This window comes from Diadema setosum, chromosome 10 (assembly GCF_964275005.1).
Source record: "Diadema setosum chromosome 10, eeDiaSeto1, whole genome shotgun sequence".
Classification (NCBI taxonomy): Eukaryota; Metazoa; Echinodermata; class Echinoidea; order Diadematoida; family Diadematidae; genus Diadema; species Diadema setosum.
The window spans coordinates 12,620,970-12,765,148 of NC_092694.1; the positions used below are offsets into that span (position 1 = coordinate 12,620,970).

Below are 144,179 nucleotides of genomic sequence, written 5' to 3' on the forward strand. Positions count from 1 at the left end.
GCAAACCTACGACCACAGCGGCAGAAAGAGGAGAGTACCAATACAATACCATGCATGCAGCAGCAAGCTGCAGACGGCTGTGGACATACATCACCAGTATCACACCCATATAACGAACGGCACCCGGCTACGTTTAGACATTAATTTTGTCTGAAGTGGACTGGAAACGTGTCACTGTCAATTCCATTTTCGCCATGGCAGTCATCACAATTTAGGAGAATATAGGTAAGATTTTTAGTTTTAATGTGGTTTTATCTCATTTTTAGATGACATTCGTTGGTACAAAATCAAGTTAGATTCATCACTCAGTTTTCGTTTTCAGTCAGTGAACGGTTAGCTATATCTAGATCCTAACGTTAATGTTAGATCGTGATCCAAGCTGCTATCTTGTGTAATGTTTACCAGGTACAGTACATCCAGATCTAACAATAACATGTTAGGCCTAACACTTTACAATTAGAAATTTGGCGTAGCAATGGCCCATGGGCTAGCCCGAACAGACGCCGTGCGGGGCCGGAGCATGGCTGTCACGTTTTTACAGCGACTGGGCCGGGCTAAGTTACTTAGCTAGGCCTGCATTATATAACCCCGGGACGCTCCGTGTACACAGTTACACACTGTTGGGGCTGGTCGCAGTTAGGCCTGCATGTACGTTTATGCCTATTAAAAATAGAGTCTAACGTTACTAACTCCGAAACACAGCCCGAATGCCGAACGCAAAGATAACTGTGTACAAGGAGCGCCCCGGGGTAACATGGTAAGGTCTACCGGTACATGCAATAACTTTTGTTCTATACGGTAAGTTATAACTGTCATTGTTAACGTTTAATAGAGCCATAAATAGAGGTCTGTCTACAGCCCAGTAGGCCTAACTTGGTAGGTCAAAATCTCTTCAGTGTGTTTTCAGGCTTGTTCTAAGTAAGGAGTCACGTCATGAAATGCCGTGTTCTGTTTATCGAATTATAGCAATGACTTTGTTTTATTAACGCGGTGTAGGTCTATTGTTTCTTTCAATTCATATGTCAGGGAAGTGGACACACCAACATGCACAGAAACCAGGGAACAAGTAACTCCGGCCGGGACGATGAAGCAGAACATACGTGTTTGGGTCGCTGGTGCGGTTAGGGAAAAAGGTAGACTCTACATTGATCAGAGAGACAGCCCGTGACAGACCGTTGACAACATAGGCCAGAACCGTCGCAGGCTTAACACTAGCCAAGAATGAGCTGGGCGGCCACAAAAATTCATCGATCAGAATAAGAGCCCGGGATAGCCCATTTACAGCATCAGCCAGAACCCTTGGCTAGTCGAGAATGAGCTGTGTGGCTAAGACGATACATCGATCAGAATGACAGCCCGTGATAGCCCGTTGACAGCATCAAACAGAACCCTGGGCTAGTCAAGAATGATCTGGGTGACCAACAGAATACATCGATCAGAATGACAATTTTAGCCCGATAGCCCATTGACAGCATCGACCAGAAACCTACGCTAGCCAAGAATGAGCTGAGTCAAAGAAAAAAACACTGATGCTGCCAGAGAAAACCTTTGAGAAATATGTAGATAGGGTAGGTAAGTCCCTTTGCATTGACTTATAGTGTACATTTTATAGCTGCTCTTTCAGAATCTGCCGTCAACCAAATATTCATGTCAGGCGACTTTTTGTTGGTTTGTGTGATGGAGGGTCACATATGTTTTGTTATGATTCCAATACAGTACATGTATTTTGAACTTACAATGTACCAGTGATAATGTTTCACTATGATTTGCATTTAACAGCTTTGAATCAACTGTATTGGGGGTGGGGGTGGGGGGGGGGGAGGGTAGACGTACCGAGATCAGACTACATGCCAATCTGAGAAGTGGAGTCATTCATAGTTCTAAACTTTAAAAGCACAAACGGAAAATATTCTTTATACTTCTCCTGTCATTGTGTGGTCGATTTCTGCACACTTTTAAAGTTTGCACCTAGACTGGTAAAACTTATTGCATTTATACCCACGCAGGAATTACGTATTGGGTAGACAATTGAAGATTATGTAATTTATTTCAAAGCACTGATGCACCTCTTGTCACCAGTTTATATTGCTTTTGCAGAAATACAAAATGTGCATGTACGTGGTGGTGGTGTTTAAAAGACTGTTGGCAAATTTGGTGAACAAAATGAAAAATGCTAACAACATATTATTGTCATAGGCAGGTTATAGAACAGCAAATTCAAACCTCAGCTTTAGGCCTGCATCATATATAGTTTACTCTGATGAATTTGTTGCTCTGCTTTTAAAAAAAGTGTAATTTTTTATTGATTCCCAATGTTACATATTTTAGATCATGGTTGAGGAATTTTGTTCATTCATGCTTGTGAAACTGTGTGGGTGTCGTATCCTAGCTCTTTTCCCCTTGGGATTCTTATTATCCTTCACATTATAAAACAATGTGTTCTTTTCTCTTTTTTTCTTGTTTTTTTTTTTATGTGTGTTTTCGTAGGACATGCTGTAAATTGTCAGAAGTCATGATTAACCTGAATTGATACTCTTCTTGTGTTTGCAGTTGTATAGATGTGTCTATGGTGCTTTCAAATTGCAGAACAACAACAACAAAAAAGGTCACTCGTATACAAACAAAGATAAGTTAATTCAAATACTCGACGTTATGAATGTGAAGTGAAGTGAAGAAGTGTAAAGCTTATCCTATCCCAAGTATCATACCTGCAATATAATGTATGTTTTCTGTGACAATGCCAAAGGTCCTGTTTAATGGAACTGTTTTCCTGCCCTTTGTAGTTGCTTTTAGGACAAATATGCTTTAAAAAAAAAAACAACACCGAACAAACTAGCAAATATGTGGAAAAAGTTCCTCATACTACTTAAGTAATGTACTTGACCTTTGCCTTTCTTGAGACTGACACAATTACTGTATCTCATCCATGCAGGAATCATTTCACAGAGAATTAGAAATTTTGTTATGTATTTCAAAAGCCTGATGCACCTCTTGCTATTTCATATCATCTGTACAGAGATGTGTGATGGTATTTCAAGAACTGCTCGGTACACAAATGACAAATATTGTGGAAAAAGAATTGTAATAGTGAACAAATGAAAATATTTTGTTAAGAATATTTGACTGATTATAACATGACAAATACAAACCTCACCTTTAGATTGTAAAAGTGAAGGTGAATAAATACATTTTTGCGAATTTGTGAAAGAGCAAATTTCTATGGTTTTCAGTTATTGAGTAATGTTTCATGAAAAAATATTGGTGAATGTCATGCACATGTATTCATGCTTGTGAAACTCTGTGTGCATGGGTGTGTTATCCTTGCTCTTTTTTTTTTCCAGTGTCAATGATAATGTGTGACATGCTAATGTATTGCTAATATACATGTTTTGAACGTATGTTTGACTGATGAGATGAAATTCAGATGAATTCATTTCATTTCAAATGAGTTTGTGATGCACATTTTCAATGCAGATAGGTAATGTACCTTTAAGAATGGTGCCAATGAAGCACCTTACCAGCACTACATGTGAAACACACCAAAAATACACAGACATCAATTCACATACTACATTCTAAGAAAAAATAAAAAGGTTCTTTTGAGCACCATTAAATGGTTCTCAGCACTGTCACAATAGCGACACCTTTTTTGGAGCCTGTGAGAACCTTTTTTAAATGGTGCCTGTCAGCACCTTTTAACATTGGTGCCCATTAGAACCTTTTCCAATGAAATGGTTCCCATGAGCACCTTTTGAAAAGAGTCAAAAAGGTGCCCATCTTTAGTCAAAAAGGTGCCCATGGGCACCTTTTAAATGGTACTGACGAGCACCATTTCATCGGGAAAAAGGTTCTAATGGGCACCTTTTGCAAAAGGTGCCGACAAGCACCATTTAAAAAAGGTTCTCACGAGCACCTAAAAGGGTGTCGCTATTGTGACAGTGCTGAGAACCATTTAATGGTGCTCGAAAGAACCTTTTTTTCTAAGAGTGCACGCTGAAGACGCACTAAAGTCTTGTTGGGCACCGGTCATAGAACTAGTTCTGTGGCACCGGTCCTGTGGCAGCAGCTGCACACGTAACTGCAGCTAGGACGGGCTCGTGAAGGGTGTCACTGTGTTGGCTTAGTTTTGGGTCGTGTAAGCCTTCCCCTTCACGTAAACCTCTGGTTTCCTGGTGTAGGCCTACGCTGTTTTTCAAACTTGATTCGCATTATCCAATCAGTGATTTGCTTTCTGCATCTCTCAGTCTCCTTTTCTCTTTCTCTCTGAGGTTTTAGTTTGAGTTGTTACAACCACGCGAGAAAAAAAAAAAGTAAGAATAATTAAAGGACAAGTTCACCTTCATTAACATAAGGATTGAGAGAATGCAGCAATATTAGTAGAGCACATCAGTGAAAGTTTGAGGAAAATTTGACAATCGATGCAAAAGTTATGAATTTTTAAAACTTTTGTGTTGGAACCGCTGGATGAGGAGACTACTAAGGCTCGTGATGTCATATGAGTACAACAGTATAAAGAAAATGTAAAGAAAATTCAACATATTTTCACTTTTATCGCATAATAAAAGAACACTTGACTTGCCTCTTTCTAAAGGCAATGGGAATAATATTACCCATAACATATATGTCAGTAACGAGTCAAGGGAATGTGTACTTTTTTTCAAAAGATGAAATTTTGTGAAATTCTCTTTATATTTTCCTTATATTGTTGTACGCATGTGACATCATACACTGCAGTAGTCTTCTCATCCAGCGGTGACTGCACAAAAACTTCAAAAATTCATAACTTTTGAACGGATTGTCCGATTTTCCTCAAACTTTCAATGATGTGTTCTACTAATCTTGCTACATTCTCTCAATCCTTATGTTAATGAAGGTGAACTTGTCCTTCAAGAGATTTAGCACATTCTGTTTTCTAGTATGATGAATGGGTAGTGCGTTGTAAACTTTTAGTTTTTTTTTTTTTTACTGTCCGTGGCTATCAACAATCTATTCTGCAATGTTGCCCTTTTTTGTCATTGAGGTAAGTATCTCGTAGTATGTTGACTTAAAATCTTCAAACGCCAATTCTGTGAAGGGTATATTTTGTGCAGTTGTACTGTGTGTATTCATGATTGTTAGCAAGATGTTTCCTAGTACAGATTTCTTGTAAAGATACAATGTGCTTTGTCTGTTTGTTGGTTCTTGTTGTTGTTTTTTGTGTGTATCTTTTAAAGCTACTGTTTACCATCGGGAGCAGTGATTAAAAATGTTCGAATATTTTCACATTAATTCTTGATGAATAGGGCCTATTTTTCAGTTTTGTTGCATGTTGTATCACAAAACATCCTACTACATGTATTCAAAAATTTGGTAATAAAGCCACACGTAAAAGGAGATATTTCTCAATAAACCACAACTGCAGACGGTATATTTTCGAGACGTTCACCCTTTGTATAGTGACGACTAGTTGGTTGTTTGTATCTCTAACTCACATTTTAGAACAATATTTTGAAGCACTAAAGCTTAGTTTGTTTGTTTGTTTGTTTTTTTATGAAAAGGGGCCTGCCCCCCCCCCCCCCCCCAGTTGTCCGGCCTGTGTTGTTGGATTATGATTGATTATGTTACATGTATTAAGTTTGTTTGTTGGTTGTGTTTTTTTTACGATGTACAATGTGGACTTTTCCCATGCTTAATTAATCATATTCCCTTGTATGACTTTATCTCTATAATATACACCAATAGTCTTGCTGCTATCAAGAAGCACTCTTGGGCCAAGTTAGAACGATTGGAAATTACATTTTATGTGTGTGTGTGTTTTTTTTTTAATGATTACTTATCATGTATATTTGACAATCGAGTGGTTTTCGGCTGAGTCATCACACACACACACACACACAAACATACATACATACACACACATACACGCTTACATCATTTTGAAGGCGTGTCAAGGTATGAGACGAAAGGCATGAAAGGAGACGTATATTAGTTTCAATATCCTTTTTGCAGGGGGTCTTGTTTATAATAGATCCTTTATATATTTTGATACATTGTATAGAGAAATCAACATTGCGCGTGGACCCGAAAAAGGAAATAATGAAAAACAGAAACTATTCAAACTACCCGGTGTATCGAGGGTAAAGTTAGATATGATATATACTAGTATGCCAACGTTTTCCAATTGGGATCGTATTCTTCACTGGAGTTTCAGAGTGCGAGTGTGCATTAATTGCTATTTTTTCCACTTGTATTGTATCTGACGTATTAAATTGCTATGGACTGCTTTGGGGGCATTGCTGATATTATAGCCAATATAGAGGGTCACAACATGTTCGAGGGTATTTTCATGGGGTCGAGGTCCTGAGTATAAGCAGTTCGTATCTGTTTTATATACAGTACCGAATAAAGTAAAACAACATTATTTTCTTTGTCGAACGATCGCAATCTATATATAGGGACCAGAACAAGTTGGTTCTGATATGAGAAGTGGTTACACAGGTGACTATACATATATCTTTCTTCTTTCCTTCTTTACAATGATATCAATTCGTGTTACGAAGAGAAATAGGCCGGATAGGCCTTAGTGGAAATAATCAATTATTATCTTGTGACCCAGATGACAACTGAACACATGGTAGCCAATTTACTGTTAGGCCTATAACATGATCATGGGGTCCTTGAATTATTGTCATATCATCACATACCTGAAGTGAAATGTTCATAATTATGACCATGACCCCAATTGTCTGTGCCATTTAAAGTGTATGATCGATGACCTACGATGATAACAAACAGTTTACACTAATATAAATCAATTGGTAATACAAATCAAAACCGTTTCGGTGTCGGCATGCACTTAATGATAAAAAAAAAAAATGTCAACATTAGTTTCTTGTATAGTGATTGCCTTCTCTCCTTGTTCTTAACGTTCTATAGAAGCGTAGGAAGCGCAGATAGTTTTCTGACAGATAAAAGATACTTCGGACGAGCAAGGTGCATCGTTCCAGTCACGTGTTGTGTCGGTTTGTGCGTCACGGTACCACACATGACCACAGTCTTCGTTCCCTCCATAGTTGGTGGGCTGGCCCGGGATCCATTTGGTGTAGTCCACCGGAGATCCATCGGACCATACGAAGGTTCCTTCGCTGTCGATGTCATTCAGTCCGAACCAGAACCCCTTTGATAGATAATTACAATAAAAAAAAAATAAGAAACGAGGAACTGGATTTGCTGACGGATGATTGCGTCTTTATTTACAAATCCACCACAGAAATATAAAGAAAATTGAACATTATCATTTTCACTTTTCTAGCTCAATGAAAGAGCATGACTATACTCTTTCAGAAAGCAGGGGAATGATTGTTACCCTTGATATAATTTATATCGGTAACAAGTTTGTGGAATGCATTATTTTCATGATAAATGAATTTTTGTGGAATTCTTCTTCTATTTTCTTTTTGTCCACGAAGTCATAAAATCTAGTACGTGTGGTCTCCTTATCCAGTCATTACTACATCAAGACTTTACAAATTCATAACTTTTGTATCGATTGTCAGATTTTCCTAAAATTTTCACTGATGTGTTCTCTAATACAAAATGTATTGCTGCTTTCACTCAATCCACATTTCTGTTTATTGGCTTTGGTTTCCTCTACTGATTGGATTCGAGCCAAATTGTGAAAAAAAGAATACCCGCACTTATGAACTGATATACTGAATATACTACATATGAATTATAAATAGAAGAACCATCATTGTTATTTTTTCATAGAAACTTCTTTCACCTACATGATCATGATGCTGTCTACCCAAAGGACATCTGAGTTTCACAGACGTGAGTTTTATAGAAGTTCCTGACATTGCATGTTGATTTTAGCATCTGTGATTATATGATATTTATCATATTGACTGGCCTTGAGGGAGGTACCGGTACCAGAAAATATTGCCCAAACTGCTTTCAGTGCGGGCAATATTCATGTGGTATCTCCTTCAAGGCCAGTCAATATCATAATTATTACATATCCCCTATAGGTAAAATAGGAAAATATGTGAATACGGCTATACACTATGATATTGATCAAGCCACATTTGACTACCTGTAGATCTCACCAACATGTCTAATAATTGCAAAATTGTTCATCAATGTATATCATTCAACTCCAACTTCCAAGATACATAGTTGTAACAGGCGAACTTCAAACGTCTGAACGTATTTACACATTGTTTTTGCTTATGTTTCAATTTGGAGAGTTGTAATAACTGATGGTCACTGTGCAGTCATTGAACACAAATGGACCAGTCATTGTTTGACGCGTATAGTGCATGTACTGCTGGGAGTGGTCGACCTTACATTATAATATATAAGGTCGACCAGAAGAACGCCAATATATTATATTGGCGTTCTTCTGCAGTGCGTGTGTCCCGCGTATTTGTGAATGTCTCCTCTTTGTGATTGACCAGAATGTTTACACGTTAAGTGAATGGCGAGACGCGGATGTAGAGTGATACCCACTATCGCCCGCTGACCTCGACGACCGATCAAAATACCAACTACAATTGCCCCGCAAAACTACCTCATATAGGTAATAATATTTTATATAAACATGATACAGAACCTTGGTGTTGGATCATCCACAGCAATTAGCGCTCCTCCAATGAGTATCATTATGTATGGTGTCTATATATCAATTCTCAAGCTTAAATGAAAAAAGAACTTGAATTCGGATGATGAAAATTAGGCAGACAGGATCATTATTATCATTTCCCTTTTAAAAAGTATTGTCTTGTAGGGACATTATTTTGTATAGGCCTGTCGGGTTTTTTTTTTTTTTTCATTTTTAGATGAAAATAATTCTAAAACTTTTTTTCCCATTTTTCTTTAGAGATAATTATGATGACGTTGTATCATTCGCGCTTTGATGTATACATAGACACAGGCATTCCTAGTGATACCAACAAATGCCTTATAGGGCCTACTCGTATCATCCTAAACAGAATTCAGCTGACCATCACTGAATCCTATTGTAAATTCCCCTTTTTTACGATGGTGGATGGGTTGGGACTTACCGATGTTGGTGTAGGAACAGATGATCTCCACAACTCGTACAAGAAGTTATTTTCTCCCTCGCTGTGCACTGACGCCAGATTTCCTCCATGGTTCAGGCAGTGGTCCCTCGCAGCTGTCCACGTTTTCCCAGCACCGAACATTCGGTAGCAGTAGTCCCCGTACTGCGTCCAGAGACTCTCGCAACGCATGGACAACTGCGTCGACAACTGCACTTGCGTGAGTGCGGCAAGGACTAGGGTAAGGGTAGCTGCTGCATGCATGGTCGTCACTCTCTCTATATATATAGTTTCCACTCCAGAAGTATGATCCCTTTATCCTATGTGAATTCTATTGATGGATGAAGTAGAATGAGAATACAGTAATAGGAGGTTTGTAATGTATAATCGGGTTGAAAAGGTTTGGATCGACTGATGCTGAACGAACTTTCACAATTTTCGTTGTAGGAAACGTAGTCCAACTGTTAGCTCCCACAAAGATAACGTTATCTCATGGAAGTTTAGGGTTTGCTATCACTGGGCTTTAAAAGGCATGTCAAAATTTAATATATGATTTAATAGAAAATTGATTCACTCATATTTTATTGTTTTCATATCAAAATACATGTACATGAAAGTAGAAGAGGTATACTATGCTGAGGATATTTTGTTTGTTGTAATGCATGTTGTTCCAATAACAGTCTATGACACCTTGGTAATTTTGTGATTTGGGGGATCTTAATTTACTTCATAATCAATTGCAAAACAACCTCAGTCATATATAAATATTTCAATTTCCATGTTCTTCTAACCTGAAGCTTTTAATTGACAAATTAAACGACATTCTGTAATTAAAGGGGATGGCTAGTAACTGATCAGTGGGCATTAGTGGGAATGCTGGGGGATGATTGTTCCAATCCTTGTGGGATTTATTTAAGAGTACATTTTATATCTATTGTTGTGTGAAAATTATTTACTTCAGAATGGTCTCATATTTAAGGAATGCGCAGTTTAATGTTTCCAGGTTAGCATGCCTGTACAGTGACGGGGCATTGAACTGCATATTACTTGAATATGAGACCGTTCTGAAGCGAATAATTTTCACACAACAATAGATATAGTGTACTCTTAAATGAATCCCACAAGAATTGGAACAACCATCCCCAGCACTCCCACTGATCAGTTACTAGCCATCCCCTTTAAATGCATTTTATTGATAATAATGATTTATATCACATTTTATTCTATTAAAAAAAAAAAGTAGTTGGTTTAAAAAAAGAACTAGCAAGAGCAAGCAGAGTAGTCGCGGCCAGTACAAGTTGTGTTACATATATTATTTGCAATACTTACAAAAGTGATTTTTAATATAAGTATTTACAGGTTTTTATGGGAGATCGATAGAACGTTATCCGTTGAGAGACATGTTCGAATGATTTGCAAAAGGTTTTACGTGATTTTGTATTCTTTAGATCATTTTCGGAGGCTTCTCCGAATCATATACCCGAATGAAAATTACATGGATTGTTTACCAATGTTAGATGTGATTTTTGCTGGCTTATAGATATTTAATTATATTCTTACGCCTATATCGTAACCATGCTCAATTTTAAAACAACAGTCACGCACATCGTTGGGCAAAATGTGATGAATTAGATCAAACATTACAGATCCATGCATCTAATGGTAATGTATGAATATCTTCCGTTTGAAAATTATGAAATAAAGTGTCATTATGTTTCCTGGGTCCTCTGAAGCAAATTGCACGTACTCATTTCTTTTGTAACTACAAATTATGTGAATGCAACGCACATCCCAGAACTTCTGGATCATTTAGTCATTGAATATACGCGAAGGTATAAGAGTATTATATAAGAAAAATTGGAAGATTCGTCTGTGCACAACTTGTCTAGTTCAAAATATAATTCCAATTGTATCCCTCATTGAGGAAGAGACACAATCAATATGTTTTTGTCATGATATAATTTCGTCTAGTATATTAACTCCTAGAAACTAAAAGCCAAGGAAGCAGACAACAAGAAACCATTGATTTGAAAAAGTTAAGACGAGTTGAAACGAGCGGGACATTGTATTCAAAACATCAACAAAGGAAAATGCTTCTTAAAGGACAAGTCCACCTTCATAATACGATACATAAGGATTGAGAGAATGCAGCAACATTAGTAGAACACATCAGAGAAAGTTTGAGGAAAATCGGATAATCCGTTCAATAGTTATGATTTTTTAAAGTATCTGCGCAGTCACTGCTGGATGAGAAGACTACTATAAAAATTCATAACTTTTGAACGGATTGTCCGATTTTCCTCAAACTCTCACTGACGTGTTCTACTAATATTGCTGCATTTACTTAACCCACATGTCTATGAAGGTGAACTTGTCCTTTAAAAAAAAGAGGAAGGAGAAAGATATGAAGACGATAGTTGTATGCGCGGTGTCCAGTTATCAGCGAGAATTCAGCCCCGGGATTCACCCTGTGTACCTGTATACACTGTAAAAACATCGGTGTTAGATTTAACACCATGGGTGTTAAATCTAACACCGATCAAGTGTCAATAGAGGACCACACCGACAGGTCTTGAAAGTATTTTGTGATGGTGTTGAAAAGTGTTCACCTGGCACTTCGTGGTGTTAATTTGACACTGTAGCTGATGATATTCTGACACTGCGTTGGTGTTAATTCAACATTGACACCACATGGTGTTGAGTTGTTATTGCTGGTGTTAATTTCAATGGTATAACACCCGCCCAGCTTCAATAAGGGACCACACCAACTGGTGTTACTGTGGTGTAAATTTTTTTCACAGCTTTTTTTTTTCCAAAATCAAGTACTTTATCGGAAAGTTCTTGATCGTTTTGTTAAAGTTCAAAATCAACAAGAAAAACAGTAACCAAGTAACTAGTCAAAAAAAAAACCATTTTCATACATTGAAGTGACACCAGGAGGTGTTAATTTAACACCAAAAATGAGCACCGAAAATTTAACACCAGCTCGGTGTTTCATGTTTAAAACCGGACTTTTTGCAGTGTATAATGATTGGTGATGCCGGACATGACGAACATAACGATCTACTCTGTATCACGTTACAATTGATATGTTCGTTATTCCGAAGGTTCGCCGTTAATCCGAAATTGAAATAAAGTTCGTTATTCAGAAGGTTTGTCAAACTGAAAATGGAAAAAAGGGGTTCCTTATTCGCAAGGTTTGTTTATCCGGCAATGAAATAAGGTTCGTTATCTAAAAAAACATGAAAAGTACAAGTGAAGAAGGTGCGTACTAAGACCCATGAATCGTTTTTCGGATTAACGAATAACTTTCGGAAAGACTAAACTTTTTTTTTTAAATTTCGGAATGACAAGCCTTCAGAATAACGAACCTTATTTCACTTTTGGATAAACGAATCTTCGGAACAAGTAATATCTGGAATAACGAACTGCATCCCCATGTTATACTCTGGTTTTTTTTTTAAGAGATGTTGTAAGCAAAAAGCTATACTTACCCTCTGAGAACGAATCGACCCTTCTTCGTTAGCTGGAATCGTTTTATGAGCAAGGGTCGTGGAAGCTTGCAGTCTTTTATTAAAGTGGAACTCCTGCACGCACTACTTCGTACCCTGGATTCAGTCTACGTCATTGAATATTAAATCAAGGTCAGCAAAATCAGTGTTTGCCAATCGGCTTCCGTGTTGGTACATCCTATCAACTATAATATAGCGTGTATATTGGTATATCCAATCAGCTGGCGCGATGGCATACCCATGCGGTCAGCTTGCGTGTTCGTGTCTCACTACTTCATTGAACTAAATGTTTCACTGCAATTATTGGGATAGAGATATTAAGATAATATTGTGCTCCCCTTACTGTAGGTAAAAAAAGAAAGAAAGAGGCATTCTCAACGAGCTTGCAAAAGGTCGAATTCGAAACACCAACAGCGTTAAACAACAACAACAACAACAACAACAACAACAACAACAACAAAAGTTTTGTGGCTCAGCACTCCAAAATTTTGAAACTAAGCCATGCAGAATGGGTCTGATGCTCTGAGCAAAACTAATAATTATTTGGGGATCTCAGCATTTGCTTGTTTTTATTCATTTTTCATATTCTACTTTGATAAACCGTATATTATGCAAATTAATGCAATGTCATAAAAAGTAAGCAGACACGAGTGTACAAACACAAAATGTCCGGACAAGAAAGCTGTGTAAACGAGACATTACAGACAGGCAAGTATACGTAGTACAATATAATGATTAGGATAACAGAAAACGTCCGTTCACACCGGAAGCCGCACTCGATAGTTATGGGTAAAGATAAGTTTCGCAAGAAGATTTTCTCAACACACCGTGTGAGATGAGATGGTGCTCCGTCACCGTTCTGCGTGTAACGATGCACTCAAATGAATAATAAATCTCCTGTTCCATTTTTGTAGGGTTTTTTTTTTCGTGTGTGTGTATTTTTCATGCATGTGCGCCTGACTCTTCTCTTATACTTGCCAATACATTTTACTCATTTTGATAAAGACTGTTGGTTACATGGTGTATAGCCTTAGCCCCATTGGAAGAATACTGAGAAGCTAACGCGGCGAAGTTCAAGCCGAAACGCTCATCGACCCTTTGAACGTTCATTATTTTGATGAAAGCACACAAAAATGTACATATTGGAACAACATAACCAATACGTGGATGGTGCAACGGATTCCTGAAATGGTTGGGACACTTGTTACTACAACAGAAGACAATTTCGTTTAACACTTTACATGTTTGTTTTTTTGAAGACATTATTCATGAGCTTTGTGTGGTTCTTTTTTATTGTACACTTTCAACCCACAACGTTACTGAAAGTGTAGAGATCTTGTAATCTATTCTTGAAGAATAGATTTTTGATGACAAACCTACAGGGAAAATGATAAGTTAATCAACACTGAAAATAATACATGGCTGATATCATGTACCAGTATCCTTCAAGAGACGATCGGATTCTAATTATGAATATCTAATAACAAGGTTAAAAGCACTGATTGTCTGTATCCTGTTTAGGTTCCACTTCACTTTTTTTTTTTTTTTTTTTTTTTTTTTGCTCAGCGAATTTATCACCTTGTTCTGGTCTTCATAGCTCTCTATCTATCTATCTATCTATCTATCTATCTATTTATATATCCATCCATCTTTAAAGGGAACGTAAACCCAAATAGCAATGTGGATTGTATGAGTGAAAGCAGCAACATTGATAGAACACATCAGTGAAAGTTTGAGGAAAATCGGACAATCGATGCAAAAGTTATGAATTTTTAAAGTTTTGGTGTTGGAACCGCTGGATGAGGAGACTACTAGAGATTATGACGCCACTAAACACAAAACAACAACAACAACAACGTATGAGTGGACAACAATACAAAGAAGATTTAAATAAAAATTCACTTTTCTAGCATTATGAAAGAGCACTGTCTTGACTAACCGCTTTCAGAAAGCAAGGGGAATAATGATAATGATTTGTTACCCTTAACGTATGTCAGTATCAAGTTGATGGAATTTGTAATTTTCATGAAAAATGAATTTTTGTGGGATTTTCCTTATATTTTCTTTATATTGTGGTCCACTCATATGTCATATCCTCTAGTAGTCTCTTCATCCAGCGGTTCCAACACCAAAACTTTAAAGATTCATAACTTTTGCATCGATTGTCCGATTTTCTTCAAACTTCACTGATGTGTTCTATTAATGTTGCTACTTTCACTCAATCCACATTGATCTTTGGGTTTGTGTTCCCTTTAAAGATAAAGGGAGAGATAAAGAAAGAGAGATCGTAGGGAGAATGCATGGGAGAGGGAGGGAGGGAGAGAGAAAAACACCTCACACACGCAGAGAGAATGAAGGCGCATTGACTGTGCAGCCTGTCTTGACATGCGCTTTGAAGTGTAAGATGTTACTTCCAAAACTTGATTTTCAAAGAGGAAACAATAATGTCTCGTTGGATATAGGTCGGGTTGAAACGGTCATGTAAAAACCTTTCAGTTCGTACATTATGGTGTCTTAATGGTGCATACATAAAGCATGACACATATTCGCATCAATGTTTATATCATCGTCCACATGGATTACTTTCTCCCACCCGCTCTCTCTCTCTTATAGATATGAAAGAGGTTTAGTTTGAGTTCCAACCACACAAGAAGAAAGAAGGGGGGGGGGGCAAAGAAAAATTCACGCATGTAATGGGAGAGACGAATCCGATGAGTTGTCTTCATGTAAAAATATCAAAGTATATATTTAACATAAAATCATCTTTTTCCATAGAAATCCTTTTGATGTAAGTTATTGCCGCAGTGATGACTTCAAATTTGAAATAAAAGTATTAAACGCCAATTCTCTTAAAAAGTATATTTTTGCAGGTGTGCTGCTCTTCTAAATTGTGGTTGTGCCCAAATAGTTTCCTGATAATAGATTTCTTATTAAGATTTATAGTGTGCGCTGTTCGCTCTGCTTTGTTTGTGTCTTTCAATTAAAGGGAAGAGTTAAGGTTGTAAGACCTTACATTATGACTGATTATGATAAATATAACGAAAATATTACACCGATAGTCTTGCCTTAATAAAATACACACACACACACGCACACACACACACACACACACATTTGGACCAGGCATCAATTTTAATTATTGGGACTATCCTCACGTGTTTTTACAGCAATTAGAAAGCAATTTTAAATTGTGAAACGTTATTATTATTAGTCGTATGAATTTAGTGTTACTGCGCACGGCCAAAGTCGACTTTCTTGATGCATAACATTCCCTATGAGGAGGCCTATCATCACAACAGTCTACGTAAAAGATAATTTTCAATATTATTCACACAAACACACACACGCGCGCAAGCACATACACACACAATACACTGCAATACACCATGCATGGACGTACTACACACATGGACTGAACGAAAGACTTTCTTTGGTGGATTTGACGGATGGCATGTTGTGAGAGAGAGCAAGTCAAAATGTCATGTACTCGTAGACGTTGCAGGAATGTCATAAACGGTGTTCGTAGAGGGCGCTATTTTTGGAACATTGAATCGATCAATATGCTCTTTATTACCTTTTTGGAAAACGTCGGAAACTCATAACTATTATGGGTAGATTGATAGATTGATAATATTTGCAGTTAGTCTCTATGAATGTGTTTTCACTTTTTCTGTATCTGACAGAATACAATCGATAGTAATTTTGTCCACTGTTGAATTAGACAGTTCCAAGGCAGTGTGCAAGAAATCATGATCGATTATAAAAATCGAATTCTAATTCTAATTCTAATTCTAATTCTAAGGGGTTACCATTCAATGTAATTATACCTTCCATATATCATGAAGAGGCTTTGTGAAAGCAAATTATAAAAAAAAAAAATATATGATAATGATGTTTTTGTAAAACTGTGCACAAACTTTCTTTTGGGGGAAAGTTTAAAAGGTGAATGGATATACGTGTCCGAAATGTAAGTGATAACCATCCTCATATTTTTTTGCTATTTATTTATATATTATGTAAGAACCGCAATTCCCCACTCTGGTTTCTCTGCAACACGCATAAATCTTTCGCCTTTTACTAAAGATTTCCGTGCAGAGGAACACATTGATGAGTCTATAACGATTTTTCTCCGGTCTGCCAACTTGGCAGACCTTGCACATAGCATGTAAAGACAGACATTTGACAACAAGACAAAATAATACCAATTCGCATACGTTCTGCCTGTCCCTCCAATCATGGACCTTACCTTCTAACGTGTCTCATCATCACCGTCGCCATCTGATCTAATACGTGAGTAGGATCAAGGAGGTATGAGAGAACAAGGAGGTATGGTTCTCTCATACCTCCTTGGTAGGATATATTCTGAGAAGATAATGAAACGACTGCGTAATCGTGCATCGTCACTGCACCATTTCCCTAATTTCTGTCTTATTTGGCTGAGGTGCCTTTTCAGACTCAATTAATAATAACTACCTTAGAAAAAGCACCAATGATGGGTATCAGCAAACATGAAGATTTGACAAATTTTCTGTCTCAAATTTGATGAATATAAGTGGACACTGCTTGTGAATATGTGCGTAACATTGCTTAACGGTTAAATATATACATGTTGTCTATACGGTTATTGTCCATGTTTGTTCTGAAACAACTTGTGAAAATGGGAAAGACTATATTACAAATCGCAAGCAACCTGTCAAAATCTTTGCTTTTTCTCGTGGAGTATACTTCCATGTATTTCGTAAATGAAATTAGAGTGAGTGATGATTTTAAAATTTACGTAATGCACCCCTCCACCTATGCAAATGCATTTTTCCTGATTTAAGAGAGACTTAAAAATGGTATTGTTTGCGCATGTAGGTTTTTTTTCTTTTGTTAAAGCGAAGTCTTGTTTTCTATACACAGGCTGACTTTTGGTGATAATGATGAGATCAAAGCGAGAAAGCATGTATTGCTTAAAATATTTTGTGATACTTTTGCCCTAAACAGGTGCATGAATTAACGAGCGATGAATGTTGATGCATATGGTATAGGTCCATGCAAACGCATGGACACAGTATAGCAATGTTCATCAGTTTTCTGAGGTATACATTTCCAGCATTGGCAGGTGATTGAACAAAATGGCTTATTCTCCTCATAAATAACTGGAATAGCTCATTATAAACTATTGTAATCAATGCACACACACACGCACACACACATACACACACACACACACACACACACGCGCGTACACACACACACACACACACACACACACACACACACACACAACATGCGGAAGGCTCCATTAACACTTTCTTTGATCCCTTGTGCAGGCTATGGGCGTGACGTAACTTTCATAATCGATAACCCATGCAATTACGTGACCAAGTATACCGTGCAGATTTATATAAGCATCAAACGAAAACCACTGTAACAGAGAGTTATGGTGGATCGAGAATTCACTGCATCTCATGAGTGAATAACTACATTATGCAGTGAGAGCGTTGTCACGTTCAAAATCATTGCCAAATGGTTTCTAAATCTGGCGGCTGCGGAAAATAATAATTACCTTGTGTTTACTATCAAATCGAGCTAAACGACGAAAAAAAAAAGAAGGAAAAGGGAAAGGAGATTAACGAGCGGGATATTTGCAAAGATTGTTTTTAAACGTAACTTCAAACCATTGCAGGACAAGCTTCTTTGAATGAACCGATACAGATCCATGACAATAGAAGGTCATCTGATATCTCAACGCCATTTTAAAAGTTACTTCATAATGCTCCAGATGCTGGTATATAGGCACAGAACTCTACACAGAGTTCTGTGTATATATAGGTCCTATAATGAGTGGTAGCGCTATCTCCCGGGTCGGGCTGTCAGCAGTTGCTCAGATTTCACACGCGCGCTATAGAGCCTATACTTCCATCGGTAGAAAATACAACGTAATCGTTCTCTTTATTTTGTCCATTCAAATCTATCCATTGTATCGATCAAAATCGTTTCAGCAATAACATTCTAAACATTAAATCTTTATATCAATGACTGTTTTAGTAGTGTCCCTATAGTAATGAGAATATATGCATGACTGAGAGATCATAAACAGTTTACATTTTGCTCGTGACTGCCTATATACTCAACCCATACACGGCTCAACCAACAGCAGCATTTATTGAATGCGCATTGCAGTAAATCAATTTTAGCACATTATTTCAAATAGTCTCATGCAAACAAATATTGTTTTAAAAAATCTGACAAACATGCAAGAACGCTAAATTGTCGGTGGATCCCCAACTACTAAAACTAAAACTACTAAAACACTGATCAATTTAGTGCTTTACGTCGATGTAGGGCAATTTGTCAATCAGTTGCAATAAAAACACCTCGACGGAAGAATTTCATGAATTTGAATACAGTAATCTCGTTTGTATTGTTCCTCAAAATATGAGTCCATGAAATTGCGTCACGCGTTCGATCGGTCTCGCGTTCACTTGTTTTTGCTGTGCTCGACGCCGTTTCATCATAATATAATATTTCGCGAGTCCACCATCGGGACTTCCCGGCAAATTTGGGAGCGGGATGTACATCGATGAAAAGAAAAAGTATTTTCACGTGTTGTCAATTTTTCGAATAGCACCGACTGTCAAAAAAAAAAAAAAAAAAAAAAAAAAAAAAAAAAACTCGCGAAATATTTGACGGATCCTTCATACCACAATACCTTGTCAAAAAGGCTACTCGCATTCTTTATTAACCAGTTTTATTATATAGACTTTTTGAATAACTTGTATCCTTTATTGATATGGAATTATTTTTTTAAAATAATGTTGTCGCACATATTCCTTTTAGAACAATAAACGCTGATGAAACCAAAACCACACAAAAAACCGTGAAGGATGCGGGGGGGGGGGGGAGGGGGGTTGAAGAGATTACAATGATGAATTCGTCGCTTATCACTCGAAGCCTCGCTTTCACAATGCGTGGCAAATGTGACGGGAAAAGACACGATTTCCTCAGAAATATGGAATAGGATATGCCTATCTTAAAACCCCAAACTAACAATATTGCTGTGAATTTAAAAGAAAAAGAAGAAGAAGCAGTAAGTACAGTATACTAGTAGAGTCTTCAGCACCAGAGTCAAGTGGGTACTCGTTTCGTTGTCCTATTGCCCGAGATCTCGCTGCTGCCCGTGTGAGTGCACGTGCAGGTGCTTCGTCCGTGCACACACATTCAATGTTGGAAGTTCATTGGCATACATATTGGCATTCAGTACGTGACACAGCACCATGGCAACTGGCAACGTGGAGAGCGGGCTGGGTCAATCGAATCGCCACGAGCCCACGCCCCGTCGGGCCACTTACAATTTACTGTGTGCCATCTGCCTGGGCGTAGCTTCTAGCAGTATGTTACCTATGGCAGGTGTTGCTTGTATGTAACGTACAGGGCGCCCGGGCGGTGAGTCTCACTCCATGCACGTAATCTATTTGTATAGCGCAGTGCACATGATTCATGCAGGAAACTCAATTCAATTTACCCGCAATTCTTACTAGGTTTGCCAATTTAATACAGATATAAAATGAAAACTAACAAGGTGTTTTAAATATAACACTTGAAGCTCTTCTCTTTTTGTTATTCTTTTTTTGAAAGAATTTATTAAAGATATATCATAATGACAAGAACGAACATAAAATCCCAAAACGCATGCTGAAATCTTACTTGAACAGTAGACTAGCCAGCAGCAAGGACGCTTTGTAGTCACCCAATCACAGAGAAGATACCGCGCAGAACAGCCCCGCCCCAGGTAACCGTGGGAGGTTGACCAATCAGAGGGAAGTGTCCTTATACATATTCATTTTTCTTGTAGGGCGCTAAAATTTGATCGTCGAAATCTCGCGCTCTTCCTTGCATTCCCTCGCAAACCACTCACGGCTGCAAGACGTCCCCTCCCCGCGTCCTGGTCAGTTTCGTCCTGCTAACTTTCAACTTAACTCAAAAGACAAAAGTTTTGAAGTTGAATACTCATTTTTATTGACTTCAATAGTTTGTCCGTCCCATAATATTAATCACGATGCTTTCCGTACATTCGCCAAACACCACTAACAACATGAAGAATCTGACGACTAAACTGCAGAACTCTTCGCTTGATGACAAAGAAAACGAGGTGAGTTGTCTCTGTCAAAATTGCCTTTGAGAGTTGTTAGAATGCCCACATTATTCTTTCCTGATGCATAACCTTTCAGTTTCAGATCTTCTCTTTTATTAGCGTTTCAACATTTTAACAACTTCAATCTAAATATAAAAATATAATGCTACCACCATCTAGTGTCCGATGCCGATGGTATTGCCATTGGTAACCATCACCGTGTTCCTTTTCTCATACAAGTAGCTTAACAACGTAAAATACCGTTTTCTCCACCCGTAAATTGTTAAATGTTAGTTTAGGCTTGTAAGTTGTATTACATCACTGACTCTTCATCATGTTCATGTAGGCCTAACTGAGAGAATTAAACCCTACATCCATATCAGTACTGCTCAAATGTGCTGGTCAGTATATTCTGGAGCCACACATAGGGCCTAACCATGATAACCAGAACCCGCCATCGGGGCTGATCTAAAGGCGACGCAGTTTCGTTTTCGTTTGCTGAACGGTTCACTAGCTGCGTGCTGCGGTCTATTTGTGTTTCTGTACACTGTGCACTGTGTGTGTGAGTGCAGTGCAGTTCGTTCATTTTTCCCGCGTTTTGCTTCACCGAGTGTCGCATTACTCTTGGAGTCTTGGTCCTAAACTTGAGCGCAATTTACGCTGTCCATGATCTCTTTCTTTGTCTTGCAGGGTTCAACAAAAAGGCACCTGAAGCCCAGGACCATTCTTGGCGATAGTCAAATCCCGGTAAGTAACACAACAGATCGTGCGACATCAGAACAATAGAGTTAAAATTCGGTGGTCAGCTGACCGCCACAGCAGCGGTTCCTTTTGTTCTCGTCCATGGCTAGTGGCGCTCTCGGAGTCAACGGGCGTTGGTCGCTGCTTACACAACACTGAACCCCGAGCTTACACAAGCACTTCCTGACGGGTTGGCGTTGCACAACCAACTGCCCCAACGGCTTTCCGCGCTCTTACGACGTTATTCAACTCTTTGTCTTTTTAACTTATTCCTTGTTTACAAGAAGCAACGTTTATTTTTACCCATTTATTGATTGATTGATGAGGCTATATTGTCTAGTAATGGCCAGCTTGCTTGATAGTTCCCTAATAATGCTGAATTAAGAAAGAGAAGGGTCAACCAACAAGACACACCCTCAAAGAAAAGCTATAATTTTCCTTGGCTATATTTCAGTTTCGTCCACTGCCAAATCCCAGTTATTTTTTTTTTTTCCACACGATGTTACACATATTAGAATAGAGATGACTGTTTGGATTTCAATTCTATTTAACATTACTGGGTTCTAATCTGATTTTACTAGAGATTCTATAAGAAGATTGTCCAGTTTTAAACAATTTTTACTTAAGAACTTCCTATGACTTGCAAGTTGTTTTGTGCATTATTAGCCTGTCTATTAAATTTTCCAGTGGAAATTCAATTTTTTTTTTTTTTTTTTTGAACAGATCCATACCCTACATTCTATATTTAAAGGCATTTCTTTATTTTGAAATACCACTTGGGTCAAGTCAGAGTCAGAGACTCTCAATCTTCTGTTTTTGTTTTTGTTTTTTTAAGTGCAGTAGGCCCTAGATCTTTTTAAAGAATACTTTTGCCCTAATTTCCAACTGAGCTATGAACACATAGGCTTCACTAATACTTAATAGCTGGTGTAGCTACACAGAAACATCTCACAAGTTTATTTTTGTGAATAAGATTGATTTCTGTGTCTTGAGGGACAAAGTCTAGTATGGTAACATTTAATATGCAGATTAAATTATTTTTTTTTCTTTTCACTGTTCTATATACAGAACCTCCCTCAAGATGTACCATTCTCACACCAACTAAAGGAACACGCAAAAGTAAGTATCCATTTGAAAAGTGTGAGCAGTTTGCAATGTATCTTTTCTCAAAACAGGAAACACAAATGTAACTTGTTCATTGTGTATCCATCACTGAACTGCTGCATCAGTGATGGTGGTGCTACATCTTGTTAGCCAGTCTGACCTCCGTAGTAAATAACATAATTTGTGATGTAGCAACTATTTACACCAGTTTTGAAGATGAACTTTCATTTCACTGAGCTAGACTCTAGAGAAATTTCTATATCTGAATTCAAATCTCCACAAACAATTTTTTCTATCTTTCTAAACTCGAATATTATACATTTGCAAACTCACATCAATAGCATGGCAAAGTGTTAAAATGTTTCTGGAATGTAATTTTACTAAGTGTTTTTTTTTTTTTTTTTCCAGACGAAGCTGATCAAGCATGAAAATAATGGCAAGAAAGTCGTGTCTGTGGTGAGTATGAAAATCATATACCAAGCACACAGTATGTATAGATGGTCTAAGAAAAATGTTTGGTTCATGGACACGTTATTGTCTCAGTTACTTATTCCTGCAGGTTAATGTTGATCAATTTCTCAGATGAAAAGGATATGTTGCCATCTTACGTCAAAATGCTGCCATATCCCCCTCGGTTCTGCAGTCCTGAGGCTTTCTGAAATTCAAATATAATATGGTTCTTTGTGTCCCTAAAAGAGGTAATAGGGAGCTTTAGATTTTAGACGCGCGGACGTTCAAAGAGAAAAAAACATGATCTGAGCGTGTGCAGTAACTTGATCCGCGCTACTGCGCACGCTCAGATCATGTTTTTTTCTCTTTGAACGTCCGCGCGTCTAAAATCTAAAGCTCCCTAATAACTCTCCCGGACTTATTAATCACCTTGTCTACTGACCACAATGCATTGGATTTGAGGTAAGGATGAGTATCTCCCTGAAATGATTGCCCTTTTGTAATCTCCCAGATTTTGTAGTGGGAATGTTGGTAGGCATGTATAAATGTTGCAGCTAGTATAGTCCTTTTCTCAAGTGCCAATATACTTGACTGAGCATTAGAATTGACTAAGTACAGTTGTGACTTTTATTTAACATCAAACCAGTGATTTCTCCACCCTAGCAGATTTGATCCTAGCTCCCAACTTATAAAAGCTGTTGTATTACTGTGAATAATTTTCAGTCATGTCTTTCGTCATCCATCTGTGCTGTTCGTTTTGTCAATTTGTGTGATTATTATTTGTTTGTTTTAACTTACAGAACCGTAAAGAGGAGCCACTTCTCCGCGACAACCCCCGCCGCTTCGTCATCTTCCCCATCCAGTATCACGACATCTGGCACTTCTACAAGAAGGCCGAGGCCTCCTTCTGGACGGCTGAGGAGGTGGACCTGTCCAAGGACCTGGAACACTGGGCTAACCTCAAGGATGAAGAGAGGCATTTCATCTCGCACGTTCTTGCCTTCTTCGCTGCCAGCGATGGCATCGTCAACGAAAATCTTGTGAGCATTTGAGCTTTTATATGTCCAAAGTCTTTACTTTCCTAACAAATGACCTCATATAAAATGTCAAAACTTGGCTATACACTAATACAGTACATTTTGCAGGTCAAATACCTTGAGGTTTATCTGGATTATGGTACTTCAGACTTTTTTACTCAAATTTTTAGATTCAACCAGTTTATTTATTATTTATTTATTATTATTATTATATATATATATTTTTTTTTTTTGGGGGGGGGGGGGCAAGTAGGTCCACTACTCTTGACTCCTCATTGTAGGGTGGCAGGCCTGAGATGTCATTCATATTGTGCACTTATTGGGATATTTTTTGATTAACATGTTCAGAATGTGAGAAAAAGAGAATTCCAGAACTGATGTGTCTCCCTAATCCAGTAGGAGGCTCTATGAAGATGGTTCTACTGACTTTTCATGTCTAAGTAAAGTCTTCCCGATTGCCCTCTGAAACATCCCCCAATGTCAATGTGGGGATTGTTAGTAACTTGGCAATTCACCTGGTTACTCATTGTTTGAGAAAATACTTTCAATCAAAGCAGTGGCAACTTCACATGGCAGATATGTACCAAGAAGTTGGCTACTTCTGAAAGTTTCAACAATATCCATACCCATTTGTAATCAAATGCTGTAGTGTTAGTTTGTTTTTCCTTTTACCAAGATTTACTACAGGATAAATCATTGTCATTTTACTGCCTACATGGAAAATGACTTCATGCAAAATTATAAATTATATTACATGTACTTATTTGCTTTCTCCAGGTGGAAAGGTTCAGCCAAGAGGTGCAGGTTGCCGAGGCGCGCTGCTTCTACGGTTTCCAGATCGCCATTGAAAACATCCACTCTGAAATGTACTCCCTCCTCATCGACACTTACATCAAGGATGCAGTGCAGAGGTACAGCAGTAATAACAAAATTGACTCACTCTTAAAAACCATCTAAACAACCTCCTCAAACCCACTTCACTTAGAGCGAAGGCAGTCTCACTTTTTTTTTTTCATTTGCAAAAGTGTAGCGCACCAATAAATCAAAATCTATTGAAAATCTATTGAAATCTATTGAAAACACACCTACACTGTATAGCTCAAAACTGAGGGAATGATCTGCATGTACCCCACAGCCAAAGTGTAATTGCACCAGGGGTATCTCGGTTGCACAAGTGAAGAGTTGCTCAAAAGTGCTGAAGGTCCATGAAAATAAGTCGTTTTTCTCAAATTTATTTACAGAAAGATATTTGCAGAAAAAGTGAAATGTCATTTTTCCACCAAAAATAACCTTATCAGCTCTCAGAATACTGCAGTACTGTTTGCAAGGTTGGCTTTTCTGCTGCAAGTGCAACCTCCTGAATTTCATTCCGTGTGTTGACGACCGTCTTGTTTTTCTGTTTTCTTTCCTTGTCAATTTTGTAGGGAATTCCTTTTCAATGCCATTGAGACCCTACCGTGCGTCACAAAGAAGGCCCAGTGGGCCCTGGACTGGATCAGCCACGAAAAGGCCGACTTCGGGACGAGGGTGGTAGCATTTGCCGCTGTGGAGGGCATCTTCTTTTCTGGCTCCTTTGCGGCAATTTTCTGGCTCAAGAAGCGGGGACTGATGCCCGGTCTCACCTTCTCCAACGAACTCATCAGCAGAGACGAGGTAGGGGGCATAATTTTGGCGTTCAGCACCTTCAAACTTGATGTGCAGTTCCACATGTTGGAGTACAATAAAGTGGAAACTTAATATAAGGAGATCCGACATAACATACAGTGGACTCCTGTTAAAAAGCAAAGTCATCGGGACTGGCAATTTTCTTTCGTTACAGCGAAATTTTTTTTATAACCGAACAAATAAACAATAACAAACAAAGTTGGATAACGGTGTTTGTTATAACGGTAGTGCACTGAACCTGATATAACAAACTAATTTCTCTGGTCCCAATGAATTTATTTCCTTGTTTTGTATTGTTTATGTTGGGCCAAAAAAAACTTTATGGACTTTTGCTATTTTTTATAGTCTGTCAGATCATGTCTCTCGTATTTTAAGTTCAAAGAAATCTTTAAATTTCTTTTGCCTTTAAATTACGGAGATTTATTGTGAGAAATGTCAGGTTTGTGCTGAAAGCACAACTTCTCCAAACCATAGATGCTGATTATTGACATGTTTGGATTTAATTTTTCTCTCTCAAACTTGTTCCACTCCAGGGTCTCCACTGCGACTTTGCCTGTCTGATGTTCAAGCACCTGGTCAACAAACCGTCGGAGGCGCACGTCCAGGGAATCATCCGGGAAGCGGTCGCCATCGAACAGGAGTTCCTGACCGACGCCTTGCCCTGCTCCCTCATCGGCATGAACGCTGACCTGATGAAGCAGTATATCGAGTTTGTGGCCGACAGACTGCTAGTGGAGCTTGGCTGCAGCAAGGTGAGCTTGGCATCCATTCCTGGATCCAATTACAAAGCACATTTATAACGTTTGCAATGAAATAGTTGATTCAGCAAGTAAAAATGGAGATGGTAAAATTATCTAAGCCTCCTAAGAGCTATGACAAAATTTCAGTATCACTAAAAAAAACTGCCAGTCATGAGGACTTGGTTCTACAGTGCACTCCTGTCATAACTAACACGGTTATAACAAACTTAAAAGCCAGGTCACAAAACTTATATCTTTTTTATTGTTTATTTGTTCGGTTATAATGAAATTTTGTAATTATGAAAGAAAACTGCCATTCCCAAGGACTTTGTTATGACAGGAGTCCACTGTAGCAGGAGTATCTGTATCTCATTGATGTACATCTGACTAGAAAAATCTTTGATAATGAACATATTACAGTCAAAAGGTAGCACATTTTTAATAAAAAATTGGGCATTCTTTGGCCGATTACCGCTGTCTGTGTCTGTGTAGAGTGCATACAATCAGTGTATGTCCGGACAGTATCACAGCCGCCAAGTCCTCGGATACTGCAGGAGGTTTCTTGAAATCTTCTATGTTCTTGTCATGTCCTAAGAAAAAAATGTGCATCTTCCTGATTTGGGAAATGTTTGTCTGTTGAGATGTATGTAACACAAGTATCTACCTGGAAGCTCTGGGTTGGCAGCCCTGCAAAATCACATGTATCAAGTAGGCATGAAGATTTAAAATTCTATACCTTTGCCTTGCTTTTCGTTCTGTCAGATCTGGCTGGTGGAAAATCCGTTTGACTTCATGGAGAACATCTCACTCGAGGGCAAGACCAACTTCTTTGAGAAGCGTGTCGGCGAATACCAGAAGATGGGGGTCATGAGCTCCACGGGATCGGCCTCCAAGGAGCAGCACAAGTTCAGCTTGGACGAGGACTTCTAAAAAGGAGGGCATCCTCGTCACCATCTGATCTTCTTCCAACAGTTTCTTCTAACTGCGGAGGTAATCTGGGCCATGTTGGGTTTGTGCAGGCGCAATCCATGGGGATGAAATGACTTTTGAAATGACTTTGCGGCCGAATTCTGTCAAACTGTTCCTCCAAGCGTTGCTGACCTATACGATGCATATTGCCAGTAACAGCCGGTCGCTCTTTCCTTGGATGGATGGATTCCGAGCGGATTCCGAGCGGCTCTTTGTACAGGCATATCTTAACCTGGGCGGGTACCAGGGGAGCAGAGCTTGAATTGAGGGAAGGGATGGGGTTTTCTGTGAGGGATCCGCAACTCCCTCTTCCCTTCTCCCGCCTTCTCCTCGTCTGTCCATTTGACCACTGACCGACCCTCCCAAGTCCATGATTTTTACCATTTTTTGTCTTGCAGCCGTTTTTATGTGTAAATCCAAAGTATATCTGTTATCTGACCAGTATATATGTTTTGCAAAAAGAGGGAAGCCTTTAAATAAAAAAAAAAGAGAAAAATGTACATGTAACTGAATAAAAAGAATACTGGTAACACTGCTTTACAAGAGATTTTAAATATGTCTTTTGCAGCTGTTAAAGTATTTACTTTGTGAGCACTAAAATAACTGTTCCAAGAAGTGTGTTGCAATTTCCAAACTTTTATACCTCCATCATAAGAGAATGTAAGAAGCATTATTTGATGTATCGTTGATGTACAGACGTGAGCCAGTTAAGTCAATTCTTGAATGTGCTTGTTGACATACTTTTACATCTACATGTTTTGTACCGTTGCGGTCTCTAAGCAGACAATTTTCTCTTTTTTACATTTTAAGAAGATTTTACATGTGTTTTATTTTTTTTTTTTCTTATGTAATATGTGCACTTTTAACACGTGTATCACAATACTTTCCTACATTTGTAAATACCTGTACTTGAAATAGTCTAGATATATGCAATCTTCAATGACATCTCTTCATTGTACATGCATGATCATCACATGTAAATACAAACTACCTAAGTACATATCCTTATATACATTGTAGCTGGATTCAGTTTGTGTTTGTACATAATAGATGTCATTTTTTTTATACGTTATATATGTAGATTTGCATAATCCCAAGCCCTTCTACATTGGTTTGATGTGTTGTTCAAGTCCTGAAATGCTGGCAGAGTCAAATGCATGTTGCTTGGCACAGACTCTGCTGTTCATCACTTGAACATATTTCCTCCCACTTAGCCGTTGTGTAGATTGATTCAATGGGTCCATGCCAGGGGCTTTTGGGTGTGTGTTCTGGAAACATTTTTTTTATTTTTTTTTTTTTATGAAATTTGCCCCCTTTGCTGTGCTAGATAGAATGATTTTTTGTCTCAAATTTTGTGATCACCCCTTTGACTGCTATTCAATTGTCGTATCTGAAAGAACTGTATTATTTATTTGACGAAGTGATTGCACAATGCCTCATCACCACTATGGTAACTGCCTTCCCGACGATAATTGGTGCAAATTCTTTTGGCCAAAGTTGTAACAGAACCCAGTCATTTCAACAAAAAATATTAAAGTTCACTTTTATACAGGTTAAATTTTGATCTATTGTCTGATGTTTCTAGGAAGTCTGGCAAACTTGGAATACAGGTATGTGTGTTTGGACTGAATAAGTGGTGATTATTTGCAAAAGGAAGCTTGCCTAACTAGGAAAACAAATTTACTAAAATTGTCTGATGTTTCTAGGAAGTCTGGAAAACTTGGAATACAGGTATGTGTGTTTGGACTGAGTAAGTGGTGATTATTTGCAAAGGGAAGCTTGCCTAACTAGGAAAACAGATTTATGATTGATTGAGTGGTGGTGATTTGCAAAGGAGAACTTGGTCTAACCAGGAAAGCAGATTTGTGATTAGATCGAGTGAGTGGTAATTTGCCAAAGAAAACTTGCCTAACTGGGAAACACAAGAGATGTGTCTAGTGGATCGAGTGAGTGGTGATTTGCAAGGCAAAACTTGCCCAACTACAACTGTATGAACAAGAGATCCATGTATGTGGTTAATCGAGTGATTGAAGATTTGTAAAGGAAAACTTGCCCAGCTGGTAAACACAAGAGATGTGTGTCTGAATCGAGTGAGTGGTAATTTGCAATGGAAAACTTGCCTAACTATGAAACACCAGAGACGTCTTTTTGGATCAAGCGAGTGGTGATTTGAAAAGGAAAACTTGCCAAACCAGGAAAACTGAGATTTGTGATTGGATTGAGAGGTGATTTGCAGAGGAAAATTGCCCAACTAGGAAACGCAAGAAGTGTGTGTTTGAATCAAGTGAGTACTGTAGTGATTTGCTAAGGAAAACTTGCCGAGCTAGCAAACAAGAAATGTGTTTGGATCAAGTGAGTGGTGATTTGCAAAGGCTTAGCAGCTTAACGCTTCATATTGTACATGTACTACAGTAAGGTACAACATACACATACCCCGTTACGTGTAGATGAAAAACACAAAACACACTGATAGCCCATTCATGCTAGGTGCTGTTTTTGTACTGTATGTACACTTGTAAATTTAGGATCATTTTGAAGCATTAGTATGTCAATCAGTGAAAGCCTTTAGCAAGTTTTCAAAGAAACAAAAAACAAGAAAAAACAACAACACCTTGTATAAGTTTGTACGTACAATCAACCCTGCTTAAGTTGACCTTGCATAAGTCAAATAACCGCCCAAGCTGAGGGTCTTTTCAAGTCCTCTTCTCTTTGCAGTAATTCTATTGATTTTAACCCTAAAAAGACTGGGCTATTTTGGTAGCTCGAAAGACTGGGGGGGGGGGGGGGGGGGGGGGGCCTAAAGGGCCCCCCCTTAAGATCTCGGCCGTGGATCGCGCGATCGCCGCGAAAATTTGCACAATGGTAGTGTGCGATGTAATCTACAAGATCGTATATTCAAATTTTACAAAATAGTCTTCTTTTATTTTATTTTGATTAATTATGCTAATTTATGCGAGAAATCAGACTCTTTGATCTAAATCAGTAAACAAAGCTCCAAAAGTGCTCATTTTTGGTCTAATTATTCTTTGTGGCATTCTTAGCAAATGTACTTGAAAAAAAATTCGGTATCAAAATTAATTTCTTATTTATTTTATTGTTTTATGAATTTCTTATGTATTTCTTTGTTTTTTCGACCTTTTGTTTTTGGTGTTTTTTTAAACAAAATTTGTGGCAGACACTTTTTGAAGCATAATACTGCTAAAACAAATTAATTTTAGCCATTGAGAGTAAAAATAATCATATTTATATGAGCCATATGAAAAAACTCAATTTGCATTGACGTTATACACAAAATCACATTTTTGAGCCATTTTCGGCCTCACGTGCATGTACAAAAAGTTATGTAACTTCAGAACCGTACCCCCGGGCGTCACAAATTTGGTGTCAAAATGTGCGGGAAACTCAAAAGAAAAAAGTCATAGAGCATCGCGGTGAGAGCATTGCGTGTTGCAGAGTAATCGCGCGAAATGTTGAGGGGGGGGGCCTTTTAGCCCCCCCCCCCCAGTCTTTTTAGGGTTAATCCCTCATAGGGAGAATTTTCTCTAAGTCCAAACTCTTTCTTCAGTCCAAATATGTTGTACATTGTACAACTGTTCAACTGAATAGGCAGAGTTGACTGTTTGTATAAACCAGTTGTGGAGCTGTTTGTGGTTGTACATGTACTCTAGCTATCAAGTTTGCTTATGAAAGGGACCAGTGAAAATTCTTTTATGAATTAGTGTAGCTGGTAAAAGATAGACATTGTATAATAAACATGTACATATGTATTGGTAATCAACATACATGTATGTACATGTACAATCTGTTTGTCCATCCAGGGTACAATTTTTATTTTTAAATGAAGTATACCAGATTTTTGACTTGTGCGAGATTGACTGTGTATATCTTATGTCCCAACGAGAGATTCAAGAGCTCATCTGGCTTGGATATCATTTTTCAAGTCTTTCCCGCTGCATGAAACTGTCGTGAATCGCCAAAGGCATTCAATACATCGGCGTAGACCCAACGCTTACATGTGCGTTCGACTTTTGCAAATCTTGGCTCGCCAGTTTCAGGAAGTTTCAGGCTTACAAAAAATTTCTGGTTTTACAATACACGTACATATATGTTGTCACAATGCACACTTTCAACACACATAACACGATAAGACATTTTCTGTCACTGGTCCAGTAAAGTTTAGTGTGATGACGAAGCAGCGAGACTTTTATTCTGTAAAAGTTGGTTTATTACTCATTGTGCCTCGTACAGTGCTCATTTCATACAATGAAAGTGATATTGTTGAGAAGTGAGGATCCACAAAGCAGTTGTTGTATGAAAAAGTCACCTTTAACAGCATTAACAATTCTTAACTGGCATAAACTGCTGATTGAATGCACGTACCAGCACAAGGATGTGTACATGTACGTATGTATTTTCTGCAACAACACAAAAATCCAGTTTCTGCATAAAATATTCAGTGTATGGCAACTTTCAGTACATTGTACAATGTGCTAGAATTGATTGTACTGGATTTGAATATACAAAACTGTATAGCACAAAAATACATCATTTACATTAATTTTGACTTCTATCACTCTCCATCTTTGTCAGTCAATCTGTTTAAATTTCTCTCTCTCTCTCTCTCTCTCCTCTCTGTTGTACCTGAAAGAATCGTCATAAGAATGGGAAAAAGTTCAACAAAACAAATAAACTGATCACTCATCTTGTAATACATTTAAAGTGAACTCTAATTATAAAAAATCATGATCTAACAAACTTGTGAGTATGACCAAATAATTTTGCTTAGCCAATAGGTAAAAACTGTGCTGTTCTTGTCTTTCAAACCATGATACAGTATACACAAATTTCATCTGTATGATAGTCAAGAAAAAAGAAATATTTCACTGGCCCTTACAAGTTTGCTGTAGGCCCTACAAAACTCCAGAAAGAGTGCAAATGTGTAACAGCAACAAATCTCTGCTGCGAATACAAATTCAAGAGAGTACACGTAATATACGTTAATAGTACTCCCCCAAATTATCCACTGCCAATATGGCAAGTATGTATTCCAAGTTTGTATTCCCTATAGCACTCCTCTTTCAAAAATATTATTTATGACATTTTGTGCTGCATTGGCACCCTGATTAAAAATAATGCAACCCTTGTCTTGGCAAACTAGGGCAGGATTGACATAGGCCAGAATGTATCTGTGTATGTTATCATGTATGCTGTTCTTCGTGGTATAGACAGCATTGAATTGCAAGTGCAGGTTGCTTCATGAAACAGTGCTATTGATCATGGTAACATTATGCTAGTCAGATTACCATGTTACACATGTACACAAATTTGATGATGTCATGCCCTCGCCGTACTGCAATTTGCCAGAACTTAGTTGGACTTCACTAGAAATCTTCCTAATAGAAACATAGACAGGTGTGGAACAAATTTACGTGGAAGTAGCATTTACAGTGGACTCACATTATAACGAAGTTGTCAGGACCGGGAGTTTTCTTTTGACAGTGGACTCGCGTTATAACGAAGTCCTTGGAATTGGGAGTTTTCTTCTGTTATATTACATTTCCTTATGACCGAACAAATAAACAATAAAACACATAACATGTGTGAATAACATTGCAGCCTAAATTTTTACTTTGTTGTAACCGGAATTTTGCTACATTGTATAACTGTGTTCGTTATAATGGGAGTGAAATGCAGTGGATTTAGACGACACATATACGCATGGCCAGCAGTCCGTGGGGGCTGGGGCCCCCACACTTTTTGTGCACCATATAAAGGAATACATAAGGTGTCATCACTTTGGGCCCCCACACTTTTTTTTAACCTGGAAGTACGTAAGTGGCGCTAAATAGAAATACATGTAGATAAAGATCTTGAAGCGTGAGCGCGGTAAGGTTATGTTTTTCCCCTGAAGACCTGTTTGTTTGGGGGGTTTTTTTGTCAGCTGAAGAAACCCGGAAATGGAAGGGGAGAGAGGAGCAGAGGACCTTTTTTTTTTTTTTTTTTTTGCTTGTTAGCTCATGAAACCCGGAAGTGGGGCCCCCACGCTTTTGAAAACGTTCACCGGCCCTGATACGTATACTATACATCACTCTAGTACAGGCAGACACCGTACTGGCAGGTTCATGGTACATAACGGCCACAGAATAATTTTCTTTTGTGTTGTTAAATGTGTCCATGTGGGATTTAAAGGCAGAACTCCTATGAACCCTGGGTTTTAATGGTTCTATGTTTGTAAATATTCAGATACTTTTTTTCCCTTTAGGCATTGCCAGTCATGAATACAATTTCCAGAAACAACCAATAACAAACTGCAAACATTTTTTTAAGTGCGATGTCATTACAACTGCACAATCAGAAACAAATAAAACAGAATGTACATGAATACTTTTATCTACACAACAGTTCCAACATATATGGGTACATCATACTTAGTACTAGCTTTCCTTGTAGCACAACATGTACATTATGGTGTGTTTTACCACATGGGAACAGATACAGTGACAGTGACAGATACAGTGACTCATCATATTTTAGCAATAAGGGTGTAGTTGATCAATCATTCTTAGGAAAAAATCACCTATATGGATGCACTTCCAAATGAAAGAGATAACATAAAAGCAATGTACCCTTCACAGGGCATTAGTAAGAATTATCCACTCGATAGTAACTGTGGACAATTCAAAATTTACCAAGTATTGTGCATTATTTGTTTTTTATAAACAATGAAATTTCGCAGCAGCCATCTTTCCAAGATTCCCATGCTAGCACCTGCTCCACAACTAACAAAACTTTAGACACAAACAATTTTTATGCATTTGGAGGAAATGCAGCTGGGCACAAACAAGCAATAACCAGCTAAACACCCATTGGAAAGTCAATACATGCCTTCAGGCAGAACAGAAGACTGGTCACATGATAGCTCTCAGCCAATCATGTGATTTCGATCAATATCACAATGCTATAGAAAAGCTACCAGTAATTGGGCTGTAATCTTACATTACACATGAATGTAGACAGAAAAGGACTGTAACAATATTCTTAACAAGTTGTCTACCAGATCAAGAATTATACACGTACAACAGCCTGCATATATATATATATATATATATATGCCCCACATCAGAACCTAGTCAGCAATGGGTTAAAATAAACATCTTCACCATTAGATTGCCCGTCATGATTGCTCATGCTCTGGTTTCAGATTTATTTTTTGTTTTTTTGTTTTTGTTTTTTCTTCTTTTTTTTTCATCGAACATTTCTCAAAAGTCTGACTTGACAAAAATTTGCAAAAGTATGATACTCATTTCTGTTTCATCAAATCATTACTCACGATGATTGTAATAATGAACAATGAATTTGTATTCTGCACCGCATTACCCTTTATGCTATATACAATTGTGATTGAAAGATATGGGCATACACTGTATATCTTGCTGTAAAAATCATTCGTTCAGCACTGAAATGATTCCGGTGTAAATCACCAGCTGTACATAAATGTTGCACCATCCTAACCACAATACACAAAACTGATGAAATTACAATTTCATTTCATCACACGAACGGGAAATGTAATATTTCGGCGCCGACAATTAAGGACCATGTATACATGATTGATCTCAAATAGCATTCTATGAAGAGCAATTCACTATATCTTGGTGCATTCATTAGATAACATTTCATGCAATTCAAAAGAAATCGCTTTATGTTTTTTAAGATATACATCGACATAGATTTATGCCCTACAAGCAATAATGGTGATGTACATAATGATAACACACATTATTGTACTGTACTGTAAAAGATGTATTCATTTTAGTATGACCTGAATACATACTTTTTCAAGGAAAATAAAGGCTACTTTATAATACAGATACGAAAGCTGCTTGGGATAGTACTATGGTGACATGTGAATATTGGTTCAAATTTAGTACGTACAACATACAATTCAACAAACAAAATAAATACATTTTCCTGAGTCAAGGTGAAGAACAGGGAGCAGAGCGTGTCAACAAACATGGCTCATATTTCCCGCTTCCGGACTTGTAAGCACTGCTAGCAAAGGACTTAACGTGTACAACTGCAATCTCAAATTTTTCTTATGAAAAATGTTCAGGTGACTGGAGATCTGGTGGCATGGGTTTCTACGAAATGAAGCAGCTGAAGAATTGGCAATGTTAGGGCCTAGGTGGCTTCAGGCACCATTCAGGAGGTATGGATGAGAATGGCAACATTACAATTTTAGTAGTCCCTCCCATGACATATTATGTTGGCTTTTTATGGTGGGATACTTTACAGGCAGCATTTTTCTTGACCAATTGAAAATTCAGAATGGATCATTTCTTCTTCTTTTTTTCTCAAAGCATATTTAATCAGAAAACTGCTATTCTAAATGGATTCTACATTGTAAGCTCTGAATTAAATTCGATTGGTTGTATGTGTGGTGAAAATAAGTGATTAACTTGCAGTGGCAAAGACACTAAATACTTGAAGAAAAGAAGCTAAATACAGTAATTGAAAATACATTATATATTTTAATTCAATTCAATAAGAGGTAATTGTCTAGTTTTGATGTAAGGTAAAAACCAGAAACACTTCCAGCATAAAACTTTCCTTAATTGGAGTTGACGGCCTTTTTCACAACATGAAACCTTTGGGAGTTGCCACTGGTATTTACTGCAATGCAATGTGTGGACAAAATCTTTCCCGTCCATTTTACTTTCGTGAATATGGACTTCTCGAAAAATTTGTGAAAAATTCATGCACATGAAAATGTCTGGTTCGACAGTAATCTTCCTCTTTGCTTCATCATGATAAATGTAATCCATGTGATACAACAGTTTATTTTTGTCCCTTTTCTTCTCCAATTTCTTCTTTAGCATGAAATAACAATCAGAGTTATGTGAATGAAAACTCCCTAAAGAAAAGTCTTCTTACTCCAACATCTAAGATACTCAAAGATTTTATACCAAAAAAAAGCCTATAACATAAAATATGAAAATATACTTTATCTTTCAAGTACATTCTATGCGAATAGTACAAATTTCTGACAATATGCATGATATTTACAAGTACAAATTTCCTGTTTGCATTTAATCAGATGACAATCATAAAACAAGGTGTACAACACCTGAATTCATCATATAATTATATAATCATATCTACACTAATATATGTAAATTATGTGATACATGCTCTGTGTAAAGCTCCGAACTGGATTTTCACTCAGACACAGAAACACACTGACTGATAGAAAGTATGCATGGATGCACGCTTAGAATGATTGTATAGCAATGAGAGTTTGATTAGCTTCAGCTTCAGGCTAAACTAGTTAACAAATTGTGCTGAAAACAATCACATTGTACATATATGAACACAAGTCAACATATTATTCACATGCATGCTACAAAAAAAAAGGTATATTATATAGATGTCAACATGACATATATGTATACAAACCATTCATTATGGTAAATTAATGACATGTACACGTACATGAGAGTATTTTTCTGTCTTACATATGATTATTCAGCACATCAAGGACTAAGACGAAACAATCATAAGCAAGAGCTAGTACTTATATCACTGACTTGCAAGCAAAAATATGAACAAAAAGTGTACCAGATCTTAATCAAATCCAACACACACATACTCTCTCTCTCCTGAAAAAAAGAAAGAAAATATACCCGAAAGGGGAAGTTCATTATCAAAGTTATTCATGCAAAAGTTGGACAGTTATTCAGTCTAATGATAAGACCGTTTGAATGGTCATCCCTCGGCCACCTCAAACTAGCCATACTCATCGAGGAAGTGTCTACGACCAGAGAACTCTACCAACTTTACTAATGAATTGTCACAAACATGCACTTGGTTGGGTCAGGGGGCAATGCAATGCACCCCCCTTTTCTTCCTCCCCCCCCCCCTCCCCACCTTCCTCCACCCCCTCCCCCTTCCATACATTAATAGGTTCTCCAGTGTACCAATGAATAACACAGAGGTAGTCGAAGACCCACACACAAAAACAGTTACAGCTTCTTACAGGCACTATTAAAGTATCGCGCATTGCATCGTGTATCTCCTTTCTGCCAGCTGAAAGTCTGCGGATGAATTTTCCTGCGTCACGAACAGTACGAAAAGAGAGGTAGTGTTTGAAATACATCCAGATACGTTAGAAAAGAAACAAAAGAACAAAGAAACAAAAAATATCCCAAAGTATTCCACATTATGTTCCCTTTTATGGCGACGAGGAACAGCATTATCAAAATTGCTTTTTTTCCAAACACACGATAAATCTGCTTGCATTTTTACGCAAGAACTTGATTGTATGTACAACGTCACTGGTCTAAGTGCTGCATGCATTGTGCACTAGCTGTACCATATGCAAAACAAAAAACAAAAACAAAACAAAACAAAAATTAAAGGGTATCTGCTGCCAATGTGCAAGAAATCTCAAGTTTTGTCCCTAAAAGGTCCTTGACAATAGCTGGTCAAATTCTGAAAAACATCACAAGAAGCACCCTCTAAACCACGAAGATGGGGTAATTACAAGTTCCCTGAGTAAATGTATTTCATGCATTCTGACAAACTCTGCTGACTCTAAGACTCCTTTGTATCATTCTCATGCACGAGGCTGTATACAGAGACTAACATTTGAACGTTCACCCTTAAAGTTATACTAAAAAGAAAAAAGAATGATAACACAGCTCTAAATGCATCTTGAAAAGACATATATCCATCACTTGGCTTTAAGCTGTACAAAAGAATGCTCCAGCAAAACCACTGCTCACATTACACAGCGATTGAAAAACAGATGTCATTATCAATGATACTGGAATCCAGTTCTAATTCATATCACATGACATCACGTAAGAACCATTCCTGCACCAGCACTAAAAACAAACTACGATGTTCTTGTCCTATGTTGTTGTTGTTGTTTTTTTAATTGTCTTATACCCTTCATCAAAGTTCACAGAAAGTAAGAAACATATTAACATGGTGTACTGTTTTCTTTATGCTTATAAACCCAACTTACACACAAACTAGAAAGCACCAGGTCACTCAAATATGTCTGATGACTGAATTTTCTATTTGGTAAGAGACACACACATAAAATTAACCTGGGCAGACACAAAAAGAAAGAGAAATAAAACAATTGCACCAGCCACTGGTGTGAAGAAATATCTAAAAGCCATTAGCCTCAAGAAGAGGTAAAATATGAGCCGCAGAACTCTCTAATATATTTCCGGAGAGAATAACCCATGGACAAATTGTGGCACTCCAGACACTAAATATATCACTCTGAGACCATCATAAAGTCATTTCATGACGTGTTTAACACAGATGGTCATGCTGTGGTATAAAAAGGTCACTTTCTTTTCGCAAAATCCCTGCAATACACAACACGCAAGATCTTTGATCTCGAGCGTTTTCAGAGAACGCCTTGTGTCAGATCTTATTCACCGTGCGATTTGAACTCGCAAAGTTGTCATCCGGAAGCAGTACTGTGGCGTCACAGGAGGAGTGGTGCCCATCATGCTGATAATCTCACTCCCTTTGCACTCTGCCACGCCCACCCCCAAGTCTCCTCACCGGTATAGGAAGGTCATCCTATCCCCCCGACTTTCCCCCTGGAAGGACAGGTCCATCCCCTCCAGCTCCCCTTCCTCCTTCTTGACCAGCTCGCCGTCTCCCCCTCGCCCCAGGGTGGCACCCTGCACAAAATCGGTCGGTTCTTCTTCAAAGTGGCAGAGAGAAAGAGAGGGAGAGAGAAAAAGATTCAGTGAGAATGAGGAGAGTGTAGTGAAAACTTCTCACACTAAAATTCAAGCAAGGAGGACTTTATAAATCATCTTAACATTTTGTAACGATGCAACTCTCTCTCAGACACCACATCAAATCTTCCATCCTTTGTCAACCAGCACTCTGGTGTTTTATTTGTCATGCTCTATTTATGTGTCACGCTCGCATGCAGCATGCCAAGTTGATATATTTTGCTCAAATGCACAAACCCACTCAAACCAATCGATTAATCGCCAAATGCCACAGTGCAATGAAAGCGTTTCTCACAATTGTATTCCTGTCACATGTAATTTGCATTTCATGTGGTGACTGACTATCAAGTTGTGTTCTCGACAGGATATTCAAGTAGGCCTAAATTCTACTGAGTTTCTGTCATTGTTTTGTGTGCAAAAATCATGTCACTACAAAATTGTGTGGCTCCTGGTCATTTGACAGAAAAACAATCATGGATTTGTCATACAATTTTACATCACAGCATAGCTTGATATTTTCTCTGCAACTTTACTCATAACATGTAAAGAGTAGAAATCTGTAAAAGTTTCATAGATTTGACAAACAGAATGTTTCCCACCGCGTGCATGACTACATTGCTGTCTCAGAATAATGTGACGCACAGGGGATTGGAACCCTAGCACATACAGAGTTAAACCCTGTGTGTGCCCAGGCATGAAGCTTTTGCTTGCCACACTCTTTCATTCGCAGTCATCTAATCCTTCTAAACTTGATCTTTATTGTAAGTTTAGCAAAACAAGCTGCTAAAAACTGCTTATCCAATAGTGGCGAGCCAATGGAGTAAAATGAAGTCAAAAGCTTGCTGTTGCTATTTTCACTGTTGTCCTTTCTTTATGCCTCTGTTGTTCCTTATCTTGTCTGATGTTGCCTCCCTATTCATCCTTTTCCCTCAATGGCTGCCCCCTTGGCCCTCAGGACAATTACTGACCCTCCTCTGCCTTTTGTCTGTCCACCCTCCTGCTCTTACTCCCCCTCCCTTTTAACCCGTTGAGGACGGACTGATTTTGCTACAACACGCATTTCCCATAGACCCCTGCCCGAGTATACTCGGGACTCGTCCTCAACGGGTTAATACCTGTTGGGCTCCTTCCCCATGACCTCCTACCCTCCCCTTTTGTTTTCTTTGTTTTGTGTCCCTAGCCATTATGTCCCTGACTGTTCTTGTTGTGTGAAGTCCTTCTGTTATGTGATTGCTTTCCCTGCCTGTTTGTCATTTTGCCTCTGATGAAGATTCTGCTGGGATCGAAAGCTCAGACCACTTTTGACTCCATTTATTGTAAGTTATCAAGCCCACTCAGGCATAGCAATTCCCCTTGGTCCAACAGGAAGTGTCCCAATAGAGATTAGGGGGATGAGGTAATCTGTATTCATCAGTAGTTATTTTCCAGATATCTGTGCCAACTAGTAAAGAAAGCATTCCAGTGGATGTACTAATCATTGAACAACTGAAAGCATGGTAAGGATTAATGGGCTTCTTTAACTCCTTATGTGCCATGGTGTAAACCCCCTGTGTGCAACATTATTCTGCGACCTCAACATAGTCATGCTTCGGGGAAACGATTCTGTTTTTCAAATCAATGTAACTTTAATAGATTTCTGTTACCCTGGGCATGTAATGAGAAAAGTTGTTGAGAAAATGCCAAGCTTAGCTTTGATGAAAATTGTATGATAAATCTATGACTGTTTTTCTTTTTAATGGCCAGAAGCTACATTACTGTAGAGACATGACTTGTCACACAAAACTGTGACAGAAACTTAGAATTTTTTTGTAAATCAAGTGAGGAACACCCTTTGATAGTCAATCACCATAATGAATGCAAGCGACATGTGACAGAAATGGAATCGTAAGAAATGCTTTCATTTTACGGCAGCATTTGGCGATTTATCGATCGGTTTTGTCGGGTTTGTGCGTTTGAGCAGAATATGCGAACTTGGCACGCCATAGACAGAATCAGGTGTGCGAACGTGGCACATAAAGAGTTAAAGATAATAAAAAGTTTTGGTACCTCAAAAATTTCCTTGTCTTAGTTTGTGTTTCAGGTTAAAGTACCTTTCATATAACTAACACTGTGAGACTTACTCGCCCCAAAGTGCTCTCATGTCTTAGTAATCAAGCAATTAACTGCGACCAGCAGCCCCATACGCATAGCGACCAGCAGTCCCATACGCATAACGTAATCGGGCTTCGCATGACAGATTTAGTATCGCGGGATAAATGTTAACTTAAAATCCCAAAAATTCTTCAATTTGAAGACTTACCAATTAAGGTTAAGTATTGAAAACAGGCTTCGGGCAACGTTTGGTTCTGCCTACAGTCCCTTTCTGTTCGAATTGATGACTGAATGTGACTCGGCCGAGAGGACCTTGGAGAGCTACATACACCATGTACACTGAATACAACAGCCAGTGCATGCGAACACATCACATGCGCACAAATTTCAAATCCCATATCAACGGATAAGATGTTTGTGTGCGCATGCGCTGGCCGTAGTAGTCAGTGTATGCATCGGTCCATGGTGTATGTAGCTCTCCCAAGGTCCTCTCGACCGAGTCACATTCAGTCATCAATTCGAAAAGAAAGGGACTATTGGCAGAACCAAACGTTGTTCGAAGCCTGTTTTCAATACTTCAACTTAATTGGTAAGTGTTCAAATCGAAGAAATTTTGGGATTTTAAATTGACATTTACCCGCGATACTAATTCTGTCATGATCCTGAATGTTACAATGCGAAGCCCCATTACGCTATGCGTATGGGGCTGCTGGTCGCAGCTAGCTATGCGTACAATGGGCTGCACGGTGCTGGTCGCAGTCAGTGGTTTCGTACAATATTTATCGACGCTGTACGGCGACGGCTCTGGTACGAAACCATTATTGCATGATTACTAAGACATGAGAGCACTTTGGGGCGAGTAATTCTCACAGACAACGTACTTTAACGTGAAACACAAACCAAGACAAGGAAATTCAGGGAAACTTTTGAGGTACCAAAACTTTTTATTATCTTTAAAGAAAACTCAGTGATAACTGGAAAAGAAATATAGCTGTCCTATCCAAATGAAAAGTGAGAGAAAACGAGAGAGAAAAAAAGAAAACCTTCCCAGACATCCATCAAAGCCGATGGGCGGCTGGATACATACCACTTGCTTTGATTCCACTGTGTTTCTGCTCCAGGTCACCCAGAGCGCGGAGACAGTCGATGAAGGTTGACCGACACGTGCGGTCAGCGCACGCCACCGGGTAGCGTTCGTCGGTACACGGACCGTTAAAGTCACTCCCGACACAGTGGGAGATGAGTTCGATGTTGTACGGGTTCCTGTAATGAGAGAGAAGTTTCAGAAACAAGATCACGTTCATTCTACCTCAAATGCCAGTCAGTGAAATCATAAAAACAAAACAAAGATATGTCTTCTCTCTTTTGAATGGTGTAGATCCTGATGTTAAAGTGGTGCTTAAATGAATGATGTCTCTTGATATTCTTAGCTGACTGAAAACATTTGATATGTCCAACATCTACCACTTTTGTCACATACATATGGAGATATTTTTGGGGGTGACTCAAGATTGTTTATAAAGATGGACCTCTCCTCCATGATGGCTGCACCCTTCCTACTACGGCCCAGACCTTTTCACACTGTGAAGCAGTTTCATATGTGACCCGCTACAACAAAAGGATCCGAAAGTCGAGGGAGGTCGATTTTCAGAAAATGACATGACATTATTCCCTTACTCTTCTCCTTTAATTTCATATAACACAACTCATAAAAGTACCGGTACTCAGTTGCCGAGATATCAACGATTTTATGAAAGCATGTCGAGTGATCTAGGAAATCAGCATTTAGAGAAAACTGCCTTCAAAGTTTTCCATCCGACCCAATCATGGTCAAGGGGAGGTGTGAGATAATTTTCACCTCTTGGCAATAGTAGGTATGCTTGCAGCAACCTCCAAGATGTTCATTCAAGCTTATAGCACCAGCGGCCTGCTCATAACCAATCAATAACCTGGATGCCACGCACTAACCAAGATCACTCCCTTGTTGCTAGGGCCGGGGTCTATCTGCAGTGTAAATCCCAATCTTCGGACACATTTCTGTTCCGCTGAAAGTTGGAAAATCATGGCCCAGAAAAATGCACATTTCTTGCTTTTACTTTGATCATTAAGCTTTACAAGATGATAGATGAAACATTATGCTACAAGACTATGCCAAAAACAGAAATTTGATGGTTTTGACCGATTTTCATGATCTAACTTCAAACTCAATTTTCTTGGCTAAACTGTCAGCGACTTTTGGATCCTTTTGTTGTGGCGGGTCATATATCAGCATCACACTGTACCTTCCATCAAACTGGCAGTGCCCAAAGTCATTCACTGTCCTCCTGTAGTTCATCAGCATTGCCATGATCTGACAATTGAAAAACAGGACAAAAGTCTTCTCACAACATCACTTCTGGATAAAATGAAATAACTTTTTTACCACCTGCATGAATTAACATGTCATCTCTGTACCTTTGGTATCAGGACTTATCTAAAAACTGCATTACACATGTCACATTGAATCAAAGAATTCCAAGACTTCATCAAAATTCCTCTCTAGCTGCAATTCTGTGCCGAGAAAACACTTTAAACACTTAAAACTTGTTTGAATGTTGCTATCGGCAGCGGTCGCCCTCTCAAAATTGTATTTGAAGTCACAACAATATCTGGCCATCTGCTGTGAATCCTTAGTCTCATTTTTAAAAGGCCTTCTGATAACAATTCCTGCTAGAAGAGCAACTTTTTGTAGCAATTAATAGCAAATCAAGAAGTAGGATTGTTGTCATTACCACCACATTTTCTTATTCATTACCTATAGAATATAAATTATGATAAATTTTCGTCACTGAGCAAAATTGGAATAAAGGATTATTACGAAACATATATGTATAGTGATCATGGTATTAAAGTGTGTGTGGGCCTATTATGTGTGTTACAATATGGTGTGTGTGAGTGTGTATTTGTGTACATTGTGGTGTGTGTGTGTATGGTGTGTATGAGGAAGGTTCTCTCTACTACATTACCTGGTATGCCGCAGGTGCCACTTTGTCAAAGGTCAACTGCTTACTGTCATAGTCTATGTACTCCAGACTTCCTCCTGAGAACACTGCAAGAGAGACAACACTTCAATCATGAGTGATCACTCAGTACAAGTGTCTTTGATAGAGACTATGAAATGGATGTGCAATGTATTCAAACCCTTTGTCTACCACTGGTTATTGACCGGAAAAATTTATCTCCTTGAAGGCTAATCCCGAGAAGTGCGCCTATGAGCAAAGTATGTCGGTGATAAATCAGCGTGTCCTCAACAGATTAAAATGCACAGCGTGGACCTTCTGCTCATTATCGCCTAAAGTCAATGTGGGAGTTGATTTTACCCTTATTAACCACAGTGGCTCAGGAATAGGAGCGACGCAAAATATTTAATTGTTAACATTTATGAGCAAGGTTTATACCACTTCTCCCCTACCCAATTAAAGGGACTGCCTTATAATTAACAGGTATCCCATGATGCAGTTCCCAATGCATTGGTATCTAATTTTGCAGAAACTACTGTGCATCTATTTCAAATGAATCGCAGACAGCAAAAATCACAACATAAAAAAAAAAAAAATCACAACATTTGGGAGAAAGCTATTGAGCAAACTGTACAAAATACTACCTGTATACCATCATTTAAAAAAAATGGCGAACCCGGAATGGTATTCTTCTGTGTGCAAAGTTTACTCTGTCTTTTTGCAATGAGAATGCTCACTGCAGAAAATTTGAGACTTATTGCTGCACAACTCTCACTCGATGTTAGGATCCCTCCTGCACAGAGCGACCTGGGATACCCATCCCATCCATAGTACTTGCCATGCAGCTGATAATGGAGGCAAATGTGCATCATATGTATCAGCAAAAAAGTCACATACAGACAGTATATTCTACAACATACCAGTAATAATTTTTCTTGTTGCTGGGCGAAGACTAAAGTGAAAGCAGTGTGATTTGAAGTGTTGCTATATTTCGCTAGGAGGGTCTGTTTGTAACTTTGCACCCGACCCCACAAAAAAAAAGAAAAAAAAAGACTCACCGATGTTCCAGGGTGCCATGTCCCCATAGAGGGGAAGCTGGAGGAATTGGGAGTAAAAGGCCTCCTTGATGGCCGGCAGGATACCCATCCTGAGGAGGGCTATGAGAGAGATGCCTGCAGGAATGGAGGAAAGAGAAAGGGTGGGGTCAGGGATCGCATCAATCTACACTCTACTGGAGGATGGCTGCTCAAACACCATTCAACTCTTTTTCAAACAAGGTGATACCCAAACGAGGATGACCTATCCTTTGCCGGATAGAGGAGAAAGGGTGAATGGGGCCAGGGATTGCATCAATTTAAACTCTTACTGGAGGATGGCTGTTTAAACCTCATCCAACATGTTGCACAGGGCGGTACCCAAACAGGGGACATCTATCCTTGAGCAAGATGCCTGCTGGATGGAGGAAAAGGGTGGGGTCAGGGATGGCATCAATTTAATCTCTTACTGGAGGATGGGCTGCTCAAACCTCATCCAACATTTCGCACAGGGTAATACCCAAACAGGGGAGATCTATCCTCAGGAGGGCTTTGAATGAAATGCCTGCAGGATGGAGAGGAAAGGGTGGGGTCAGGGATGGCATCGATTTTTCATCTCTTACTGGAGGATGGCTGTTTAAACCTCATCCAAAATGTTGCACAGGGCGATACCCAAACAGTGCAGACCTATCCTTGAGCGAGATGCCTGCAGGATGGAGGAAAAGGGTGGGGTCAGGGATGGCATCAATTTAATCTCTTACTGGAAGAGGGGCTGTTCAAACCTCATCCAACATTTCGCACAGGGTAATACCCAAACAGGGGAGATCTATCCTCAGGAGGGCTTTGAATGAAATGCCTGCAGGATGGAGAGGAAAGGGTGCGGTCAGGGATGGCATCAATCTAATATCTTACTGGAGGATGGCCGCTCAAACACCATCTAATATTCAATGTAGCGAAATAAAAATATTACCCACTTGCATGGTCACTAGCCCGGGGCAACCTTAAACTCACTCTTGGGGAAGCAATATGAATAGCCACCTGCCTGCGAAAATGCATGACGTCCTTGCTCTATTCTGTGTTATTTTAGTCTTTACACAAGGTGGAGGAATGTGAAAAGTTTAAATGTCGGCTGATGCCCCCAAAGAGGACATATCTCTTGGAATCAAGACATCAACTACTTGAACATACGGCAAGCAAAAATATTCACATGCTTTTATTTTCACGCTAATTTCTCATGTGCGAAATGCACGAGTTTGACAGTACCGTAATTTTCATGTCAAACTTTGTTTTGTGCCATCAACAGTATACAGCAAAAGATACATTGTATGCAGTGGTATGTGTATAGTGAATGAGGCTCTGAACTTCTGGAAAATGCTGCATCTTAATCCTACTCAGCAGATACAGCTGTGGACAAGATATCTTGTTCAAAATATTTGTCTTGACTCAGGTGTGTACTAAATGGGTGTCTGGCAATGCCATGGTAATAGCAAATGCAGGTCCCTCTAGGCGTGCTGCGCTTACATCACAGAGGCTAAATCTGAGTACATGCCAGACCAAATAACTCTCATCATTATCATTATCATACTAACCTTTGACTTCTTCGTACGGAATCTTGAAACCATCTTTAGCTCTGATTAGGAAAACCTCGAAGTCGGTGGCGTTGGAGCGACAGTGGAGCTGGTACTTGCGAGAGTGCCCGTCCAACACGTACATGAAGTGGTGATCGACCTTCATAAAATTAAACCAGAGATCCAAGTTTTATAATGCTAACTGCTGTGATTCCATGTTTACTCCTGTGAACATTATAGCAGAAGAGCAAAGGATTTGCAGCATAGTAGATTAAACACATCTATCATCAACTCTACATCAACAGAGGGTCATGAAAGTCTCTGAGAACAATGTGAAAATTTTTATTTGTTTCATTTCCATTTGAGAAGATGGCTGGATAGCCGATATTCAGCTGCAGTGGCTGGTCTTCCATGGGGTCCAGTTGGATGTATAAGGTGGGACCACTTCACAGGGTTAAACACCCTGATCTTTACCATGAATAACTGAAGGTGTGACTCTCTCACACACGGGACCTCCATTTTATGACCTGTCCGAGGGACAGAGTATTTTGCCTCTTACTAGAGGGGACGGTATGATTACACACAACATTGCTCAGTGCAACATTGCTCAGAATGTGCAACAGTCTACAGAACTAGCAGGAAAAAGATATACCATACAGTATGTGCCATATGATTATTTTACATGTGTAATGTTTTGCAAATTTAACATCAAGATCTATATCAGAGGAATGAGGAAGAAGAAAAACAAACACCCCATTCCTGGAAATATATATGTGTCCCGACACAACAAAAGGATCCTAAAGCCGCTGACGGCTGAGCCGAGAAAATCGAGTTTGAAGTGAGATCATCAAAATCGGTCAAAACAATTGGATTTCTATTTTCAGCATAATTTTGTAGTCTAAAGTATACCTTTTATTGTCCAGAGGTGAAAACTGTCTTACCTCCGCTTGATCATGATAGCGTCGGAAGGAAAACTTTGAAGGCAGTTTTCTCGAAACACTGATTTCCTAAACCACTCGACATGTGCTAATAAAATCATCTATATCTCCGCAACCAAGCACTTTTATGAGTCATGTTATATACAATAGTGTATGAAATTATAGTGGAAGAGTAAGGGAGTAATGTCATGTCATTTTCAGAAAACTGTCCTCCCCCCATTTTGGATCCTTTTGTTGTGGCAGGTCACATTATCAGTAAGACTAAAAAAAGTGGGTCTTCTGGGATTTGATGGTGCATAGAATTTTTCTTTTTAACAATCTTGATTATTTTTATCATCATCTCACCATGAGGTTAAGATGCCTAACGTCCACCCTGACTAGACTCCAGCCAAACTTTGACCCATCAGCATTGGCCTTGGGATGGACTACTTTTGCTGACACATTCACCTGGCCTGCTGTCAGTTTGATGTTCTGTGCAAGCATGCAAGCAGAATGAGAGAGAAAAAACAAAACAAGAGCTTGGTAAATATTTTTGTTTCATTATGAATAGAACATAAATAACCTTTCTGTAATAGATGCATTTATTCCTGAGAACTCTTTGTTAGATCACTGATTGATTGATTGATTGATTGATTGATTGATTGATTGATTGATTGATTGATCGATCGATTGATTGATCGATTGATTGATTGATTGATTGATTGATTGATTCATTCATTCATTTATTCCTGTTTTATTTTCATTTCCAAACAATATAAATGGGTAATTAATACAAATGTCAAAATGATTGTATATTCTTGTAACATATACAATACACTTCGTACTGCCACATAATCAGTAGGAATACATCTTGTTTTATTAAGGACTTGACGGAAATCAAAATTGAGGGGCAGTTAAAAAATGAAGTAACATGTATAGTGCGGTCCCCTCACTTACTTACAGTAGCTCACTTTGCTAATCACAATACAGTGAAACCCCATTATAACGAGGTCAGTGGGACCGGTGAAATTATCTCGTTATAACCGGTACATCGTTATAACCGTACGCATCAAAAACAAAGAAAAACATAAGCACGACATCGGAATATACCCATCAATGAAACTTATGAACATCCTTTGCGTTGTTATTACACATTATGGATCATTATTATTGAGATGATAAAGGGAAATTATTTGTGAATTAGACGAAAAAGTAGGGGTTGAAATGAGATAATTCTTTATTGTAATTCTTGTTTGTTAATTTTTCCTAACACCAGCGCAAATAGAGTAAAATACAGGCGTTGTTTACCATAACTTGTGAGGTATTTTTACGCTGTTGGTGCCCAGCGGGAATGCGATGATTTCATGAATCATTTCGGCTGTAATCTTGTACAATATCGTTGCGCTGGAAGGGATTAAAAATGCGTTCTTTATTTTCTTCCGAAAATCTCTTCACGTTTTCTACAACCGTTCTTGAAAAATATGTGACAGGATTGAATGTGGAAGGTTACGTTGTGATCCTTTTTACGCAAATATGTACCTATGGTACCTCATAGACCATTCTGAAAGAAAGAAAAATCTTCATTGTGACTATGCAGTGTTAAAATTGTGATAATGAACAAACCCTCATCTATTCAAACTAATAAATACGTTTGTTTCTTTTTCTGATTTAGGTTAACATGCGTTATTCAACTATTTTTTACGCTACTGTCACCTGGCGAGATCGCGATAATTTCAGAGTAACATACATGCGTTGTTTACCGTTAATTTGAGAGGTATTTTAAGCTGTTGGAGCCCAGCAGGAATTCGATAATTTCATGAATCATTTTGGCTGTAATTTTATACAATGTATGATCGTTGCGTCCGACGGGATTACAAATGCATTTTTTTATTTTCTTTCGAAAATCTCTTCGCGTTTTGTACATCCTTGAACTGTTAAATGCGTTTGTTTCTTTTTCCGAACACCGATTAAGTAGGTTAACATGCGTTATTCAACTATTTTTATGCTACTGTCACCTGACGAGATCGCGATGATTTCATTAATAATTTCGGCTTTAATCATACACACTCATATTTAAATTATCATTTGATAAATGATAATGAACAAATTCAGATCTATTCAAATTAATAAATGCGTTTGTTTCTTTTTCTGAACACCGATAAAGTAAGTTAACATGCGTTATTCAACTATTTTTACGCTACTGTCACCCGACGAGATCGCGATGATTTCATTAATTATTTCGGCTTTAATCATCCACACTCATATTTGCTACGCAGCAAATTTTTGGCCACAAGTGTGGCTACATGAAAAGTTTTTGAATGCGTTATCTTGTTTTTGTTCTTTTTCGTTGCGGTGTGGTCTGCCCTTGAAATCACGCACGCCTATCTCGCGGAAAAGAAAATCGAATGATTACAGTATGTTTAATGATTTAGTAGGAACATCGGAAGGCATTCCTGTGTCTTATCGCGTGATTTAGAAGAAAACATGGAAGGAACGGTTCTCTGCAAAACGGAAAAAGACGTGGATAGCGTGAATTTGGTTTTCAGTGTTTCGTTTGTCGCGTGTTTTAAAGCGGCAATTTAGTCAAGAAATTGAACCTCGTTATATCCGATCAAATTGCTTATGTTTTTCTTTATCATGATGCACCAAAATTGTCCTCGTTATAACCGGAATCTTGTTATAACCGAACTCGTTATAACCGATTCGTTCTGCCATAGGTTTACACGCAAGGTAAAACGGGACCGACGCGATCACCTCGTTATAAGCGGTTCCTCGTTATAACCGAACTCGTTATAACGGGGTTTTACTGTATTATTTGACAATGGATTAAATTGATGAAATATAAACATAGAAAAAAATGTTCAGAGACCATTTTGAATTTAGTAAAAATTATCATTGGCAAATCAGTTTTTGGGTTTTTAGTTTGAGTTTACTATATAAACAAAGATGATACATATGACTACAATAATCGTACAATCTTTTTGCTTTAACTTCCAAACTTGTTCTGTTCAGTTTTCAAAGGCAAGAATGTTTCTCATGATGTCAAATACTGTATGTCATTAGAAAATTATAACAAGACCCTCTGCAATGATAACTTTAAAAATAGTGAATCAATCCAAATACAATTTCAGGGTATGGAACTACAACTTATTACCCACATCTAACAGAAAACCCTGTCCAATTTGCTTCAGTGGTCAAAGAGAAATGAGGAGTTTTGTAGAGCATGTCAAGTATCCCTTCCCACCAAGTTCTGTCCATTGTGTTCACACATTACGCAGTTCCAAGAGCATCCCAGTGCTAAACTTGGAAGAATCAGATCCATGACATGCTTTAAAACAATCCACATTTCTCTGTGACCACTTAACCAATTTGAATGGGGTTTTCTACATATGGGTAAGATGGTATATTCTTAGACCCTGAAATAGCATTGAGACAGTTTAATCATATTTGAAGTTATCAATGCCAAAAATCTGATTGTAATTTTTTTGGGGGAAATACTGTACATCTATCATACCTCTTTGACGAGTCTCAGCTCAGCATTTTTGAAGGGCGGTAAAGGATGCTTGTCCAACAAGTACAAATCCTGAATAGAAAAAAGTCAGAAAAGGGTCAACTCATCACAGGTGCATGTTGGAAATGTAGTCAAATAATGTTGACAGTCACATGGTAACTATTACAAAAACAGCTGACCCTATTCACATTATAACCATACTATGGTTAAAGACTGTGGAGTTTTGGTGACAACCGCTAAATGCATTTATGAATCATCTAAAATTTTCTCAATCTATATGATAGTGAGTATGACCTTTAAAGGCAGTGTCCCCCGGCATGATTAAATTTCACAGCTTATACACCTTACATTCACAGTTTCTGTTGCAAACATCCTTAACCCGTTGAGGACGAGTCCCGAGTATACTCGGGCAAGTGTCTATGGGAAATGCTTGTAGTAGCAAAATCAAACCATCCTCAACGGGTTAAATTATAGTACAGTTGAACCTCTATTATCCAGCCTCCCTTTATCTGGATCTTTCTATTATCCGGACGCAATCTCGCCGTGATTTTTTTAAAATAATTACGGGAAGAAAGGGGGATTCCCAACTCCTTGAGAACTCCTACCCAAACACACATGAATTACATATTACTTCCAATATGATTAACATACATTGCATCAAATTTCCTTCTAAATTGCTTATCTTCAGACATTTCAACATCCCGAAACATCCCCAAATGTAACAATGAAAAGGTTGCAGTATACACATTACTACATGTGGTACTACAATGGGCTATGTACATCAGTACATGTGTATGTATATGTACATGTATAAAGCATTGAGTCTCCTGTATCCGGCCAAATCCCTTATCCGGATGAGCCCCGGTCCCGACTTGTCCGGATACGAGAGGTTCAACTGTATCAAATTCTGTGTCTATTCACCAAGTACTGCTTTGGATTTAAGCCCTACTGTGCTTTATTCATCATGCTGGCAAATGCTGTCTGCATCAATTAGCAGACTAGATGTCTCAAAACTAATGTCAACAAGATGAATAGAACATACCAGTACCTGATTCTACCCCCAAATTTCTATAGTGTCACCATGGCCTTATTGGTGGACTAGGGTATTGATATCCCTACATTTGTACATACAACAGCTGTAGGCTGTCTTACCAATACTTCGAGTATGGTCAAATTTAGAGGGGGAAAACAAATGTTAAAGAGAAAACTTTGAAAGCTAAAGCTAGATGGCAGGGCACAACACAAAAGAAAGGGTAAATGTTTTTGTTTTATTTTTCACATGCAGAAGAGTCAATTAGCCTTGTTGTCATGGAAACAAACTTTGGCAGCATGTGTGAGTGATGGCGAAGAGAAATTCAAGCCTTCTCCCTACCTTCCCTTCTGTGAGCCTGTCTCTGACAGCATCGGGATAGAATGTTGTGATTGCCAGGGATAGCATCTAGGAGAGAGCAAGACACACATTACATTAGTTGTAACCACCAGGGGTTGGGGGGAGAGAAGGATTCAGCAAACAGAAAGATCCATCTGAAGGACTAAAAAGACATTTTGAGTCTTGAGAAGAAGTCACACAGAACTTTAATCTCCACAAAGTGCATTTCAAAGCCCCATGGTAAGAACATTCTCTGTATTATTCCCAACAGCAAAAGTTATCATCTGTTAACCCTAAAAGGGTCGGGGGGGGGGGGTGGAATCTGCCCCCCTCAACGTTTTGCGCAATAGTTCTGCAATGAGAGAAGACCTCATCATGATGCTTCTTGACTTTTTCCTTTCATGTCTCGCTCTACTTTTGCGACCAAATTTGCAATGTCCTCGCGACTGTTATCATCCCGTTGAGGACAAGGGGGGATGCACAATCAGATGTTATCAAAATTTTGATGTCATACATCTCCAGCCCTTGAACTGATTATTAACAGCTGTATTTTCAAAACATGTCTCTCCCTGAAACCATTCCATTTATTTTCTTCTTCTTTTTTTTTAACACTTCTTTAAGAATTAGTGTTGATCAAAGGCACATAGAAATGTAAGGGCACTGTGAAACAAAAGATGGTGCACAAGACAGATAATCACACATCTGGTAACTTAGATATCATTGGCCTTATGCCAAAAGGGCGTTAATATCTTCCCCTGTTATGCCAAAAGGGCCTTAATAACTTCCCCTGTTATGCCAAAAGGGCACTAATAGTGTACAAAGTCTACAGCATTAAGGGCCTTTTGGCATAACAGTGAAAGTGGTTTCAGGTCCTTTTGGCATACGACCGACTATATATACATTTGACTATAAACTTGGGGTGTGAGAAGAGCACAATCATGTAACTACCTGAGAGGATGGGAGTTGAAGGAAAGTGGTCACTCCAGTTGAGATGATATTGCCCAGAGTTGTCTGAACGACATCTCTTTTGCTGCTTGTGATGAAAGACAAGAAATTACCCAGGCCTGCACATGAAAGACAAGAGAGGGAGAAAAGACAAATTGTGACCCGCTGCAACAAAAGGATCCGAAAGTCGGGGAGGACAATTTCCTGAAAATGACATGACATTATTCCCTTACTCTTCCACTTTAATGTCATATATAACATAACTCACAGAAGTACTCGGTTGCAGCGATATTCGGAAAATCATGACCCAGAAAAATGCTATTTTCTTGCCTTTCCTTTGATCATTTAGCTTCGAAATTTTGGCAGATGATAGAAAATATATTAGACTCCAAAATTATGTCAAAAACAGATATCGGAATGTTTTGACGGATTTTGATGATCTGACTTCAAGCTCGATTTTCTCAGCTCACCCGTCAGTGACTTTAGGATTCTTTTGTTGAAGTGGGTCACAATTGTTCCACTGGGCAAAAAATATTTCACATGGTGAACACTGACAATTCATGAATTAAATATCAAACAACAAATACCAATAAAGACTATAAGAAACATTGTTCATCTACAGGTGATCTGGATGTAGGCAAGGAAGATAGTGTAGAAATAATGATACTTTGTCTCATAATCTGGAATTAAGAGCATCTTTTTTATATATATATTCAGGGGCGGATCCAGGGAGGACAGCAACCGGCGCACGCCCCCCGTTTATTTTTTGTTGAAACAAAAGAAATAAAAAGAAAATAAATGGGGGGAGGGGTGCGTGCGCCCCCCCCCCCCTTTATTTTTGTAAACACGCCTCCTCTTTACGGAATTCCTAGATCCGCCCCTGATATTACTGACACTAGTGATAATTTGTGGGGCTTAGAAGACTTCATTAACCTTGATGTTTCATTAATGCCATACTAAAGACAATAACATACCTTTCATACAAAAAAAAATGTATCTTCTAATATTCGCTGAAGAAAAACATACACAGCATATACAATGTCATGTGTTTGTTCATTTCATGATACCATTGCTGAAGAAAAAAAGTGTAAACAGTATATATTTGTTCAATTCATAACATCATTGCGAAAAAATATACAAGCTGTCAACTCTGTATCTGCTTACAGCACACAAGTGACCATCACATACCCATGTACTGGTAGCGAAGAAAGTCTGGACTGGAAGCGAGATTCCGTGCGAAGGCCAGGTCGGGTGGGATGCTGGCGATGATGGTATTATTGATGCCCTTCTGGGCCAGGACTTTGTGCTGCCTCTCCACTTCTCTCTCTGATCCAGTGACACTGACAAACGTGCTGTTAGGGTGCTTTGCTGCTAGGGAGAACATCAACCCATCTAGAAAGACAACACCAAGAGGGAAAATGGCAATACTTCTTAAAAGATTAAAAGTAAGTAAGTCATTGGTTTGGAGATTACAAGGCTTGGGGGGGGGGGGGGGGTTAGAGAGATTGGTAATCTGGAGTGAAGAGAGGTTATTGACGCCGAGTGTTTTTGAGATACCATGGGGGTGCTGTCTAGGGAATCCTAACGCAGCACCAGCCAGCCAGGGGGAGGTGTCCAGTACTTAAATGGCCGAAACATTGGTGATCCCTGGTGTGCTGCTGACAACCCATTAGCACAGGCAGAATTAACACCTTTCCGTTATTTATCCTGGTGGTAATTCAGTCTTACTGGTCATGGAGATATCAATGTCTCTGTGACATCTCCTGGAGACTAGCCTGGTCTCGAGCGAGTCGCAAGAGAATCGAACATGTTGAATTTTTTCAGAGACTCTTTCCACTTTCCAGTTGGTCTCGGAGACATCTCTGATTAATTTCTTCTTTTTTTTTTTTGTGCTGAAATGCTAAAATCGCATACGATGATTTCCGTGTGTCACTAAAATTGCCATTTGTCAATAGTGTAAATGCATTATTAAATCACTTTTACATCACAACTGGTTTCTGTTCACATTCAAAATAGAAATTAACTTATTAAAGATAAATTATAATACAGAGACAAGGCACAAATGGAAAAACAGACCTACATAGTGACATAGAAAACAAGGCTGCCAGAGGCAAGAAAGGGTAAACTTAATTACCATGATCTGCAGGTCTTCTACCCCAATTCTAAAACTTCATCTACACTAACCCTGAGCAGAGCCATACTCCAGGAATGAAAACGGTCTCCTGTCCAGTTGTTCCATCGCTGTGTGGAACAGCGTCCGGCTGTCATCAGCGCACGGTGTGTGCAGGTCGGCCGTCTCCTCAGAATCCTCCATGATGGGGCTGTAGACGAGCCTACCGACCTCCCAGAGAATGGACATGGGGCACATGTCGTCATGGATGGGAAGCTTCAGGTAGTCTCTAAAGAGGAGTTTCCTAGCAACCGAAGGAGAGGAAGGGGGTGGAGAACATCTTATCTTACAAGAGGAATTTATGGAATCTACTGAATGACAAGCTGTACAAGTGCACTTTATTCAAATGTAATGATTCTTGTCTCAAATTGCTTTCATCAATTTATTATCATAGGATCTTCATTTGTCTTTATTATCTACTGTATATGCCGAATATTTTGCAAGATTTTTATTTTCGCAAATTTTGCGAGTCAGGCGCTATTTGCGAAATTAAAGACAAGCACAAATATTGACTCTGATCGCACTCTGAATGTGACGTACGCGTATACATTTCTCCGTTCGGTACAGGACTCCACGATCGCGAATTTAACCACTCGCAAAATCGTCAGGAAGTTCCAATTCGCGAAAATTTAGACTCGCTAAATATATGGCGTATACAGTATTCTATAGTTTTTGATTATCAATTAGTTGCAATAACCCTTATTTCTTAGATCTCTTCATATTTTTCACATTTTAATCTCTTGTTAATTCAATCAATTCTTCATGTCATTACTCCACTGCAAAACAAGCATGCTTCCTCTCTTTTCTTAGTTGATGTTTTAATACTTTCTTCTGTGCTTGAAAAAGAAAAATGTATACCGAGGTATTGAAAACAATCAAGTGTCTTAATGTTGGCTTGTTTTTCATGAAATAGCATTGGTTGCAACTTTTTTTGTATGGAAGCATTTAGAAAGTACTACAAGAAAAGTATGATGCAACTTTGAATTGAAGCATGTATTCAGGACAAATATTACTTAATTCTTCTTGACATCTATGAAAACTATGGGTATCAATTTCATTTCTGAATCAATACCTTCAAATCATCATCATCATCATTATCTTCTCCTTTTTCATCTTCTTTTTCTTTCTTTTTTCTTCCACTTTCTTCTTTCCTTCATATACTTCTGCTTCTGTTGACTGAATTCAAAATGTTTATCTAATTTCCCACAGTACATGTACGTGGCAAACTTATTGTTCATGGTGTAGTAACAGCACTAACGTAATCTATACCAATTTATGCTAAAGGAGTAGCATATCCTACAAAACAAACATGGTACAGTATAACAGATTGATAGCCACACAAAAAGAAATAAAAATTGATTAATTTCCACTTGGATATCTTTTTCACAACAACTTTCAAACAATTTGAGACAGCATGTGACTGTAACCATGGTAACACTGCCCACCTCTCCATCGGTCGCAGGCCCAGAATGAGGAGGGACTGCAGTCTGACTGCCACGCCCACTTTCTGCAGGGGGAAATCCCCAGCAGCAGCTGATCGGAGGGGGGCGAGGCTGACGGGCTTGGAGGCATCCTGCTTGAACCAGGCCTGGCTACCACTGCAGTCCATAGAGACCTGGGGGGGGGGGGGGGTTGGAGGGAGAGGGGAAGACATGGGGGAGGGGGATTGAAATGGAGTGGAAAATAGGGGGTAGAGAGAGAAGAGTGATGGGGGGGGGGGAGGAAGAAGAAAGGGGGTAGAGAGAGAAGAGTGATGGGGGGGGGGAAGAAGAAAGGGGGTAATGGATCGAGAAACAAAACTTACTTCATGCTTGCATTCAACGGCAAGACAGTTATGTAAGCTGACATGACACTGTGTAAATCAACCATCTTTACACTTGAAGTATTTTCTGACTGAAATGTGTACAATGAATGATTTTCATACACATTCCTTAACCCGTTGAGGATGGACTGATTTTGCTATAACCCATATTTCCCATAGACACCAGCCCGAGTATTCTCCGGACTCGTCTTCATCCGGTTAAAAGAGACTATACCCACCTGGTACTTTTACATTGCTATTAAACAGTACGGACTTGCATGAATAAACGACACATTACCACAGCATATCGTACAAGCTGTATCTATTTCCTTAGCATTTCCATTCCATTAAAAATTTTTGTCACAGTTAGCCACAACCAGCGCCAAAGCAGTGTTTCAATGAACAAAAATTGTAATGTTAACACAGCTCATACTTCTGTGGCAAACTAACTCTCACCTCAGCATTTCTCTATACGCTTCTAGCACACATGTATTTTCTTTCACTATACAAAATAGACAAGAGACAAACTTACAAATCATGGTGAAAGGCACCAAAATCACTGCAAGTCTGTCTGCCAGGGAATACCAACCTGTCTGGAAAATGCCTTGATATCTATCCTGACCAGCTTGGCGTGATTTGCGAGGTAGTTTCTGCCGAGCACCCTGATCTCATAGTCCAGGACGCCCGCCTGCTCTAAGGCACTGCTCAAAAATCCCTGATTAGCAACAGCAACAATGATAAACAAAATTGGGAAAAAATAAGTATGTTTCATTTCACAAGAGTTCACCAGGGCAGCAGGCACTCAAACATGCTTGCATTTATGAACAGTAGAATAAAAACTCCTCTTCCATTTTAGTCCTGCTTTTGCTTTATTTCAGATGCATAAGTACCAATTAAGATTCTCTTATTTGATTTAATGTACAATTATTCCTTTACTGCAAAGTCAATGTTTCTATTTCAAATTGACACATATTCTAGAAGTGCAGAAGTGCAACAAAAAAAAATTAATAATTTCCCTTCAGTTTTATGATCCCTAACTTTAAAATAATGTAGAAGGAGAATTGCTCTTTCAGAAACTCTGAAAAACAAGAGACCCGCGGGTCTAGCGCTCACCTGAGTATCGCAAGTTCACTTCACGCAGTCACTAATCTAAATTATTCAAAGCTCTACTAAAATTTGACCAGGCATTCTCCAGTAGAAGATGAAAATGTACAATAAGGGCCCAAAGTTTTTAAGATTCCTTAATTTGGGGGGAATGGGGCCCCCTGGGGCCCTCTGGGTGGGGCATGGTGCCCATTTTGATAAATTGAGATCCTGACCCCCTAGGGATGCTACCTGCCAAGTTTGACGAAAATCCATCATGAGGTTTTCAGGAAGAAGATGAAAATGTACAATTCAGGCCCCCATTTGGACCTTCCTAACCCCCCTGCCCCCAAGAAGGGCACCCCTGGATCTGCTATGAACAAACTTGAAACTACAGTCGTCATTATTGTACTCACTCATAGTATTATCTTAGCTCTATAACTTCTGATTCTAGAGAAGATTTTTAAAGATTCCTTCATTTTGGGGGGTTTGGGGCCCCCTGGGGGTCCCCTGGGTGGGGCATGGTGCCCATTTTAACAAATTGAGTTCCTAACCCCCTAGGGATGCTACCTGCCAAGTTTGGTGAAAATGGGTCATGGGGTTCTCAAGAAGAAAATGAAAATGTACAATTTAGGCCCCATTTGGACCCCTCCCCCGGGTCCCAAGGGGGGCACCCCTGATTCTACCATGAACAAACTTGAAACTACAGTCATCAATGTACTAACTCATAGTATTAACTTAGCTCTATCACTTCTGGTTCTAGAGAAGAAGATTTTTTACAGATTCCTTAATTTTGGGGGGTTTGGGCCCCCTGGGGGCCCCCTGGGTGGGGCATGGTGCCCATTCTAAAAAATTGAATTCCTATTTCCCTAGGGATGCTACCTGCCAAGTTTGATGAAAATCGGTCTTGGGGTTTTCAAGAAGAAGATGAAAATGTGAAAAGTTTACGCACGACGCATGACGGACGATGCACGACAGACGCCAGACAAAGGGCGATCGCAATAGCGCACTTGAGCCTTTGGCTCCGGTGAGCTAAAAAAACAACTAAAGATTGCTTTGGCTGATCCATTTCACATATTCTGAGTCCAGGGGGGTGTTTCATCAACATTTGTCAGCGCTGACAAGTTGTCATCGCTGACAATCACCATAGTAACAGTCAGTGACCAGAGCATCTCAGCCAATCAAAACCAAGGATTTTGCTGAAATTGTCAGTGCTGACAAACGTTGATGAAACACCCCCCCCCCCCCTGAAGTAAAATCTTCGCATGAGACATTTGGTTGGCTTTGTGACGCATGGTCACATAATTATGTACTCTCATCGTGCACGTCATGTATATTTGACTGTGCAAGGACAGATTGTCTGCTACAACAGCTGTGGTGTGTGGGCGTCTGTAAAGAGTCATATCAGTGCGATAATGACCCAGATTTGTTTGGCTTCAGATAATACTGTTTGATACCGACACTAAAAAGGCAACCAGACCCCTTCTTATCTTTTGTATTAGCTTTCATGTTCCATGCTCAGATCCTCCTTATCTTTTTTTTTTCTCACATGAAACTTTTAGCAGGGAAACATAACACAAATGAAAAACAAAAGAAGAAGCATACTGCTTTGTCATGGCTTCTGCATATAAGATAAAAATAAAGAAGAAATTGTAGGAAAAAAGAAGAAGCAGTGAAGAAGAGTAAAGAGGAAACACAAGAAAAGAAGAAGAAAAGAAGAAGGAATATACACTGTACTTGCTTACAGTGGCTTCTGCATAAAACTGATTGTTACTGAGTGTGAAGTTTCTCTGTGTTATTCTATATGAATTAATGACGTGTGTTGTTGTTTTTTGTGTTTCATTTTAAAATGTGTGTTTTATATATGTGTGTATTTATGTACACTGTATGCCACTTGATTCATTAAAACTTTCCATTTTATGGACAGTAGATAAATGAAATGAAATGAAATGAAATGAAATGAAATGAAATGAAATGAAATGAAATGAAATGAAATGAAAACAAAAGAAGCAGAAATAAGCCTGGCTTAAAACCCACAACAGCATAAGCCAAAATGAACCTTCACTTTTCTAGGATATAGTCTACAAGAGTAAGCTTGAAGCTTAAAAATGAAATATAACTTAATTATTATTAAGTTCATTATTAGTTAATATTGGACCATCCAAACCAGTTCAAAAAGATATTTAAATAAGAGAGAGTCAGGAGATGCAGTGTAATAGAAAAGGGAGAAAGGAGGATATGTGTGCTGTACAGAAGTATCCATGAAAACCACAGTAAATGCAGCACCTGTCTATCCTAAACAAAATATGGGTCAGAAAAAGTGGTAATATCTCAAATCTGGTTTTGTTGTGAGCCATCAAATTTTGACAGTGAATAGAGAAGAGATTTCTCTTCCAGGTAAGGCAAACTTAAAGAATTTGAGTGGGTCAACCCAAATTATTATTTTGATCCATTACTCAGAATGTTACTCTGCGAATTTCTGTGTAGTGATACTTGTAGTAGTAAAAGTAGGAGAAGTAGTAGAAGTCATTGCAGTAGTAGTAGTAGTAGTAGTAGTAGTAGTAGTAGTAGTAGTAGTAGTAGTTAGACTGTAGTAGTAGTAGTAGTAGTAGTAGTAGTAGTAGTAGTAGTAGTAGTAGTAGTAGTAGTAGTAGTAGTAGTAGTAGTAGTAGTAGTAGTTAGACTGTAGTAGTAGTAGTAGTAGTAGTAGTAGTAGTAGTAGTAGTAGTAGTAGTAGTAGTAGTAGTAGTAGTAGTAGTTAGACTGTAGTAGTAGTAGTAGTAGTAGTAGTAGTAGTAGTTAGACTGTAGTAGTAGTAGTAGTAGTAGTAGTAGTAGTAGTAGTAGTAGTAGTAGTTAACAGAAATAGTAGAAGTACACATGTAGTTAGTAGCAGCAGCAGCAACACCAGCAGTATCAGTAGAAGTGGTAGTACAATAGTGATAATAGCAGTAATATTTGAAATAGTAACAGTAGCAGTAACAGTAGAAGTAGTAACAGTAGCAGTGCCAAGAGCGATACCTTGTGTATGAAGTCTGGGGTCCCACTGGAGTGACCCTCTTTGAGTAGGATGCTAGCTGCCAGGAGGCTGGCTGGGTGAGGCACCTCGATGAACGTCGTCTGGGACACGGCCAGGAGCTGCCCAAGGAATGCTGGGAAGGCACTGCCGTAGGTGTTCAGCTTCCGAAAAGTGGCTAACCCAAGAACCTGAAGAAATAACGAGAGGTTTCTCCACGACGTTAACCCCTTGCACACGAACCGATTTTGTAATAACACGCAATTCCCATAGACACCTACCTAATTATATTCGGCACTAGTTTTCAATGGGTTAACCCTAACTGCACTGGGGGGGGGGGCTGGGAGGCACCCCCTCCATACTTTTGGCATTGCATTGCGACCGCTGGGAATTTCGGATTCTCGCTTCATGACTTTTTCCCCTGAAGTCTTGCGCACATTTTGATACCACATTTGTCCATATCGGACCTACCTAGGGGGTGTTATGGGCCAATTAGTATGCGCATGTCATTAAAACGGCTAATCGCTGCATATATTTGTGTACAGTTACATACTGTCAATAGACCATGGCTTGCATTACTTTATAAATTTTGCTCGGGAATTGGTTTTCCACATGGTTCATGCTTCTATATTGTTCTGAAATAAATTGGGCAAAGTTTAGAAACAATGATATACATAAGGAATATAAAACAAAAGAAAAAATAAGAAATAAAAACAATACAAAACATAACAAAATAGTTGTTTTTTTTTTCTCGTTCTTTTTTCTCTCTCTGAGGGGGAAATTGAGTTTTTATCCCACATAGATGATTCAAATAACTCTTATCCTTCCACATGATTTACTGGGCACTCTTAGAAAACAATAAAATACATAACAAATGTAAACAGTAAAAACAAAAGAAATAAAAACATTGGAAAAACAAAAGAATAACAGTGATATTTTCACTTTTTGAGACGAAAAACATGATTCTGTAAAGTTAATTTCAAAAATGTTTTATGAGTATGGCAAATAACTTGTTTGATTTTTCTCACATTTCTATACGTTTTGTATTCATTGATTTTTCTTATATTTTGCACGCAAAATCACATGTAAGCTAATTTTTATTTAAAAAAACATAAATTTACATAAATTTGCATAAATTATACTTCAAGTTCACAATATCAGGGACATTAGAATACAGTTGAAAAGTATGGTAGTGCCCATGGGTCCTGCAAAAGGATAATTTTACTTCCAATTTCATTTTAGTACGTCATACATTTCAAAAGTATGCAAAAATTCATAAGTAGTAAATTTGCATATTAATAGTTAATGCACATCTGCTGTACTCATAAAAATAGATAAGAATTGATTTATTTCACATTTGGGAAACATTATTCTGTATTATTACACAGTTTTCATGTAATTTTGTACTTGTTTATGCTGAAATAAACAAGTCCAGCCCCCCCCCCCCAGTATTTTCATGGAGCCAAATAGCCCAGTACAGTAAGGGTTAAGAAGGCTTCACTGAGGTATGATAATTGGTAACAACAGGTCGAAGTAATGTCTTTGCTCCTATCATATCCATTCAGAATGCAAGAAATGTACATCACAATGAAGAACTTGTTTTCACAAACAGAATTCCATTTGGTAATAATGCCATGGGCAATATGATTGCTGCTGATACACAAGAATGTCATATCTTCAACTCTTGTCGGCAAAGCTTCTATAAAGATATTGCCATGTTTTTCTAAGGAATAAATGAGAAAGTATGCATATCAACATCCAAGCATGCATGCAGCGTTACTACCCTGGTAATTATCAAACCCATATCACAGACACATGACCTCCAAAGAAAACTGTTTAACTGGCGAGGACCCAGTAGAGGGTTTCTACTCCTTCTCCTCCTCTTCCTCCTCCCCCCTTTACATTTTCTGCTACAAAAGTGTGAAGCATTATATGATGTTATTCCTGGCTGAATATAGATTCAAAATAATGATCGGTCAGATATAAACTGGAAATGTCATGATTTCGTGTACAACCTTCATGGCAAAGTTGTGAGGTGGTAACATCATAAATGCACTTGATGTTTATTCATACTGACTGCTCAAGATATGTTGGATGAAAATTAGGGAAATGTCAAAATTTCATAACTCCCTTATTTTTATCCAATCTTATCAGACTAACTTTTAACTGGTCCAAGATTCTGTTTAGTACTCACGAAACCAGTGGGCAATATTTTTGTGGGTTGCTAAATCAAAAATATATACATATTTTTTTATTTACAATATCTGCAAATATTGAACCCCCTCCCCCCCAAAAAAGAAAGTCAGAAACTACAGTATTTGAGCACACAGTCCATAGACAGAGTGAAAAACCCTTATCCTAATTCAACATTTGCCACTTTAATAGCGCATTTTTGATCTGATCTATTGATCTCAAGTAAAAATTTACTCTTTGAACAGACAGAACAAAGCAAAGTGTCTTATTTTCAATGTAGGAAAAGAAAAAGTGTAAAATCTACACATATAGCTTGTGCTGTCATCGACTACTGGTGAACTCACAAGACAAATACACACTGTACTAGACAGCACAGTACTACGGCACAGCTGTCCTAAACTTTGTCACAATTATTTCAAATGATCACACCCTACAATGAACTACAGCTTTACAATTTATTGTACAAGGACAGCAGCAAGATCTGAGCGATCTACACAATATTGGTAACGCTAGACCAACCTGAAAGCGAAAGTACTCCATCTGTTGGTAGAGGTTGCGAACGACTTCGTCCGTCAGAGAAGTCTGCACCAGGATATTGTTCGTCAGCTGCAGCGTGTCCCGGAGTTTTCTGCGAGACAAATTACCACTCAAAGACATTTGTAAACTGCCACCTACTGTTGTATATATATTTCATGCATGATTAATTTTCTCTCTCAACTATGGAAAAAAATTTATTTTTCTTGATATACAGAGTAACCTGATGTTATTTGACATCATTACAACTTAATGTAGCAATTTGTTAAATTATTATTATTACCATTATTATTCGCTTTTTCATTTTTCAATTTCATTTTGTTCTTTCTTTGTGCCTTTTTCCATTTGCAGACCCTTTTTTCCCCAATTGATTCCTTCCTCTAGTCCGAGTCTCTTTATCCCTCTGGTGTTCCCTATCTTCTTTGATGTTGCCTCCCTATTCATCCTTTTCCTTCATTGGTTGCCTCCTTGATCCTCATGATCATCACTGACCCCCCTCTGCCTTTTGTCTGTCCCCTCTCCTCTGCCTATTGTCTGTCCACCCTCCTGCTTTAATCCCCCTCCTTTTACCTGTTGGGCTCCTTGCCCATGACCTCCCTCTCCTTTGTTTCTTTGTTCTGTGTACCCAGCTTGTCCCTGTCTGTTCTTGTTGTGTAAAGTCCTTTTATGTGATTGCTTTCCCTGCATGTTTGTCATTTTGCCTCTGACGAAGATTCTGCTAGGATCGAAAGCTCAGGCCCCTTTTGACTCCATCATTACAACTTCTTAGCTAATATGGTGTGTGAAGGAACAAAGATGAAAGTGGATTAAGACTACAGAGTGGATGGTATTATATCAGAACTAAAAGCTGCACAAGTCTTTTCAAACCAAATCAAAGACAGATCCGATGATTTTCACAGTTCTGTAGTATTGTTGATGCCACCACAAAATTGAGAAGGTCGGAATGTGTTCAGTTATAGGAAACCAGTGCATTTCAGTAGGGAAAAGGTGTAATATGCAGCATGTACATGCAGGGCTGTAAAATCGGAACTGGAAAATTCTGGTTCCACACACATATATACGCAAAAAATTCTGAAATCTTTATACTCCTTCAACACTGTCACTAAGTTGCAGTTGCAATACTATTAGGGGCTACAGCTTTGTATTTTTTTTTAACAAGACAAAAGGATAAGACACAGGAAAAAAGCAATATTAACAAAATTCCACAATGAAAAGACAACAAAATGTACAGTATGTGTATGTGGGTGATGTCTGTATGCACAGTCACTTCAATATGCTCCTTTGGTTAAAATCTAGGTCAACGCACTCTACAGCGATTTCATACAGCAAGGTTGCCAACCTCTGCGGATCGTAAAACATACTGATTCAAAGTAAGAAATAAAAACTCCAAAAAAAAAGATCAAATTGTACATATAGGTGACTTGCATGTTCAATCAAATTTCAGACCAAGAAAAAAACATAGTTTCTTGTATTTGACGAAGAATAAACATCACAAAAGATACAACTTTGCATCTCTGGACATGTGCCTACTTAGGTTAACGATACATGAGAAGTTCTGCTTTGATACATACCTGTGACTGGTTGCCACGCCGACTGCTGATGGAGGGATGATGGTGAGAATGCTGGCGTTGGGGAAGGTTCGAGAAACCTTGGCACTAAGCAAGCTCTGGTCCTTACCGCCTGTCAACAGGATCAAACAAGGTTTAAAGTGGTTTGGTGGGAAATGAACCATAAACCTGTACAATTTCTTGCTTAAAGGTCCTGTTTACCTTTGGGAGCAGTGATTTAAAAAATGTTCAAGATATCACTTTTGATGTATATGTCGTCGCTGGGGTGACAAGACCTCGTATCTCAAAAATGTCAAAAAAATCTTTTTTAGCTTAATGGTCAAATAATGGGTCAAGTGATGTCTTGGCCAAATCCTAAATGTCTTACTCCAAAAATGAAGCCACCATGACATGTCAAAGAGAAGGCTTTCCCATTCACTATAGTGCTTTGGCCGCCATGTTTTTTCGCTCTCCTGAACATTTGACAATTTTGAGATACGAGGTTTTGTCACCCCAGCGACGATGTATAGGTCAGTTGTATCACAAAACATCCTACCATATAAAATTTTTGCAATAAAGCCTAAAATATAGGGAGATATCACTATTTTTCTCATTAAACCATAACTGTAGACAGTTTCGTCTGGAAACATTTTTATTATAACTACTGTTCACATTTTGTATATTCAACAATACTTAACATCGATTTTTACACTGGTTGTTTCTATCCCTAACTCACGTTTTTAGGAAGCACTAATGCTGGGTTTTTGTTTCATCTGCAAATGGTAAATTATGCCTTTAACCTTCTAATTGCCAAATGAATCACCTGTCCATAGGTTATGTGTGAAATTTGTGCACATACAGTGACTCATTAGCACAGAAAGGTTTAAGAAGACATGTACATTAATAATTCTAATTATCTCACAAAAATTTAAAATCTGAACTCCCCATCTCAACCAAAACTATACCATCCCTTCTTTTAATATGAACCATGATACACATGATTATAGACACTTGTCTAGTGGTGCTACCTTTCCCATTAATGGTCTTGTTGTTGCAGCTGATTTGTCACCTTACTCATGGCCAGCGGAACTGGGGGGTGGGCCCCGCACTTTTGAAAACGTTCCGCCGGCCCTCCTCTGGTATATTTTCTCAGGTTATTCAGTGATAAGAGTCAATCAATTTGCCTACCATATGACATGAGACTGAAGACGGAGCCCCCTTCCGAGCGCAAACTTCCTTCCAGCTGCCGCCAGATGTCGTCAAAGATCTCCTCTCCTTCCGTCTCCTTCTCCTTCAGCATTATCTTCATCATCCTGCCAATCTCCTCCTCTTCATCCTCCTCCTCCGGCTCTTCCGTCACCACCTCGCTCGTCCTCTCAACGTTCCTCCACCTCTCCTCCCGTCTCCTGGGGACCTTTCCACCGAACCTTCCATCACCAACAGGCTCCTCCCCCCAATTCCCCCTCCCTTCCCGTCTCTCAAAGTCCGGCTCTGCTTCCATATCGCCTTGATAGCTATTCGTCCTCTTGACATCATTGCTGTTGTCATGGTAATCATTATCCACGTTCATCACTTCCATGGCATCGTCACGGAGACCGACATCATCCTCGTAACTGTACATGTCTCCTCCTTCCTCCACCTCCTCCTCCTGCTCTTCCTCCATCAACTCCTCCTCTCCATCAACCACATCATCCTTGCTGGCGTCCAACTGCTGCCAGTCCACGCTTCGTTTCGACTCAGCTTCCGATTGCATGGCCTCGTTGATCATCTCTCTCCTTCTCCGGAGTAGCTCCTGCTCATCTGGGAGAACAGCATTTGCATCCAACCCTCCTCCCACTCCCTCATCACGCACGTCGCCATAGTACTGGAGAAGCTGCCTCTGTCAGCAACAACAACAGCAACAACACCATTTCATAGTTGGGATGACTTAAAGATTCCTTATCAGTAAAAACTTGATCTCGGCACAGCCAGAAACGCATCGCTAACTGTTACCATCAAACTTTAGTAAATGAGAAAGAGTATGATTGTTCTTTTCCCAACTCAGCAAAGATACTGAAGATGACAACACAATTAATGCTCCATAATTCGAACATGGAAAACCTTCTACCACACGCACATTAGTCATCCTCAAAATCATGATGTCTGATGAACAGTACGTAATAGCATCAAACTGGGTTGAATTCTCCCTGCCCAGCTTTATAGAAACAAACAAACACACATTAGAATTTTTGAACCCTATAATCTAACACCCCTTGTGTACTACATATTGGCAATATCTCCTTTGAAATTCCTCATTCCTTACACTCTGTTTGATCAAAACTTATACTGCCTCTAATTACGACAAAGAATATTTCAATTTCTTCAACATTTATTTTTCTTTTTTTGGTACAGAGATTGAGATTTTTCAATTAAATGCTAAAATTTGCCCTTACATCTTATTGCATGTAGCAGCTTGCAATCATCTGTGCATCTTGTTGCAATATTTCAATTCACCAGGTTAGATCAACAATAGTTCAAGGCTTCTTGACTTATCAAAGAAATGAAGTACAGACAAAACTCACAAAATATATTAAAGCGATATATAAACAAGAAAAGAACTTTAGTTGAAAAACAAGATAAGAACAGATGTTATATCAAATAGAGAGAGAAAGATATTATTCAGCTAACCTGCCAGTGACCTGTCTTCTGCTGCTTGTTTGATCCCAGCTCTCCTCGTTCCGCTCCGTGCCCCGCCTTTGTCACACTGCCTGCCGGTGTAAGGGGCTCTCTGTCGGGCGGGACCTTTCCCTGATCGAGTTCGTTACCCCCATCATTGCCAGCTTTCCTAAACTGTTTCCGTCTTTGCTTCCTGTACACCCGCTTGCCCGAATCTGGGAGTTTCCCATCTCCACCGATGTTGCTTCCTCCGCCGGGATTCTCCCCAACAGCATCCATCTCTACTTCATCTCTCTGTGTTTTCGTTCCCCGCCCCACCTCCTCCACCATAGTCGGGTTGTCCTCATCTCTGGGCCGGAGGAGGTTGCCAACGGCAACCAATTTGGCAGACTGGGGATGCTGGGAGGGCTCCTCCTCTTCTCGGTCCCAATGCTTTCCAGGTCTGTCTGAGTTCCTGCTGACACAACATACAAACAGAAGACAGAGACTAAACTCACCATGAGAGTTTCACAAATCACATTTAACACGCTGAAGATGAGTCCAAAGAAAACTTGGGTAGGTGTCTATGGGAAATGCAAGATATAGCAAAATCAATCCATCCTCAACAGGTTAAACACACAAACAGCTGCCATTAAAACAAAGAGCAAACAGTCAAGTCAATTTTCCTGGCTAAACACATCACTTCAAGATGAGGATGCAAATAATTTTTGTTACAGGTGTACATAGAGCTAGAATTAGTATCCACTTGGAACTCATCCAAGTTCCTGTACAACATTTCTGTCGTTTGATGTTGTACTTTTATCTGTGATAATATTTATCGCTAATGTTTCTGAGGGTTAATGGAAAAAAAAATGTTAACATTTTATGTCTTTTTTCTCAATATGCGATTGTTTGTTTTGATCGAGGAATATTCAGAGGTCTCTTAACCCATTGAGGATGGGAAAAATTTGCTATAACACATAATTCCCATAGACATCTGCCAGACTATACTCTGAACTAGTCTTCAATGGGTTACTTGCTCAACTCATAACTGACTCTGAAGTTGCTAACACATCTCAGAAGATCAAAGTTAATAATTTTCAATCAACTTAATTGTTTTTTTTGTAAATGTCTTTGTTTTGTGCATTTTAATAAATTTGCTAAGAAGTTTCATGTATTCTCTCACCAACTTTAATAGGAAAGGCATTGAAATTTCAGAGCTGCATAACTTAAAGGACAAGTTCACCTTAATTCATAAACATAAGGATTGAGAGAATGTAGCAATATTAGTAGAACACATCATTGAAAGTTTGAGGAAAATCAGACAATACGTTCAAAAGTTATGAATTTTTGAAGTTTTTGTGCAGTCACGGCTGGATGAGAAGACTACTGCAGTGTATGATGTCACATGAGTACAACAAAGGAAAATATAAAGAGAATTTCACAAAATTTCATCGTTTGAAAAAAGTACACATCCCCTTGACTTGTTACTGACATATGTTTCAGGTAATATTATTCCCCCTGCCTTTATCAATTCATTCAATTCAATTCATTTTATTTTCATACTTCTCATTTATGAACATTACAACAGAAACCAGACAAGTTCTTTTACCTTGTGAACAATGTGCAGAAAACAAACAATATACAAGGTGATAACACAGTAATTACATGTAATGATAACTGGTCAAAATCGAAATCGAAATGGGGTTGATCAAAGAGAAGTATGACGGGACCTACATGAAAGCTAGCTTGTTTGGCTGTAAGCCCCGAGTAATCAGTGTTTGTGAAAAAGAAACGGAGAACGGATAGAAGATAAGACCAGAATGATGATGTAGGTTGCCAAATTTTATGTAATAAATGACTTGCCTCTTTAGAAAGAGGCAAGTCAAGTGCTCTTTTATTATGCGAAAAAAGTGAAAATATGTTGAATTTTCTTGATATTTTCTTTATACAGTTGTACGCATATAACATCACAAGCTCTAGTAGTCTCCTCATCCAGCGGTTCCAACACAAAAATTTAAAAAATTCATAACTTTTGCATCGATTGTCCAATTTTCCTCAAACTTTCACTGATGTGTTATACTAATATTGCTGCATTCTCTCAATCCTTATGTCTATGAAGGTGAACTTGTCCTTTAATGGGGATTTTTCTGCAGCAAACTTACCCTGGACTTGAAAAGAAAATGCCCCTCGCCATGCAATTTTTGATGCAATAAATGTTATAATAAGAGTATAATAACATCAATGACAATTCAGTCAGATTACCACTGACTGGCACAAATGCTGCTAAAATCCAATCACATGTAACATGCCATCTGCTTTCTACCAGCTACCCGAAGGGTGTGGCAGGTTTAACCCTAAAAGGGCCGGGGGGGGGGGGGGCAGAATCCGCCCCCCCCCTCGACGTTTCGCGCTATAATTCTGTTACGCGAGAAGGCCTCATCGCGAGGCTTCTTGACTTTGTTTGTTCAAGTCTCGCGCAACTTTTGAGACCAAATTTGCGACATCCACGCGTACTTTTGCGAAGCCACGCCCATTTTTGTAACGGAATGTCGCCCCAAAACGGGCACATTTTTGTGATTTTGTGTACATTTCCTATGGAAAACAGTGCTCTGTCGTGAAAGTCATAAAAACCTGATTATTTTTACAATTAATCACTTTCATTGATTAGTTTTGTGCTAATTATGGTAGAAAAGTGGTCAGTGACAATTTCCAATGAAAAAACAAAGAAAAAACAAAAGTTGAAAAACATAGAAATACATAAGAAATTCTGAAAACAATAAAATACATAAGAATTGAAATGAATTTTGGAAGTTTTTGTGATGTACAATCGTTGAATATGCTGCAACAGATTTACAGACCAAAAATTAGACTCTCAATGCTTTTAATTAGGCTAAAATATGACCTTGAGCTTAATTTGCATAATTAATTAATCAAAATTAGAAATTGATTGTTTCAAAAAATCTTATGACACAATCTTGTAGATTATGACGCAGGTCTCACGCATGCAAAATTTCATTGCGATCGCACCACCGATGGCCGAGATCTCGGGGGGGGGGGGGGGGGGGGGCATAGCCAAAGAAGCCCGGCCTGAGCATAGCCAAAAAAGCCCGGCCCCTTTAGGGTTAAGCCACAATGCTAGCTATCAATTAAGCCATGCTACGAAGCAACAAAATTTCAACCATTTCAAATGAGACTCGGTGGGAGACTAAATCTTAAACTAGCAAATCATACTAATGGCAACCTCCATTAGCAGAATGCCATTCATTGCAGTAGTTGCCATGGTGAAAAATTACTCTTTCATTTGTTGTTTTCAGTAAAAAAAAAATGACATGCGTCAGCTAAATTAGCTGCACTGGGATTCTATTTTAGTTTGAAACTTGCCCAGCATGCTTTTGCTCCATGAAATATGTGACCATGCATCACAAAACCAACAAAAAGTTGCATGTGCCGATTTCACATTAGGACTCAAAATAGGTGAAATGCGTCAACCTAGTCGTAATTTTCAGTTTTCCTAATATTTTCTGAAAGAGCAATTCTTCTTCTACATATCCTTAAGCTTTATGATCATATTAAAGTGAATGGGAAATATTGGTGTTTTTTTTTTTTTTGGGGGGGGGGGAGGGTTGCAGTTTTTCTACAATACATACTTTTTGTTTTGTAGAACAGTGTGATTAGGTGTGTCTTGCAGAGGCCACTTTCCATTTCTTAAAAACCTTTCACACCCTTTACTTTCAACCCTAGTGATTTTGATGGGATGATACTACTGCTTTAAAAGTTGGTATTAGTCATGAATAGAAAATGCTGATAGAGTGTGCAACATTTCAGCTTAGTTTGATAATTCTTTCATTGTGGTTGCTACAACTTCGTTTAGGCTTTATATCCTTTTTTTTTTTTTTTGTTGTGCCATTCATTGCAGAGAGCACATCTTGGCGAGATTAAGGACTTGAATAGACCCCAAACTTCCAAGCCTCTTTTCTCAATAACATTTTTCCAGAGTGTGTACTTTCTTTCCATTACATAGATAGGTAGGAAGGTCCATATAGATTGAGTTATGCATCGTTTTAAAGTATAATTACAGAGAGAGTCTGCTGTTTCAAAACCTGTACTTAATTTAAAAAAAAAAAAATCTGTGTCTGGCAGCTTCTTGGTAGTTTTGCAATGCAGGGTCACATACTATTGCCGCATGAAGTGACTACACATTTCCTACCTGTCTATGTCAGGCAAGCCACCGGTCTCTCTGTGCCACAGATCCGCCACCATATCCACCTGACTCTTCATCATGGACTGCCCCGCCCCCCTGGAGCTCTCGTACCCCTCCCTGGCCCTCTCCCATTCCAGTCTCCGGCTAGAGGCAACTCCTCTCGCCTCCTCTGGCTGAACAAAATTGGCCTCCTTCCAACCGTTCACACTCTGCTGGTCACCTCTCTGCATTTGATGGACCCCATCGGAACTATCAGCCAAGGCACTTATCCCCTGTAGTCCGACATCATGGCTTTCACCGCGCTGCTGCTGCTGCTGTGCACCGACATTTTTCTCTTCTCTTAGTCGCACATCATTCACTGTCCTGTCTTTGCCATTCACTGACATCTTACCACTCCGTCTGTCACCATTGTTTATTGCACTGGAACTCCCAAAGTTTCTGTTATCAAGCTGCCCTGGTTTATTGCCATCGGAGGTCTTTAAATTGTTAATGTCAATATCTTTTCTATTTACAGTTTTTTCTCTGTCTACATGACGTGAATTCAAACTATTTGTATTTGTCTTTTCTGAATATCTAGCTCTGACGAAATTAGGATCACTTATTCGCTGTGACATTAGTACTGGTTTGCTCTCAACCTGAGTTCTTTTCCTCTCCTCTTCCTCTACTTGTCTCCAAGAATCACGGCTTGGATCCTTCCAACTTGATTTTTCTTCTGGCACAATAGCACTGTCTTCCTTTCCATACAGAATTTCTGCAATACGCCCTCCTTGCTGGATTTTTGCACTCTTGTGTTTTGATCCCAGACATCCGGTCATCTGCACCATAAAACAAGCAAGCATGAAGTGAGGAAAATCCATGTTTTTCCTGAACAACACTGACCCGACTGCACATATTTTCCTTTCTTTCTGCACACATAACAACCATGAACGTCAGGACAAATGAATTCAAATGTGATCTTGATTTCAATTCATTGCCTTTTTACATTATCTCAAAATACGAAAAAAGCTGTTGCAATGCACCTTAATCAACAGACAATTATGAAACAATGTCAGAAATAAACGAAAGACATAATCGTAATCAGACACTTGTAATATGTCAGTATCATATGGCGTCAAAGAAAGAAAAAGCGAGAGAAGTGTGATAGAATCTACACTAAAGCAGACTTGTGCTGCTGCAGGATCTAAATATGAGAGATCTTTATTACCAGGTTTGGAGAGCAGAAATATCATTAAACATGAAGTTGTCATAATATAATATGGATGGGAAGAAAGAAGCTTTACACAAAAGACTTGAAAATTAAACAACCACAATCCTATGGGATGAAAGTCTACAAATTGTATTTGGTCAGATAATTGCTATTGAAAGGTGGCAATGTTTGGAATTGATGAGAAACATTTGAGAAAATAATTTGTAAAGAGATGTCATACAAAAAAAAATGTTTAAGCTGGCTTCTATCTAATGTGACCACATCTGTTGTTACAGTTGTCTTTACTTGAATGAATGGGGGGGGGGGGGAGGGGGCGGGAGGGGTGGTAGTAGAAGATGGGAGTGGGGAGAGGGGGGAGGTAGCTTGAATTTTGCACATGCCAAGGTTTAGGAATGTCATATTTCATGAGCTGTCCGGATGTTCATTAAGAGGGACCATCACCTTGAATAATAATTGCCTCCTTAACATCAATCAAAAATTGACACCATCAGCACACGTTTGGCAAGGAGCCAAATAGGTGTATAATAAGACCGCTTCTTAATCTATCGGGAGTGAAACAAAACGAGATGATGGTCGTGCAAATATTTGGCAAGCACACATCTCGAGTTCCCCCTTGGTCATGAGAGGGTACTCTGCCGGGGGAATTCCAAACGTCCCCGTTTTTAATTCTCATACCGAGACTGCCTCTTGCCAGCAGCCACAAAACCGGGCTTTACTGGTCTGTCCCTTCAACTTAACAATCATAGTAACTCTGGAGGATTCTCACTGACAGATTTATGGCTGTGTTGCAATACAGAGTCATATAAAATGATCCTCCTTCCATATTACTACACTACTGGAATCGCTACCAAGCAGAGCGGTCTTTTCTTTCTTCAACCCACAAAAGTCATGCTGACTTTGCTCTCATTATTGGCAACACTTTACCCATTGAGGACGAGTCCCAAGTATACTGGGGCAGGTGTCTATGGGAAACGCCTGTCGTAGCAAAATCAGCCCGTCCTCAATGGGTTAATTGACTACATAATGCAAATTGGCAACGTTTAATTACTCATGCATACCTCATGTCACACGGAGATTACATAGAACTGAGTAGATTCATTAAATCTTCATGAATTACAAAGATCATTTTACAGAAATTTGCAGATTTGAGAAAGAAACAGGTATTTTCTTAAAAATGTACTGCCCATACCTAGGATCAGTTCTAAAAATGAACGGGTCGACTTTTTTAAAACCGAAACGCATGACAGCAAATGAACAAAATAGGGTTGAAATGAAAGAGCTGGATATTTCCTTCTCTATCCTTTGAAACACTGGGAAAAAAAAAACATAACAAGAATGAATAGGAGAATATTCAGCATCACACTATTAAAATGTGCTTTCTTGGATTTGATGAGTTAACAAAGAGCCAAGATATCATTTTGTTGGGGGGGGGGGGGAATTAATTTCAGGTGTCTTGCCAAATCATAACTTTTCATGTAACAAGCAAAAAAAAAAAAAAAAAAAAAAAGGTCATTCACATGCTCATCATTTCAGGCCTCAATTATCATCAAACTTAGGTCAAGGCAGCTTTTTTGAGGGGGCACAAATCCAGTCAAAGGGGTATACAAGTGAGTAATGAAGTGTTGTGGCCATGAGCAGTTTGATTTCGTAAGGGGCATTCCAGCTAGCCAGTGGGAGGGACATGGTGGAGAACTGCTGATGGTCAGTGGGTATTTCCAACACTGTAGTTTCGCATTAGTTCCTTATCACGCTAGATTCTTATCACCCCAAGTGTGCAAAAATGTCCACTTTGACAATATATCGAGCAAATAGGGGATTCCTACTTACCTCAGAGTGAATTACAAAACCCTTGCCGGTGACCAAGATGTTTTTGGCAATCCTCTCCTGGTCGGTCTCTATGTCAAGGAGTGGCTCCAGCAGCTTCTCAAAACTAGCTCCAACTGGATCTGGGAATTATCATGATAACAATATTAATCAATCAATCAATCAATCAATCAATCAATCAATCAATCAATCAATCAATCAATCAATCAATCAATCAAAACAATGAATGAATGAATCAATGAATCAATGAATCAATGAATGAATGAATGAATGAATCAATCAATCAATCAATCAATCAATCAATCAATCAATCAATCAATCAATCAATCAATCAATCAATCAATCAATCAATCAATCAATCAATCAATCAATCAATCAATCAATCAATCAATCAATCAATCAATCAAATCAAATTAAATCATTCCTGTACACAGTTCATGATACCTTTGACAAGCTGTCTATACACTTTGAGTAAAGACAGACAATTGAAGAATATGAACATTCTTTTTTAAGGATTTCATTTTTAAGGAATTCAAAGTTTATTTGTTGAAAATTGGTTTTGAAATGGTTGAGATATTCAAAATATAGCAATCCTCATGAAAGGTTGGAACTGCCTTTTATCAGGGTGGTTTTGTTTTACTTGGTTTTTGGATGTCTCAGCCATTTCAAAACTGATTTTCATCTGATAAACTTTGGATTCCACTTAGAATTATATGCTCTTTAACATTTCATAACATAGTTTTCCAAGTATCTCGCAAAAAGTTACATGTAAAAGCTAAATCCTCGACTCAACCAATACTATACAACCATTCCTTTGGTCATAACGTAGTTTCCAAGTATCTCGCAAAAAGTTACATGTAAAAGCTAAATCCTCAACTCAACCAATACTATACAACCATTCCTTTGATATATTTTAGGCTGTAAACATTATATGTCAATTTGCACACACACACACACACACACACACATACATAACTGTATGTATAAACACATTTGTGAAATCATGTGATTTACACAAAACTTCACGTATTTCAATCGGTTAGACTGCTAAATAATTTTCTTTAACATCTTATGAGTGCATGCGTATATGTACAATTGTATATTGGCAGCTTGTTTTATGTTCACATGATGTCAGGCAATAAAGCTAGAAGCAAATTTCATGTAATCATGCAAGATGACTCTGTATAAAGTAAGCCCCTTGGACACAGTGCTGTACTCTCCTCCAAAGCGTTATTATTTCTTTTAAACTCCATAATAGTAAATATAGATGTTCAGACTGGCCTGGGGAGACTTTTATGCAATGTCCACATTCCCAGGGTTTGCAATGCCATTTTGAGGGGCTAGTGAGGCCCTCAAAAACCACTTCAACCCTTTCATGGTTTTGCTACAGGGCATTCCTACTCTGCTGATCAGTATCTGAAATAGAAGCACTTTTCAGCGAGGAATATTAAAGCATTGTTTACTACCTATCTGGGTTTTTTTTTTTTTCAAAAAGGAAAGGAGAAAACCTACTGAAATAAAGAAAGAAAATAAAAATCATGGAAAAAAATAACTACCTGATTTATTCTGTATTATTCTACCCTGGCCAAGGACAAAACAATACAATAGCAATACTTGTTGAGTTACAGTGTGCAGAATGATTTGAAGTTTGAAGCATTGTGGGTGTTTACAACAAAGTCCTTGATGATATAGAATAGATGGAAAACCATAAAATGGAGCATGATTTACTTCCTTCAACAAGAATTGAACTGGCAAGCTGCAGTTTCTTTTGTTGTTATGTTTGGTGCTTTTCAGATATGATCACTACTGCTGCCTCAAAGATCAATGGGGTCTTGGAACTCATTTGTACAAGTAGATTATTTTTTTCAACCTCATAATAACTCTCATGATAATAACTGATAAGTTTGGTGAAAATTTGATGGTACATTCTCAAGGAAAAGATTGACATGTTTAATACAATAAGCCCCTAATTTGGTTCCCTACCCCCCCCCCCCCCCCCCATATTGGACCCCGAGGAAACTACACATGTTAAATGTACTTGTCCATATCTCGGTCACTTCTGGTTCTGGTGAAGAGATCCTATCAACCTAGGGACGTCACCTGCCAAGTTTGGTGAAAATGCATCACAGGGTTTTCGAGAAGATGTTGAAAATGTAAAGAGTTTACACGTGACGCAAAACAGACAACACACTTGAGCCTTTGGCTCAGGCCAATTTGGCGAGCTAAAAAGGGATGCTACTCACAAATAGGACTTTAAAATTGATAATTTGAAAAAATGAACAACACCTGATAAAACTTTGGCCTATCTTAATAAAACTTTCCTGAAACAGTGATAGAAGTGTTGTTTTTATCACAGCAAGAAAAATAATCTTTCGTTTAATTTTAACATTTTCCAGTTTCAGTTTGTTTAATTTCTCCATTTGCACAAATGAAGTCATCATCTCACCAAAATATACTTAAGAGTACTTACTCGTAGATTTATATATTAAACTACGTGTATACATGAACATAGATGTACATTATATCCAGGGCTCCACACTAACTTTTATTTTTGGTGGCCCAAAGGCAAACATCCGACCTTTTTTGGTGGCCCGATCAGGCCACCAAATTCTTCATTTCTGAAATTTTGGTGGCCTGACATACGTTTTTGGTGGCCCCGGGCCACCTGGCCACCGTTAGTGTCGAGCCCTGTTATATCACATCTTGGAGGATGCAAGGTGCAGGCGATCACATCAATAAGCAGTTTTTTTTTGACTGGGATAATGGTCTCTGGGAGATGTGTGTTTATCGTGCAATTCTCTTGATCTTTTCATTGCATTACAGAAAGAAGGAGAATGACTGAGCGCTAGATTCTAATATCAGTTGAGGAGTGAGAAAACTTCGAAATGAATGAAAACGCCTCACACCCACAAACACAGGAAAGGATCTCCCATAAAGATGCCAGTAGTGATGTTACAATCCTCAGGAGTGCAGTTTAGATAAAGTGCAGAGTGCTTTATCTGGGGTAATCATCACTTTCTGAAAATAAGGATGATACCTGATGACTATTATGGCCATCTGGGGAGATGGTTAACCTTCTCGATAACATAATAGATTTGAGAAATGTGGGTGGAAAAAATGATGGAATTAGAGTAATCTTGTCAGACCACATGTTACACTATTTGTCAATGGTATTTCTGTCTTGTTTTTGTTTGTTTTGTTTGTTTGTGTGTGTGTGTTGTCATATTTCTGAGAGGGGAAATAGTAATATTCACTGACATAATTTGTGTGTGCTACAACAAATTATGGCCTCCCATTAAAGCACTCATTTATTATTTACAACAGGTATGTGTTTACCAGTTTCATTGCCAAACACCTTTTTTTTTTTTGTGTGTGTGTGTGCGTGTGTACGTGTTAAAGGCATATTTTACCATTTGCAGATGAAACAAAAACCCAGCATTATAAGTGCTTTGAAATAGTTCTAAAATGTGAGAAATGAAATAGTTCTAAATAGTTCTAAAATGTGAGAAAAATGTGAGAAACATCCAATGTAAAAATTTGAACGAGTATAATCGATGTTAAATATACAAAATGTGAACAATAATCAAAAAAGTTTCCCCGACTAAACTGTCTGCAGTTATGGTTTAATGAGAAAAATAATGATACATTGTATCTCCTTATATCTAAGGCTTTATTGCAAAAATTTTATATGGCAGGATGTTTTGTGATACAACTGACCTACACATATGCATCAAAAGTGATATCTTGAGCATTTTTCATATCACTGCTCCAGAAGGTAAACAGGACCTTTAACCCTAAAAGGGCCGGGGGGGCGGAATCCGCCCCCCCCCCCTCGACGTTTCGCGCTATAATTCTGTAACGCGAGAAGGCCTCATCGCGAGGCTTCTTGACTTTCTTCGTTCAAGTCTCGTGCAACTTTTGAGACCAAATTTGCAACGTCCGCGCATACTTTTGCGAAGCCACGCCCATATTTGTAACGGAATGTCGCTCCAAAGCGGGCACAATTTTGTGATTTTGTGTACATTTCCTATGGAAAACAGTGCTCTGTCATGAAAGGCATAAAAACCTGATTATTTTTACAATTAATCACTTTCATTGATTAATTTTGTGCTAATTATGGTAGAAAAGTGGTCAGTGACAATTTCCAATGAAAAAACAAAGAAAAAACAAAAGTTGAAAAACAAAGAAATACATAAGAAATTCTGAAAACAATAAAATACATAAGAATTGAAATGAGTTTTGGAAGTTTTTGTGATGTACAATTGTTGAATATGCTAAAACAGATTTACAGATCAAAAATTAGACTCTCAATGCTTTTGATTAAGCTAAAATATCACCTTGAGCTTAATTTGCATAATTAATTAATTAAAATTAGAAATTGATTGTTTCAAAAAATCTTATAACACAATCTTGTAGATTATGACGCGGGTCTCACGCATGCAAAATTTCATCGCGATCGCACCACCGATGGCCGAGATCTCAGGGGGGATCCCCCCCCCCCCCCCCCGGTCTGAGCATAGCCAAAAAAGCCCGGCCCCTTTAGGGTTAATATTCTCCCCCTCTCTCTCTATCTATAATCCATATTTTTTACTAGTATGTCCATTGTGCCACTACCGAATGCATGCAACAGGGAAAGCAACAAAATTATTTCACTGAATATGCAAAACACAAATACCATCACATCAAATATTTGGCAATGTATTGAAAAAACTTGAAGTAACAGAATCTTATTTTCAATTTCCTATATTTTCAATCATTTACTCTGCTGTACACATTTTCACATGCAGCTAAGTGTGAGTGGTCTTCAGGGGGGAAAAATACACATCTTGACTATGAGGATACTGTTTGGAGAGATGGTTTGTGCAACGAATTGATTGAGCGGACTGTCGTCTTACTCAGCTGAAGCAGCGTGCTGAGGAGGAGGCCAGTCCTCTGGCAGCGAAACCCGGGGCGGTACCCCGCATCCATGCTGATGACGTCGCTCCCGTTCACCTGCCTGTACGTCAGGACGCAGTCCTGCGATACAAGAAGAAGAAAGCGCAGAGAGAGAGGAAAAAAAAAACATGAGGTAGAGTGAGGGAGAGAAGACATGACAGTAGGGAAGAGATCCAATCAGAAATATGAATTCTTCAAATATTTATCCTTTTTCCCCATCATCTATTTTTCTCAAAATCCCACCACAAGAGTATTAAGGTTCAAGAAGAATACAGATACTTCCTCTTCTTTTAATATCAGATTCGTTGTTTATTAGGTATTCCAGGCTTGCTTTTCGTTCTTCTTAGAGTCGCTCATGTCAAGGCTATTCCTGAATTAAAGTTATCATGCATCATGTGCAGCTTGATTACTGTTACAGTTATGCATCTATGTTGTATGAGTGACGAGGAATCTTGGAAAGCACATTACAGGTGGTTATCTCAGTATTTTTTTAATGCATTCTCGTTGTTTGTTTTTCTTGATCTTTTTGCTCTCTTTTCCTTTACGTCCCACACCTTGTCTTATGTTCTATCAACATTATCATGGCATTTGTGTTTGAGATGTGGAACAATAAAATAAAATCAATCAAACCAAAGTTAACAAGGAAAAGTAGAAATTACGCGGCGCGTAATATATGTCCCCGCCGGAAGTAGCATTTTGTAGCCAATGTACAATACAGGTCAAAAATCAAGGTCAAAGGTCAAAGAAGTCAAAGGTCAAAATTCTGTGTAGAAGTTTTGAAGCCCTCACCTAGTGCCATCACATAAAGCAAACGGAATCAAAATCAGGTTAGAAATGGCGAAGGAGTAGCATTTTGTAGCAAAATGTACAATACAGGTCAAAAATCAAAGTCAAAGGTCAAAGAAGTCAAAGGTCAAAATTCTGTGCAGAAGTTTTGAGCCCTCACCTAGTGCCATCACATAAAGCAAACGGAATCGAAATCGGGTTAGAAATGGCGAAGAAGTAGCATTTTGCAGCAAAATGTACAATACAGGTCAAAAATCAAGGTCAAAGGTGAAAGAAGTCAAAGGTCAAAATTCTGTGTAAAAGTTTTGAAGCCCTCACCTAGTGCCATCACATAAAGCAAACGGAATTGAAATCGGGTTAGAAATGGCGAAGGAGTAGCATTTTGTAGCCAATGTACAATACAGGTCAAAAATCAATGTCAAAGGTGAAAGAAGTCAAAGGTCAAAATTCTGTGTAGAAGTTTTGAAGCCCTCACCTAGTGCCATCACATAAAGCAAACGGAATCGAAATCGGGTTAGAAATGGAGTAGCATTTTGAAGCAAAATATACAATATAGGTCAAAGGTCAAGGTCAAAGGTCACAAATGAAATTCTGTGTAGAAGTTTCAAAGCTCCCATGTAGTACTATCATATAAAGCAAACAGAATCAAAATTGGCTCATAAATGACAGAGAAGTAGCAAATTGAACATTTTGATCACACACGGACGCACACACAGACAGACGGATGGACGGACGGACGGACACATAGACACACACACGTACGGAGCCCGTTTCATAGTCCCATGCTCAAACTCGTTCGGCGGGGACAATAAACCTCCTCTAACAAAACTGATACTAATTTTGTCACCAAAAAGACATTTAATAAAAAATATGAACTCTTCAAATATTTGTCCCTGTTCCTAAGATTTGTCTTTTCCAAAATTTCACTACCGAAGAAAGGTTTGAGTAGAAGGCTAATCAACCTCGCTATGACAAGACTGATACTAATTTTGACAATAGTAAAAAGACATTTAATGAAAAATATGAACTCTTCAAATATTTGTTCCTGCTCCTATGATCTGAATTTGCCAAAATTCCACTACACAAGAAAGGTTCAAGAAGAAAGCTAATCAACCTCACTATAACGAGGCTGATACTAATTTTGACACTAAAAAGACATTTAATAAAAAATATGAACTCTTCAAATATTTGTTCCTGCTCCTATGATCTGAATTTGCCAAAATTCCACAACACAAGAAAGGCTCAAGGAGAATGTTAATCAACCTCACTATGACAAGGCTGATACTCATTTTGTCACTGAAAAAAACTTTACTCAAACTCTCACCACCATTACACTGCATTTAGCACTGGAATAGCAAATGCCACACATGCCTCATGAAACTTTATCTCATTTGTTTAATTTTTCATTCCACAAAATTGAATCTTTTTCAACCATTACTGTACATCACTTGCACAAATGAATTCTGCACTTTGTAGATGCGTCAAATCAATTATCAGAAAGTCTGTGCAGGAAATGAGCCTCATATATTACTCTCTCTGCATCTCAGTAGTACTCTGTGATTTTTTTTCAAAGGGCTTTTCATTTCAAACTGAGCCAAACTCATGTTTGATGTTTTGTAATTTACGATGGCCTCTCAATTATCATCAAGTTCTCTCTACCTGGACCACATCGTCTGCGCTCCAACGCCTTTGGTGTTTTGCAATTTACAATGGCAGCCCATTCCCCCAAAGCCAAACTTTTGACACAGCCACAGCTTCCCCCACCCCTCTCCCCCCCCCCCCCCCCTCATCTTCTGATTCCATGCCATTGCCAGGGATTGAAATAAATCTCTCATCCTCCTCATATCACTGGTAGCCTGGATAGCTGCCCTAGAGCAGGTATGCCAGTTGAGATGAAAGATTCCCTCATCAATCAAGAGAGAAAGACAGTGAGAGAGAAAGAAACACACACACACACACACACACACACACACAGGAGCACTTGTTGGCATGGTAACAGATGAGACTGGGAGGGGAGGGGAGGGGAGGGGAGGGGAGGGGAGGGGAGGGGAGGGGAGGGGAGGGGAGGGGAGGGGATGTTACATCTTTTTACTAGTAACTTCACGACTACAGGCTTAAAGGGGAATGAAACCCAACTACGCATGGCAATTGATTGAATCCAGCAATATTACAAGAACACATCAGTGAAAGTTTCAGGAAAACTGGACAATCTGTTCGTGCGTATAATATGAACTTTTCAAATTTTGAAGCAGCCATCACTGGATGAGAAAGCTACTACAGTTTGTGATGTCATGCATGAAAAATGAAAAAAGGAAAATTGTTTAAAAGAAATCAAAGCATTTCTTCTTCTTTTTTTTAAATTAAAAGCAGTAATTCCCTTGACTTTTATTACTGCCATATGTTAAGATTATTTCCCCTGCTTTCTAAAAGAGGCAAGTCAAGTGCTCTTTTTGTTATGCTAGAAAAGTAAAAATATGCACATCTCCATCTCCTAAATCATGATTTAACCCTATAAAGCCCAAGGGGGGGCACATTGTGCCCCCCTACCACATTTTCGTTTGCCACTCCTACACCCTTTACTCGATTTCAACCAAATTTGGTGACTTTTCCTAAAATCTTATTGCGAACATTTTGATGTATAATTTAGCTATGTCCGATATTGCTGGTTACCATGGCAACCGTAAACTGACAACCATGTCAGTCAGATTTTGAATGATTTTCTGTTCCAATTTCACTTAACAATATAATAATGGATGAAATGGGGGTTTTCTTGGCTGTAATTTGCTGAAGGACAAAAATGTGAAGTAATTATGGTTGTGAATTCCCCTGAAATGGTCTTCTTATTATTTCCTTTATTTTTATATGACATAGGCATCAAACAATAGATATAATAGAAATAATTGAAAATACAGCATTTTCCAAAGACTACCCTTTTATTTTGTGTTATCTTCACACAAGCTTTGCCTGTAATATCATTTATTATCATATTATCAATCTGCAAACTCAAAATTTCAATATTTTGGAAATATGAAATGTGATACCAATATATGTACCCATTCCAAGCAATACATCATAGGTTTCATATATTTCTTTATATTGTAACGAGTAGCCCCCACATGTTGACCTTGAGAAATTTCAACCATAACAAATAGTGAAGGTTGACTTGCTTTTCCTTTTTGGTAAATATGAAAATGATTGATATGAAATAAAACCATATATACTGGGGATAAAAAATAAAAATAAAAATACATGATTTTAGCGTAATTCCTATGTATTTCTGTATATTTTGGTAAATAGCGCCCTCAGTGGATGACCTTGAGAAATTTCAAATGTTGGGTCATGTAGAGTATGAGTTGCTCTACCCATGTGCCAAATATGACGGTCATACATCATATAATAAAGAAGTTATATAGGGGGGGCACAATGTGCCCCCCCTTGGGCCTGGAAGGGGTCAAAATAGCTTGGGCTTTATAGGGTTAATATACCTACATGTATCAAGGGTCAAACCAAGGATACAGCAACACAGTGTACACCCATAATTATGCAGAACTCTTTAGAAAACACCGGCTGATAGCAATCGGTCAGATGTAATATGAGATACGTGTTTGGAAATAACATGATTCAAGCTGCCTGTCTGGGGACTCAAGAACATATTTATTGTTCAACTCACATGAAAACATGTTTCAAAACACTTTCACAAATGAGCTATTTGCCGACTCTGTCTCCGCCTCAAGAAAGTATCGTTCAATTTGCATGAAAACATGTTTCAAAACACTTTCACAAATGAGCTATTTGCCAATCCGTATTGGGGCTACGGTACCTGCTGCCATCAAGGCAATGAGAGTGGTATGGTGGAGTTTACAGGTTGATGGATGCTCATTCTAATCGCCCCAGGGTGTGATGTGTTCCATCATATTGATGGGGATTCCAGATTTCATCCATTCGCAAAGGGATAAACGGCAATCTCGCATGATGAATTGCTGATTGCGACACCCTCGTTCGCACAATGGTGATCATCTCGTCACTTGGAGTGCAAATTTGTTGTTATTAATTGCCACTATAGTCTGTTAGTAGGCAGAAAACTGAGTATAATGCTTTATATAGACAGCCTATGTCATATTTATGTTTTTGGGAGGGTGCTACTTGTAGTGACAATATGGATGACATTTTCCTCGAGTCGGCGACAGGAGGGTGTACTTATTATGCTTCATACAGTGTACACGAAATGTTGTTTAGAGTGTCCCATGAATAACTGCTTCTGTTCAGATACCAGAGAGTGAATGTCTGTGCAATGTGCATAAAAATTGTAATAGATCTGTTTTTTTTTAATATACGGCCTACAAATAATTGTTTCTTTTTGTTTTTGTTTTGTTTTCTTTTGCTTTTTTTCCCTTTGCTCTGTAACATAACCACAAGCATTCTCTGTACACAGAGTATAGGTCTTCATGGCATTTTGAGCTCTTGATTCAGAGGGGATTTATAAAAACCTATCAATTAATGTGATGCCTACACTTCTTAAGGTCATGCCAGTGCTACTGTACAGCATCGATTATGTACTATAATTTGATACCAAATCTGAAAAAAGTGGTAATCATGACACCTGTCTCATAAAATAAGCACTTTTTTTCCTATAATTTGGGTTATCTTCCATGACGGGAAGTTCATGAGAGTGCACAAGAAGTCAGTCTCAAGCAATTTTTTGTTACGATTCTCAGTGCAATGTAGTGATTACTGTATGAATAAATAAATATGTAGGAATATTCATGTGCATGCTAATTTCACAAATTTAGTGAGAGTCAAGATTTGCAAAATCAAAAATTCAGGCAAAAGTTCTTTTCTACAACATATGCATTGAATGCCAGTGGCATTTTGCGAAAATTTCAGGCCGGAAAAAAGGCCGTCTACTCCAATTTGAGACAAATTTAATGCCGCACACATACAAGTATAACTCGTTTTACAGTATATTACAGTGGTATCTTGGGTTTCATCATAATGTCTTTCGCATACAGGCACACGCATGACCCTTCTTTTTCATGTGATTCTGCATCCACTCATCGTCGTTCGAAAATCTCCATGCCAAGATATAGGAATGAAGTCCTGAAGATAAAGGGGCATTCGAGACGATTTTCATAATTTCACATCATGTACAGTGCACTACCGGTATAAAAATCAACAGCTCCATGTGTAGATTTGTGGAATTTATTGTGGTTCTTGAGCAGAGACACAATACTTTGAAAAACCTTAAACAAATTACAATGAACAAGGATGATGACATAGAGGCTCACATATTTCAGAAATATATCAGTGTAATTCCATTACAATACCGCTTGCTTGCAAGTTCATCTGTATAATCTATGCATGCCTTCTTCTTTTGTTCAGCTTCCTTGAGCCCCAATTCATGCGTTATTATTGTGACTCTGCCATGTCATCACCCTTGTTCACTGCAATTTGTTACAAATCTTGAAAACATTCTTATTCTTCATCCAAATCATTATAAATCCTGAAACTCTATGCTCAGTATATAACTAATTTTTAGTTGTTCAAATGTAAAAATCTGAAAATCATCCAGAGGTCTCCTTTGGTTAAAAAGAATCTTCACAACGATCTAAAGCATCCTCCCAAAGATGTGCTACATGCAGGCTCCACGTTGATCAGCAAACCTGCTCCCTGCTTAAAGGCATAATTTACCATTTCATTTGCAGAAAAACAAAAGCCCAGCATTAGTGCTTTAAAATAGTTCTTAAATGTGAGTTAGTGAAAGAAACAACCACTGTAAAAATTTGAATCCATATAATCGATAAGTATTGTTAAATAAAAATGTTTCCAGACTAAATCGTCTACAGTTTGAATACGGTTTAATGAGAAAAATATTGATATCTCCTTACATTTTAAGCTTTATTGCAAAAATTGTATATACATATGGTAGGATGTTTGTAATACAACAGACCTACACATATGCATCAAATGTGATATCTTGAACATTTTTTAAAATCACGACTCCCAAAGGTAAACAGGACCTTTAAAAGTCTCTCCGCTGCATATCCATTATTGTCTGTATCGAGATGCACTGCATTTCACTCACATGTGCTCTCATTAAAGAGATTTGTGAAGCATGATCAAATTAACCTGAATTTACCGAGTAGATTTGTCTTTTAAAAGGGCAGGGCTTGCCATCCATAAGGCATAGGGGGTGGGGTGCAGCTGATGAAAGCGTTTTAGAGTAGACTGTTCTTCTTTTCTTTTTTTTTATAAATGTTGGGATCGTTAACAGAGCAAAAAAAGCCCAAAATGTCACGTTTTGCATGAGACACCACACAATGCAACCTCGTGGGAGACGGTAGAGATGAATTTCTTTGCATTCATGACAGGTCAGACGGCGGAGTGAGGAAGTTGCCATGAAGTTTATATCTCAAACAGAAGACATTTATCAAGTTGGCCGTAGGGCATTACGGTTTAATACCTTTGAAAAGTTGGTGGGTTGTTTCAAAATGCATGATGATGAGCTGATACAATCAGATTTTTTCCATATATCTTTTCTTTTTGGGGGGAGGGGGGCATTTCATTTCTGTTGACACAAATATGCACTTCTTTGACATGGGTGAGTTTACATGCCAACCAACCTTCCCTATCTCTTTCCTGGTTGGATGCAGCAAAGCAAATCAATTCCTGTGCATTTCTCCTCAATGTTTATTTCTAATACAAGTTTTTACTGGTTTTCCTCCCCTCAATCTGTCTTCCACATTCCATGGAATAAGAGTCTTTTCCACACAATTTCTTCCCATGATGTGTCAAAAAAGGTCAGAGCTTTCGAGAGAGTATCATCTCAGCATGACAAGCCACGATCCAATCTTGATCTCTACAACCAAATCAATTAGTTTGGTTTTGAAACAGGGGATCACCTCACTCAGGCATGTACTGCGTAATGTGGAATAGCTTTCGAGCAATTACCTCCTTCCGTATAATGACTAGCCCTGATCCAATCTTCTCTAGATAACCCAATCAATTAGATTGGTTAAAGGGGAATTTACCTCAATCAGATTATACTGTGTAATATGGAGTTGTGTAGCTTTCGAGCAACTGTCCTCTTCTGTATGACCAGCCCTCATCCAATCTTTTCTAGTATCTATCTGTAGTCAACAGTTAGTTTTATTACAGGGGAATTTACCTAAATTACATTTTATTGCCTAGAGTAGTATAGAATTGGAAACCACAGAATTTGTGGCCCTACTGAGGGCTGTATTTTCTAATATCCCAAATAATTAAGACCATGAGATATTATTATTATACGTAGCATCACTATAAATACTGGTTCACATACCCCAGTGTCTGAAAACATCTCTGAACTGTCAAGCCTTGCATATCACTACAGCTTACGGAGGTTTTGAATAGTGGAGCACATTTGTGTGCACTGCAATAGTGGAGCACATTTGTGTGCACTGCACGTCGTGCAAATATTTATTTACATATATTTATTTCATTTTATTTAAACAGGGTGGCCCGTCAGTAATCAAGTACTGTTTTCGAGAGGGATCTGTAGACAAATACAATAGAAAAGGAAATATTTGTTTTATTATAACGATTATGGTCTACATTATACAAATCATTCAAGCTAGCCCCTTTGCAGCCAGTCAAATTTTGGAATAACACCTGCCTGACATGACATCACTGCTTGCAATATAATAATGTGATCATTGCTGCATTATTCATGTGATTGCATTATGATCAATTAAGGACCAGAATGTAGGAGTGAGACCCCGTTTACAGTGCGAGGCTCGGCCGCGGCTCGGCCGCGGCCGTGCCAAGCCCCGCTTCAGTGTAAACGCGCAAAAGGCCAAATGCGAGGCCAAAATTGGCCTCGCATTTGGCCTCGCTCTGGAGGTGGTCTCGGCCGCGGCCGAGCCCGGCCTTTTCTTGGTGTAAACGCAAACTGGGCCAAATGCGCGGCCAATTGCGCGGCCAATTTTAGTCTGGCTTCCAAACCCTCTGCATGTTTCTTTCGCTATTCAGGATATTAACCCCCTCAACGTCGAAAACTAGTATAGTTTAAGGTGGTTTTGTCCTGCAAAGGATTCTTTCCTTCGGCAAAGGCCTTTGCCCGAACGGCGACTTCGTCGTCACGGAATTCATTTGGCAAAGGGTCTGAAAACCAGACAGTACCAAATTGCATTTGTTTACAAGCAGAGCGCCACTACGACAAAATATTGAAAGGTTTGAATCAAAAGCGCGGCCGAGCCCAGCAGTGTAAACGGACAAAATTGCGAGGCTCGGCCGCGCAATTGAGGCCGGTCTCGGCCGCGGCCGAGCCGCGGCCGAGCCCGGCCTCGCACTGTAAACGGGGTCCTATTCAACAATAATATAGTGATACATCACATTTTTAATGCACTTCATACAATGTTTCTAATTAGGTATGTTCAGCTTTGTCACATCATGCTTTACTGTGGCACAGGAGACCCTCATAACATGTCTTATTACTGTAAAACACGATGCTTTCGCGGGATGAAATTTTTGCGAATGGGAGCTGACGGCCTTATTCGCAGCATGAAATTTTTGAGAGTTGCCTCTAACATTCAATGCATATAGTGTAGACAAGAATTTTCACATGCATTTTGATTTCACGAATCTTGGCTCTTGCGAAATGTAAACATTACGCGTTTTACAGTATGCTGCATAGCATCTGCAATTGGAGTCACGTTCAGACCCGACACAGATCTAGAGCAGAGATGATGGGATTCTCCGTGGGTCAACGTACCTCTCTAGGTTGGCTGCAGCAAAAGCGGGGTGCCACTGGACGTTGGCCCTCCAGAAGGGTGACCTTGGTCAGCGTGGGGCTGTCCCACGTGTCAGAAGGGGCGCTGGAGAGGGCGCAGGAGAGCTGCAATGCAAAGCACGCCCTTTCAGCCAGGTGACTCAGGCTGTTCCACGACTTCATGTATGATGACTGTTGACAAAAACATTCACATTTCTAAATGGACATGCACATACATACATTTCCCCCAAAAATTGTTTGTTGTTTTTTTTTTCATTCAAGGCTCTGGGTTCCACTTGAATGTTCAAATGTACAAAACAAATATAATACAAAACATGATACTCGGTAGCAGTTAAATTTCCGGTTAAATGTTCAGATTAACAAATTAACAAATATTCAAATATACCTTTTCCTCATTTTTTTCAAATGAATACCGATTGCTTCCTTCACCATCATTTCCTTGGTCTGCATTCATAAAGAAAGACACTGTAACAGTGGTTAATTTCGAGTGAGTAATTTTTTGCACTCGGCTGGGTGAGATGAATTTTGTGTGTTTTTGATTCTACCGAATCAAGATATCTATTAGTGAAGCTCATGACATGAAAAAATATTTGAGTGTTTTTATTTTTGCGCTGGTTCCTAGTCACGTGAAATGCACAAAAATTTTCACCCTAAGAAAATTTTCACTTTGACCGTAGATAAATTCTGTAGCTCTGTCTAGAGATAAATACTGTATGAGTAGAAAGTGAGAATAAGATGAAGAGATGAAGAGACAAACGGACAGAAAAAGACAGAGACACACACAGCAGAACAGACAAATAGAAAGCATGAAAAAAAAGAGAGAGAGTGAGAGTGAGAATATCTGATATTGAATGACGTACATCTACCACCACACATATATATATAATACATAGTAATACGTGAAATATATGAATATATTATATATCAATTCATATATTCATGTTGCTCATGCACAAATGCTGTTATCAGAAACAGTTGGCACAGTATCTGGGCAAACAAACTGGCCTAATTCCTGGATTTTTCTGAGTAATGCACTCATTGTACAATGTTTGTATCATGACAGTGGCACACGAATGACTTACACAACATTGCCACAAGGTACAATGCCAGTATGAACGACGGATGGTAATTGCCTAGCAATGGTGTACTGAGCTACACGTATTGGGTACGCTTGGGACTCTGAATGGGTGCCTGCTGTGCACTCAGTAAACTGTATGCCATAATATGATTACATTCACATAGGGCAGCGGTCAACCAGTGAAAGAGACTTTTAAAGGCATAATTTACCATTTGCAGATGAAAGCATTAGTGCTATAAAATAGTTCTAAAATGTGAGTTAGGGATAGAAACAACCACTGTCAAAATTTGAATCCGTATAATCGATGTTTAGTGTTGTTAAATACACAAAATGTGAACAATAGTTATAATAAAAAATTTCCCAGACTAAACCGTATACAGTTACGGTTTATTGAGAAAAACCCTGATATCTCCTTATATTTTAGGTTTTGTTGCAAATATTTCATATGGTAGGATGTTTTATGATACAACAGACCTACACATATGCATCAAATATGATATCTTGAAAATTTTTGAAATCACTGCTCCCAAAAGGTAAACTGGACCTTTAATACTCATTGTCCCTTGACTTTTGTGAGATTAATGAACAAAAAAGGACTCATTTCTAATTAATCATGTCAATATATGGCATAAATATAGGTTATTATTGTGTCAAAACATTACATGTAATAAATCAACGTAGCTATACTTTTAAGGATGTTACAATATGATTTGATTCATAAAGGCAGCCAAACATAAAAGTCTTTTATCATTAAAACTTGACATTTGTAGGCTGAATGACAAAAAAAAAAAAAAAAATCCTCCTGGATAATTATGTCGATAAAGGATACTATATCTGTGTCAAACATTTACTGAATAAAACGGCAATTACAATATCACAAGTCACTACTTATTGTATACACAGACTGATGATATATAGCACATATCTTCAGGCATTGCAGCTGTCAATCTTTATAGAAGTATCAATATACAGGGCTCGACCTTAACTTTTTTTCTAGGAAGCCAGCCGGGCTCCTCAGGGACCTTTTTAGGGAGCCAAATTGAGTTTTAGAGAGCCACGTTTCCCTCAGTCACAATCAGCAGTAGAGGTCTATTACATGTACATGTATTAACCTGGTGGAGAAGATTTCGTTTAGATATAACATGCATTTCTCCAGACACAAGCCGGAGATACCTGGTTCTTAAGGCCCGGTCCCACTGGCCGACGGACATAAAGCGTATGCAGAAAGGACACAGCGGACGAGCAAAATTTCGGGGATGGCTTCATCCGCTTTCATCCGCTCCAGAAATTGACAAAATTGGCGAAAATTGGCGGTAACAGAACGGAAATAGAACGGACGTGGGTAGTATGTAGCGGGATATTAAACGGATGTTCATCGGAAGTCTAGCGGATGAAAGCGGATGGAAGGGGATGACAGCTCCGAAGGGGTTACCGGAGATAATTGCGAAACGGACGCATAGCAGAAAAAGCGGATGCAGAGTGGATGCAGAGCGGATGCAGAGCGGATGTAGAGGGGATGCTTTCGAAATGCTTTATATACGAGATGCATACGCTTACATCCTTTCTATTAACGTGCTATTAACGATGTAAAGACGTTCCACGTACCATATCTTTCCTCCCTCTTTCCGTTTTTAGCTGCAGCGGATGTGAGTTGCGAGGATGCCCAGAGGATGCAGAGAGGATGCAGCGGACGTTTAAGGGATGCCGCACGGACATACAACGTTTGCTGCTCGTATGTCGCGGATTTACATCGTACACAGCGGAAAGTTCATCCGTTCTAAAAGTTTTAAGCAGCTTAAAACTTTTTGCGCGGATGAAATCACAGTGGACGGATGCTCGATGGATAGAGCGGATGAAACACGTATGCGATGGGTACACAGCGGATTCGTAGCGTTTTCCAACGGATGGCAAGATTTTTTGTATGCTTTACATCCTCTTTGCATCCGTAAGTGCAGTGGGACCGGGCCTTTAGTACCGTATCTAACGGGTTTTAGCACAGTCACAGTGTGTGTGTGTGTGCGTTGTGTGTGTGTGTGTGTGTGCCTGTGCCTGCCGTGCACCTGCGTGTGTGTGTGTAGGTGTTTTGTGTGGTCCCTCTCCCATTCCCTTGTGTAATTTCTTACCCTGGTCTGTTCATAATTATTGTCTTTCTTTCTCGGTTCTTCTTTTTTTAGCTGCAAGGTGTGGGTTAGAAACAATTATGTAACGCCACATGTTGATTGATCAGTAGAGCTGCCAACCTTTGGAAGCACAAATCCGTACTCAGTAGCTCCAAAATCCGTATTTTCCACCAGAAGCTGTATTTTTTCCACCTCCCTCATTTTTGCCATTTTGAATTAAACTTGTCGACTTAAAAGGCCTACAAGCTCTTTAACATAACATTACGACACATGCCGAAGTATCGAGCTGGTCACTAGCACGATAAAGAATCCAAACTACGCAATGTTCAGCGGTGATTGATTGCTTTCTCTCAATGCATGTGTACAAGACTACAAGTGCATGTATGTACATCCAGAAACTTGCTGGGCTGGTTATGGAAGCTTCCACTATCTAGCAGGGAAGGGGGATGCTTTCATCTTCTCAAGAAAGCTTCTGTGTGAGTGAATGCAAAACTCTGTTCGGTGTTTCCAACTATTGTTTACTATAAAACATAATCATGCGCTGTTTTCAAGCTTTTTAATTTGACTGGATTTTAAACATCAGTATTTTCCGAAAGTACCGGTATTCCAATTTCTTTTACCCTGACTGGAATCGGAAAGTCTGCTATAACGATGATCGCAAAATGCCGCGCTGTGTGTGGTTGCGCCACTGAGCAAACACGTGGTTGTACTTTCAAGTTTAAAGGAATGCGCCATGTGCTCCTGCCTAAGAGGTTACTGCAAGTTCGATGGATCGAATGTGCCATAGCTGAGCTGATGGCTTGTTTACGGTATTTAACATGCAGTTTACATTCGATACGAAGAAGTCATTACGTCTTTCACGAGGAAAAACATACAAAAAAAAAAAACACCTACGAACGAATGTTGATAGCCAAAACTTTGAAAAGTAATAAGCAGTTGTGATGAGCATGAACTGAAATTAATTGTCATGATTTTGCTGTCTAACCATGTGATGACTGCATCTCATTGGACCTACTTCATAGTGAATTTGTCTGGGCATACGAGACCTTTTAAGTATTTCTGTGATTGCCTTTTTAATTGACTGATTAATCGATTCTTTTTTTATTGTTCAGGGAACATAAGATATTCGATTAAGTACACCATATTCGACTGATGTTTCCTGCTATGCACCAAAAGACAGGGTATAAAATTGTAGAATCACGGTATCTTTGCAATGATTCCTTTAATTCAACTGAGCTGGTTCTTCTCGAGATCGATATTTTCAAGATATTTACACGCTGTTTATTCCAGCGCGCGCATTCTTTCGTCTGGCACGCACCTGGTTGGGGCACCTGCTTTTGTGGAAATTTCCACAAGGGGAGCGGGGTGGGTGTCAAGTTTCTTCGAGCCGAAGAGACTGCGCGCACGTATTCAGTATTTCACAATCTCTTCGCTCTAATTTACTGTAATTCATGACATGCTTTCTCCTTGAATATTCTGTGCTGATATTGAACATTTAGATTTAACTTTACGAAGGTTGGTAGATCGTGGATCTTTTTGTTGTGAGGTGTATGTAATTTCTTTTTTTTTATCATTCTTTGGAGGGGAAAGAAGAGTAAGGGGGAAAAAGAATAAGAGGGAAAGTGAAATAAAACGAACGGCAAGTACACTCAGCATTTGCAGTAAGCCGTCTTTTTATACCAGCGTAGTTTTCATCATCACCATCAGACATCACTCAGATCATTTTAGCCTTTTCCTATCAACATTAAGAAACACGCACAGTCCCTCGAGATAAAAACCGAGGAAAATAAATAACAAATACAAAGTATCATCACCTCCCAACAACACAAATATTTAGAAAAGACAACACACGTCGCTTCGATTCGAAAAAGTATTGCAGCAAAGCGGAGAAATCGCTGTTACGAAAATAAGTGCGAGACACTTGAAAGAATTGTTTAAATATTTCAAAGTATAAAGGGAACGGATAAAGCGATATAAAATGGAAGAAATCGTACCAAACGAGGTGTGAGAAACGACAGAAATAGAACGATAAGTTTAGTAGTTGGATTAGGCCCTAGCAAAAGTTTGCAGCACCGAAAGCTACGCGAAAATTAATACACATTGGAAACTCTGTATTGCGACGAGATCCTTGGGATCGTCAATAAATGATACAAAACAAAGGAAATTAATTCATTTTGACCGGAAAATAGTTTGTTATAAGTATTCTGTTATATGAGATCTCCTTTAATAGGCCTAACATTAGAAATACATCGAGTTTCCACGATACTCGGGAAAGAAAGTTCGAACGCTTTTCACCTGCACATTTACTGCAGTGCTCATCAATACACGAACAGAAACTCGCCTCTTCCTTGCAGAAAAATGATGCAATAACGTTACAAAACACACACACAACATTCTAAAAATCATTTCGTACTTGGGAGGCAAGGGAAAAGCGGAAGAAGAAGAGAAAAAGAAGCAGACATTGCACAACGGAGTGCTTCTACCCCGACTCAAAACGAAATCGGGTACTGTTTATAGTGGCAGCTGGCTACAGTGTGTGATAGCTAAGCTACTATACTCACGCTCCCCAGCCGGCCACACATGGGGATACCACGGCGATCGATGTAAACATCCACGGTCCGTAAGCGACAGGGATTCAGGCGCGCGAAGGTCTATTCGGCGTACACAGTACGCAAGCAGCGAATTGCAAGCTAGTGCGCACACTACTAGTATTCTATAATAGAAGATAGGAACACACACACGTCGGGTACACAAAGAAACACACACATGCGGGCAACGTGGGCCGGCTGGAGAATGAAATATGTTCAGTGTGTAGTCTATATTGCAATTGCAGGGATAATAACTTCGAGCGTCAGGGCTCGCTGCGCACGCCGGGGCCGCTCGCGCTCGAACGTCAATAGTGTGATTGTGTACATAAACTATGATTCTGTCTTGAAACGTGTGGCTATACGGCAAAAAAACTTAAGGAGCCAGCCGGGCTTTTTTCATACATTTCTGGGGAGCCCGTAGCGATTCTGGGGAGCCAATGGTCCCCGGGCTCCCGCTAAGGTCGAGCCCTGAATATATCTTATCTATGATTATATATGGTATCACACTGCATAATTCTAAGGGCAGGTTTTACTTCCTCATTTGGGAGAAATAAGTTCTACAATGTAACTGTTGGAAATACTTCCAACCAGAATTTGAGTAAAATTGTTTTGTGCAGTAAATATTGCTACACACCAGAAAAAAAAAAAGACATCTTTAATATTTGTACGTTTAAAATGGATTTTTTAAAAATTATCATCAGATGCCAGGAATATACAATGTATAATTTCCAGGTCATTTTGATGCGAAATTATCAGACAAAGTGACGCGTTACTCACACTGGCCTCATCCCCAGGGGCAGGTGGGGCAAGAAAAGTCTCCTTTGCCAGCAGAATGACTGTCCCAATGAGCCTCTCATACTCATGGGGCAAGTTGTTCCCGATCAGCGCCGTCAGGTTGCTGACCAGAATGGATCCGAAGAAGACCTGGGGAGTCATCCAGAACAAAGGGAGAGATAGTACAAATAAATGAGATTAGAATATTTACCACTTCTCAACCTATCATACAACCTAACACCCTTTTACTGAAGTAACCTATAGCTGCCCTATGTGGACATGGAAAATGAAACCAAGAAACTTCATTAAAGGGATCGTATAGTTTTGGTTGAGACCTAATTTCAGGTTTCTAACATTTTTTGGTGAAATAATAAGAAACCTTAAATTATGAAATATGAAAGAGCATGTAATTCCATGAAGAATTCAACATTTATTTGATGAAAATTGGTTTTGAAATGGCTGAGATATCCAAAATAGGGCGATTCTAATAAGTGTGGGACCCACACTTTATTACGATCGCTTTGTTTTACTTTGTTTTGTTGTTGTCTCTGAACATTTTGAATGGGTTCAAAATTGCGTAGTGCGAATTCACAACACATGCGGAAATGTTTTTGAGCCCCTCAGCATAAAAAAGTTGTCACATGAAAATTAATGACATTTACAGTGCTCCGGTATATGCTCATGCAATATTCTGACAAGTTTGTTCATTTCTTTGAATTTCCATTTGACAAGATGGCTGGACAGCCCATATTCAAGCTGGTCTTCTATGGGGTCCAGTTGGATACCTATGAGGCTAGACCACTTCACTGGATTCCATGACCATGTGTATATGCACCCTGTATAATACTGTACGAACTGAAATTTTCGCGGTGGTTTTATTTTCGCGAATTCCGCGAATCGCCTTTGAACCACAAAAATAACAACATGCGAAAATAACAATGCGCAAATAACTAAGTTCAGTTAGACCCTTGCAACCGCGAAATTTAAACAACACGCGAAAATGTCCTCCAAGTAGCAATTCGCAAAAATATCTGTACGTGAAAATTTCAGCCCGTACAGTATGGGAAATGTGTGTTTGTTAAAGCAAATCACATTTCTACATGTATGAGTTTACATCATAAGTTCTCCTGCCAATCTGAAAAAGCTGAAACTCAACACAAAAATTGAGGCAAGAGAAATGAAATCTCATTTGACAATAAGCATGAAACAGGCATTTCTAATTGGTAAGAAAATTTGAATTGTCTTGATCTGGTTCTGCGAAGGGTTGATTGACAAGTCAAGAAAACACTACAGGACTTTCATACAACTTGTACAGCTGGGAGTTCCAGATCTACCTGACAGGTGCGTTTTGATGGATTACACAGAGCACACAGTAAGTCACCACACAATAGGTGCATTCACATTTGAGTTATTATTCTGGTGTTAATACCAGTTGTTTTTACATTGATGTATGTTGGCTCCATTCACTTTGCAAAGTACCACCAAATAGATATCATGGTAATTCATTTGAAACTATTCTCATTCACAAAATACCATGGTATTTCTGAGTGGTAAGCACTGCACATGTGCAATATATCCTACAGGGAGAGGAGTGAAAGTGTTGTGCCATCACATGAGAATTTACACTGCAATGTATGATCAGCGGTATTTTATGACACCCTTCACACATACTCAAATCTCTCATAAATACTTTGTGCAAAGTTTGAATTCCCATCCTTAAACACCACGGTATCTCACGATGTATTTCACAGTTTATTTGCAGTCACATTGCAAAATACTGCATGAAATACATGTACCTCAGTATTTTGCAAAGCATCTTGTGATGAATTTCCCAGTGTATTTGCACAAACATTGCAAAAGACCATGCATCTTATGACAGAGCTTAGCTTTTTTTGAACATCACAGGTTAAAAGTCGTCTGACTAGCTAAACAGTTGCTATTTGCTCAAACACTTGAACTTTAGTCATTCACGTGGTGTCTTCACATTCCATTGGGCTCTCGCTCTACTCCACTGGGGACGAAGTTAGCAGTGGCTATTAAAATAAATATATGATACAATGTATCTTGTATTTATACATCATACAACTTTGATGCACCTTCGCCATATAGTACCCTTTCATTCTGATCATGCACTGTACTTACAATGGATGCTGTGTCTGTTTTTGTTTTTGTGTTTATATGCTTGTTTGTTTCCCCATTCATTGATCAACATGACAAGAAAATTTCAATACCTCCCAAAATAGTTCTCTGCCAACGGACATTTAAATGCGTCGTTTCCAGTTTGAAAAATCTAAGCTGCGTGGTTCCTACATACCAGCCTCAATGTTTTTCAGATTCTGCCAAATAAATATGAAAACATTCCAGATGAAATTGGTATAAAGCGAAAAGTATCGCCACACTCAAATCTTTCCGATGAGACCGAAGTTTTAGAATACACCATAAAATAAATAATAGTTAATTAGCATGATACTGTACTAATCATTTTATGATGTTCTCCATATACAAATCAACAATTCTGCATTATTCAGAACATGTCTAATCCACTTCGGGCAACATCTATGCAATATTCTGCGATATGAACTGACAAGTTGCTGTACAAGAAAACTTTTACGGCCCCCATCTCTTTTTCGGAGCACTCTTTTTATCAAATCTGCAGTGAAAGTATTAGCGGCATAATGAAGTCCCCAGCCCCCCACGCAAAAAATTAATATTACATGAATACGGTCTATACAATGCAGTTCCAATGAGAGATATAATAATTAATCAAACAGGTCAGGTTTTGTGAGTCTCAAAGTAACAGTTTCTATGGGTAACTCATCTTCAATAAATGTCACTGAATTAAAGATGCAACTTCCATTCCCTGTTTACCCTAAGAACAAGCTTAACCCGCTGAAGACTAGTCCTTAGTTATATGGTACACTTGTATACTCAGGCAGGTATCTATGGGAAATGTGTCTTAAATAGCAAAATCAGCTACTGCTGGTACTGTAAAAGTGGATATTTTTGTGCAACTAATATTTCGCTTGGCCAGGTAAGAAGAGTTTTGCGTGTTTTTAATTCCGCAGAATCAAGACATCAGCTACTGGAACATATGGCAAGCAAATATGTTCGCGTGCTTTTATTTTTGCGCTAGATTCTGGCTGCGCGAAATGCGCAAAAATTTCAACACCGCGAAAATTTCCACTTCTACAGTAATCAATGGGTTAAAAAGACCAGAATCAATGGAATAAGTGATGAATCTTGGAAGGGAATTTTCTTGGAGCATCCAGCAGAAGAGACAAGATAGGTACAGAGCTGAGAAAATCCATTGAAAGAGATATTTAACAGAGAAAAGGACAGAAATGTGATGTCTCGTGCACAATGACGGCAGAACGTCTGAGCTATGCTATGGTTCTGGAAGCTACCAGTGTCCTTGATATTCTAAGACAATGAAGTTTAAAACAAAAGCAAACAAAAGGAAAATAATCACTATCTGAAAATTACCATCAAATGCTTTACAAAGATAGAAAAGCTGTGACTCAATGGCTGAACACAATACTAGAATTTTGTAGAAGGAAGTACACTGTATAATATTCAATAGAATACACAATTTGGTGTTTTTTTATATTTTACAAGCATATAGAAATACTGTATCTGTTTTATAGATATCCTAATAAATATGACAGCATGTTTTTCAAAATGCTCATGCATTCTTTGTGCTTGGGAGCTTCTTCGTCCCTTTGAACATCATCATTACAAGACCCCATCAGCAAAGGGCCACGATTTTCAATTTGGAGCCATCACAAAGTTGATTTAACCAGCGTCTTTAAAATTCACAGCATACATGTACCTGGCTGGCTTGCTATTCACACACTGTAACCTGGGCCCACCAAAACTCATTTTAATGACAAGCTTTCTCATGTTAAATACCAATTACCACTGTCCCACCACTGCTCCCCACTGCATGATCACAATTGATTTCCCCCTGCCATCAAGCAGGACTTATTGACTTATTGATTAGCTTGTTCATGAGTGCAATTTACATTTCAAATTTGATCGCAGTCGAGAAATAGCTCGTACTTATTTGCGTGATATGAGAGCAAATCAAGATTGTTTAAAAAGAGACACCAAAAGATGTTTGAAATATTCTCTTAATTGTGCCGAACTATCAAACCACTTGTTCAGATGTAAATGTTACAGGGATATATAAAAAACACACATTATCAAAATCATACAGGTGAAATAAATCAATTTCTAACATTAATATTTGCAGTGTTCCCTTTCATTTGTGCAATAATATTCTTCATGTATCACTTCTGTGTACAAGAAAAAAAAAAAGATCATATAAAGGACCTACAGCTTTGCTGAAGGAAGTCTCATTCTGGTGATATGAGACCCCTATATGTTTCAAAATGTGTTTGGAATGGTGTTTGCAAATGTGCGTGGTTTGAGACACAACTCTCGAGGTGCCGCGTTTATCAACCCATCATCAAATCGCAATTCGAGTGTTGTCACTGGGCAGCTGCTTTGCGCAGTTCAACCCAAGATTTAAAAGAAGCAGAGGTCAACTGAGGTCCGTGTTGTAACCCGCAGGTTGTATACTGCATGGAAGGTGTCCTTGGCAGCTCAGAAATATCAGACATAGGGCCTACATGTATGTGTTTCAAAACAGCATTGCATTTCTACTCTCAAGAACGCGATTGTGGTCTCAAACGCATTTCAAAACGCCCTTTGAATGGAGTTTCAAATCAGTATTTCTAAACACATTAGAAAACATAACTACATTCATCTATCACCTGTAACTGCCTCAAATACATTTATGATCGTGATTCTGCCTCAGAAATTTTTTAAATAAACGCACCATTAATTTCCCCAAAAGACAAGAGGGATCAGTCGACACTTATGACAGCCCGCTCTAACAGTTTGTCACTCTCAAAATAGAAGCAGGAAGACTCGCATGAGAGCATCTGAATACCCCTTCATTCCTTTGCATCTAAACCACACACCATAGACCTGAATTCATAGAATAAAGGTACCAAATATTGCACAGTACAGCCAGGTATAACAATATCTTGTATTCATGCCTCCCTGTGGGTGTATGTATGCAGATGGAACACATGGAGCTGGATATCAATGATCGGTTACACACGAGAGAAAATTCGTAACTTGAATCATCATTGTAATGATGATTGCAATTCGTCTTTAGAATTATCAGACCTTACACACGCTCGCTCGAAAACTGTGATTAGAATTCGAATTCTCGAGCGAAGGCGTTACGTAATCCTTGGTGACTTGTCAATCAAAACAACGAGGTTCTATAGCGCGTATTATCTACGGAAGTGCTTGAAAGGTCACGTAAGCTCCGCCCCTCAAAAGATGTTTTGGAGGTCAAGCATTACACACGCAAATTTCGCACCGTAATTTGAGTGAAACTTCACTGGAATTCACCTCTGGACTAGAATTTGAATTCGTGATTGTGATTAGCATTCGTGATTCTAATTTGCTTCCACACGTGCTAAAAATTCGTCATTAGAATTATTTTTCACTGGAATCATCATTCAAATGACGAATTTTTGACCGTGTGAAACCGCTCAATGTTGTGGGGAAATAAAAATCAGGCATGGTTTATCTTTATTACAGTGTATATGTAATACCACCAATTGGAAATGCAAAAATTTTGCTGGGGGCAAGGATGCACACCAAAGCCAGTGCTCTATCATGCAGGAGTGGGATGGTAAAGACTTTCAAGATGTTATACAACTGGAGCCTGTACACACCAAAAGGAAATTTATCACAAAGGTTTTATTTTCACTTGGTTGAGTCAACTCCCCCCCCCCCCCCACCACCATCACCATAAGATCTGCAACCAATGATAGTCATTGAATACCATTAGTTCCCCTATCAACATATTTATTATACAAAGCAATGGAATTATGGCAAGCAATCTTAAAAGGGTTATATCCGCCATAGTATCAGGAGCCACTCCAACCCATGATAAATTTGGCATGGTTTCACATTCAACACCAACCTTTGACATCAAACTTCAAATCTATCACAATTACAGTCCTACCATAGTTATACAGTACACTACCACTATGAAGTAACTTAATGCTCTACTGGTATGGTGCATTAAGTTACTTCATAGCAGTAGTGTATCTTTCAATGTCCAGACCATACAGGGCCATTCCAGATTAAAAGACATTTTATGATAAGGAAGACGTGCTTAATCAAGCAAGACACAAAACTTCACGTTCCATCCTCAAAACGGTGAGACTGGTGATGACCATACGAGCAACGCAAATGAGGTGATCAAATATTTCTTTCAGATCAAAAGAAAAAAATGTATCATTCAAGTGAAGAGTTGAGTTGCAATATCTCACCAGTGGTGATAATTAAGGATACAGACGTTGACTCTGCTAAAGTATCCACAAAACACTTTTTTTTTATACTGTTTTATGTATTAGAATTGAATTCACCTTCTTCTCATTGCGTACGTGGCTGCTACCAGTATTGCTATTTTAATTGAAAGCATGTACAACAATTTAATATAATATTCCTTATTTTTCTCACCTGACATCAGATTTGCTAAAACTTCCATCATTCAGCGTCTCTGATTTTACTCTCTATAACTTGGACATGGAGTACTCCTATGTCATTTAAAGGGATGATATAGTATTGGTTGAGATGAGGATTAGACTTCTAACTTTTTGCAAGATACCATGAAACCACTTTAATACAAAATAGTACAGAGCATAACATTCCCACAGGAATTAAAAGTTTTTTTTTTTGTGAAAATCAGTTTTGGAATGGCTGGGACATCCAAAAACAAAGTAAAACAAATCAATCGTAATAAAAGGTGGGTCCCACCATGAAGCTACAAGCTTCATGGTCCCACCTTTCATTGGGATTGTTCTTCTTTGGATATCTCGGCCATTTCAAAACCAATTTTGTCAGATAAAACGTTGAATCCCCCTTGGAATTACATCCTCTTTCATATTTCATATGAGGTTTCTCATTCTCTCATCAAAAACCTGATGTTAGGTCTCAACAAATACGAAAAAAATCCCTTTAAAGTCTAACTGGAGACTTGACCAAGACTACATGTAGTCTGATATTGCTGTGAGACCACCAGTAACAGCAGTAGTTGTGTCAGCTGGCAGCTGACAAGAGATCAAATCACCAATGGTTTCAAGTCTGCATCAGCTGACATTTAATGAAAATTGCTTGTGGCTCGCCGAAATCGAGTGAATATTATTGGATCTGGCCGGAGAAATAGGCCTACATAAACAGAAGGGTGAAATAAAAGAAGAAGAAGAAGAAGAAGAAACGAGGAAATATACTGCATTCAAGCTACAATTGGGATAAGGGGGAAAAAAAGCAATACGGCAAATGTGAATGACCTCCGGACCCATTCAATTGTATCAGTATACAAATGGAAACTAGTCACGAGAGCTACGTGTATGGCGCAAGACATAGACCTATTGCACAAGGTAAAAGATTACCCTGTATATGAGACACTCGCTTCAACAAGGTGAACCCCGAGTGAAATAGAGTCTCTTGGTCTGTATCTTTATAAACCAATTGCAAAATCTGTCATTGCACGAATGAAGACCAATAAATTACATCGTATGCTTGCTTTACACATCATCTCAAATATTGAAAGTCATACATGTATCTGTGGTCAAGATCTGCATATAACAACTATTTCTCTGACCAAAGCGAATACAAAACTTTGAGTTCAATTAAGAGCCTGGGACTATAAAATGTATGGCTTGTGATATCACTGTATATATACTTTCTAAAACTGCTCACCACTTGCATGCTCAACACACCTATGAAAAGTTTCATAAATAATGCATGTCAAGTTTTGTTTTCCTCTTGCATAGGGTAGGAAAAAGAAAATAACTACATGCTGAAGAAAACTACTTCTAAAAAAAAAAATGAAAAAAAAAATAGAATGCTATGGCTAAGGACATGTGGATGCCTATAGCAATGAAATGGTTCCTTCATGGGGAAAAAGTTATTATAAACCTAGTGAAAACAAAACAAAAACCTGCGAAGGCTGCGATAAGAGCTACTAAAAGTGGCCAAATGATGTCAGGATCACGATAAGTAGCAACCACTGCACATCTGATATTCTATTCATGGTTGATCATCCCGTTATCATGTCTGACAATGTTCTATTCTAACTCCCTTTGTGCTTTGGTTGCGAAATTGCACATTTTGGAAGCTTGCTTCACTTGGTTGATCAGCACAATGGCACACAATGTTAGAGAAAAAAGCATGGCACAGTTACTGAATGCAGGGCATAAGGTCGGAGCATATAATGGGTATTGGGAAGGGTCGTGGGAACTTACTGAAAAACATGGAAGATTTCAACGTAATACACCTAAACGATGTTGATGTTGCACTGTTGTCAATCATGCATTAAAAGAGTATTACATGTATACAACATTTTTAAAAACTTTTTTTTTTGTTTTTTAATGCAGACAGACCGACTCTTCAAATTTTGTGATTAGCTTTCTAAGAAACAAGGTTTCTGACTGCCAGGTAAATGACCAAGGCTTGCCAGACATAGCAACAACCAACACATAAAGAGTTTGACCACAAAATGGGTTAAGTGTCATTTTTTAGACATTTTAAATTCAAAATAAGTCCATCATAAGACACAGCAAAACGAAACCTTTCTAATGATATCACTTGTTGCATTAAAAACTTGTTATACAGTATTCTTGAAGTTATGATAAAAGATATCCCATTTTTTCATTTCCCTTGTTTTTTAGGATTTATCCCAAATATCTCAAATTGACAAGAATGGAGTTAGTACTTTTTTGCAATGAAGCTCTTCACATGTAAACTTGATTAAAGATATCAACAAGCTTGTAGTCCTCAGACATGTATATAGAAATATATACTGGGTACTTTGTGGATTAATCTGAATAGATTAGTAAAACCAGTTTACTGTTGTGGGCAAGTGGCCTATCAGTCCCTACTACAGGGTACTGCTTAAAAAGATGGTACAGTATTGGTGGAGATGAGAACTGGGTTTTAAATTTTTTGCGAGATACCAAGAAAACACTCATGAAATAGTACAGAGCATACCATTTTAAGAGGAATTCGAAGTTAATTTGATGAAAATCGGGTTTGGAATGACTGAAACATCCAAAAACAAAGTAAAACAAAGCGATCGTGATAAAATGTGGGTCCCACACTTTATTAGAATCGCTTTGTTTTGGATATCTCAGCCATTTCAAAACCAATTTTCATCAAATAGACATTGAATTCCTCATGGAATTACATGCTCTTTCATATTTCATAAGAGATTTCTCATTATATCACCAAAAAAAAAATGTTAGAAACCTGAAATTAGGTCTCAACCAAAACTTTACGATCCCTTTAAAGCCACTGCTTGCCATTTGCAGATGAAAAAAAACAAAACAGCTCCCGTGTTTCAAAATAGTTCTAAAATGTCTTTTTAATAGAAACAACTTATATAAAAATTATCATAATCAGTATAATCAATGTGAAGTATAGCAAATACACAATGTGAACAATAGTTTTATCATTTCTTTTTCTAGAATAAACTGTCTACATTTCATGGTTAATTGAGAAAATTAGTGATATCTCCTTCATTTGTAACAATTTTGTGTTGTGGGTTGGGTGTTTTTCTATACATATGCACCAAATGTGATAATTCAAACATTTTTTTTTATTCACTGTTTCCAATGTTAAATAGTAGCTTTAATTTCCTGCTACTGCTTGAAGGTTACTGCCTTTAACAGCTCAGGATTGGTAGAAGGGCTTTAGTCACTATGGAGGTCATTGACATTTTCCCTCTCACATGACGGTTTTGTTACGGATGCTTGCACTATTGTGATAGGGTGTCAGGTGTTGGTGGCTGTTTTGAGTAGCAGGAGTACAACCACATGCACTTTGACCCCGTTTTGAGGTCCTCTTTGTGAACAATAGCATCAAGAACTAAGGGTGTTATTTCTCCACATCATGGGTGCATTTATCAACTCACTTTTGGTGTGGAATTAAGGTTTAAAAATAACTTTCAGGGAGATTTGGGCAGATGATTAATGCAAGGCTGCTCTAATTGTGGGCTTAGAAATGCCTTTCTGAGATGCTGAAAAAAAAGTATGATCGCAAATGCATTTGAGCCAGAATGCGTTTCTGTGGAGAAGATAAACGCAAAGTTGTTTTGAAATGTAAATAGCTCAGACCTACCCATGCCAACTACATGATCACTGCGCCTCAGTCAAGTAGCACAATGGAGTTGCACAGTGACAAGGCCTTTCTCTCGACTCGCGATAGAGATGCTATTTAATGCAAACCCCGAGAAACGTGATCCAAAAAGGCCTTCACAAACACATTTTGATAGTCAGTATTGAAACACAGGGAAAGATGATAAACACTGACAGCTATTGTTGAGTCAACCATCAAGCTGAATCAAATCTCTGCAAACAGTGTAATATTCATTTCAGAATATATATAAAGCTGTGGTCATGTTTCAAACCACTGGAGGCACTTTATAAATGCCATTTATAAGTTGTTCCTCTTCTCCGCAATATATAAAAAAAACGGAGGCATAAAAAAAAAAGGAACACTGGAGAGAACATCTTCCTAGCCTCTCATCCATGCTGTACATTCTTTTATTTCTTCAAAATTTTGACAGTGTCTTATCAATAAAATCCACAGCGTTTAAAGCAAAAAGACCTTTCCCTCTGATATGCCAAGTGATATTGCTTACATTTTCACTTCTTCTTCATCCCTAGCGCAGATTTTCACCATTGATTAAATGTAGACACTTCATATATAATCACAGTAAACATGTCATGAGTTAAATATAATGCATGCAAACTTACACAATAGGAGAAAAAAAAAGGTCTCGGTCTAAGACTATTAAAACTGATACAAGCAAATGTCACATTGATGATACAGGTGGAAGGATTAATCAAATGTGAAGGGAACCGTAAGTAAGATGCAGTAGATGTGAGATGCCAAGTTTCTCAACTGGCTGGGAGTGAGAAAATGCAATTTAGCAATTGAAAGTATCCGAAAGCGTGGGGGTTGGAGTGGACCCCCCCCCCCCCATTGAGAATCTTTTTTTTTTCTAAAAAAACTTTGTTTCTGACCACCAGATAGATGACCTTCTCCTTGCCAAATATAGCAACAACTCTGGATATATATAAAGTTTGATTATAAAACAAGTTAAGCGCCATTTTCACACATTTATTTTGAAAGGCATGCTGTGATGAAACATGTACAAGCTGCTGGATAGTAATGTTGTAGGGAAATAAAAATCATGCATGGTTACTTTTATGGTAATTATTACATATCGAAATACCACCCCCAATTGGAATTGAAAAAAAAAAACTTGCCCAGGGCAGGATGTTTTGTAATCAAGTTGTTTGCCGTAGGCATGAGACTTGGTAGGTCTGCATGCAATAGCCATACCTCTGGATCTTCTTGAAGGGACTTGAGCAATGGGGCAATCCCAGCGGGGGCCACAGTCCCGACGAACACATTGTGCATGGCGGACAAGTCTGTAAAAGCTTCGGCGGCTGTGTCTGTACAGAATCAATCACCGAAAATGAAAAAGAAAAAAAAAGAATAAAGATAGAAAACTACCACAAAACATGAATTGTATGAGGTGACATGAATGGCCTATTCAGTACATTATTTTTTCCCTTTTTATCCATTAACAGTTACAGCAAAAGAATCTAGAAGCATGGGGTCACTGACTTCCAGATTCGGGAATTTACTGGATGGAACACCAGGTCAGCAAAATAGCGATTGCTTAAACATAGCTGCATTCTAGTTTTCATAGATGCCAGACTGGGTGATTAATCATGAGCCTCTGTCTAGATCCACCAACTGCGTTTCTACTGAGCACCATCACTTAATTAAAGGGATAGTATAGTTTACGTTGAGATGGGGCTTTATCTTTTTATCTTTTTCGTGAGATAATGAGAAACTACTGGTTGACAAATTGCCCTACATCGACGTTCAGTGCTTATTTACGTCGATGTAGGGCAATTTGTCAATCAGTTGCAATGAAAATATCTCGACAGAAGAATTTCATGAATTTGAATGAGAAACTACTTATGAAATACATTAAGAGCATACAATTCTTAAAAGAATGGAAAGCTTATATGATGAAAACTGGTTTTGAAATGATTGAGATATCCAAAAACAAAGTGGTCCTGATAAAAGTGGGGTCCCATCTATTATTTGAATTGCTTTGTTATCTCTGCCATTTCAAAACTGATTTTCATCAAATAAACTCTGAATTCCTCATAGAACTGTATGCTCTTTCATATTTCAGAAGTAGTTTCTCATTATCTCACAAAAGGAAAATGAAGCCCCATCTCAACCAAAACTTTAACATCCCTTTACAATCTCATCTCTCCTGAACCTTCTCAGCAGAGGTCCTTCCATCATCTATCCCTTTTCTCTACACCGTTTTTCTTTTACTTTGTTTTGCTTTCTTTTGCTCTGCTTTGGACTTTCTTTTTGGTGTGTGTGTGTGTGTGTGTGTGTGTGTGTGTGTCTGCATCTTGCATTTGAGTTATCTGCTTATTTGTTGTTGTTGTTGTTTTTTGTTGTTTTTTGTATCTTAGTATTCAAAATGCTACCTGATGCAGTTTTTCAGGTCAGACTGGGAGTTATGTGACCCAGGTCTAGGGCAATTACCCCCTGGGCAATTACCCCAGACCCTTCCCCTGGCCCTAATCCTAATCCTAATCCTGAACACACCTAATCCTAACCCTAACCCAAACTCCTAACCCTAATCTTTACTCTAACCTTACCACTAACCAGTATTTAACGGGGGGTGGGGGGGGGGGGGGGGTAATTGCCCTGATACGATGTGACCCTGCATCACAAAACCAACAAAAAGTCGCCTGACATGGATTTTCAGTTAAGGGCAGATTCCAAAAGAGCAGACTCTAAGCTTTAAAATGATGTATAACTCAATTCAAATGGACTCTCCTAACCTATCTTGATATTGGAAAGAAAGCACATACTCTGGAAAAGCAGGAACTGAGAGAAGGGGCTCTGAAGTACAGGGTCTATTCAAGTACTAGATAATCTTTACAAGCCATGCCAGCTGTGTGATGGATGGGACCAACAAAAAAAATGTGACCCACTAGAGCAACAACGATGAAGAGATTATCAGATTAAGCTGAAACTGAGCATGCTCTATTGACACATGTTGTCCATGATTATCGCCAACTTTCAAAGCAGTAGCCTTATTCTTTCAAAAGTCATTTGAGTTGAAAGTAAGGGGATTACACTTGCTTGGAAAAATCAGGATTTTTCTAAAATCGAGACATTTGGATGCAAGTTGCTAAGCAACTACACCCAAACGCCCTCGAAACATCACCAGAAAAATCACCAGCCGGAGTGCGATTTTTTAAAACTTTTGTGATGTTTGAGGCAAAGTTTAGCAAGTGTGTAAATGCAAGCTACAGAAATATCGCGATTTTTCATCACGTGACTTTCGGTATCGGATTGCACCGGGAGTTTACGCGCGCTCCCGATCCCTCTTTGGAACGTGTTGAGTACGTCCGCCACTGGCCAGAGTACACGGTACATGCTGTACAGGTAAACAGCCGATCGTCGCCTCGTGGTCTCTCACCTCCCTGATGAAACTAGTACATGAAAACTAGTAGCAAACCTGAAGATCTCCAACCACATATTATCACCCCATTACGACTTAACAAAATAATGTTCTCCCAGAAATGCATTCATTTTGGGAGTGCCCATACTGCTCTCGGTATATCATACGTTGACTTTGTGGAATACAAGAGTACGTAAAAAGTGTTGGTAAAACAATGGTGAGTTCTTGCTGTTGCCTGATAAAATACCAGTCCTAAAAAATGAGCCTGCTTATCACTTTCGTCATATCGGCGAATTTCATGATCCTCCTGAATGCTGCTTTCATCAGCTTTCCCATACTTAGCTGAAGTTTTACACACCTACAACGTATGTGATCAAATATAGCAAGCTATATAGTTTTACCGTAGGCTTACACTCTTTAATAGAAAAACACAAATTTATGTGTGCATTGTACTGATAAAAAGCCCTGGCTCAATGTTCCAACCAGCCAACTGTGAGCAAAATAGACTGCACTGCATTGAATACGAATAATGCGTGCTTCCACTCATCTACCGTGTTGAAAAGAGATAAATTACACATGCGCACTACCGACCAAAAAAATTGTGATGTTTCATGAAGCTCAAACTTCGCAAGCTTTTGCACAATTGTAAACAGTGGAAACAAAATATCGCGATTTTAAAAATTGCGCTGTTAGTAGTTGTAAATGTGGTTACTGATGCATGTGCAACTTAGGATTTTCAAGAAATAAAAAGGGGCATCTAGGACATATCTGATCACACTACTCTTAAAAAAAGGGTTGTCAAAAAACTGCTGAAAACACAACTTCCCATTTATTTCATGATCTGTTATAATGGAGAAATTAGCTCTTTCAGAAAAAAAAAAAATCAAGATTGACTTGGTTGACCCATTTCACCTTTCTTCAGTCTTCAAGTAAAATCAAGGGAATGTGACTTTTTGTTGGTTTTGTGATGTATGGTCACACATATGCCTTGTAAGAGGTACATCAACCACACAAAAAAAGGATAAAACTTTAATTAAAAAAACTGTCAAAAAAAGAAATTACTATTCTGTGCTGATTAAGGATCACCTGCCCTCATTGCCTCAATGACACCTAGATAGAAAATTATCCGTGGTGTGCCCCCACACTACATGTAGGACAATACGGACAATAACCAAGCACAAAATAAAACCCAGGTTTGTACTCAAGCAGTAGACAAATGTATATTTTGATAATTGTGTGAGCCCTACTATATTTCACAAGCCCAATATTTTCATCAACTGGGACTTTAAGACAATTCATGCATAGTTTAATTCATGAACGAGAAGCACAGCCACACATGTGAAGTTAATCAAGATGTCATCCCTTTTTGAGAGAAAGGTTGATGACTTCCAACCTTGGAGACGATATAGAGTACATGTACATTTGAATGATGGGAGGCAATACCTTTGCAAGTTGTTAATTTCACAGGTATCAGTCGACTTGCTATAAGAAAATCTCTAACAACAAAAGACATCAAAAAATACAAACGCTTACAGTGTATGTCTATGCACCTTTGATGCTCATTAAATAGAAGAAATCTGGCCACTTCACTTTATCTTATGGCTGTATTTCTCATTTTACATTTCTCGTTTTTTTTTTTCATTCACATGCACTCAGGCAATGAAAGTAGAGAACTCTAATTTCCATCCCAGGGACAAGTGGTTCGTAAATGCAGTTCTCCCTCCAAGAGATCATCTCAATATTACTTGTTTTGATGGGTTGGCAAAGTAAAACTTTTTAACCCTATCTGTGTCAGGACTTAAAGACAGTGTGTACAATGCTGTAGTGCTTTCTGTGCCAGTCAGCACTTTCAAAAGCACACTATGGCCCGAATTCACGAAGGTGGTACAAATGAAACCATGGTTTAAACCATGAACAAAAACCATGGAGCACCAAGTGTCGCATGGAATATTCCATTACAAAATCAATCATTTCGTTGATGAAATGATACATTTTGTAACGAAATGACAACATTTTGTAACTAAATGAACATTTCGTCCACGAAATGATAATTTCGTTTACGAAACGGTCATTTTGTCAACGAAATATTCCATGTGACACTTGGCGCTCAATGGTTTTTGTCCATGGTCTAAACCATGGTTTCATTTGTACCACATTTGTGAATTCGGGCCAAAGGGTTTCAAGACTCGGCGAGAAATCAACTGCAACAACACATCTTTTTCATTTCAATTGATCGCATATTATGTCAAAAAACAATGTACAGAATATAAAGGCTTTGATCACGTGAGAATAAAATCTAGAGCATCATGATTACCCTGTGGTACCTTTCTAGAACACAGTGAAACAAAACATTAAAAAGGGTAAGAACTCACAATAGAAACAAAGTTTGAAGGAAAGTAATTTTTACACCGATCTCGTGTTGATTTTTTTTTTTACCTGGCACAATTAGCGCTGTGATGATGCTGGGAGTATTCTCTTTGGCCATGAAGAGACTGGTGACCCCGGTGCCTATCTCCAGAAAAGTGCCTTGCCTGCTAACTGACGACAGCTGACTCATGTAGTTGTGACTTGTCACCAGGCTGGACAAGGATGAAGTTTCTAAAAATAAATGAGTATGTCAAGAATGTCAACAGGTGAATGTAAGTTATACTAAGAATAGATTACTAGCATTCTTTCTGTACATGTACATGTAGATTAATTCATAAAAATCAATAACTAGTATCCTGAAAGGTGATTTATTATTTTCATCATAAAATCACAGAAGCATTGCATTAGCCTTTATACTTAAATGACAAAGTCATTTTTACTTTCTTTTTTCATGCAAAACTGATTTCATGTTAGTTGATACAACGTAAAATTACAAAAATTAAACCTTTGGAGAAGCGCATACCCCCAATGCTATTCCATCTTTTTCAATTCTTTGTTGTTTGAACAATCCATCCTTTCTTTGTGCACAATGCAAGGTACACTGTACAATGTACATCATTTTTATACACATTGTAGGCCTACATGTTATATATCATATTCAGAGGTAAAACAAAAATATTCACAAACAAGCAAACTCTCAGTCTACATGTATTTGTTCCACAATAATATTGACTGAGATATCAAATATTTATTATGAGGCATTCAGAAGTCACTTTTCTTTCTGAACACACTATTCCAATCACACCAATAGTATCTCAATAAAACATTTTTTTTTTTTTTTACCTTTACTCTTGCCCAATCTGCCAGTCAGGAGTATGCTGATCAGATGGTCCATCATGTTGGTGTGAGCAAACATATCTGGGTCCTGTAACACAAATAAAATCACAGAGTTTAGTCCAAGTGAAAAGAAAATGCAATTAATCATTGAACATTATCCACATGTTCTCATTGGCGAAAAAGTGACTAGATTATGATCTCAGTCTCACTCTTTCTTCCATCAGAACACAGCGATGATAATATGCTCTGAATATTCATCTGATGTCATGGTAACAGTAGGAACCAAGTCAACCTACTATAAATAGAGCCTTTCAAAAAATTTGGCTATTCAATTCAATTCAACCATCACATACATTCTGGATCAAAACAAAGTAAGCAAAAACCCTATGAATTTCATTCATCTACTGTTGAACTAATACCTTCGCCTGATGAATATGATTACAAAATATCAGTGACCAAAAATATTACATCGTGAACATGAATTCACCATTTTATTGGGTATTTAGACATATTCACAACATAATGTATATCATTTTTTAAAAGCATGCCCACAGCTTTCCAAACATGGTAATGATTACTACTGTATGATGGATGCAAACTGGGTAGCAAGTGCTGAAATGTGAATTTCATGAGAACAAAATTTGATTAGAATTTGAGAAAAAATTATTTCTGTTTTACATGACAGCTAAAGGAAGTATTGAATGCCTAAAAAAGCAAGCAACCAAGGGCCCGATGGCTCTGAGTCCCCTCCCCACTCCGAAAGACTGCTCAATGAGGATAAAGGTCCCCGTGGAGGGGTACATCCCCTGCACCCAGGGGACTCAAACCGAAGACATTGTGATTGATGATCGGTGGCTTTATCCAGTGAGCCACAACAGGTCCTCGTGACATGAATAGCTTTCAAGATATCAATTAATTTGAATACATTAGTAAGCAAGCCTATTCATCATACATAAGAACAGAAATCTCTCGAGAAAGGTCACATCGTTATGAAATTAGATTTCATTCGGGGACTCCCAATCACAAAAGGACCGCCATGACGGTATCGGCATCCGGACCATCCAGATTTCCTAGGACTTATTAGACAAGATCAGCCATGCATCTACGGAAAATGCATACTGCTCATAACAGGTTGTTGAATTGCCCATAGTTTCCATGGAAACACGCATAAAATTTTTCAAGGCACGCAAGGTAGGCATACGTTAACCCATTCATCCCTAAGCTATCAGCGCCTGCCCTTTTTGTGCGGAGTGTGTGCATTTTATACCCATGGTGTAAATTAAACAAGGACACATACCCGATACGAACTTTACATTTAAAACGAGGACACTTAGAGAACCGAGGACGTCCTCAGTATGCAGACCATTCCAAACGGTCTGTTTTTGCATGCTTTTGCATGTACACGTAGGGGTACATGTTTGTAAGTCCTCGATTAGCAAGAGTCCTACTTAGTAACACACAGGTCCTTGGTTATGTGGTAAAATTCTTATGGGTAAAGCAGGTCCTCGGTTTCCACCATAGACACATAATATGTGTGTGTGCATGTGTTACCCTGTGTATAGGTGCATTATATAGGGGCATTATATAGCACTCCAGGGGGCTTTTTAAGAATAGTTTTGTCAGACATTTTTTTTTTTCCAATAAACTGTTTTAAGCTACTGAAATCCTTGCATCTGATCCGATAAGAGTGTATTTATCAGAAATGAGAAAATCCAACATAACACTTCATGAAATGCCCCCCAGGAGCGCGCTGCTCCCAACCCCCTCTGAGATCTGTATGAACAGACAATCATACCCTGGAGCACCCCTCTCGAGACCATACAGGCTCAGGAGTGCTCCTGAAGCTCTCTTTACATGTAACTTTTTATAAACAGTCACCAACATTTAGAGCACACAAACATCTTATCCGTTCATGGATTTGAAATTTGTGCGCATGTGATGTGCATGAGCTGGCCGTAGTATTCAGTGTATGTAGCTCTCCCAAGGTCCTCTCGACCGAGTCACATTCAGTCATCAATTCGAACAGAAAGGGACTATTGGCAGAACCAAACGTTGCCCAAAGCCTGTTTTCAATACTTCAACTTAATTGGTAAGTCTTCAAATTGAAGAAATTTTTGGATTTTAAGTTGATATTTACCCGCGATACTACGTTGTAAATCTGTCATGATCCTGAATGCTACAATGCGAAGCCCCATTATGCTATGCGTATATGGGGCTGCTGGTCGCTATGCGTATGGGGCTGCTGGTCGCAGTTAATTGCATGATTACTAAGACATGAGAGCACTTTGGGGCGAGTAAGTCTCACAGTGTTAGTTATATGAAAAGTACTTTAACCTGAAACACAAACTAAGACAAGGAAATTCAGGGAAACTTTTGAGGTACCAAAACTTTATATTATCTTTAAATACAATGTATATTACAAATTTGTAGCAGTCCTCCATGGACTCGAAGGTCATTATGAAAGTTATGCCCCTCTCAGCCACTTCGCGTGGTGTCACCGAGCTGTGGGAGGATTCACTGTATGAACACAGAGAAGCATGAAGTCAAAGAGCTTTTTGGAGCACTCCTAGGCCCAAATTTTTGTATAAATGGGGTGTGTCTCTCATTGTTCTTTTTGATGTCATCATGTTCAACCTATCTTGCTATTATTTGTCATATAGGCCTATACATTATACATCGCTACTTTGTCTAAATCCATGCTAGTAGCATTGCAAGACACCTAATACAGTAGTACATGTAGGTGCAAAAGGGTTTATGAATGTAGAATGTAGGCCCTATAGGGCCTACACAAAGAGCAAAAAAACAACAACAAATTAATAGAAGTCCATACAGTAATGTGCAAGATTAAGATGTAAAAAAATAATAATAATACGACAGACAGCAGATCATCTCTCAATGTTTGCTGTGAGATGCAGCAACTATAATAGTTGACAACACTATTTTATTGTACCTGACTTAAATTTCATCACAATTCCCTAATAGTTCGATCACATAGCCTATAACTCTTCATGCACCCAGACACAACATTCTACTTTTTGAGACAAGCTTTTTTCATCAGCACTGCATTTATTCATCCAAACTTGACATACATCCTAACTGTAGATAAGCAAGCCCACTCAGGTGTAGCAAAATGTGCCTCAGTCCAACAGGGAAGCACATGTTGACACAATCTAGGGGATTATGGAGATAAAGTAACCTCTATTCTTTGACTAACAAAAGCAAATCAAGGAAAAGAGCACTCGAGCATGCATGCCAATAGGCTTACTAGGCACATTAAAGAAAACCAAAACCCAAAGAGAAATGTGGATTGAGTGAAAGCAGCAACATTAGTGGAACACATCAGTGAAAGTTTGAGGAAAATCAGACAATCGATGCAAAAGTTACGAATTTTTAAAGTTTGGTATTGGAACCGCTGGATGAGGGGACTATAATATAGAGGTTATTACGTACTGTATGTGTGGACAACAGTATAAAGAAAATATAAAGGGAATTCCACAAAATTTCATTTTTCATGAAAATTACACATTCCATCAACTTGATATTGACATATATGTTAAGGGTAACAATTATTCCCCCTGCTTCCTGAAAGTGGTTAGTTAAGTGCTTTTTCGTTACACTAGAAAAGAGAATTTTTGTGGAATTCCCTTTAAATCCCAAAGCTCTTTCTAGGCCCCACAGCCCCCTATAATACTGTAGCATTTGTTATTGTATGCATTAACATGCACATTTCTTCAAAGGGATCGTATAGTTTTGGTTGAGACCTAACTTCAGGTTTCTAACATTTATTTTGGTGAGATACTGAGAAACCTCTTATGAAATGTGAAAGAACATGTTATTCCACAAGGAATTCAATGTTTACTTGATAAAATTGATTTTGAAATGGCTGAGATATCTAAGACAGAGCGATCCTAATAAAAGGTGGGACTCACATTTTATTATGATTGCTATGTTTTACTTTGTTCTTGGATGTCCAAACCGGTTTTCATCAAATAAACTTTGAATTCCTTTTAGAATAGCATGCTCTGTACTATTTCATTAGTGCTTTCTTGGTATCTCACAAAAAAAGTTAAAAGCCCAATCCTCATCCTCGCCGATACTATAACATCCCTTTAACATCTAAACATGCCCGTTTCAGTCCCATGCTCTTGTTTGTGTATGTGCTCAACCAGTACATTTGCCGCAATACTTGTATCGCTACCACTGTGCAAATTGACACAATTGCTGGGGAAATTTACACTTCATTTGATGGGGGACACAAACAGAATGGCTTTGTTTGTCGTTAACACATGGATTATGACAAATGTGTGAAATACTGGGCAACTTTTGCACTTTGATCTTGCAGTTGCTTGAGATTACAACATTGTATAAATGTACGAGTGTTTGTGAATGCATTTGTCTGTCTGTTTGACTGTTTGTGGCCTGAATATGTGCTACTGTACGAGCTGAAATTTTTGCAGTGGTTTTATTTTCGCGAATTTCGCGAATCGCCCTTGAACCGCGAAAATAACAACACACGAGAATAACAACGCGTGAATAAGTAAGTTTAGTTAGACCCTCGCAACCACGAAATTAACACCACGCGAAAATGTCCTCCAAGTAGCAATTCACAAAAATATCTGTACGCGAAAATTTCAGCCCGTACAGTATATACATTTGTATGTCCATCTGTCTCTTTTTTTTTTTGCTCTCTCTCTCTCCATCCTCCCCCCCCCCCTTTGTCCCCCCCCCCCCCCCCCTCTTCCCTTTCTCCCCTCTACCCCTCTCTGTCTGTCTGTCTGTCTCTCCCCCTATATCTTTCTGGCCCTATATTGTCTCTCTGTATGTATCGAGTCTATGCATACAATGCATAAAGATTGGTGTTAGATTCAATACCACAGGTGTTGAATCTAGCACACACCAGTGTCAATACAGGTCCACACCGACAGGTGTAGACAGTATAAATGTTGTGGTGATGTTGAAAAGTATTCACCTGGCACTTTATGGTGTTAATTTGATGCTCTAGCTGGTGATATTTTGACATTGCACTGGTTTTAATTCAACAATGACACTATATGGTGTTGATTTGAGTTGAGATTGCTGGTGTTAATTTCAAAGGTATAACACCAATCCAGGGTAAATAGGAGACCATATCAGCTGGTGTTAATATGTTGTAAATGTGTCTTCTTCTTTTTTTTTTTAATCAAGTACATACATAGGCCCCTTACTTTATTGAGAAGTTCTTGTTTGTCTTGTTGAAGTTAAAATCAAGAAGGACAAGAGGAGGTAATCATTCACTGAAAATGAAGTGACACCCATGTGTGTTAATGTAACACAACAAATGAGCACCGGAAATTTAACACCAGCTCGATGTTTCATATCTAACACCCAACTTTTTCAGTGTATACTTTGTCTTTCTGCCTCTATCTCTCTTCCCTGTTTCTTTCTATATGCATGAATCTATCCACTCTAATACATTGTGTCTCTTTCTCTCCCTCTCTCTCTCTCTCTCTCTTTCTACCCCTATGATACACTGTATACACCTGGTAATTATTATATCTTTTAATCTCTTTCTCTTATTAGAATATAAAGTATGTATGAATCCGCTGACATGTGTCTACCACCTTGTCTTTCATCATGTCTCTCGCTGTCCCAGAATCTGCAAAGTGCAAAGCCATCCCATGTCCATGTTGACTTAAAACAATGGAGTAAAATCAAACAAAAAGAAAAGAATGGCAGAAGATTCAATTATAGAAATCAGAAAGAAGACCGGTCGTGGGAGTTTTATGTTTTACGTTTTCACAAAACAATGATACCAATTTCACCCACTATTTCAACCATACAGTACCTTGATGTAATAATATCCTCTTGTGATCATCAAATCATTGATCAAAACCTAAAAAGGATGGTAGAATTTGGTCGAGATCAGGGGATTCAGGTTTTAACCTTTTTGTAAGATAATTAGAAACCCCTTGTGAAATATTACACAGTGTACAATTCTAAGAGGTATTCAAAATTTATTTGATAAAAATTGGTCTTTGAAATGGCTGAGATATTCTAGTACAAAGCAAAACAAAGAGGTCATGATAAAAGGTGGGACCCATCTTTTATCAAGACCTCTTTATTTTACTTTTTTTTTTGGAGAGGTTACCCATTTCAAAACCAATTTTCATCAAGTAAACTTTGAATACCTCTTAGAATTATATGCTGTGTAATATTTCAAAAGGGGTTTCTAATCATCTCACAAAAATTTAAAACCTGAATCCTTTTATTCTAGACCAAAATTAAACCATCACTTTTAGTTTTTGATCAATGATTTGGTGATCATAACTCCAACTCCACCCCACCCCCTAATTATTGTCTGGATATTCCAACAATAAACATGCTATGGAAACAATTGATTCTCTTTGAAATTAATTTTGGAAGAGAAAATAGAGTGAATATTTGTCTTCAATCAAACTCTGACTGGCCTGATGATTTGATCTGACTCTTCCCCCCCAAGAAGTCAACATGGCTAACGGAGTTGAGTTTCCCTCTTTGAAAGTAGCCACGCTAAGCGTGTATGAACTATCTCTTCGGGCATGCACTCTGCAAAGCATGATCTATCATGAGCTGCCCTTTATCTTTCACATCAAGGCCCTTGTGATTTAGAGCCCCTCTTTTCTAATCCACTGGAATGATGTACACATGATTTGATTGAGGGTACTACTGCGTGACAGCTTCCTGCTGTTTACACCTGACATGATTTTATAAGCTGTTCTTACTGCAAGAAAAAAAAAAGGGGGGGGGGAGACATTGAAATCAGCAATGTTTCACATTTTTCCTTCCAGTACGATGAACAAACATACTGAAACTGCATTAGACTAGAAAGAATCTGTTGAGTCTTAAAGGGACTGTACAGTACTGGTTGAGGTGAGGAATTAGGTTTATAACATTCCTAAGTGGGATAATGAGAAACCTCTTATGAAATGTGAAAGAGCATGTAATTTTAAAAAGATTCAATATTTATTTGATGAAAATTGGTTTTCAAATGGTTGAGATATCCAAAAAAAGTGATAATAATAGAAGGCGACAGGCCACGTCTTTTATTAGGATCTCTTTGTTTCACCTTGTTTCTGGATATCTTAGCCATTTCAAAACCGATTTTCATCAAATAAACTTTTGATACCCCTTAGAATTGCATGCTCATTGACATCTCATAGAGTGGCTTCTGAATATCTCGCAAGCTAAATCCTCACCTCAACCAGAACTGTACACACCCTTTAACCGTGCAATGATGCATGTGCACAATCGGCTTGGCAGTTTGCACAGTATTTTTTGCAAAGTTTGAAGGATACACAAAGGATGCAAAATGCCCAGACACTTCATTGGAGACATCTAGAAAATTGTATGTGGCAGGTAGCAATTGCAAAGTGGGCTGAAGTAAAGTGACAACCATGGCAAGTTTTTCTGTTGTGAGGTTTCCAAACTCACAATTTGTGGTGGGATCACTCCTAAAATCAAAACAAAACAAAACCAAAAAAAAATGCTCTGCTGTGCAATTGTTGTTGACATTTCTGGAAATGCCTGGGATGGTTGATAAGCTGCTGAATTTCACCATGAAGCTTTTCAGCCATTTCATGTCACCAAATTGAGTCACTTTGCTTGTTATTGCACAATCTTTTGAAAACCATTTCCATCATTTAGTTTATCCTCCAAGAAACCAAATAATGGTAAACAGCATAAATCTACAGATACCATGCCGTAGCAGGGTGAAAAATAGTCACAAACACACACATCTTAAAAATAGGCTAAGTTTCGTCAGAACCTTGTGCGTTCAAAGGTCACAGTGTTTATTGTTTACTAAATCTGCTGAAATGACACCAAGCCCACTTTGACTGAGAAATATTGTATTAGATATGTTCGACATTTTTGTGCACAATACCATGAAAAATCACAATGTTCAGGCACTTTACGTGTAGAAGTAGGCCTACTGCAAATTATTTCCACATAGTATGCACACATGCATGCTTGACTCAAGAGATTGTTGCACATACATACTTGTAGGTATGACATTAAATGAGGACTGCCAATTAACTGCCAATTACGGGTGTGGCCACCAGGTGTGTAGGAGCAGAAGTAACATAACATACACTGTACGTTACATAGCTGCACACAGCTCCGAATGCAGTATGAGCTTGTTAGTGATGATCAAGGGTGTGCGTGTTACGGCACGATATGAACACCTACGTTGTAGGCTTTGAATGAAGTTCATGTGTAATGCAATGTAGGTAAGTACTATAGATGACTTGACTTGATCCCCCTATGAAGCCATCCTCATCTGGAGGTGAGGCATGGTTCTCTTTCAATTTTTTGCCTATCAAATCACTAATGGACGTTCTGTTACTGAACGACTTCCTGTGCATACATTGTAGTGTTTACCACACCTTCCCAACATTTTTTTTTTTTGTAAGAGAAAAGGTCAGTTTACTAACAATCGGAAGAGAAGGTTTTGGATATTTTTCACAGAGGGGAATTCTTTTACACACTGTACACCTGTTCCTTTCCAGTTAGTGCCACTAGGGGGAAAAATGCAAGAATGATGTTCATGGTCTGAAACAGTTCATGGAAATTCCTGACAGGTGTAAGACTGAAGATTGATGGGAAGGAGACTGACCATTGCTGACCATTGCTGACCAGGCAAGAAAACCCAGATGTATCCCTTGATGGTGCTATTTTGTCAAGGGCATCCAGCTAGCAGTCTTTGCGGAGTAGGAAAATGCTAAACCTTTAAAGGCATAATTTACCAATTGCAGATGAAACAAAATAGTCCAGGCTAGAAGGCACCCAACCTTGTTTTTTGATATATACAATGTTTTTTGATGGTTTCTTGTCAATTCGAGGGTGCTGATTCCAAATCCGATTGATGCCACTCGCGTAACCTTGAGCATTTTCGGCAAAATGCAAAAATTCAAAATGGCCGCCTGATATGCTAATTCGGCTGTGATAAACACAATAATGTGCATTATATGATAAATTATTCCACCAAACTTTGTACATTTCTGTTCCTAGAGTTATGCCATCTGCATTCGCAAGAGAATTTTCATTTCATATAGGTTCATTTAGTATTTAAAGCTCTTTTTTTAATTCAAAATGGCCGCCATTCCTAGATATGTACTATATGTGATCCTGCACCTCAAAACAAACAAAAAGTCGCCAGACATGAATTTTTAGTTAAGACCATATTCTGAAAGAGCAGACTTTAAGCTTTAAAATGATGTATAACTCAAATCAAATGGACTCTCCTAACCTATCTAAATATTGGAAAGAAAGCACAAACTGAGGAAAAATGTGAACTGAGAAAAGAGGCTCTGAAGTACAGTGTCTATTCAAGTCTATGGGACAAAAAAAAAACAGGAAGTAAACCACCAGAATAACAACAATGAAAGGATTATCAGATTAAACTGAAATTAAGCATGCCTCATTAACACATTCTGTCCATAATTAATGCCAATTTTCAAAGCAGTAGCTCTATCTTTTCAAAAGTTATTAGAGTTGAAAGGGAAGAGTGTGGACAAGGTTTTTCAGAAATGAAAAAGGGACTCTAAGGACACACCTAATCACACTATTCTACCAAAAATGTTCGAGGTACACTGCTAAAAAAGCACACTTTCCTGCCCGTTTTATCATACCAAATTTTAGCATAATGTAAAAGAAGACCCGCTCTTTCAGAAAATATGAAAAAGTCAAGTTCGGCTAGGTTGACCCATTTCAATTATCTTCAGTCCTCACGCAAAATCAGTGTGTGCGACTTTATGTTCGTTTTGAGGTGCACGGTCACATATGAATGGCAAAACATATGCATGGAAATATAGAACAAATTACTGTATTTCCAGTCCCGTACCTACGCTGTCATGAAGTGTTGCATGTGTAATACAAATATGTTGGGTGTCACTTACAATATAGAGGGCCTACATGTATATTTGAGCATTTAATATTCATAAACCTTACGATGTTTAACACAATTTCTTATATATTTCATTTTGTCTCAACAACAACTATACGTTCACTAAACGTCTTGCAAGAAATCAATAAACCATCATATTCTACATGGAGGTTGAATATAAAAATGTTATACTAACACAATATATTAAGAAGCCTATAGATGCATGGTATTTATCAATGTTGAAAATGGAGGGGAAGCTAGAAAGCAAAGCTTCTAATATGCATTCTCATAAAACCATATCAACAAAGTACAGAAAAATCCTACACAGTAAGTGCAGAGATACATGGTTGCAGACAAAAACACATCGGGCATTCAAGACGTAACTAAAAACCCTTTCAATGTATTTTTTTTTCCAGCAAGGAGTTGGGAGGGGGGGGGGGGGATGGGAGGGAGGAGTCCTGAGGCGAGTTTGAAATGGATCATAACCTCCATCACTTTGATATGATATAATTTAGAAGTACCGCCTTCATATTATCGAGCAAACTTGATTTTCTTCTTGAATTAAAACAACAAAAACTGGTGAAGGCATAAACGAAACTGTCCAAACGCAATACCGTACAAACTGTTCATTAAACATTAACCAAGGAGCAATGTGAGATACCTCTTTCAGTTCTCTCACAGTTCCCAGGTGTTGATAATATACACTTTGACATCATGATCTCATTCAGTCTTGTCTTAAAACTAAAACTATTATTTCTATTGTCTTTAAAGAACCCTTTAATTGGATGTTTGGCAGCAGGCGACATCAGCCCCAAATTTGCAGAATTCTCAGGCTACAGATGCATATATTAGTCCTGCAATTGCTTTAATTGCAACCACATCTGGTGATGTTCAGCACTTCCTCAGGGGTCAGAGGACGATTATTTGCCATAGAAACAGAATGAAGACATGAAGACTTGCTTGATCACCACCCGTTGAAGACCTATGGCTTTGTTGCCAGGCCAGAGACAGTTGTAGGTAACTTGGGTGGTATCAGAGATGACATCCGACTAGCATCTGCACCAATATGTTTTTGGGTCAAAGCTGTCAAGTTACGGGAGGGAAATCTAGGCTTGTGGGATTTCAGACGCATTGATGGCAGGTTGCTCAAGGGGGTATTTCATGGAGCGTTTGGTCAGATCTTTTCTTTTTGACAAACTGTTATAAGCTACTAAAATTCTTGCATCTGATTGGCTGAGAGCAACTTTGTCAGACAAATTTGTCAGACAAAACGCTTCATGAAATGCCCCCATGCTGTCGTGTGTAGAAGGTCAGGGTATGCGATGACGGCACTGGTGACACTTGCCATCCTTTCCTTCCAGCGTGAGGGAGAGTGATCGAGTGCCAGTGAAGGAGGGTAGACTTCCTTAGCCTCTGCTTGGAAGGCTTGCCACAGAGGGCTACCTTGAACATGGCATTGGTAAGATGGAAGGCATGGGTCTGATGATAATCTTATGAAGGTTGGGGCAAAGTCTCCAGAAGGTGAAGTACTCCTCAATTGTCTTCAGATGGGTCAGTACTCGGCTGATGTCATCCAAGGACTTTCTATGAGACGTAAAGTCAAGATCATCTGCAAACTTCCTACGTGAAGTGAATGTTATGTCACCATGTAAAAAGAGCTCTAGTGGAGTTAGTTTACAGCCACCATTAAGGAGGCCATCATTCAGAGTCCTAACACAGCTGGTCTAGTTACCTACTGTAGAGCAATCCTGAATCTGCAAGTGCGGAAGATTAAAGACAAGCAGTGTGAAGTTGTTATAACACTGCTTATCTGCAAGTGCGGAAGATTAAAGACAAGCAGTGTGAAGTTATTCAAATTTATGAAGTTCTTCCGTCGTGATGTTTTCATTGCAACTGATTGACAAATTGCCCTACATCGACGTAAATAAGCACTGAATTGATCAGTGTTTTAGTAGTAGCCATGATAAAAAATCATGGGCGTACATACTCGAGCAGGATTCGAACCCACGACCTCCTGATCACCGAACAGGCGTCATCTCCACTAGACCACCGAGCTTTCGCCCGACAGCAAGTGTTGGTTCTAATCCTTATAGCATGCAGCGGGTACTGCTTTTGTTATTCAAATTTATGAAGTTCTTCCGTCGTGATGTTTTCATTGCAACTGATTGACAAATTGCCCTACATCGACGTAAATAAGCACTGAATTGATCAGTGTTTTAGTAGTAGCCATGATAAAAAATCATGGGCGTACATACTCGAGCAGGATTCGAACCCACGACCTCCTGATCACCGAACAGGCGTCATCTCCACTAGACCACCGAGCTTTCGCCCGACAGCAAGTGTTGGTTCTAATCCTTATAGCATGCAGCGGGTACTGCTTTTGTTATTCAAATTTATGAAGTTCTTCCGTCGTGATGTTTTCATTGCAACTGATTGACAAATTGCCCTACATCGACGTAAATAAGCACTGAATTGATCAGTGTTTTAGTAGTAGCCATGATAAAAAATCATGGGCGTACATACTCGAGCAGGATTCGAACCCACGACCCACGGTGATCAGGAGGTCGTGGGTTCGAATCCTGCTCGAGTATGTACGCCCATGATTTTTTATCATGGCTACTACTAAAACACTGATCAATTCAGTGCTTATTTACGTCGATGTAGGGCAATTTGTCAATCAGTTGCAATGAAAACATCACGACGGAAGAACTTCATAAATTTGAATAACAAAAGCAGTACCCGCTGCATGCTATAAGGATTAGAACCAACACTTGCTGTCGGGCGAAAGCTCGGTGGTCTAGTGGAGATGACGCCTGTTCGGTGATCAGGAGGTCGTGGGTTCGAATCCTGCTCGAGTATGTACGCCCATGATTTTTTATCATGGCTACTACTAAAACACTGATCAATTCAGTGCTTATTTACGTCGATGTAGGGCAATTTGTCAATCAGTTGCAATGAAAACATCACGACGGAAGAACTTCATAAATTTGAATAACAAAAGCAGTACCCGCTGCATGCTATAAGGATTAGAACCAACACTTGCTGTCGGGCGAAAGCTCGGTGGTCTAGTGGAGATGACGCCTGTTCGGTGATCAGGAGGTCGTGGGTTCGAATCCTGCTCGAGTATGTACGCCCATGATTTTTTATCATGGCTACTACTAAAACACTGATCAATTCAGTGCTTATTTACGTCGATGTAGGGCAATTTGTCAATCAGTTGCAGTGTGAAGTTGTTATAACACTGCTTTCAGAATGAGGCAGCACTGTACGGATCTCAGAGTCTCCCTTGACATCATATACGGAAACACATTCACTCCGAAAAAAAAAGATGGTGGTAAAATTCATCTACCATATATAATTCATCTGGGTTAACATGAAAAACATTTGGGCATTGTTTTCATTTCAAAGATTTGACGACAGGAAGTGAGGTGGTTCCTTTTTTCCACTTTCCCCTGCCTCATGTTTCTTCTTGGATGAGGGGACTGAAAAGTTTGTATAATATCGCTTCTAGATCATGTAGAACAGGACAGGTAATTGGAAATTTCTTTGTGTCATCATTTAGGATTCAGCCCTTTAATGCAGTAAATCAGAGTGAATATTATGATGTTGAACATCTCAAGGCAAATGTTCATAATATGTAATGATTCCTGTTGGCGTCAATTCAATTTGGTGGACTTTTCCAAATTCCTAGGGGAAAATTCAGATTTAGGTAGCAAATTTGGATGTTTGCATAAAAAAATAAAACAGTTTTTGTTACTAACAACCTTCTGATTTATAATCAGCACACAAATTGATAAACAGTGTACCTGAGTGACAGAAATAAAAGAAAATTTGTTTATTTCCATGTACACTTTGCCGTTCATATTGTGCAAGGGTATATGAATGGGATCCATTTTGAAGTTTTGTATAAAGAAGAACATAATAAGCCTAAAATCAATAAATTTTCTGTTTGTTTGCTTGTTTGTTTGCTTGTTTTGCTAGTGGCACTCATCAGATTTGCATTGCACATGCAAAACTTGATAAAAGCGTAGGTATGTGACTGAATTCGTCTTCTATTTCTATGCATATTTTTTGCCATTCATATAGTACATGAGTATAGGAGTGGCGGCCATTTTGAATTGAAAATAAGCTTGAAATAGTAAATGTACCTCTTCAAATGAAAAATTTCGTGCATGTGCGAGTAGAATTACTCAAGGAACAAAAATTTTAAAAACTTTGATGGAATAATTGGTCATAAAATTGACATAACTGGGATTATAATGGCCAAATTAACATATCTGGCGGCCATTTTGGATTTTTGCATTTTGCCGAAAATGCTCAAGGTTACGCAAGTGGCATCAATCGGATTTGGAATCAGCACCCTCGAATTAACAAGAAACCATCAAAAAACATTGTATATATTAAAAAACAAGGTTAGGTGCACTTTCTATGGAGCCTAGCCTGGACTAAAAGCCCAGCTTCAGTGCTTCAAAATACAACATTCAGTTCTGAAATGTGAGTTAGGGATAGAAACAACCTATGTAAAAGTTTGAATCAGTATAATTAATGTTAAGTATTGTTAAATATACAAAATGTGAATAATAGTTATAATAAAAAAAAGATTTTCTAGGCTACTAAAACCATCTTCAGTTATGGTTTAGCGAGAAAAATAGTGATATCTCATCACATTTTAGGTTTTATTGCAAAATTTTTACATGGTACGATGTTTTGTGATACAACTGACCTACCGTATACATCAAATGTGATATCTTGAACATTTTTCAAATCACTGCTCCCAATGGTAAAACAGTAGGCCCTATCCTTGAGGCTAAAGGACCATCTCATTCACCAATCAAGAGCCCAGGGATTCTGGGATTCTGGAGAGCTGACCGGGTAGTCTGGGTCTAAGACTTGAACCTATGGTTTGTACATTGGCCAATTTATTCCAAATAAACCACAGTTGAGCCTGTAGCCTAAACCATGCAGGTTCACATGACCCAGTACTATAATCGAATCATCAAGCATGAAATTCACCTACAATGTACATTGTACATATAGGGCTCATGATATGATCATGGAGCTACCAAAAAGATGGAGTAACAACGGTTGGGGTCCTTTTGAAGTGATGCTCGAAGCCGACTCGTAAAAAGTAATCCTCGCTAAGCCCCAGTGAGCGAGAGCGATGACAGATGAGACAGTGCGTACGCACAATGACGTCATCCGCAGCGCGTTCGCAAACTGGTTCTTACCGTGGAGCTACCAGCCACCGCGTGGGGAGGCCTCAGCCCAATAAAATGAGACCTATTGTTGCGCGTTTCGTACGTCGTGACCTCCGCACTCAGCTCCTTCGTAGTAAGCGTAAGTTAAAGGACTCGGAACAACACAAGGACATAATGATCATGGAGCATCTGTCCCCTGGGCGTGCCAAGCTTCTTCAGGCTGTGAAGCAAGACGAGAACACAGAGAAAGTATGGACAATCGATGGGAAGGTGCATTGCACTCTGAAGAGCGACCCGCACAAGAAGCACATCATTCACGGTCCGGATGACCTCTTCAAGCGTCTAGGATGGAGTGAGGACAAGCTGAAACAGTCGGGTCTCTTCCTCGACATTTCGACCTAGGAATTACCCGGCCCTCTTTCATCTACAGATTTAACCCAGATCTCATTTATAAGTTTGAATGTTAATGGTTTGCAGAGTAAACTCGATATTGGAATTTTGGACTTACATTTGCAAGCATATGATGTAATCTGTCTTTTAGAGACAAAAACAGACACACCAGATCTGTCTCAATCTCATGTTTGCGGTTTTCAGTGTTATAGTATGCCAAAATATTCCAATAAACAAAAGTTTGGTGGGTTTCACGGTATGTGTATTCTGATGAAGAATCATCTTTGTTCTGAAAGAATTCATGCAACAGTTTCTGAATCAATTTTATGGGTCAAGGTAAATAGTAAAATTTTAGGTTTTGAGTTTATTGTTGGTGCAGTGTACTTGCCATGTGAGGGATCAATTCACCATTCTAATGAAGTTTTTGACAACCTGGTGCAGGATATTATTGATATTAAAAGTAGATATGATGCACCCTTTTGTTTGCTGGGTGATTTCAATGCCAGGACGGGTTTGCTTGATGATTTTTTAGATGTAGAGGATGTGTTGACAGATCAGACTGGATTAGGCTTTTGTAATGATGCCTCTGATATGCATGTAACTACTGATGGCCTAGATATTCCAACTACTCGTTATAATACTGATGTCCATGTAAATAATAATGGAAAGTCTGTTATTGATGTGTGCCAAAGTTTTGATCTCAGGATTGTTAATGGAAGAATAGGGGAAGATCAGTCTGTCGGAAAATACACATGTTTCAACAAAAATGGTGGTTGTAGCACCATTGATTATGTTATTGTATCTCGCCAGTTATTTTCTAGCATTACACATTTCAGTATTGATGTATTTGATAAATGTTTGTCAGATGTTCATTGTCCTGTCAGTGTGACCTTGCAATCGGAAAATTCTACATCTCCTGTGAATGTCGACACTGTTTTTAACAATTCTCAAAACGCTGCAGTAGTCAACGCAGTTTTAGATTCACAGCCTAATGAAAGTCAACGTTATTTATTATTCCAGTGGAGCAGTGACAGCGCTGCAATATTTAAACAGAAAATCAAGGACTCGGCTGAGCTAATGTGTGAAAATGTGGAATGTTTAGATGGGAATGCAAATCAAGATAGTATTGATTTTTGTTACTCACAATTATGCAATATGTTCGTCAGTGTTGCACAAGATGTTGGCATTTGTAAGTGGAGACAATCTCGACATAATATAAACAAAAATGAGACTGTCAATAAGGATAAAAACAACCATCAGCCTTGGTTTGATGCAGAATGTAGAGCTGCCCGTCAGGAGTATTTGAATGTTAAAAATCGATTAAAGAGGAAGCTTGAATTTCTGGGCAGGTCAGGGGCTACTTGTCTATTGAATCATTATGAGTCTACAGGAAAGCTTTATAAGAATTTATTAAGACATAAAAGAAGGGCATTTCATAGAGATTTGAATGAAACTCTCCGTTCATTACAGGCATCAAATCCGAAAGAATATTGGCAATTACTCAACAGTAATAATGAACGCAAAGTAAAGAAAACAAGAAATGTTTCATTAGGGGATTTTGTTAATCATTTTAGTCATTTAGGTAATAGCCAAGAGGACCAGCCCACAGGCCTGGAAGATAGTATGGGTACTTCAGAAATTGTTGAGGCAGATGGTCCCTTGGATGCCCCAGTCACTTTGGAAGAAGTGGTACTAATGATTAAGAAACTTAAAAATTCAAAAGCTTGTGGAAAAGATTTCATAAGAAATGAATTCCTTAAGAATTGTCCCGTAGAGATGCTTCATGTGTTGGTAAAGTTCTTTAATGTGGTACTGGACAGTGGTATTGTTCCAACTGAATGGTGCATAGGGATTATCATTCCTATTTTTAAGAATAAGGGTATAGACACAAATCCTGATAATTATAGAGGAATAACTCTTCTCAGTTGTCTAGGAAAACTTTTTACTTCCATTTTGAATCATCGAATCTCAGAGTTTTTCGAAGCAGCTAATATGTTAGGTGAAGAACAGGCTGGCTTTCGTTCTAATTATTCTACAATTGATAATATTTTTGTTTTGAAGACTATAATTGATGTTTATCTGCAAAATAAAAAACGCTTATACTGTGCATTTATTGATTACAAGAAAGCATTTGATCTAATTGATAGATCATCTTTATGGTACAAAATGTTGAAGATGGGGCTTAGGGGTAAACTGTTTACTGTCATTAAGAATATTTATGAAAGTGCTAAATCATGTGTGGCGGTTAGGGGGGAGATGTCAGAGTTTTTTACTTGTAACATTGGTGTACGACAGGGTGAAAACCTTTCCCCGCTTTTATTTGCCATTTATCTGAATGATTTTCAAGAATACATAAGAAATTCATATGGTGGACTTAAATATTTGGAAAGTGAGATTTCTTACCACCTGGATTCTGATAATGTCAAAAAAGCTTTAAATCTTTCTTGTTTACTTTATGCAGATGACACAATAATTTTAGCAGAAACTCCGGAGGAGTTGCAAAAAGCTCTTGATGCTGTAGATAGTTATTGCCAGACATGGCGCTTGACTGTAAATGCAAGCAAGACTAAAATTGTTATTTTCTCCCGTGGGAAGGTTAGAAGAATTCCTGAATTCGTTTATGCTGGTGATCCACTCGAGGTTGTAGATGACTTTGTGTACCTTGGAGTTAAATTCAATTATAATGGTAGTTTTAAAAAGGCAATTTCTAAACAAGTCATACAAGCTAGAAAAGCACTCTATAGCATGTTGGTCAAGGCTAAAAAGTTACAGCTCTCTGTGGACACACAGTGCCACCTATTTGATCATCTTGTTTTACCTGTTTTACTCTATGGTTGTGAAGTCTGGGGTTATGAGTGCATAGACCAAATTGAAATTTTCCATAGGAAATTCTTAAGAAAAATTTTGCTTGTGAACAAATGTACTCCTGATTGTATGGTTTATGGTGAAACTGGACGCGGAGTAATTTTGAACCATATTAAATGTCGAATGATTGGATTCTGGTTGAGATTAGTCAGGGGAAAAGAAACCAAACACTCATGTACAATTTTCAAATTTCTTCTGCATTTACAAGGAGACATACACTCCCCGTCAAAATCACAATGGTTATTATCTATCGCAAATATTTTTTATTATGCAGGGCTAGGGAATGTGTGGTTAGCACAAGGGGGTGGATTTAGTGCTGCATGGATTTCACACACCTCAAAAGTTAGACTTTTTGATATGTTTATTCAAGAGTGGAGAGCAGCAACATGGTCAAATAGAATCTGTACAAATTATAGAATGTTTAAGGATAATTTGATGTTAGAGAAGTATTTACAAGTCTTGTGTAAGAAAGATTATATTACATTAAGTAAATTCAGATGTAGATCTAATGGATTACCCGTTAATAAGGGCAGGTTTGATGCAAGCCTGACAGATGAATTGCATTGTACTATTTGTTCATCCGATGATATAGGGGATGAATTTCATTATATTTTTGTTTGTCCCTTTTTCAACAAAGAGAGATTATTGTATTTACCAAGTAGCTTGACGGCCAGTAGACCAAGTGCATTACATATGGCCAAATTATTCAATTCAACTAATGCTTGCCATTTGAAAAAACTAGCCAAATTTGTCAGAATTATTATGTTTCAGTTCTCTTCAATACCAAAGAAGAAAGACAGTATTTTTGTAGAAAGTAAAGTAGATGTGAATGTTTGTACACGTAGTGGTAGAGTAGTTAAACGTCCTTTACGCCTTGTTTTGTAAACATATTTATTTATATCTGTTATTTTCACACGTACATGTACATTATCACTTATATTTTTGTATTCATATATTGTAAATATGTTTGTACTCTCATACCCCGAGAGGGGGTCGATAGAGTCAATAAAATCTTACAAATCTTACAAAGCTCCATGGTTCCACCATGGAACGTCAATGCATGGGACTACACAAACTGCAACTGCCCCGTCGACTTCGAGCATATTCGATTTAACATGATTCTGAATTAATTATAGCTACAAATAGTGAATCTGCAGTGTAACAAATTGTTTAACATGTCATACCGTCGTTTAGTATGTAAATCACGATATGATACGACCGGCATGTAAACAAACACTGCACTCTCGACACGATCAATAATGGCCGTCACGCTGTCCCGAACAAACACAAAGACAAATAACAGCTGGCTTCACAACGGTATAGATAAAATGTACGCAATTGTACGCAGTCAACACTTACGTAAGATTGTAGTAATGTCAGCTTTACGGACAGATATTGAAATATGTGGAGAAATGTGAGGGATTTTTATTAAGAATTTTATTCTTAGGGTATGTACTCGCCACAGTCACAAAGCATGACGACAATACACTGTACAGTACCTTCGCTGTTCATGGGCCAATTCAGTTCGTTCAAAGTGCACTGCACTCGGTATCTCCTCTGTTTTGCCTGTGGATATTATGCGCATGCGCGTGGTCTTCAGCAAAGTTTTGCGCAGCCATATGTTGTTGCAAGTCGAGTTTTCGACTCGATACATCACTATATTGTATGTGCAATGTCGGTGAGTATGACGTCATTTTTGCGGCTCGGAGCATCGTTTGCCAAAGTATCCCCTGCGGGACGAGTTAAGCCGTCCCAGCGAGTGCGGTGCTTTGAAGTCTGTCAGAACTGACCGCTCGTAGTTGGGTTACGTAATATTGGTGGCCTTCGTTGTTACTCCATCTTTTTGGTAGCTCCATGATATGATACACATAGCTACGGTCTATCAATCACAGTGCTACAGGTCAATACAAATTGTGCTGGGGGGGGGGGGGGGAGTAGGGTGGTAGGCCTACCCCCATATTTTCAGTACCACTTGATTCCCTCCCCCAACCACTCTGCAATCTCAGGCTTGAAATTCAAATTTGAGGATGAAAAGAATACATTTTACAAAGGGGTAAACTTTAATTGCTGTTACATGCATTAAACAAATTTGGTCACAATTTCAACATTGTTGACTCAAACAAAGCTGCCAGCAAACCGTTGATATTCCAAGGTACAATACCCACTCCATGTCCACGCAAACTTATGTGATTTCTTGAACCATATTTTTTCAGTGTGTGGGATATGGTATGCTTCCAAATTCCACAAGACTGACGATGTAGGCCTATGTCCCAAATGATTCAATTTCTCATTATGTTTACAGACTTTTTACATGTAACCATGTACACGTACCCCACCCCCACCTCCCCTCTTGTAATTGTTTGCCAAGACTACATGGATATTGTGTGATTGATGAGTCTGAGGCAGCTTAAAGGGTGTGTAGGACCTACAGTTCTGGTCGAGGTGAAGATTTAGCTTTTAACGTTTTGTGAAATATTCTGAAACCACTCTCTGAGATGTCAAAGAGCATGCAGTTCTAAGGAGTATCAAAAGTTTATTCGATGAAAATCGGTTTTGAAATGGCTGAGATATCCAAAAACAAAGTGAAACAAAGAGATAATAATAAAGTTGGGGCATGTCGCCTTTTATAATTAGCACTTTTTGGGATATCTCAGCCATTTGAAAACCAATTTTCATCAAATAAACGATGAATCCTTCTTAAAGTTACATGCTCTTTCATATTTCATAAGAGGCTTTTCATTATCTCACTTAGGAATGTTCAACACATGAAACCCTACCTCAACCAGTACTGTACAGTCCCTTTAAATGAAGTCCCAAATGAGATCTTCATGAAAGTTTTTGATTAAGAATGAGTGGTATTGTCAGTAGTATTATGGTGTTGTACACACACCTATGATTGAAATATCAACTGAAATACTAGAGGGTAAATATGCAATTATCACCTGGAAGAGGGAATAATGAATAATGAATACATGAATATGAATAAATAATGATTATCTATGATTGGACCTTCTTGCTACATAAAAAAAAACAGCAAACATGATCTTCTATCTTATTACTAATAATGACATTTTTTCACACAATTTATTCATGATCTATCACCTTATTCACAGGTGATCTAGCAGGCCTGAGTATGTATACTCGACATGGCAGTCAGATATCTTCACACAGTTGAATGCTTCAGATACAACCACTAATTTCTTAGTTCTTGAAGACACCGGAAACAATAGGCTCTAAATTGTAAATGCCTGTACTTCAAAGTCAAATGTCTGCTGATCATACCTCTTCAACATATTTTTGGGCTAACATTGTGTGGGTGAAGGTGCATTTGTGTACATATGCTCCTTTGTACATATATGATTATGTAGGATGGTCCTAAGCGCTACTTGCAACAAATGGAGGTCCCATTCCTTAATTAACTTTAAAATATATAATAAGTAAAGACATTCACTTCACGACAAAAAATTCCCATTTACTGTTCTACACAAGACCTCTCATACCACAAAAACAATTTTGACAGCATTGATGTGCATTATTGTCATTAAAAACATGGCTCTATTACTATCTGGTACATTAAAACCAGCATTATATTTTGACACATCATTCCTAGAAACATCTAGCTGCAAATGTTAGTCTAAACATAGTGGATATAAAACAGGTATTAACCACTGGTTTGCAGGTACCAGCAAAACGTTCTGTTAACATGAGTACCGGTATTAATTCATGTTCAAGAAGACAGGATTCTATGGAGCTGTACACTGGCCCCAATAGGCAAAATTAATTATTACAAATTGTCATATCGTCTTCCAATGTACACATTCCCATGTATACATGCAGAATTTGATAAAGTTGATGAATACCATGGTACACATACCATGTAGGCCTATTGTGCACAAATAGGGGCCTACAAATGTACATGAATTATATACAATACAATGAAAATGTGAAATATGAATAACAAAGGAAAACATATATGAATTAATATAATAAACAGAATAGGCCCTATACTGTCATGCTTTAGGCCTACTGTGTAGATGAAAAGTAAAATGGAAATTAGATATTGCATGTGCTGTATTAAGTCCAAAACTAATAAAGAGAACTGCATCAAGATACCCAAACGAAAACACACACACACAAACACACACACACAAACACACACACAAGATATTCCCCTATCACAAGGTTGGACAACGCTTGGTAGACCTAGCCTCATGCATTTTTCTAAAAAAAATAAAAAAAATTAAAAAAAAAAATAATAAATAGATGAGCTAGCTACCACCCAATTTTCAAACAAGCAAATCAAATCATGCATGCATCCACACCTTCTTGTACAGGCATTTGTTGGCAGTGCAGTGTCAATGACTATTAGTACCTAATTACAAAAAGTTATTTGCAAGTACTACATAAGTTTATACAGGGGCAGGCAGGGGACAGCAGTTGACCCAGTGACTAGGGATAATGATCATGAGCAAAAAAAAAAAGGTCTTCACATTTTTTGCTGCCACTTTTCCCCCCAAATACGCCGACATGCCATCCCTCCCCCCCCCAAAAAAAAAAAGAGCAACCCCTATCCCCCCTCATGCACAAAGAAAAAACAAAAGAAAAAGGAGCCCAAGGGGGTTTAAATTGCCTAACCCCCTCCTCCCCCCCCCCCCCCCTTCCCAGATCTGCCAGTGGTATGTACAACACCACCATTTATCAGTCACTTGGTCAACTGAAGAATTGCTCAAGAAAATAGATCTCATTCCCCACCCCCAAAAAAGGAAAACAGAAGAGCAAGGTCATGAACAGTCAAAGACAGTAAAAACGCATGTTAAAAAGTTAAGAATAAGAACAGATCAACAAAACGTAGTGCTTGTGTAGCATCAGTAAAGTCCATGAAAAAAAAAAAAATTGTTTACATCTTGGACAAGGTACAAAATCTGGAACTGAATTCAGAGGCTCATTCAAAGCTCATGTGTAAACGGTCCACAAAGCGGCCTCAGGCCGGCCTTGGGCTGGCCACGAAAAGCGGGCCTCAGGCCAATCAAATAACAGGGGTCCAAGTCACGACATGTATTAAATGGTTGCTTTTAATAATAGTGTCAAACATTCAGATATTGGAAGTATAATTGCTATTCAAATATTGTCAGTGTGTGGTTTAAAGTAATCTTATTCATACATACAGCTAGATAGTTTCCTTCTGTTTTCAATTCCCACTTTTTCCCTCCCTTTTGGGAGAGAGGGGTGGTATTCGTCAGGATCGAATGTGTAAATCTTAATTTGATTCTCCAAACGTTCAACACAAATATCGCATAAATGTAATTTACTCAATGTACATTAATTGCTTATGAACAGTCTACCATGCACGTACCGACTTTGGCTCCAATTTTTCATGCTTGTCGTCGATAAAGGTATCTTGCACAAATGGAGCTGATCTTCTACCTTTGGCTTCGTAAAAATCCATAAAAATGTCTCTTTTGCGGGGCCTTCCATAACCATCTCGGCGGTTACTAGGCGAAGCCCTCGAGCGCGTCGCATCGGAGAGCGCCGAGACAGGCACGGGAACTTCACGGGCGAACTTGCGAGTCGCGCTCGGCCCTGAGTCAACCTCGCCATTCACGGAGTGGCGCGGCCCCATTTCCTTGGCGCCAGGGTTGCCCACCCCTGGTAGGTTGGGGATGGCGTAACCAGTCACACCGGTGAGGCATCCCGTACATCCAAGCAAGATCGAAAATAGCACGCATGTTTCTCGACAAATCATTGTGGTCGGGAATGTTCTCTCAAATCCAGTGCAAACATTCGACGAATGACAATCATGGTTATGTCTCGTAACATGCGCTCACTCTTTAACAGTTGTTATGTTGTTATTAGAGATATACAACACCGAAAAGTTCATACATTTAACCACCGATTTGCCGTACCAGTGGATGGTGGGCGAAGCGAAGCGGTCATGGTGTACAACTCCTTACTAGCTAGCTACATGTAGCTATGCACCAGGCACCAGGGTCGTTTGAGATGGGATGGCGCACACTCAGCGAAGCATTTTACCAGTGTGGATTGAAATTTCGCAATCACCAATGCGTTTGTTGACATGATACACAAACCGTGGGTGGCCATTGATTGTGCGTGGCTAACACCACCAATAGTACACATGTATGTGCATTGGGTATCATACAGCTGAAGTTTTACCTGTGTAATTTGGACAAAAATGTAGGTGTGTATGTGAATGTGTGTGTGAAATGGCAGATGTGTTGTTTGTGAAATAGTAGATGTGTTGTGTGTGCTGTTGTGTTGTGTTGTGTGGATGTCTGTAATGGTAAAAATGCAGGCTGGGTCAGTTTTTGTTGCTTTCATTTTGGGGTACATGTTTTATTGAGTGAGTGAATGTGTGTTTGTTTGTGTGTGTGTGTGTGTGTGTGTGTGTGTGTGTGTGTGTGCGTGTCCCTCTGTCTGTCTGTGTCTAGAGTGTCTGTCTGTCTGTCTGTGTTGGACCAGGGAGGTGAGACTGAAGCTACTAAATCCATGGTTGAGCATACACAGATATATATATATATATATATATATATATATATATATATATATATATATATATACGGATGGGAGTGCATATATGCATCAATCCGTGTATTTACTCTCTGCCATCTCTGCCTCTATCACAGTCGTTATTATTTTCACTATTGCTTTGATCATCATTATTTTTTTATATATGATAGATCCATGTTTTGTATTTTGTCCGATTTGTCCTCAGTCTTGACAAAGGGCAGAAAGCCCGAAAGCTTGAAGTAAAAAATCACTTGTGAGGATTCAAAGCAACGTCTACCGCCTCCTTACTCTCGTTATATTATTATTATTATTATTATTATTATTATATATATATATATATATATATATATATATATATATGAAGCATTTGTTTGCAAAAACCGATAAGTCCATATTTGTCAAATGGACATATCTGTGATTAAAGGTCAAGAAAAATAAAGAGATTAATAAGAAAATCTTTGCTTCTTTTGACCATAACTTCAAAAATATACCTTTATATGTAGTGACCAATAAAAGGTATTATTTTGTACTTTATGACAGAGACCGTACTTCAAAATCTTCAAAAATGGACTTATCGGTTTTTGCAAACAAACTCTTCATATATATATATATATATATATATATATATATATAGAGAGAGAGAGAGAGAGAGAGAGAGAGAGATAAAATCATGTGATTTCAAGGGGCTATTTGTCAGGGGTGGTGTAAATATATATATATATATATATATATATATATATATATATATATATATATATACATATATGATTAGTTAGATAGATAGATAGATATGAGAAATTAAAGGAATGGCATAGTTTTTGGTTGAGATGGGACTGGATTCAGATTTTAACTTCTTTTGCGAGATAATGAGAAACCACATATTAAGAGTATACAATTCTAAGAGTAACTCAAAGTTTATTTGATACAAAAATCGGTTTTAAAGTACCTGAGATAAAAAAAAATACAAAGAACACAACAAAGTAAAACTAATAGTCGTAATTACGTGCGTTCCACCAGACCTTTCATTGGGACCTCTGTTTTTGATATCTCATTCATTTTAAACCAAATTTTCATCAAAGAAACTCTGAATTCCTCTTAGAATTGTGTGCTTTTTCATATTTCTTAAGTGTTTTCTCGTTATCTCACAAAAAGTTGGAAACCTGAAGCCTCATACATCTCAACCAAAACTATACCATCCCTTTAGCTGTTTCAACTTTTTTTTTTCACTTCGTTTATGTGCATGCGAGTAGCATTTTAACGTAAAACCAGTTCACACTAAAGTGATTACAGGAGTTTTCATTCCATGTAAATATCAATCTTCCACGTTCTTTTTGTTTTGTTTTGGTCTATGTCTGCATTAATTAATTACCCCCCTGACAAGTGTGATATGTGTACGCCAACATAATTATTATGAAAAGATACTTCGTATAATCCTAAATGACTATGCCTGCTAAACAAAACCAGTCATAGAACATACTAAACAAACAACACACTCTTGAAGAGGAAAAAAGTAGGGTTTTTTTTTCGTACAAATCTAAGATCAATAATGTTTGACTTTGATGCCGGTTTGTGGTAACAGATGGTGAGATGCTGTGACAACAATTAAGGGCAAAAATATTAATCACGTCGATAAAATGCGAAAAAAGAAATACAAATATTTTGGCTGCAATGAAAGTGCAGGGGATGTTAATAGAACAATGTGAGCTGTAAAGTTGACTGATCTCAGTGGTAGCTTTCGATATTTAAACAAATGTTATGTCAACGGCAAAGAAGTTACAAAACATTTGGATGCATAAAAGTGCAGGGAACTGAAAGCTTCAAGTAAAGTGCTCCTGCAGTGGCTTTTGATTAAAAAAAAAAAAACCTGTCACATGATATTGTGTGACTAAACGGCAAAGAAAATATAAATATTTGGCTGCATAGTATACAGTAATGTTAAAGAAGTGAACGCTTCCATGTTAGTTGATCTTGGTTGTGACTTTTGATGACAAAATATTATGTGGCTACGGCAAAATAAATATCAATTTTGTCTACGTAAAAGTGCAGGGTTACGGAGGGTTATTATGTAACTCATTTAAACGATACTGCTCAGACATGATTAATTACAAATCATGTTGTATCCAAGAAGGTGCTTTATTGCTTCAGTGCTTCAACGTGTAAAATAAAGTTAAACTTTGCCCCTTTTGTCACACGACTGGGAGCACCTTCACTTTTATAAGAGTGTCAGGCTGGGAGAACTTTTAAAGGAGATAACTTTGAACCTTTCAGACCAGAAAGGTGCAAACTGGTCTGAAAGGTTCAAAGTTACACCCTTTAAGGTGCTTCCAGTGTGACACTGGTAAAGGTGCAAAGTCGAACCTATTTTTCTTGGAGTGTATAGTACGCACCTCCTTTTCATTTTTCTGATTAACGAACCTTGGGAACAGCGAACATTATTTCATTTCGGAATAACAAACCTTATTTCATTTCGGTTTAACGAACCTTATCGGTCGCCTTCGGTCTATCGAACCGTATAAAATTTCATCTTCGGATTAACGAATTTACCCTTTGGAATACAATCGAACCTTCGGAATCGGGCCAGAAAATGTTCGGATTAACGAACCTCTTTTCATTTTCGGATCAACAAACCTTCAGAATAACCAACATCGCCCGTCTCTTTGACAGGATATCCTCTGCCATCGGTCCTTCGGTATAGTCTCATATCATTGTATGCCTAGTGGCTTGTGGGCATGTCAGTAATTGCCTGCGCGAAATGTAGGGCCTACATGTACATGAATACCAAGAATGAACATAATATTATTAACTCGAACATGGGCCCCTATACATTCACAATGATTTGCATCAATTTTTCAGCCGTTTCCTTTGTATACTTTATGAGAGAAACGCAAGGAAATATGTGCTGCATTTAGTCTTGTTTCAAACCTCCATTTCGATCTCATTACGTTTGATAAAAGTCCAATGAAGTATACTATCAGTAAGCATTTTGTTTTATCATCAACTCATTAACAAAGAGAGACGTTTTCGACAAAGGCGACAGAATTCTACATCTATACCCCATCGTCCTTGCCCTTATGATATGAACAAAATATTTTACGACAACGTTGTATTCAGATATTATTAAAGAGAGTAAAGCATATATTTTTAATCATTTTTATAGGTCTGTCTGGCTGTCATTAAAGGCATAATTTAGTATTTGCAGATGAAACAAAAACCCAGCATTAGTGCTTCAAAATAGTTCTAAAATGTGAGTTAGGGATACAAACAACCACTGTAAAAATTTGAATCTGTAAAATTGATGTTAAGTGTTGTTAAATACACAAAATGTGAACAATACTTATAATAAAAATGTTTCCAGATTAAACTGTCTACAGTTACGGTTTATTGAGAAAAACTCTGATATCTCCTTATATTTTTGGCTTTATTGCGAAAATGTTACATGGTAGAACATTTTGTGATACAACAGACCTACACATATGCATCAAATGTGATATCTTGAAAATTTTTGAAATCACTGCTCCCAAAGGTAAACTGGACCTTTAAGTTTGCTTAATGGGTTGATAAAATAGGCCTCTTACGTTGTTTTTGCATGTATGTCTCTGTGTGTGTGCGTGTGCTTGTGTGAGTGTGTGTGTGTATGCGTGTGCTTGTGTGTGTGAGAGAGAGAGGGAGTGAGAGGAAGAGAGAGGGAGAGAAAGTCTGAAATGAATACCACATGCAGTAAGTCACGCAACAGATATACAAGCAGATTGAAAAATGAAAATGATTACAGGGATGTATAACAAAAAATATACACAATCTGATATGCTACTCAAGTAGGCCTAAATTGCAACTTGTTCTATCACTTTCCATGGTGTCACGCAAAAGGGATGTGATCGATTGAGTAAGAACGCAACGGTCATAGTATTCAACATTGAAATGACAATTGATAATTCTGACGGAATTTCATTTACAACCCCTGTATAGGGTGAAATCTACACTAGATACGAACATCCGTAAATTCTTGATCCAAGCGCGTTTCCTGCTGTAATAGTTGCCGGCTGATATCTCGTGAGAAAACAATGACTTGCTCCTATGACCTGCTCCTATGACCTCTTCGGTTGTAAAATACTGTATAACTTGTGGGCCAAAACGGGTTAAGGGGGGGGGGGGCTCCAAAAAAGAAAAAGAAAAACGAAGAAAAGATGATTTACTGGGTTTATGCAACGAGTCACGTACATTCCTCTATCAGTTCATAGTTCAATCAACTATTGTCAGGCATATACCTGAAGGCCCCCCCCCCCAGGATTATGTTTCAAATAGATATCAAAACTTTAACACCGCCTGCGCCACGTTTTCAAAAGAAGGAGCACTTCCGGGTTTCATGAGCTAACAAGCAAAAAAAAAGACCTTCAGCGCAACTTCTGGTGCCACTTCCGAGTTTCTTCAGCTGACAAAAACACAAAAATTCTTCACCGCAAAAAAAAAAAACCCAAAGCCTTACCGCGCTCGCTGGCACTTCAAGGTTTCTATCTATTTCTTTCGAGTGCCACGTACGCACTTGCGGGGTAAAAAAGTGGGGGGGGGGGGGACCCAAAGTGGTGACCCCTTATGTATTCCTTTGTATGGTGCAAAATAGTTGGGGGGGGGGGGTGGCGAGCCCCCCCCCCCCTTTCCGCCGGCCATGTTTAACCCTATAAAGCCCAAGCTATTTTGACCCTTCCCAGGCCCAGGACACATTGTGTTCCTCTATATAAAGAGTTGTTATTGTTTGATGTATCATATCATATTTGGCACATGGGTATAGAGCAACTGAAACTCTACACGGCTTCTTTTTTTCTTTCTTTCTTTCTTTCTTTCTTTCTTTCTTTCTTTCTTTCTTTCTTTCTTGTTTAACCACAGTCGTAGAGGGCTCTGCCCAGTCATATAGCTTAGCGCCATCATAAGGCCATAGTCATAGAATGATAATGACGAACATACACATACCGGTATAGTTAGGCCTACACATGACGTATGTTACAAAACTATAATAGTCATCTGATTTAGGTTCTAACTTCAAACTTTTATAGTTCAGCAAGCAACATGAGCATTGCATGAATGCATTTCTTCCTCCGGAGAGGTGTTTGTTGTGACTTCTTTCAGAAGGAACAAGGCAAGTAGGCAATAGGTAATGACAATAATGGCAATAATGACTTGGAAAACGTTGTTAAAACCAACAAGTTTTGAATCAGAAGACAATTTCCTTGCGTTAAATTCATTATGAATTGAAAGTGTATATTATTCATTTATCCATTTCATTCTTTGTTTGAATGTGCACATAATACTTGTATAATATCATAAGATAGATGAAATAAATGGATATTTTTAAATACAAACCTAAATGGATGGAAAGGTACAGAAATGTACAGATGTGCGAGTATTTAGGACCCCACCCCCCCCCCCAAAAAAAAATGAAATTGTGATATCAGTGAATAAATTCGTCATTAACGATGTCTTTCATTCTTTCTCTCTCCTTCTTTTCTTTCTCTCTTTCTGAAAAATGGATTATCTTTAAAAAATAATTGTAAGCATGAAATCATAGCCTTATGTCCAATCTTGTCCTTCTCCTTGCCCATTTTGATACAGCCCTGTCAGTGTGAAGCCATTAATTGCGTTTTGTCGTCAGATGGCGCTT

The 144,179-nt window shown here is 38.5% G+C and overlaps 3 protein-coding genes and 1 non-coding gene across 4 annotated transcripts; 2 read left to right on the plus strand and 2 right to left on the minus strand.

Moving 5' to 3' along the window:
- Nucleotides 1–6,892: 6,892 nt before the first annotated feature.
- Nucleotides 6,893–9,305, minus strand: LOC140233754 (alpha-N-acetylgalactosamine-specific lectin-like). Its single transcript, XM_072313854.1, has 2 exons — nt 9,045–9,305; nt 6,893–7,156 (listed from the first exon to the last, which is right to left on the minus strand). The coding sequence occupies exons 1-2, from the start codon at nt 9,303–9,305 to the stop codon at nt 6,902–6,904; spliced, it is 516 nt and encodes a 171-aa protein (XP_072169955.1). The 3' UTR covers nt 6,893–6,901.
- Nucleotides 9,306–16,586: 7,281 nt separating this feature from the next.
- On the plus strand, nt 16,587–16,705 carry LOC140234545 (U5 spliceosomal RNA). Its single transcript, XR_011901635.1, has one exon. It is a non-coding gene; the product is annotated as a U5 spliceosomal RNA (small nuclear RNA).
- A 3,747-nt stretch (nt 16,706–20,452) lies between these two features.
- On the plus strand, nt 20,453–28,936 carry LOC140233618 (ribonucleoside-diphosphate reductase subunit M2-like). Its single transcript, XM_072313718.1, has 9 exons — nt 20,453–20,690; nt 21,363–21,419; nt 22,482–22,532; nt 22,926–22,973; nt 23,768–24,007; nt 24,782–24,915; nt 25,429–25,657; nt 26,203–26,421; nt 27,172–28,936. The coding sequence occupies exons 1-9, from the start codon at nt 20,598–20,600 to the stop codon at nt 27,337–27,339; spliced, it is 1,239 nt and encodes a 412-aa protein (XP_072169819.1). The 5' UTR covers nt 20,453–20,597; the 3' UTR covers nt 27,340–28,936.
- A 10,024-nt stretch (nt 28,937–38,960) lies between these two features.
- Nucleotides 38,961–114,541, minus strand: LOC140233755 (uncharacterized). The gene is made up of 28 exons (XM_072313855.1): nt 114,452–114,541; nt 113,657–113,738; nt 112,883–113,044; nt 108,280–108,392; nt 96,844–96,990; nt 90,263–90,451; nt 80,688–80,808; nt 75,796–75,914; nt 72,768–73,576; nt 68,591–69,032; nt 67,112–67,802; nt 65,948–66,056; nt 64,362–64,470; nt 61,655–61,840; nt 58,141–58,266; nt 57,196–57,365; nt 55,765–55,994; nt 54,769–54,972; nt 53,584–53,699; nt 52,639–52,704; nt 51,270–51,338; nt 48,122–48,247; nt 46,860–46,998; nt 45,295–45,408; nt 44,243–44,325; nt 43,520–43,587; nt 42,325–42,500; nt 38,961–39,109 (listed from the first exon to the last, which is right to left on the minus strand). Exons 1-28 carry the CDS (start codon nt 114,539–114,541, stop codon nt 38,961–38,963), a joined length of 5,205 nt encoding a protein of 1,734 aa, XP_072169956.1.
- Nucleotides 114,542–144,179: the final 29,638 nt, after the last annotated feature.

Coding starts and splice junctions, on each gene's coding strand:
- LOC140233755 (XM_072313855.1), bottom strand. CDS start 114,541: ATGTCACGAGGACCTGTTGTGGCTCACTGGATAAAGCCACCGATCATC. Junction 113,045..113,656: donor CAGATTGGGCAAGAGTAAAG/GTAAAAAAAAAA, acceptor ATTTATTTTTAG/AAACTTCATCCTTGTCCAGC. Junction 64,471..65,947: donor GGCGTGGCAACCAGTCACAG/GTATGTATCAAA, acceptor TTTGTCTCGCAG/AAAACTCCGGGACACGCTGC.
- LOC140233754 (XM_072313854.1), bottom strand. CDS start 9,305: ATGCATGCAGCAGCTACCCTTACCCTAGTCCTTGCCGCACTCACGCAA. Junction 7,157..9,044: donor CTGTTCCTACACCAACATCG/GTAAGTCCCAAC, acceptor TATCTATCAAAG/GGGTTCTGGTTCGGACTGAA.
- LOC140233618 (XM_072313718.1), top strand. CDS start 20,598: ATGCTTTCCGTACATTCGCCAAACACCACTAACAACATGAAGAATCTG. Junction 22,974..23,767: donor GCAAGAAAGTCGTGTCTGTG/GTGAGTATGAAA, acceptor TTTAACTTACAG/AACCGTAAAGAGGAGCCACT. Junction 24,916..25,428: donor ATCAAGGATGCAGTGCAGAG/GTACAGCAGTAA, acceptor TCAATTTTGTAG/GGAATTCCTTTTCAATGCCA.